Here is a 144,179-nt window from a genome sequence, read left to right as displayed (position 1 = left end):
AAAAAAACGGAAAAAGAGCTCAAAAATGAGAAAACTCAAGCATAAAAAAATACAAAGATTCAAAAGCAAGGTTACACACCTTGGGGGCTTATCTAGGGTCTTGAGCCTTTATCCCCTTCTTCTCTAACCTTTAGCCTAACCACGTTACAACCCTTAAAAAGACCTTTTTGAGGTATACATACACTTGTGCGAGGTTCGGCTAGAGCTACGTTTGGCCTGATTCCTAACGGATACGTAGGCAACCTCACATTGAGGTGCGGCCATAATAAAAATGCATTCATTTTCACATTCACACACTTACACCATGATCATATCAAGGGATCTCCAATGTTCATCCCTATTCACTTTGAGCTAGACTTGGGGGCTTAATCCTTACATCATTAGCCTACCTAGCCCAAGAGTCATCATTATTTGACTCTTATCAAATAATACTTTTCCACACCGTTAGCCTTTGCAGCCTAACCTTAGTATCACTTTCACACACATCACAGATACATGACCAAATAGACTTCCAATTAGGAACCCTTTGTCATGAATTCTTAGCATAACATTGAAGCATGCTTTGTCATATCACTCATCACTTATAATCATCATTGTATCAAAGTATGAAGTGCTTAGCCTCTGAGCCTAAGTTACCCTAAATACTTTCATAATCGAGTCAACTAAGATAGTTTAGGAGGAATTAATCCTTGCACCTTGAGGGATAGTCTCAAATTCATATACTTGATTAAGCTCATTCAACATGCACCATTAAACACTTCGATTCTTTTTTTCACGTCTTTCTTTTTCGGGAGAAAGTCGGTACCCTCCACAAAAATGACGGAAACGAAAATTTTTCTTTTTTGCATTTTCGAGTCGCACACCACACACGAGTCATGTACATTGAGTCATGTCGTGTCAATTCACCTTGGGTCAACCTCAAGTCAGTCAGTCACATTGAGTCAACCTCAAGTCAATCATTCACCTTAGGTCAACCCTAAGAAACACATCAAGCCTTAGGTCAACCATAAGAAAAACACCAGCAAAGTCTTTTGGCAATTCTTTTGATTTTTACAGGATACAACCATTCAGCAAAGTTCCTGTTCGCAGCCAGCCGAACGATCGCAACAAACATTCAAGTATCAAGCTCTTTTGTTCAGAGACGCGTGGACATATCATCAAGCTCTTTTGTTCAGAGACGCGTGGACATATCATTAAGCTCTTTTGTTCAGAGACGCTTGGACATATCATCAAATCTCTTTTGTTCAGAGACGCGTGGACATATCATCAAAGCTCTTTTGTTCAGAGACGCGTGGACATATCATCAAGCTCTTTTGTTCAGAGACGCGTGGACATATCATCAAGCTCTTTTGTTCAGAGACGCGTGGACATATCATCAAAGCTCTATATTTCAGAGATGCGTGAACATATCATTTAAAGCTCCATTGTTCAGAGACGAGTGAACATTCCTCAAGAAAGCTCCATTGTTCAGAGACGAGTGAAAAACCCTAAAAAAAGACTCCATTGTCCAGGGACGAGTGAACAATCCTCAAAAAAGAATCCATTATTCAAAGACGAGTGAACAACCCTCAAAAAAGACTCCATTGTTCACAGACGAGTGAACATCAACAACAGCAAGATGGCGTTCTCTAGCTTGTAGAAGGTCGTCAAAATGAAGCAAAAGAAAAACGGTTACTCCAGAGACGTGTGCTCGACGGTGCAAGATATGCGTTTCTTAACTCTTTTATCTGTTTATCTAATGATTAGTTTGCAGGTATCGACGTTATAAGAATGATTTGGAATTGTGGAATATTTTGAATCATTCTCCGTCCCTATCGATACTTTGACTCTCGTTTTTCGAAACATAAGTTTCTTCAAAGTCATTCAAAGTGGGGGCTTCTGTAGACACCCATTTGTGTCTCCCCAAAACCAAACCCAGTGATGAATACCTGTCACGTCGAACCATAATCGAATGAGGTGAAAGTGTGAAAAGTCAAGTGTTGCGGTTAGTTTTTATTAAAATTCTCTTCTTTCTGTTTTCAAAAACCCACTCTATTTTATGAAAACGTCCAATTCAGTTTATTTTGGTCCATGATAAGGGTCCAATAATGGTGTAATTGGATGGGTCTTGAAAAGACCTTTCCAACGATATATTATAAGCCCAATTCCGATGAATAATGAGGAAGTTATGGCCAAAATACAAAACTGGGCCCAAATCGGATTTTACCTACGACCCAATGATCATGTGGAGGGTCCAAAGGTTTAATCCTATTCCTAAACTAATTAGCATTGATTAGAATCTTCTATAAGTTTCTAAAATATATTAATTATCCTTTTTTGAAAAGATAAGATCATTGGATTTGATTTGAATATAAACTTTCCTTTTTTAAAACTTTCCTAATTCTATTCGGATTTAAAGATGTTCAAAGATAGTCAAATATTGTTTTTGTGCCTCATATATTTTTATCCAAATTGTATACGGTTGGATATATCTTGAAATTATCTTTCCAATGATATATTATAATATAAATCCGAGCTATAACGAAAAAGATATTAAAGATATACGAAACTCTATCAATAACTGACACCCTTTCACTATTTCGGCCATATCTTTTTATCTACAAAACATTTTAACCTGTTTCTAATTGCATTAGAAAGTAGACTTCAAGAGCTTTCCAAAAACATATTATATGACTTATTTGGACTTCTATATCAAACGATATGATAAAAACAAAATCCGCATAAACTGATTCTGTCGCCAAACGACAGGTTTGTAGCCTCGCGACAGACTCTGTCGCCTGGCGACAAGGTCAGTTTGTTAGCGACAGAGTGGAGTTTTATTCCTTATCAAATTCTATGATTTTTCGGACTATTTTCTTATAAATAGGGTCCCGAACCTCTATTTTAAATCATCAACTTTCATCAATCTTCATCAACAATCATCAATTCTTACTATCAATTCTCTCTATTCTCTCTCTAAGCAATATAGCTTAATTCTTTCTCTCTCTCTATTTCTAAACCAACCTTTTAAACACAATACTGCAAACACAAGATCTTGAAACACCTAACCAAGTTCGAAGTTGCCTTCGCCCTAGACGTGAATGATTGATAATTTCTGAGGGTTTGGTCCCAAATCAAGTCTAAACTTTTTAACTCTTTCTTTCAATTATTTAATTTAATTCTTTGGATTTATTATTTTCATTGAAGTTTACTAACTTGTGTATTTTGTTATTAGAAAGAGGTACGAGGCTTCAAAGTATGTAATCTTATTACCCTCTTTCAATGTAAAAAGCATGTTTATTATTGATTAATTCCTAGTATCATGTTAGGATGCTTTTAATGCTTTATAGTATCATGTTAGGATGTTATTTTATGCTTGCTAGTATCATGTTTAGGGTGCCTTTAATCTTTTCTAATGCCATAATCTCATGTTAGTACCATGTTACGTTTAAAGCTTTGATCTTTATTATTTAGTGACATGCTAGCATTTGCTATTAATCTTGTTAGTATCATGCCTAGGATCTTGCTATTATTATTGAGCTTTATTATGCCTTATCATGCTATTATCACCATTATTGTTATTGTTTATTATTATGTTTCTTGATTATATGTTGTTATTGCTTGATCACACCTTTTATGCATGCTTAAAGGGAATTTGTACTTGAAATCACGCTTAATAAGATAATAAATAATTTGGTTTAGGCTAATGTGATTTTAACTCAAGTGATCGCCAATAATAGATTTATTTGTGCATTAATATTTCAACCAACATAGATAAATAGGTTAGGTTCAATATAATGTTTGTATGTTATTCGAAAAGCGCACATGAATACGAGCAGAACAAAGTAGAGGCCTATTTTATATGGCGCGTTCTTTCTTTTGTAGATTGGATTCGTACCCTCATCCCCGGACCCTGTTTGGTTCAAGACATTATGGAGTAGTTGATGGTCTTTTTGGATTGTCTTTTGGGTTTACAAGTTCCTAATACTTGTTGGCGACTCTTTTGCTCTCTTTTCTTTCCCTTTGAAACGCCACCGTACTTTAAATTAGTGTATGATCACAGTGGGGTTCAAGTTTGGGGTCATAGTGCTTGAAATATTCTCAACAGGCGCCCGGTGGCGAAAAGTCTTGAGACCTTAGGGGATACATCTTAGGGTCATATAATGACGTTTGGAACCATATATGACCCTTATATGTTGTACAAAATAGCCGTGGTAGGCTTCAGTTTACGAAATCGGTGCAAATTTAGAACGGGTAAATTGACCGTTTTAAGGCAAATTGGATGGTTCCACCCACTCAATTAGACACCCGAAGGGTATTAGGAACCATGGTAAACATCTCGGCAATTTTGATTTTTGGGCAAAATAAGGTCAAAAAATGCCAAAATTTAACGCTATACAATCCACACTTTTTGAGGAATTTTGAGGTTACGGGGCCCGGTGGCGAAAAGTCTTAAGACCCTAGGGATACATCTTAGGTTCATATAATAACGTTTGGAATCATACATGACCATTATATGTTGCCATAAATGTCTTTGGTAGGCTTCAGGTCACGATATCGATGTAAGTTTAGATTGGGTAAATTGACTGTTTAAAGGCATATTGGATTGTTGGACCCACCCAAATAGACTCCCTGGGTGTATTAGGGTCCATGGTAAGCATCTCGCCATATTTTATTTCCAGGCGAAAAAAGGTCAAAAAATTCCAAAATTGAAGGCTATAATCAGCGCTTTTTGAGGAATTTTGAGGTACGGAGCCTTGTGGCGAAAAGTCTTGAGACCTTAGGGGATACATCTTAGGGTCATATAATGACGTTTGGAACCATATATGACCCTTATATGTTGTACAAAATAGCCGAGGTAAATTGACCGTTTTAAGGTATATTGGATGGTTCCACCCACTCAATTGGACTCCCGGAGGGTATTAGGAACTATGGTAAACATCTCGGCATTTTTTATTGCCGGGCGAAAAAAGGTCAAAAAATTCCAAAATTGAAGGCTATAATCCACGCTTTTTGAGGAATTTTAAGGTTACGGGGCCCGGTGGCGAAATGTCTTGAGACCATAGGGGATACATATTAGGGTCATATAATGACATTTAGAACCATGTATGACCATTTAATGTTGCCATAAATGTCCGTGGTAGACTTAAGGTCACGATATCGGTGCAAGTTTGGAACGGGTAAATTGACTGTTTAAAGGCATTTTTTATTCCCGAGCGAAAAAAGGTCAGAATATTCCAAAATTGAAGGCTATAATCCACGCTTTTGAGGAATTTTGAGGTTATAGGGCCGGGGGGCGAAAAGTCTTGAGACCTTAGGGGATACATCTTAGGGTCATATAATGACGTTTAAAACCATATATGACCCTTATATGTTGTACAAAATAGCTGTGGTAGGCTTCAGTTTACGAAATCGATGCAAGTTATGAACGGGTAAATTGACCGTTTTAAGGCATATTGGATGGTTCCACCCACTGAATTGGACTCCCGGAGGGTATTCGGAACCATGGTAAACATCTCGGCAATTTTTATTTCCGGGCGAAAAAAGGTCAAAAAATTCCAAAAATTGAGGGCTATAATCCAAGTTTTTTGAGGAATTTTGAGGTTACGGGGCCCGGTGGCGAAAATTCTTGAGACCCTAGGGGATACATCTTAGGGTCATATAATGACGTTTGGATCCATATATGACCATTATATGTTGCACAGAATAGCCATGGTAGGCTTCATTTTACGAAATCGGTGCAAATTTGGAACGGGTTAATTGACCGTTTTAAGGCACATTGGATGGTTCCACCCACTCAATTGGACTCCCGGAGGGTATTAGGAACCATGTTTAACATCTCGGCAATTTTTATTTCCGGGCAAAAAAAGGTCAAAAATTTCAAAATTGAAGGGTATAATCCACGCTTTTTGAGGAATTTTTAGGTTTCTTGGCCCGGTGGCGAAAAGTGTTGAGACCTTAGGGGATACATCTTAGGGTCATATAATTACGTTTAGAACCATATATGACACTTATATGTTGTACAAAATAGCCGTGGTGGGCTTCACTTTACAAAATCGGTGCAAATTTGGAACGGGTAAATTGACCGTTTTAAGGCATATTGGATGGTTCCACGCACTCAATTGTACTCCCGGAGGGTATAAGGAACCATGATAAACATCTCGGCAAATTTTGTTTCGGGCGAAAAAAGGTCAAAAAATTCCAAAATTGAAGGCTATAATCTACGCTTTTAGAGGAATTTGGAGGTTACGGGGCCCAGTGGTGAAAAGTCCTTTGACCTTAGGGGATACATCTTAGGGTCATATAATGACGTTTGGAACCATATATGACCATTATATGTTGCCATAAATGTCTGTGGTAGGCTTGAGGTCACGATATCGATGCAAGTTTGTAACGGGTAAATTGACTGTTTAAAGGCATATTGGATGGTTTGATCCACCTATATAGACTCCCAGGGTGAATTAGTGTCCATGGTAAGTCAAAAAATTCCAAAATTGAAGGCTATAATCCACGCTTTTTGAGGAATTTTGAGATTACGGGGCTGGTGGCGAAAAGTCTTGAGACCTTAGGGGATACATCTTAGGGTCATATAATGACGTTTAAAACCATATATGACCCTTATATGTTGTACAAAATAGCTGTGGTAGGCTTCAGTTTACGAAATCGATGCAAGTTATGAACGGGTAAATTGACCGTTTTAAAGCATATTGGATGGTTCCACCCACTGAATTGGACTCCCGGAGGGTATTCGGAACCATGGTAAACATCTCGGCAATTCTTATTTCCGGGCGAAAAAAGGTCAAAAAATTCCAAAAATTGAGGGCTATAATCCAAGTTTTTTGAGGAATTTTGAGGTTACAGGGCCGGTGGCGAAAAGTCTTGAGACCCTAGGGGATACATCTTAGGGTCATTTAATGACGTTTGGATCCATATATGACCATTATATGTTGCACAGAATAGCCATGGTAGGCTTCATTTTACGAAATCGGGGCAAATTTGGAACGGGTTAATTGACCGTTTTAAGGCACATTGGATGGTTCCACCCACTCAATTGGACTCCCGGAGGGTATTAGGAACCATGGTTAACATCTCGGCAATTTTTATTTCCGGGCGAAAAAAGGTCAAAAATTTCAAAATTGAAGGGTATAATCCACGCTTTTTGAGGAATTTTAAGGTTTCTTGTCCCGGTGGCGAAAAGTGTTGAGACCTTAGGGGATACATCTTAGGGTCATATAATTACGTTTAGAACCATATATGACACTTATATGTTGTACAAAATAGCCGTGGTGGGCTTCACTTTACAAAATCGGTGCAAATTTGGAACGGGTAAATTGACCGTTTTAAGGCATATTGGATGGTTCCACGCACTCAATTGTACTCCCGGAGGGTATCAGGAACCATGATAAACATCTCGGCAAATTTTGTTTCGGGCGAAAAAAGGTCAAAAAATTCCAAAATAGAAGGCTATAATCCACGCTTTTAGAGGAATTTGGAGGTTACGGGGCCCAGTGGCGAAAAGTCCTTTGACCTTAGGGGATACATCTTAGGGTCATATAATGACGTTTGGAACCATATATGACCATTATATGTGGTAGGCTTGAGGTCACGATATCGATGCAAGTTTGTAACGGGTAAATTGACTGTTTAAAGGCATATTGGATGGTTTGATCCACCTATATAGACTCCCAGGGTGAATTAGTGTCCATGGTAAGTCAAAAAATTCCAAAATTGAAGGCTATATAATCCACGCTTTTTGAGGAATTTTGAGATTACGGGGCTGGTGGCGAAAAGTCTTGAGACCTTAGGGAATACATCTTAGGGTCATATAATGACGTTTGGAACCATATATGACCCTTATATGTTGTACAAAATAGCCGTGGTAGGCTTCTTTTTACGAAATCGGTGCAAATTTTAAACGGGTAAATTGACCGTTTTAAGGCATGATGGATGGTATTACCCACTCAATTGGACTCCCGGAGGGTATTAGGAACTATGGTAAAAATCTCTGCAATTTTTATTTCCGGGCGAAATAGGTTGAAAAATTTCCAAAATTGAAGCCTATAATCCACGCTTTTTGAGTAATTTCGAGGTTACGGGGCCCGGAGGCGAAAAGTCTTGAGACCCTAGGGGATACGTCTTAGGGTCATATAAAGACGTTTGGAACCATATATGACCATTATATGTTGCCATAAATGTTCGTGGTAGGCTTGAGGTAACGATATCGGTGCAAGTTTAAAACTGGTAAATTGAGTGTTTAAAGGCATATTGGATGGTTGGACCCACCCAAATATACTCCCACGGTGTATTAGGGTCCTTGGTAACCGTCTCGGCATTTTTTATTTCCGGACGAAAAAAGTTAAAAAAATTCCAAAACTAAAGGCTATATCCACGGTTTTTGAGGAATTTTGAGGTTTCGGGGCCCGGTGGCGAAAACTCTTAAGATCTTAGGGGATACATCTTAGGGTCATATAATGACGTTTGGAACCATATATGACCCTTATATGTTGCACAAAATAGCCATGGTAGGCTTCATTTTACGAAATCGGTGCAAATTTGGAACGGGTAAATTGACCGTTCTAAGGCATATTGGATGGTTCCACCCACTCAATTTGACTCCCGGAGGGTATAAGGAACCATAGTTAACATCTCGGCAATTTTTATTTTCGGGCGAAAAAAGGTCAAAAATTCCATAATTGAAGGGTATAATCCACGCATTTTGAAGAATTTTGAGGTTACTTGGCTCGGTGGCGAAAAGTCTTGAGACCTTAGGGGATACATCTTAGGGTCATATAATTACGTTTGGAACCATATATGACACTTATATGTTGTACAAAATAGCCGTGGTAGGCTTCACTTTACGAAATCGGTGCAAATTTGGAACTGGTAAAATGACTGTTTTAAGGCATATTGGATGGTTCCACCCACTCAATTTCACTCCCGTATGGTATAAGGAACCAAGGTAAACATCTGGAAATTTTTATTTCCGTTCGAAAAAAGGTCAAAAAATTCCAAAATTGAAGACTATAATCTACGCATTTTGAGGAATTTTTAGGTTACGGGGCCCGGTGGCGAAATGTCTTGAGACCTTAGGGGATACATTTTAGGGTTATATAATGACGTTTGGAGCCATATATGACCCTTATTTGTTGTACAAAATAGCCGTGGTAAGCTTCAGTTTACGAAATCGGTGAAAATTTGGAACGGGTAAATTGACCGTTATAAGGCATATTGGATGGTTCCACCCACTCAAATTGACTCCCGGAAGGTACACGGAGCCATGGTAAACATCTCGGCAATTTTTATTTCCGGGCGAAAAAAGGTCAAAAACTTCCAAAATTGAATGCTATAATCCACGTATTTTGAGGAATTTTGGGATTACGGGGCTGGTGGCGAAAAGTCTTGAGACCTTAGGGGATACATCTTAGGGTCATATAATGACGTTTGGAACCATTTATGACCCTTATATGTTGTACAAAATAGCCGTGGTAGGCTTCATTTTACGAAATCGGTGCAAATTTGGAACGGGTAAATTGACCGTTTTAAGGCATGATAGATGGTATTACCCACTCAATTGGACTCCTGAAGGGTATAAGGAACTATGGTAAAAATCTCGGCAATTTTTATTTCCTGGCGAAATAAGGTGAAAAAGTTCTAAAATTGAAGCCTATAATCCACGCTTTTTGTGTAATTTCGAAGTTACGGGGCCCAGAGGCGAAAAGTCTTGAGACCTTAGGGGATACGTCATAGGGTCATATAATGACGTTTGGAACCATATATGACCATTATATGTTGCCATAAATGTTCGTGGTAGGCTTGAGGTAACGATATCGGTGCAAGTTTAAAACACGTAAATTGACTGTTTAAAGGCATATTGGATGGTTGGACCCACCCAAATAGACTCCCACGGTGTATTAGGGTCCTTGGTAAGTATCTCGGCAATTTTTATTTCCAGACGAAAAAAGGTAAAAAAATACCAAAATTAAATGCTATAATCCACGGTTTTTGAGGAATTTTGAGGTTTCGGGGCCCGGTGGCGAAAAGTCTTGAGACCTTAGGTGATACATCTTAGAGTCATATAATGACGTCTGGAACCATATATGACCCTTATATGTTGCACAAAATAGCCATGGTAGGCTTCATTTTACGAAATCGGTGCAAATTTGGAACGGGTTAATTGACCGTTTTAAGGCACATTGGATGGTTCCACCCACTCAATTGGACTCCCGGAAGGTATTAGGAACCAAGGTAAACATCTGGCAATTTTTTTTTCCAGGCGAAAAAAGGTACAAAAATTCCAAAATTGAACACTATAATCCACGCATTTTGAAGAATTTTTAGGTTACGGGGCCCGGTGGCGAAATGTCTTGAGACCTTAGGGGATACATTTTAGGGTCATATAATAACGTTTGGAGCCATATATGACCCTTATTTGTTGTACAAAATAGCCGTGGTAGGCTTTAGTTTACGAAATCGGTGAAAATTTGGAACGGGTAAATTGATCGTTCTAAGGCATATTGGATGGTTCCACCCACTCAAATTGACTCCCGGAGGGTATAAGGAACCATGGTAAACATCTCGGCAATTTTTATTTCAGGGCGAAAAAAGGTCCAAAAATTCCAAAATTGAAAGCTATAATCCACGCTTTTTGAGGAATTTTGAGGTTTCGGGGCCCGGTGGCGAAAAGTCTTGAGACCCTAGGGGATACATCTTAGTGTCATATAATGACGTTTGGAACCATATATGACTTTTATATGTTGTACAAAATAGCCGTGGTAGGCTTCATTTTACGAAATCGGTGTAAATTTGGAACGGGTAAATTGACTGTTTTAAGGCATATTGGATGGTTCCACCCACTCAATTGGACTTCCAGAGGGTATTAGGAACTATATTGAACATCGCGGAAATTTTTATTTCCGGGCGAAAAAAGTCAAAAAATTCCAAAATTTAAGGCTATAATGCACGCTTTTTGAGGAATTTTGAGGTACGGGGCCCGGTGGCGAAAAGTCTGGAGACCTTATGGGATACATCTAAGGGTCATATAATGACGTTTGGAACCATATATGACCCTTATATGTTGTACAAAATAGCAGTGGTAGGATTTATTTTTCGAAATCGGTGCAAATTTGGAACGGGTAAATTGAACGTTTTAAGGTATATTGGATGGTTCCATTCACTCAATTGGATTCCCGGAGGTTTTAGAAACCATGGTAAACATCTCGGCAATTTTTATTTCCGGGCGAAAAAAGGTCAAAAAATTCCAAAAAATTGAAGGCTATAATCCACGCATTTTGAGGAATTTGAGGTTACCGTGCATTATAGCCTTAAATTTTGGAATTTTTTGACTTTTTTCGCCCGGAACAAATCTTAGGGTCATATAATGACGTTTGGAGCTATATATGAGGTTACCGTGCATTATAGTCTTGAGACACTAGGGAACAAATCTTAGGGTCATATAATGACGTTTGGAGCTATATATGACCATTATATGTTGCCATAAATGTCTGTGGTAGTCTTGAGGTCACGATATCGGTGCAAGTTTGGAACTGGTAAATTGACTGTTTAAAGGCATATTGAATGGTTGGACCCACCTAAAGAAACTCCCAGGGTGTATTTGATGAGTGACATTTATGGCACTCATTTGGCCCCTTTTTGGATGAATTTTATTTCATTTTATTACTCTTTTATTTAGTTTTCCTTAGTTTTATTCTAGTTTTCTTCATTTTATGCTTTTTGTAGTTAGTTTCTCTATTTTATGCATTTCTAGTTTACTTTCTATTTTTTCCTTTTTAATGGCTTTTTATCCTTTGATTGTAGGTTGTGATTGATTGTCCAAGGATTCCCGAGCTTCCTCTCCATGGTCTTTCATTGATTTTCATGCCTAAAGCTTGTGCAAGAAGTTTCAAGTCAAAGGGGGGTCCAAGGAGCATGCTTCAAGGCCTTGTATATGCCTTTCTCATGGCTTATATCCTTCAAGAAATTCAAGAAAGTTCCTGCCTACCTTGTCCTCCATCACCATCATCTAGGATGTGTGCACCGCATGAGCTAGTACGAAGAAGAAGAGAAGGAATCTGCAGCTTTGTGCAGGCGCACTCGAGGAGTGTGCGGCTGCACATCTGTCGAGTGCGGCCGCACACCAAGTGCGTGCGGGCGCACCTTTCTGGGTGTGTTCCCGTGCGCGCTTCTCTCTCTCCTCCGAGCGCTCGCACCGGCGTGGGTCTTTTTTTGACGTCAATCCTAACTTCCTCTTTGTATTGATAGTTATTTACTTCCTTTTATGGAGAGAGAATTAGATTTTTCATTAGTTAGAATTAGATTAGATTAGATTTTAGAGAGAGAAAACCACTAGTTCTTAGCATTTTTAGAGAGAGAAAATGTGGGTTTGATGATTGATGATTGAAGATTGCTACATTTGATTTGATTTCTATCAAGTTTGTAAGGATTCTTTACTCTTTAATGCAATTAATTGTTTGATTTCAATTTAATGTAAACATTTTTAGTATTGTTGTTTGACTTGGTTAATTGATATTTTGATTGATTTTGATTGAATTTGTTGATTCCAATTGAAGAATTTGGGTATGATGATTAGTTTAGCTTTGATTTTGATGTTTGTCATGGATGGTGAGTAGTTTTATTGCTAGGGTAGTGGTGAAGCATGTATTGATGATGAACTGAGATTAATTTGGGGAAAATTGATTGAGTTGATAATGTGATTAAATTGGTTGATTGATTTTGTGCATGTGTGTGCTTGATTAGGCTTGATCACCCTTGTTATTCACACTAGATTGCATTGTGAGTTCACATTGATACAGACCATTGATTTGTGGCTTACATTTACTCGATTGAGATATCTTGTGATGTTTCCTAGCTAGTGTTTTATGTAGTTGACGCTAATTAGACCTCTAGGAGGATAGCTTGATGTACTCTCTTGGTTGCAATTTCGGTTTTCCCTCACATTGCTTGACTCGATTGGTTGATTCCCCAAGTTGATTGAACTTCATTGTTGGTGCATGTGGATCCATTCCCCTAGTGCCTTAGCATTTAATTAGTACAAGCTTTGTGCATTGCCTAGCTTAGGTTTAGTTTCCACCATATACCCTTATTAGAATTCGAAATAGCTTGACTTAGGCAATATACATTCGACCTCCATTCCTTTGGGTTCGACCTTGACTTACCACTACACTTTATAGGGGTTAGTTGAGTTACAAATTTTGTTTGATTGGGTGGGGTGGTAGCCCAATGAACTACCGTTCTTCATCCCATCAAAATGGCGCCGTTGCCGGGGAATGGTGCTTTGAGTGAATGTTGTTGTTGAGTCTATTTCACTCTATTTGCAAAATACAAAAAGATTTTACACTTTAGGCTACACTTGTAGCCGTGCTACTAATATTTTCTTTGAGTTTTGTGTGCATAGATTCCAAGCCATGGGAGGAAATTCAAGAGTTGCCTTGAAGAAACTAGGAGTGCCCGGTGCATATAGGTATGAGAGAGGCATAGCTCCACCTACAACACCGGAAATTGACTTTGAAATTCGGCCGGCAATGATCACCCTAATTGAGAGGAGACAATATAGTGGGGCTAAGAATGAGAGCCCATTGAACCATCTTAAGGAGTTTGAAAAATATTGTAACACAATCAAGGTCAATGGAGTATCTCAAGAGTTTATCCGCCTTAAGTTGTTCCCTTTCTCTCTCATAGGAAGATATTTGGAATGGCTATATAAAGAAGTGAAGCCCAATTCTTTGAGAAATTGGGATGATGTCACCAAAGCTTTCTTGTTCCGATTCTATCCTCAAAAGAAGACGACGGAGGCAAGAGCTTTGATTCAAGGGTTCAAGCAAAAGCCAAATGAAAGTCTCTATGAAGCATGGGAAAGATTTAAGGATTATCAAAGGGAGTGTCCACACCATGGGATTCCTACCTATCAAATCATACATATCTTCTATGGTGGGTTGAGTTCTCATGGGAGAGCAAGTTTGGATGCTGGAGCCGGAGGCCCTATCATGAACAAAACGGAAGAAGAAGTGGTTGATGCAATTGATGAAGTGGTTCGTCATTACATGAATTGGCAAGAAGAGGAGAGAGAACCAACAAGCAAGGGTTACTCAATCGAACAACTTAGTGCCATCAATGATTTGACTACTTTGATTGCGGATTTAGGGAAAGATGTTATGTCTCTCAAAGAAAAGCTTGAGAAACCCCCTTCCCAAGCTCCAATTCTTCCCTCCCAAATTAAGGGGAGAGGTACATCTTCTCACTCTAACTCTAATCTTTCTTCTTGTTGCATGATTGTGGAATGTTGGCCTTGTGAATTATGTGGAATGAATGATCATAATGCTTCTATGTGCCCAAATGTTCCTTGTAATGAATGTGATGGAAGTGAAATGGAACATGTGAATTATATCAATAATCATGCTTGTGAACCTAGAATTGATGCTCAAAGGAATGTTGGAATTAGGAATTATCATATGAATCATGATGATTATAACCAAAATGGAGGTTGTAGAAATCATGGATACCAAGGGATTCATGGTAACTATAACCATCATGGTTGTAATGGTCATGGTCATGGCCATAGACATGGGGATCATAATCAAGGTTATGATAACCATGATCAACAAAGGAGCCAAAATCAAACTAGGGGTAATTGGAATAATCAAACTAGGGGATATTTTCAAGAAAATTTTCAAAGAGGTTCCCCAATTGATTTAGTTCCAAATGCTCAAAGTTCAAGTGATAATTCCTATGATCAATCACTTTCTTCTAGGGAATATTTGGAAAGTGTCATTGAGAAACAAGCCAAAACTTTGGAAATTTATATGGCTTTGAATGAAGAGAAGTTTAATTACATGTTGGTATATAACAAGGATTTAAGTGAAAAACTTTCTCAATTGACTAGTGTGTTCAAGGGATATGCAAACTCTTCTTCTTTGACTCCACCTAGCCTAGATTTTAGGAACCCTATGGATGCCATTGTTACTAGAAGTGGTAGGGTCCTTGAGGGAGGTGTGCCTAAGAAGAGTGTTGCTAGAGAGAGCACTAGTAAGAATGTCATTAAAGTTGAAGGTGATGAATGTCCTTTGAGTGAAAATGTTGATGAGGGACGAGTAGAGAAGGTGATAGAGAAAGAGAAAGAGAAAGAGGTTTGCAAACCAAGGCTTCCCTATCCCCAAAGATATAATAGATATAAGTTGGATGAGCAATTTGGGAAATTTGTAGAGATGCTTAAGCAACTTCATCTAACTCTTCCTTTCACCGATGTTGTTGAACAAATGCCAAACTATGCTAAGTTCCTCAAGGAGATTTTGAGTGAAAAAAAGGACTTGTGATATGATGGAGACAATTATGTTGGGGTTTGGTTAGTCCGACTCACCGCAGAAACAACCACTTCCCGAGGAACCACTCCCAATAATTAAAATCACAAAGCATAAATAAATATTCACAAAGAAGAGATATCGAATCTTACCCTTGAAGCGAGCTTCGCCCAAAACCCAGGGCTCTTACTTGAAAGCTACTAGCACGTCAAGCGTCGCGCCTCCGACGGTATCCACCCACAAATGGGAGAACACAACTTTAAGGTCTACTACCTTGGGGTTAGCAAGGTCCGACCCAAACCCGAGTGTTATGTGAGTTTAAGAGTTTTCCCAAAAATTATGGAATGCTCTTTTTAACTCCCACTCAAGCACTTTACTCCAAATCCCAAGGTTGGTATTTATAGAGGAAAGTATGAGTGGGAATATCTATCCCATCAATGTGGTATCATGAAATTCCACAAATTAATTTAAAGCTAAATTAAATTAAAATTACAAACTAATAATAAATCTACAAGTGGCATCACCATGTGAGATGGGTTGGTTAGGACCACATGGAGAGTAGGGGACAAACTTGCTCCCCACTCAATACTCTCCTTGTGCCACATGTCCTCTCCCACTTACTCCCATATTCCAAGCTTCCCCTTATTTATGGCCCTATGGCCCAAGCCAAGTCATGAGCCAAGCCCGAGCCCGGCCCGATCCCGGCCCGCACCACCCCGCACCTGGCCCGCAGCCAGCCCACATCTGGCCCGAACCCAGCCCGCACCTGACCCGAGCACAGCCCGCATCTGCTGCTGCTGCGGTTTGTTGCGGCTGCTGCCGTGGCATGGCGCGGCTACTGCTGAGCCTAGCCGGGGCTGCTTGCACGGTGTGCTAGCTCGTCTTGCCCCTAGCATTCGGATGCCCGGGTGTAGACACCCATTTGTGTATCCCCAAAACCAAACCCAGTGATGAATGCCTTTCACGTTGTGTTATTATCGAATTAGGTGAAAGTGATTTGAAGGTCGAGTGTTGCGGTTTAGTTTTAATTAATTTCTTTTCTCTCTGTTTTTGAAAATGACTTTATTTATTTAAAAATAGCCGAACCAGTTTAGCTTGGTCCTTAATTAAGGTCCAATAATAGTGTAGATGGATGGGGCTCGAAGAGACCTTTCCAACGATACTAAATTGGCCAAAATACTAAATTGGGCCTGGTTAATTATTTTAATACGGCCCAATGATCTAGAGGAGGGCCCAATATTAATTATTATTCCTAAAATTATTAGGATTAATTATAGTTTTCTAGAAGTTTCAGAAAGTTCGTTATAATTCTAATATTATTAGATTTAATAATTAATTATCTTTAATAGATTTTTATTTGGAATAAAATATTGTTTTGTTATCTTAAAAATATATATTTTATCTTCCGTACGGATTCCGTAGATCAAGTTGATTAAAGATCGGATTCCGCGTGAAGAAAAACGCGCTAATACAGGTTGTCGCCAAACGACAAGTCTGTCGCCACGCGACAGACTCTGTCGCCTCGCGACAAACATTATCGCGTCGCGACAGAGTTGATTCCTGGCGACAGCGTGGAGTTTTATTCCTTGTCAAATTCTATGATTTTCCGGACTATTTTCATTATAAATAGCGTCCGACTCCCTGTTTTCAGAATCATCAATTCTCATTCAATTCTTCCTTAATTCTCTCTTTTCTCTCTTGAGCAATATATGCTTTCTTTCTCCCTCACTTCCTAAACTAGCTTTTTACATACAATATTCCGCATTCACTAGACTTAGAGTCTCTTAGCCAAGTTCGAAGTTGCCTTCGCCCTAGACGTGCAAGGTTCGATATTTCTGAGGGTTTGGTCCAAAACTAGTCTAAACTTTGTTTAATTTGATTTCAATTTAATTCTTTAATTATTCTTTATTTATTTTCATTGAAGTTTACTAACGTGTGTATTTTGTTATTAGAAAGAGGTACGAGGCTTCAAAGTAAGTAGATTAGCTTACTTCCTATTTCCTTCACAATGTAGAAAGCATGTTGATTATTGTCTTATATTCCTAGTATCATGTTAGGTTGCTTTTTGTGCTTTCTAGTAACATGTTAGGATGTTATTTAATGCTTTCTAGTGTCATGTTTAGGGTGTCTTTACTTTTTTCTAATGTTATGTTATCATGTTAGTACCATGTTAGGTTTAAAGCTTTGATCTTTATTGCTTAGTGACATGCTAGGATTTGTTATTAATCTTGTTAGTATCATGCCTAGGATCTTGCTATTATTATTCAAGCTTTATTATGCCTTATCATGCTATTATCATCGTTATTGTTATTTTGATTATTATTTATGTTGCTTGATTTATTTTATTGTTATTGTTTGATCACGCCTTTTATGATTGTTAAAGGGAATTTGTACTTGAAATCACGCTTAATAAGATAATTAATAATTTGATTTAGGCTAATGTGATTTTAACTCAAGTCATCGCCAATAATAGTATTATTTGTGCATTAATATTCAACCAACATAGATTAAACAGGGTAGGTTCAATATAATGTTTGTATGTTATTCGAAAAGCGCACATGAATACGAGCAGAACAAAGTAGAGGCCTATTTTATAGGGCGGGTCCTTTCTTTTGTAGATTGGATTCGTACCCTCATCCCCGGACCCTGTTTGGTTCAAGACCTTATGGAGTAGTTGATGGTCCTTTTGGATTGTCTTTTGGGTTTACAAGTTCCTAAAACTTGTTGGCGACTCTTTTTGCTCTTTGTCTTTCCCTTTGGAACGCCACCGTACTTTAGTGTATGATCACAGTGGGGTTCAAGTTTGGGGTTATCATAATGCTTGAAATATTCCCTACAGTTTTTTGGCGACTCCATTGGGGAGGATTTCTATTTATATTCCTGAAAATTATTTTGGCAATTATTTAGAATAGTGGATGAGACTCGAAAAATTCTAAGTATTTCATGTGCGTGATTTGATTAACATTATTGTCATATGCATTAAAAGGTCCTCATGGGAGCACCCCATGAGTCAATCCATAGGAATTTTACACGTAGAAAATTTAAGAAATATCTTTCATGACTAGAATCGAAAAGATGATGCGAAATCTGGAAAATTCGAAGAACACAGAAACTTGCCAAGGCATGTAGGAACTAGCGTCTAGAAAACAGGGCTTGTCGCCCGTAAAAAGTTTCTGTTGCCTGGCGACAGTTCTGTCGCTTGGCGACGTGAGCTTTTTTGCGGCGACAGTCCCAATAGTCTGGCGCCAAGTTCTTCCAATACCGAGTCAGGGGTCTGCCTTCTTGCTTTGACCATTTCTAGCATTGTTGGCTCGATTTTGCTTATTGATTGAGTCCTTTTCTCACTTTTCTGAACCCATATGTGTTCTACATATGGAAATAACCCTCTGGGGGTTCCTTCTTCACCTGCCCCATGGAATATCCCATTATCATGTGCAAAGTTCAGATTTGGGTACGTGTAATGTTTGTGAATCCACCAAACCGTGGCGTCGAGTTCGATTTCATCACGAACTCGCGGAATCCTGTCCATTCGCTCCAACCCTTCCGGTAGGCTTGTGTGCAATGCATATGGATTCTTAACCATGGACCTTTTTTGACTTAACCCATATCCTCGACCTTTAGAGAACTAGAGCCATGGTTAGGTTGCAAACTCATCATATTGTGACTATGTGAACTACTTGTGCACCTTGTTTGTATATATTATATATGTGTTAACCGTTTGTTTGACTTGTGTTAAAGAATAAATAAATTGACTAAAGACTAAAAGGACTTTGTCTATTTAATTTATTAATTTTGAATTAATTAAAGGCTAATCAATTCGACTTAGTACGACTTTAGGCATGTCCATTTAGAGTATAATTACTAGAAACAGCCCAGATTAATGTTCCAGCAATGGCGCAGGAATTTGGACTGTGGCGCTGCAGTCTAGTGTCTGTCGCCTGGCGACAATTTTGTCGTCTGGCGACAGGCTCTAAACAGTGGCGACAGTTCTGTCGTTTTAACGACAATCCAGTTTTCTTGCTCGAGTCATCACGACAAGTCTAATTAACAATCTACTAATCAGATCAATCGATTTATTAATGTTTCAAACCATGTTTAAGTCTTTAATTGAGTTTAGGCACTTAAAGTCCCATGGTCATACACTAGCAGTCAAAGCATGTCACTCACTTACACATAAAGCACACACATAACATGTTTATCACATTATGACCATGTCTAGAGAGTCTTGAATGCGTGTTTTCCGTCATTTTTTTTAGGGGGGTAAGTCGTATATTAATCCTCCAATTTTTAAATTCCCTTTTAAATTCCCTTAAAATATATACCCCATCCATTTTATTTTTCTTTTTCTTTTACTCTTTTGAACATAAAGTCAAGTCAATTAGAGTCAAGTATTAAAACAAATATGGTTTAAATTACAGCGCGTGGTCAAGAAAGAAAGGGCGTTTAATCAAGGATAACACTTTTGTTCAAGTTTTACTTTTTGACAAACCAATCGGTAGGAAAAGGAAAGCTAAGAAGGCAATGGCTAGTCAAGAAGAACTTAATGAAGTCAAGGGACAGGTAGCCAACTTGGCTGAAATGTTGCAAAACCTATCGCTACAAATAAGTAATCCTGAAAAACAAAAACAAATGGATCTAATCCAGGAAAGCTTGGGCAAACTGTCCAACGATTTCAGATTTCAAGAGATTAGCTCCCAAGGGGTCTCGGTGGATAAGGACCTTCTTCCACAAAAGTTCAATCCCAATGACATCCCTAAGTTCAAGGCTATGGACAATCCTTAATTATTTTCATTTAAGAGCTTTTGAAACTGTAATGAGTATTAAGGGGATAGATAGAAAAGCATTTCATTCTGTATTTTCATCATCCTTAGAAGCTGTATGTCAACAGTGGTACTTTTCACTTGATAAAGAAAAGACCTCTAGTTGGGAATCTTTTGTGAGCGCTTTAATTGAAAGGTATAAATGCAATATACAAGTTGAAACCGATCATAGAGAACTAGAAATGATAAAGCAAAAAGAAAATGAAGGTTTCACCTCCTTCTTTAATAAATGGAGGAAAACTACTGCAAAAATGGTTGAAGTGCCTAGTGAAAAAGAATCCGTTAGGATGTTCATTAAGAACCTCCAAGAAAAATACTCTAAGCACCTTAAGTACCAAAGCAACTTAAACACTTTCAAAGCTGTATATGATATTGCAATTAATATTGAAGATGACCTTGCTAAACAAAAAGCTGTTAATAATAACTTAAGTAGTGGCTGGAAAAATAAAAAGAACGACAATCCTTCTTCATCCAAATCTACCCACTCAAATAATGTTAGCACTTTTCCTCTAAATGAAGTTTTGGCAATGAATAATAATCAAGGACAAAGGAAACCATTTAGGAAGAATTATACTCCTATTGGTATGAGTTATGACACCGCATTTGATCGCTTACATGCAAAAGGTCTTATAACTCCTATTAGACCATTTGGGGACCCACCTGTCGAAAGGAGAATGGCTAGCTGGAACCCAAATGCACATTGCAAATATCACCAAGGTAGGGGTTATCCTACAGAAAATTGTTGGAGACTAAAAGAAGCCATCCAAGACTTGATCGATAGTAACAAGCTCCCATTACCTCCTGCAAGTAAGAAACCAAGTATCAATACCGCACCGTTATCAGATTCTTTGGCTATTTCCGACGAAGAAAACCAAGAGGATCCATCTAGCCTCATAGAGCCTATCGAGACCATTGAAGAAGAAATCTTCGAAGATGCTCTCGAATTCCTTGGTCAGGAACCTGCAACGAAGCAAGAAGTATTGGCGTTGACATCAATATTGACAGAATTGAAAAAGTTGATCTCACAAACCTTTGAGGCTATAAAAGAGAAAAATGAGTTACTTAAAAGTAGACCCCCACTTAAACAAAAGAAACCTTTTTCTCTCCAAGTAATTGATACACCCAAAAAGAATAATAGAAAATATACTCCAATTGGGACGTCATACACAAACATGTTCAAAATGCTCTTCGAGAATGGAAAAATTCAACCTCTCGAACCAAGACCATTTGAATAACTGAAAAGAATCGACAAAAATTATTGTTCATATCATCAATCAGGGGGACATACAATAGAGCAATGCTTCAAGTTTAAGGACTTGGTTCAACGTTTGATTGATGAGAAGAAATTAGTTCAACTTCCACAGGATGCCATGATTAATGGAGTATGGGATAGTGACGATGAGGATGTTTACCTTAAAGACATTGAAGAAAGTCCTCTATCAACAACATACCCAGTAAGTGACATTTGGGATGAGGAGGATTCCCCCATAGATGTCCTCACTAGGTCCGGGAGAATACAACCTCCCATTTCAACACAACCTATACCTTCTATTCAGCAAATTCCCGTGCCTATTATAGAAGACAACGATGTTGTCAAACAGTTAAAAAAGACTAAAGTGTAAATGAATGTATGGAAACTTTTAGCCACATCTCGAGAACATAGAGTTGCAGTCATGGATGCGCTGGCTAAAGTAGGCATAGATTCGGACACTACTCCTGAGGGACTTGCTAACTTCCTCACGGGTGATCTCCCAAGTCCAATCAATTTAGTCACTTTTTCGGATAAAGATCTACCACCGGAAGGTGACAAACACAATAAAGCTCTAAATCTCACAGTCATATGCAAAAGAATGAACGTCCCTATGACTCTTGTGGATAACGGTTCAACAATTAATGTGTGCCCACTTAGAACCGCAAGAATGTTGGGAATAAAAGATGAGGATTTATCCCCATCAACCCAGGGCATAAGAGCTTATGATAACTCACGTCGTCAAGCACTAGGGACAATTACCATGAACATAACGGCAGGTGCGATTGAGCATGCCACTACATTTCAAGTAGTAGATATCAAGGCATCTTTTAACTTACTATTGGGACGCCCTTGGCTTCATGATTTAAAGGCCGTCCCTTCATCTCTTCATCAACAAGTAAAGGCCATAGTAGGAGGCATTCCAATTACCATTGATGCTTCATCTATGAGGATCAAAACAGTAGAAAATCCACTAATTAATGTGGAACACGATGAAAATGATGAAGATTTGTGGGGCTTTAGCGAAGAGGTCTCCTTAATAGAAGAAGATGAAAGGACCCCTCTTCATTATGACCTCCACTCAAACATGACAACGAATGCTATCCTAAGAAAGCAAGGACATTTTCCCGAAATGACTCTAGGAAAGAAGAAAGGAATAGCTAAACACATGGGCTTACCTGGCCTCCCTAAATTGGATACTTTCGGACTTGGTTTTGAACCAACTCGCGAATACCTTAAGCGGGCCCAGGAAAAATCGAGAGCACGAAGAAATGCCCGCACACAAAAAAAGGAAATACCCATGGATCAATATCCTCTCACTTTAAATGGACAATTTATAAGAGAAGGAGAGGACTACCCTTGTCATGAATTTCCTGAACCCTTCGTTGTAAATGGTATAAGGCAACCTGGGTTCGAAATCTTTTTGGATTGTTGCTTCTTAGACGAGATCCCAGCTCCAATCTATAAGGAAATGGCACCTCCTTGTTTCGACTTTAATGTCATGGGACTCCTCTTTGGAAGGGAAAAGAATGAATCAAGATACACGGAGGATGATTCTTCACTTATCCAAGCGGTTCTCCAAAGTGAAAGTTTTGACCCCTCCAAACTTATCACTCCAATAGAAGATCGAGCGTGGATGGCGCAAGACGGTGAAGATAACCACTACAAATGGAAAGAAGATTTCAGTAACTACATGACAAGGACCAATGTTCGAAGAATCGTCTGAGTCAGAGTCTGAGTTAGAGTCTTCCCCTATCGAGTCTTCTAAGTCTTTAGTTGTAGCACCCTCATCTTCTATTTCTACTCCTAGGATAATTAGCAATCAAGTCCCGACGGACATTTCTTTATTTGATGTAATGATTTCTGAATTTAATAATATGTCTTCTTCCCCGTATTCTTCTTGTTTTTCTTTATCTAAAGATGACGAGCATTGCTTAACTAATGATGAAAATGATAAAGAAATAATTAAAGCAATGGAAACACTTGAAAATAAGACACCAATAATTGAGGATACATAAACGGTTGATATCTCAAAAGATCCAACCATTAAAAGAGAAGTTAAAATCGGACTAACACTAAACAAAGAAGAAAGAACCGATTTAATTAATCTACTTAAAGAATTTATCGATGTATTCACATGGTCATACGAAGATATGCCAGGCATTAATAGAGAAATAGCTCAGGACACAATACCATTAATTCCAGGAATGAAACCTGTAAAACAAAAGTTACGTCGAATGAAACCCGACGTGGCTCTTAAGATAAAAGAAGAAGTACAAAAACAAATAACTACAGGTTTTATCAGGGTATCCAAATACCCCGAATGGGTCGCCAATGTCGTCCTGGTTCCGAAAAAGGATGGTAGAGTTCGAATGTGTGTCGACTATCGAGATTTAAATAAGGCAAGTCCAAAGGACGACTTCCCTTTACCACACATCGATATTTTGGTAGATAATACAACAAACCATGCACTTCTCTCATTTATGGATGGGTATGCAGGATACAATCAAATCCTCATGGCCGAAGAAGATATGGAAAAGACAACATTCATAACACCTTGGGGTACTTATTGCTACACGGTAATGCCATTCGGGTTAAAAAACGCGGGTGCTACTTACCAACGAGCAGCAACTGCCCTACTCCATGATATGATGCATAAAGAAGTGGAGGTCTACGTGGATGATATGATCGTAAAATCAAAAGACCGCCAAGGACACCCAATAGCCTTAAAAAAGTTCTTTGAAAGATTAAGAAACTACAACATGAGATTAAACCCCTCCAAATGTGCTTTTGGAGTTACCTCAGGGAAACTCTTGGGATATATCATAAGCTCTAGAGGAATAGAAATAGATCCCACCAAAATTAAAGCAATCATGTCCATGCCACCGCCCAAAACCGAAAAGCAAATTCGAGGATTTATTGGCCGGTTGCAATACATAAGTAGGTTCATATCCAAGTTAACCACAATATGCGAACCAATATTCAAGAAGCTTAAGAAAAATGTGCCAGTCATATGGGACAATGAGTGTCAAAAAGCCTTTGAAAAGATCAAGGCCTATCTCTCGAATCCTCCCGTATTAGCTCCAGCACTCCCCGGAATACCCTTAAGACTATACTTAACCGTCACAAAGGAAACAATGGGAGCTATGCTTGCACAAGAGGTAGAAAGCAAAGAAAATGCTATTTACTACTTAAGAAAGAAGATGCTCGAGTATGAAACACGCTACACACCATTGAAAAAGCTGTGCCTCGCGTTGGTGTGGGCCACAACTAAATTCAGACATTACATGCTCGTACATACCGTTTACGTAGTCTCACGAATGGACCCCCTTAAATACCTATTCGAAAGATCTACACTTAACAGGCGTATCTCAAGATGGATAGTAAATTTGGCCCAGTTCGATATAAGGTTTATGCCTCAAAAGGAGATTAAAGGATCAGTGGTCTCGGATTTTCTAGCAGATTTCCCAATAGAAGATTCGACACCCTTAGAAGAGAATGAATTCCTAGATGAAAGTTTAATGATGATAGAGGATGATACATGGACTCTATATTTTGATGGAGCCTCAAACCAAAAGGGATGCGGCGTAGGAGTCTTGTTAGTATCACCTAAAGAAGAACATGTCCCTATATCCATTAAATTGGATTTCGTTGTCACCAACAACGCAACCGAATATGAAGCATGTGTGGTAGGCCTCGAAACCGCTTTAGCCTTAGGCGTAAAGAAACTCCGGATATTTGGAGATTCTTCCCTAATTATTAATCAAATTTCCAAAAGATGGAAGGTTAGAAGTGAAAGCTTAGCCTTACCAAACGTATTTGGAAACTCTCACCGATCAATTGGAAAAAGTGGAATACACTTACCTACCTAGAGAGGAAAACCAATTCGCCGATGCCTTGGCAAGACTAGCATCAATGGTTAGAACACCTAAGGAAATTGAGCAAATGCCTTTAACTATAGAAAAAAGGCATAAACCAGCATATATTCAAGCTATAGAAGATGACGAGGTGATTCAAGAAGAGGAACCTGAAGAAGAACCATGGTTCATAGATATATTAAACTATGTCACCAAAGGAGAATATCCTCCTCATGCTGACAAAAGAGCGAAAAGAGCATTAAGACTTTTAGCTTCCCAGTTTGTACTCATAGGAAATGAACTACACAAAAGGGTACCTAAGGGTCGAGCTCTATTATGTGTAGGGAAAAAAGATGCTCAAAGAGCTATGAGAGTAATCCATGAAGGTATATGTGGAACACATGTTAATGGCAAAATGCTAATCCAAAAGATAATGCGAGAAGGATATTACTGGACTACCATGAATAAATATTGTCATCAATATGTAAAGAGATGCCCAAAATGTCAAATTTATGCAAATTTGCAACATATCCCACCTTCTCTTCTCTACACCTACACTTCACCATGGCCTTTCTCTACATGGGGAATAGATATAATTGGAAAGATTACACCTCCCGGAACAGGAGGTCATGAATACATCTTAGTTGCAATAGATTACGTCACAAAATGGGTGGAAGCACAATCATATGCCAAACTCACCGCCAAACATGTAGCACTCTTTATCGAAAGAAACATAATTTGTCGATACGGAGTCCCGCGTGAAATGATAAGTGACAACGGAACTCACTTTCTAGCCGAATGTGAAGAATTGCTACAAAAGTATGGTATTCAACATCACCATTCTTCCCCGTATAGACATCAAGAAAATGGAGCAGTTGAGGCCGCTAATAAAAATTTGAAAACGATCATTGAAAAAATGACTGAAAATTATAAGGATTGGCCTGACAAACTTCACTTCGCACTGTGGGGTTATCGCACGTCAATCCGAACATCAACAGGAAATACGCCATTCAACTTAGTATATGGAATGGATGTCGTACAACCTGTAGAGTTAGAAATACCTTCTCTACGCATTGCGTTAGAAAGTAAACTCGATGAAGTCGAATGGACTAGAGCACGATATGAAGAGCTAATCCTACTCGATGAAAAGCGACTAGAAGCTCTACATCATACTCAATGCTATCAAACCCGCATGGCTAGACATTTCAATAAAAAGGTCAAGACTAGAAATATCAAGGTTGGGGACTTGGTATTAAAAGCATTAAGAAAAAATGTTTTAGATCCAAGAGGCAAATTCAGGCCTAATTGGTCTGGACCATATATTGTCAAAACAATCCTGTCAGGAAGCGCGGCTAAATTAACTGATATGGATGGCAATGAATTTTCAAACATGACAAACCTTGACCAACTTAAGAAATACTACCCATAAGTACTTGAGTGAAATACTCAAGAGAGCTACGTTTGGCCTGATTCCTTAAGCAAAGGATACGTAAGCAACCCATACAGGGTGCGGCCACTTTAATATCTTCAAATTCTGTATCCCCGAAGTAAAAAACGCATGCCTATAAAATTTCACGACTGGCGCCAGAAAATAGTCTCTGTCGCCAGACGACAATTTTGTCGCCAGACGACAGAGCTAAATCGTCAGCGACAGTAAATCAGATAGTAGCGCCAGCTTTTTGCGTGTGTTTGGACCAGTTTCACATATTCTGGAAATTTATTCGACTTTCGTACTGAATTAATTCTCCGAAAAATAAATGTTTTAATTGTTTTCATTACTTTAATTGAAAGTTAATTAAAATAAAAGCTGAAGTTTTACTAATTAATAAAGAAAGTACATTATTGATAAAATAAAAGCTGAAAAATTAGCTAAAACAAATTAACTTTGTCTAATAAATCAAAGGAAAAGCAATGCTCTAATCTTTTTTCTCTTTCTTGATTCTTTTCCAATTTGTGTCTTCATTCTCCTCCTCTTGATCCATAACCTTTGCTAGGAGACAACCATTAGAAGATCTACACTCTATTTTAGTATAGATAGTTTCTCCCTCCGCTAGAACTCCATGTTTCTTCTCTACCCAAGCTTCCTTCTTTGTAGAGTCAACTTTTCTTTTTCCTTTATTTTTCTTAGAACTCTTCTTTCTTGGCATAATAGGAGTTGTGAATTCAATTCTTTCCCCTAGACGCTCTTTAGGAGGGATCTTTTTGTCACCTAGACGATCCTTCACATTGGTCTTCTCAATTTTGACTTGAGATTTTTGGAATCTTCCATCAAGCCATTGTTTCACTTTATTTGACAAACAAGGTGGCTCCTTGTGGGTAATCACCTCCCATAAGGGTCTACCACTCCAGTATCCGTCAAAACGCTCAATTTCTTGTGACACAGGAAATTCATAAGGACGGCGGAGATCTCCCGTTGGGATGGTTTGTGCAAGACCATATTGTCTCATAACTCTACAAGGAAAATAAAAAGTTGATCTCGACAAGCTCGGGAGACGACAATATGCTTGGTTACTACAACCAACCATTGCCTCAATCTTCCACCAAAGAACAATCTAGTTTATGGTAAATTCACCGGCAGCGAACACCTTGCTCCACTCACGGCGACCTATTTTCAAAAATCGTTTCTTTCGCCGGACTATGCAATTTGGAACATATGTGTGTATATCGTCAGGAGGATTAATAAGCTTTAACCTCTCCATGAGCCATATATGTAAAATATGTATTTAATTAGTATTACAGTGTAAAATAATATTCTTTAGTTCTTGATAAATTAAAAAATAGCATTATTTTATACCTGTAATAAAATTGGAGAACCTCGAAAAGGTGCTCTTGAATTCTTTCTTAATGCATCTAACCATAGCATAGTCTCTCCAACAATTAGCGGCATCGGGTTTCTCCCAGATTCAACTTGTTCTATAACAGATATAATCATTGATTGGCCTTCATTATCCTTACCACTAACTAAGAGCAATTGGTTAAACAAGCAATAAAGAAAAGCCCTTCTTTATTACCATGCACTATATGTCGGGATTAGAATTATCATAAAAATAATGTGCAAATTCTGTCAAATCAACTATGTTACCATGCACTATATGTTTTAAAGCCGTACCCCTCAAATCAAAAAAGCGTTCAAAATCCTTATAATAATATTCATTGATTCTAGGCATTACCGCAAGATCTGTGGAATAATAACCTATAAATGGCTCCAAATTCTTCCGGTAAGGGGCATATTTCATCATGGAAAAATCTAAAACAGTGAGTATCAATATCCCAATAGTCTATGGCAGAATAAATAATGTCAATGTCAAGACTCATCCCCTTGATTCCAAACATACCCCCCATATGAGAAATATCTAATGCTTTTTTATCTTTAGCAGTTAAGTGACGACACCATTCATCCATGTATCCACAAAAAGTTCTTTTAGCTAAAGGCATGATTTCTAGTTAATTAACTAATTAATAAACTGGTTAAATTATGCAGTAAACGGATGATTCGGGGGCTATTTATAACTTTTTTTTCACGACAGACTTCAATTCCTGTAGGAAACAGGAAAGCGCGTCTGTCGCCAGGCGACAAAATTGTCGCGTGGCGACAGGATAAATTACGCGGCACCAGTTTATTTCTTTGCAGCGACACCTATTACGCGTAGGAAACCGTGTTTTTACGTATTTGATTTCGACTTTGACTTGACTTACTATTCTATTCCTATTCGTATACCCTTAATATCATTATTATTATTATCTTTTTCACTTGCATTTGATTTAAAAAGCTTTGTTTGAACGTGTTTGACTTTCATTTAACTCAATTATCTTTGTTGAATGCATTTGACTTTCATTTGTATCAAAAACCTTTGTTTAAATGTGTTTGACTTTCATTTGACTCATCTATCTTTCTTGAATGCATTTGACTTTCATTTGATTCAGAAAGCTTTGTATGAATTTGTTTGACTTTCATTTGACTCAATTATCTTTATTGAATGCATTTGACATTCATTTGATTCAAAAAGCTTTGTTTGAATGTATTTGACTTAGATTTGAGTCAAAAGCTTAGTTGAATGCATTTGACTTTCATTTGATTCAAAAAGCTTTGTTTGAATGTGTTTGATATTTATTTGACTTAATTTACTTTGTTGAATGCATTTGACTTTCATTTACCTCAAAAAACTTTGTTTGAATGTGTTTGACTTTCATTTGACTCAATTATCTTTTTTATATGAATTTGACTTTCATTTGGATCAAAAAGCTTTGTTTGAATGTGTTTGACATTCATTGGATTTAAAAAGCTTTGTATGAATGTGTTTGACTTTTATTTGACTCAATTATCTTTGATTAATGCATTAGACTTTCATTCAATTCAAAAAGCATTGTTTGAATGTGTTTCACTTTTATTTGATTTAATTAGCTTTGTTGAATGCATTTAACTTTCATTTGATTAAAAAAGCTTTGTTTTAATGTGTTTGACTTTCATATGACTAAAAAAGCTTTGTTGAATGAGTTTGAATTTCATTTGACTCAATTAGCTTTTTTGAATGCAATGGACTTTCAATTGATTCAAAAAGCTTTGTATGAATGTGTTTGACTTTCATTTTACTCAATTAACTTCGTTGAATACATTTGTTTTTCACTTGATTTTAAAAGATTTGTTTGAATGTGTTAGACTTTCATTTGGTTCAAAAAGTTTTGTTGAATGACTTGGACTTTCATTTGACTCAATTAGCATTGCATGAATGTGTTTGACTTTCATTTGACTCAATTAGCTTTAATAATTGCATTTTAATTTCATTTAATTCAAAAAGCTTTGTTTGAATGTGTTTGACTTTCATTTGACTCAATTAGCTTGTTGAATGCATTTGACTTTCATTTTATTCTAAAAGCTTTGTTTGAATGTGTTTGTCTTTCATTTAACTCCATTAGTTTTGTAGAATGCATTTGACTTTCATTTTGTTCAAAAAGCTTTGTTTGAATGTGTTTGACATTCATTTGACTCAATTAGCTTTGTTAATTGTATTTCACTTTCATTTAATTTAAAAATCTTTATTTGAATGGGTTTGACTTTAAATTGACTCAATTAGTTTGTTGAATGCATTTTACTTTCATTTGATTCAAAAAGCGTTGTTTGAATGTGTTTAACTTTCATTTGACTAAATTAGCTTTGTTGAATGCTTTTGACTTTCATTTGATTCAAATAGCATTGTTTGATTGTGTTTGACTTTCACTTGACTCAATTATCTTTGTTGAATGCATTTGACTTTCATTTGATTCAAAAAGCTTTGTTTGAATGTGTTTGACTGTCATTTGACTCAATTAGCTTTGTTGAATGCATTTGACTTTCATTTGGTTCAAAAAGGTTTGTTTTAATGTGTTTGACATTCATTTGATTCAAAAAACTTTGTTTGAATGTGTTTGACTTTAATTTGACACAATTATCTTTGATGAACGCATTAAACTTTCATTTGAATCAAAAAGCATTGTTTGAATGTGTTTGACTTTCATTTGACTCAATTAGATTTGTTAAATGCAATTTACATTCATTTGATTCAAAAAGCTTTGTTTGAATATGTTTTACTTTCATTTGACTCAATTAGCTTTGTTGAATGCATTTGATTGTCATTTGATTCAAAAAGCTTTGTTTGAATTTGTTTGACTTTCATTAGATTCAATTAACTTTGTAGAATGCATTTGACTTTCACTTGAGTCAATTAACTTTAATTGATTGTGTTTGACTTTCATTTGACTCAATTAACTTCATTAATTGCATTTAATTTTCATTTAATTCAAAAAGCTTGTTTGAATGTGTTTGACTTTCATTTGACTTAATTAGCTTTAATGAATGCATTTTACTTTCATTTTATTCAAAAAGCTTTGTTTGAATGTGTTAAACTTTCATTTGACTCAATTAGGTTTGTTGAATGCATTTGACTTTCATTTGAATAAAAAAGCTTTGTTTGAATGTGTTGGCTATCATTTGACTCATTTATCTTTTTTGAATGCAATTGACTTTCAATTGATTCAAAAAGCTTTGTATGAATGTGTTTGACTTTCATTTGACTCAATTAGCTTCGTTGAATGCATTTAACTTTCATTTGATTTTAAAAGCTTTGTTTGAATGTGTTTGACTTTCATTTGGTTCAAAAAGCTTTTTGAATGAGTTTGATTTTCATTTCACTCAATTAGCTTTGTTGAATGCATTTGACTTTCATTTGATTTTTTTGTTTAAATGTGTTTGAATTTCATTTGGTTCAAAAAGCTTTGTTGACGTTGGAAAAACTAGGTTGTTGGGCTAATTCTCCCTAAGCCAAACAAAATTTATAAACACTCAACAAACCTAAATACAAGTATAGAGGTAAGTCAAGGGTCGAACCCAAAGGAACGGTAATGCCTAAGTGCTTCCAATTATATGCCTAAGCTAGGTCGAAGACAAGAGATAAAAGGTGACTCTAACAACTATTAAAACGAAGAAACCAAACAAATATAAGAGCTAGGGATTAGGATCCACTTATAATAGCAATGAACAATGCAAATTGGAATAGGAAAGTCGACTAAGTCAAGCAATGTGAGGGAAAGTCAATCACGCAACCAAAAGAGCATATCAAGCTATTCTCCTAGAGGTCTAACTAGCGTCAACTACATCAAACACTAACTAGGAAACATCACAAGACACCTCAATCGTGTAAATGCAAGCCACAAATCAATGGTCCGTATCAATGTGAACTTACAATGCAATCTAGAGCAATAATCAAAGTTAGCTACTCTCTAATTAATCACACACATGCACATGATCAATCAACCAAGTTTAATCACATCATCAACTCCATCAATTATCCCCAATTTACATCAATTCATTACATCATAAGCTTCACCAAATCCCTAACCAAACAACTACTCAAACATTATCATCAATTCGACCAATACAAACATGAATATCCAAAATCAATCATCAAATCATAAAATTCCAATCAAAATCAACAATCAAAACAATGAATATTAAACAAAGCAATAAATTGGATAGAGTTAGAAATGCTCTTTGATAATAGAGTAGATCTTCAATACAATTGTCACATTTGAATCTTCAATCTCTCAATCACCATTGAAATTCCTCACTTTCTCTCTCTAAAATCTACTCCTAAAATTAACCCTAAAAACTAGAGAGAGAAGCTCTCAACTAAGCTAGGATTCTAATTGTCTAATTGTTTTTCTCTCTACCCAAAAATGGGTATTTATATATACAAGGATAAAAGGAAATAAAAGAGAAAAGAAAATAAAAGAAAAGGAAAAGAAAAGGAAAGAAAAGAAAATAAATTAATAAAAGAAATTGGAAAAGAAAATTAAAAAGAAAATAAAAAGGAAAACAAAATCAAAGAAATAAAAAGGAAAAGAGTCGGTTTCTTGCTGCACACTTGAGGGGAAATGATCCCCTGCTTCTCACGCATCAAGCTCCAAATCGCAACATCAGGGCTGCTTATCATCATCAGGTTCGGTCATCAATCAAAGCCTCAATTCGAACCCAGCTGAGTGCGACCGCAGTAGAAGAGTGTGCGCCCGCACCTGCTGAGGTTCGAATTGAAGGCGGAGCTGCGGTGGCGATTTGTTGCTGGAGGTGAGGGAGGCGCATTTGGTGGTGACTGGTGTTGCTGCAATTGTTGTTGTGAGGTGGTTTGCGGGAATTGGTGGCTGCCGTTGAGGAGGTAAAAGGGACAGCAGCTGTTGTTGATTTGTGTGGCTGCGATTGGAGGTCATAAAGGGAGGTTGCGTGAGTGGTGGCTGGTAGAGCAGGGCAGCAAGTGATTAATTGCTGAAATTGGTGGTTGTTAATTGCAGTTATTTGTTGCGTGAGGTGGCTGGAAGATAGGGGAAACTGCGTGAGTAGTGCACTAGAAGAAAAAAGCAAATCCCCACCGGTTCAAAACCCCCCTATGCCACCGGTTTTGAACCGGTGGTCATTTGGGGGGTGGCAATACTCAGTTTAAAAAGCCACCGGTTCAAAACCGGTGGCAAAATCAAGTATTGCCACCGGTTAACCGGTGGCAAAAACTATTCCCGCTTTTTTTTTTTTTTGTATTACATATAAATGCCACCGGTTAACCGGTGGCAATGTACATATATTAATTTTTTTTATTTTTTTATTTTTATTTATTTTTTTTTTTTTGCCTTTTCAAAAAGAAATATCATGGAATTAGAACATCAAAATAAAAATCAAACAATATCAATAAATATAACCGAAAATTTACAATATATAATCCAAAAATTTTACAGTATAGATCGATAAAATCGATCAAATATTTCTTCCAAAAAAAATATTCGATCAATTACAACATAAAAAAAAAAAAAAATTACAATAACAATCAAAAAAAATTACAATCTAAATCAATATTCTTCGACTTGATTCTTCAACTTGATTCTTGACTTGATCCTTCGATTTAAGATTTAATTCAATACACCCGCACCAATTAAAACAAAAAAAAAAAAAATCGATCTGCATGTAGCCTTAAAATAAGTTTTAAAAACCCAGAAAAAAAAAATAACCAAATTTATGTTCAAGAATTCGAACAGAAACCCAGAAATTAAAATCACCCCCAGAAAATTCAAAAATACATTAAAATAAAAAAAAATCGATTTAAGGCAAAAAAAATCAAAATAAATCACCCCAGAAAAATAAAAACAAAAACCCAAGAAAAAAAAAACAAATTTATGTTCAACAACTCGGAAAAAAAAAAAAAGAAATCGGAAACATAAACCCAGAATATAAATCGAATTCAAATCGATTAACACCAAAAAAATCGAATTAAAATCGATCAAAATCACCCCCAGAAATTTCCAAAATAGATTTAAATCAAAAAAATTGAATTAAAATTTCAAAATCACCCAAGAAAATTCCAAAATCAATTAAACCCATCAATTCCAAACAATATTACAACAATCAAACCCAAAAAAATCAAGACATTAAACAAAAATAACTAAACCCAGAAACCCTAACCTCGAATAATTAAACCCAGAAACATTGCATGCACTAAGCGAGGGTGTTGTTGTTGATGTCGGAGTTGGTGGCGGCGGTGGTTAGTGGTGGTGGTGGTGGGAAAGAACAGATCGAGAACGGAGAGGAGAGATAAGAAGACGGCGGTGAGACCAATTTTCGCTCTCCAATTTTCGTGGTGGTGTTGCTGGCGTAGGTTAGGTGATTTCGTGGTGATTTCGGGGTGAAGTTGGGCGTGGTTGGTGGTGGCTGTGTTGCGGATTTGATGGGGGACGAAGGAGGAGAACGGAGGAGAGAGGACGAAGAGGGAGAGAAGGAGAGAGAGGGGAGTAACAACGACGGAGAGAGAGGGGAGTAGGAACGGGAGTAAGAACGAAAGAGATAGAGAGAAGGAGGAGAGCAGGAGGAGAGGAGAGGAGAGGCTAGAGAGGAGAGAGAAGTTAGGGTTAGGGTATATAAAGGAAGGGGAAAAGAGAATGGTGGGTTTTTTTTTTTTTTTACTATTTGATTATTGCCACCGGTTCAAAACCGGTGGCCTTTATCATTTATGCCACCGGTTCAAGCCGAACCGGTGGCAATGTACATATGCCTAATCCCGCCCATTTTTTAAGCCACCGGTTTTCAAAAACCGGTGGCCATTGAGCGGTGTATTTTTCAATTTTTCTACTAGTGGTGGCTGGGATTTGTGGTGCGAAGGTGGCTGGTGGTTTGGTGTTAATTGCTGGCAGAAATGGTGTAGCTGCTTGGAGTTGCTGCGAGGGAGTTGCGTGAGGTAAAGGTGTGCGGGAATAGTGCGGGAACAGGGCAAATAAGGGAGGAGTTCCTGGTTGCTTTAATCACCATCACCATCATCACCATGATGGTGATGAAGGTTTAACTATGCAGTAGCTAGCACTAAATTGGACTTGGAACAACCACCTACAAAACACACATAAAATCGAGAAATAAAATAAAGTAAAATAAAACTAAAACCAACAAATAAAAGTAAAAGAAATAAAATGAAAATGAAAATAATAAAGGAAAGAAAAATATAATAAAATGAAAATAAAGTAAAGTAAAGAAAATGAAATGAAAATAAAATAAAATAAACTAAAATAAAATAAAACTAAATCTATAAAATCTAAAATAAAGAGAAAACAACTAAAATAACGAAAATAAAAGAAATAAAATAGAAAATACTAGAAAACCATAGGAAGGTAGAAAAGAGAGAGAAAGCATAAAACCGAACGTTTATTAAGCAAGAAAGCTATGAAAAGAGGATAAATAGGACCTAAATACTCATCAAATGTGTGCCATTTATGACACACATCATTTGTTGAATGAGTTTGACTTTCATTTTACTCAACTAGATTTGTTGAATGCCTTTGACTTTCATTTGATTAAAAAAGCATTGTTTGAATGTGTTTGACTTTATTTGACTCAATAAACTTTGTTGAATGCATTTGACTTTCATTTGATTTAAAAAGCTTTATTTGAATGTGTTTGACTTTCATTTGAGTCAAAAAGCTTTATTAAATGCATTTGACTTTAATTTGATTCAAAAAGCTTTGTTTCAATGTGTTTAACTTTCATTTGAATCAATTATCTTTGTTGAATGCGTTTGACGTTCATTTGATTCAAAAAGCTTTGTATGAATGTGTTTGACTTTCATTTTAGAAAATTATCTTTGTTGAATGCATTTGACTTTCGTTTGATTGAAACAGCATTGTTTGAATGTGTTTTTCATTTGACTCAATTAGCTTTGTTGAATGCATTTGACTTTCATTTCATTCAAAAAGCTTTATTTGAATGTGTTTGACTTTCATTTGACTCAATTAGATTTGTTAATTGCATTTCACTTTCATTTAATTCAAAAAGCTTTGTTTGAATGTGTTTTACTTTCATTTGACTCAATTAGCTATGCTGAATGCATTTTACTTTCATTTGATTCAAAAAGCTTTGTATAGATGTGTTTGACTTTCATTTGACTCAATTATCTTCGTTGAATGCATTTGACTTTCACTTGATTTTAAAAGCTCTGTTTGAATGTGTTTGACTTTCATTTGGTTCAAAAAGCTTTGTTGAATGAGTTTGACTTTCATTTTACTCAATTAGCTTTGTTGAATGCATTTGACTTTCATTTGATTAAAAAAGCATTGTTTGAATGTGTTTGACTTTCATTTGACTCAATTAACTATGATGAATGCATTTATCTTTGATTTAATTCAAAAAGCTTTGTTTGAATGAGTTTGACTTTCATTTGACTCAATAATCTTTGTTGAATGCATTTGACTTTCATTTGGTTCAAAAAGCGTTGTTGAATGTCTTTGACTTTCATTTGACTCAATGAGCTTTGTTGAATGCATTTGAGTTTTATTAGATTCAAAAAGCTTTGTATGAATGTGTTTGACTTTCATTTGACCCAATTTACCTTTGTTGAATGCATTTTTCTTTCATTTGATTTAATATATCTCTTTTTTGTTGCTATTGAATACAAGTTGTGTTACTAGTTGTTGCTAGATTTCCTCAAATTTTGTCTTTTTTCCATATATCAACAAATTCTGACAACTAATTTTTTATTTGTAGCAATTTATAAACAAATTTAGGCAACGAATTTTTGAATTGTTCCTATTAGAAATTAGCCGTCTTACTAGTTGTTGCATTTTACTTTCATTTGATTCAAAAAACTTTGTTGAAAGTGTTTGACTTTCATTTGACTCAATTAGCTTTGTTGAATGCATTTGAATTTCATTTGATTCAAAAAGCTTTGTTTGAATGTGTTTGACTTTCATTTGACTCAATTAGCTTTGTTGAATGCATTTGAATTTTATTTGATTCAAAAAGCTTTGTTTGAATGTGTTTGACTTTCATTTGACTCAATTAGCTTTGTTAAATGCATTTAAGTTTTATTTGATTCGAAAAGCTTTGTATCAATGTGTTTGACTTTCATTTGACCTAATTACCTTTGTTGAATGCATTTGACTTTCGTTTGATTCAATATATCTCTTTTTTGTTGCTATTGAAAACAAGTTGTCTTACTAGTTGTTGCTAAATTTCATCAAATTTTGTCTTGTTCCATATATCAACAAATTCTGATAATTAATTTTTTATTTGTAGCGATTTAGAAACAAATTGAGGCAATAAATTTTTGAGTTGTTCCTATTAGAAATAAACCGTCTCATTATTGTTGCTAGATGACAACAGATTTTTTATTTGTTGTCATTTAGCAATGCCATTTTACAAAACGTTTGGCAACAAAATTTCTAGTTGTTGCTATTAGGGACACTTGTTTTACTATTTGTTGCTAAAATGACATCACATTTTAATTTTTTGCCATTAGAAGCAAGTTGTGTTATAAATTGTTGCTAATTTATTAAGAGTCATTGAAGTAATTTACATAATATGTTGTAATAAATAAAACGAAAATAAGTGATCTTGTTCTATACAAAAGAAATATTAGAAGGAATTAATAATCGTTCAATCACTTTTATTTAGCAATAAAACGAAGGCGATAAAATAATATATATTACTTTATAAGTTCATTAGAAAGAGCATGTAGAAAATGGGAATGCTTCTTACTATTTTGGCAGAATTTGCTTGATTTTGGTTCTACTAGACCTTAAAACCATAGCTTATAACTTGCTTTGTTTTTGTGATTTCTTTTGTGAGGCAGTTATGAATACATATATATGACATGAATCAAGCCTTTTCAAGTTCATTAAAAAGAGCATGTAGAAAATGGGAACGCTTCTTCCCATTTTCCCCGAATTTGCTTGATTTCGGTTCTACTAGACCTTAAAACCTGATGGGAAGGAGAACGGTAGGTCGTTGGGCTACCAACCCACCCAATCAAACAAAATTTGTAACTTAACAAACCCCTATTTAGTGTAGTGGTAAGTCAAGGTCAAACCCAAAGGAATGGAGGTCGAATGCACAATGTCTAAGTCAAGCTATTTCGAAGTCAAGAAAAAAGGGGTTTATGAAGGAAACTAGAGCTAGAGCTAAATGATGCTAGTACTTATATGAAATCAATCTAAAGACACTAGGGCAATGGATCCACATGTAATTGTAATGGAAAATGGTAATTTGGGAGGCAAACCGACTAAGTCAAGTGATATGAAGGAAGATCATCATGTATCCAAAAGAGCATACTAAGATGGTTCACCTAGAGGTCTAACTAGCGTCAACTACGCTAAACACTACCTAGGGAATGTCACAAAGCACCTCAATCGTGAAATTGCAAGTTACTAATCAATGGTCCGTATCATAGCAAGCTCACAATGCAATCTAGTGCAATAATCAAAGATGGCCAAACCTCAATTAATCACACACATGCACATGAATTATCAACCAAATTTAATCATATCATCAACTCCATCAATTATCCCCAAATTACACTAATCCATTATTCAAACATGCTTCACCATTTCCCTAGCTAGGAAACTACTCACTAGCCATAGGAATCAAGATCAAAACTACAACAATCATCAATTTCATCATCAACATAATTGAAATCAAAGATTAAACCAACAATCAATCAAAATCAATCAATAACCAAATCAATCATCAATGACATGGAAAACAAATGAAATCAACTAAAATCAAACTTGTATTAAAATCAAGAAGAAAATCCTTACAAAACTTTGATCTAAAGATCAAATACAATGAGGAATCCTTGAGCAATCACCAAAAATCATGAGTTTTTCTCTCTAAAGTTCTTGAGTTTCTCTCTCTAAAATTCTCACAAAACTAACTATCAAATTCAATCTAAAAACTTCTTTCTAAAAATAGGTAGAAATAACTATATATACAAAGAGGAGGTCGGTAATGACGCCCAAAAATAGACCCACGTCGGTGCGGGCGCTCGAAGGAGAGAGAGTGGTGCGCACGGGAACACACCCAGATAGGTGCGCCCGCACACACCTGGTGTGCGGCCGCACACGACAGATGTGCGGTCGCACACTCCTCTAGTGCGCCCGCACAACCCTGGGTCTTTCCCCCTTCTTCTCTTCGTCCTAGCTCAAGCAGTGCACACATCCTAGGTGATGATGATGGAGGACAAAGTAGGCAGAAACTTTCTTGAATTTCTTGAAAAGTATAAGCCATGACGAAGGCATAAACAAGACTTTGAAGCTTGCCCCTTGGATCCACCTTTGACTTGGAGCTTCTTGCACCTTCTTTAGGCATGAAAACAATGAAAGGTCATTGAGAGGGAGCTCGGGAATTCTTGGACAATCAATTACCACCTACAAACAAATGATAAAAAGAAAGTAAAAGAGAAAAATAACAAGTAAACTAGAAAAAGCATGAAATAGAGAAACTAACTACAAAAAGCATAAAATGAAGAAAACAAGAATAAAACTAAGGAAAACTAAAGAAAAGAGAGATAAAATGAAATAAAAATCATCCAAAAAGGAACCAAATGAGTGCCATAAATGTCACTCGTCAAATTCCCCCAAGCTAAACTTTTGCTCGTCCTCGAGCAAAACAAAGCAAGAAAGAATGAGGATGAAAATTTTATTGAAAACGAAAAAGAAAGACTCAAGATAAGAATATACACTAAAACTCACTATCGTAGGAATCGCGGTTGTTTTTCGCTACAACAAGCCCTTTAAACCCCAAAGTCGCCTATGAGGACGAGTGAGGTCTCGTAAGGGTATCCTAAGAGTTTGACCCATAACTCTCCACCAAACATCAATGAGGCAAACCATAAAAAGGAAGGAAAATGAAATAAAGACAAACCTTTGCGAAATGAATCAACATAAAGACTATAATGCAAATGAATGACAATCTTTCTCAAGTAGTTAAGGTATGCACGTTTCAAGATATCCAAGGTTGATTGAAACATAGGGTATGCTAGGCATAGGAACTAGTTATTGCAATTCACTTTCATCCCAAACAATCTTACCGCGTTCTTACCACTAGTCTCAAATCTCCCCTTAGTGAGTGTCCCAATGATTCCTCGAAGGAACCGGAAAAGAATTATTTTAAGGCTACTCGACAATCTTGACTATGCATCCCCTTTCCTTAGGCAATGACCCATGATGCCCTCCCCCGAATAGTGACTCAACTATCTAGGTCGAAAGGTCTTTCCCCAAGGTTGTAACATAAGGCATAAAGGGTGAAGGTAGGCTAAAATTTAAAAATTTGGTGATTTTCCTAAAAAGTGAAGCAAAAGGGTGATCAATCCTTAACACCACAATCAAGAAATTACCAAACAAAAACAACACCCCCAAGCTTACTTGAAGCTATACTCACAAAAATATATACAAAAAGCGTACACGCTTCTCCCCCAAGCTAAAATGAAGCATTGTCCTCAATGCTTAGTAGGAGAAAAGAATACATCAAAATATTTTTGAATTTTTCACTTTTTCAATTTTTTTGTGTTTTTATAGTGTATTTGCAAAGTCCTTGCCTTGTGCTTAATTCGGACGGCTTTTCCTAAATGCAAATTATTAGTCCATGACTTTTTAGAAGTAGGACGGCTTTTCCATATGTATTTGCCATTATTCACAAAGAAGACGAAATCACAAACTTGCTTACATAAAAACCAAAATTCCAACTTAACCACCACAAACTTCATCTCAAATGATCATAATGCTTCACAAAAACCAAGAAAATATAGAAAATGAAACAAAAGGTCAAATAACTAAAGATGTGGCTTGAAAAGAAGGGATAAGGCTCAAATGGTTGCAAGAAGGCAAATGTAAACCCAAAAATAAAGAAAATAACAAAATATAACAAAAATGAAAAATACCACCCGGAAAAATGTGCCTTTGTCCTTCCTAGATAGTTCGGTCTCGTGTTTGGAATCATACATCAAGCTTGATTAGATTAGGTTTGCATAGTCAAGGATCCACGCCGCTCATACAAGGAATGTTGAAGGCTAGAAAAACAAGTAACCTCACAAGGTTGTGGCAAAAACTCACTAGTGGTGTCAAATCAACTATAGGAAGCAACTACCAACGTACCACAAACAAGTAGAATCCGGCTTCATGATCCTCCTATTTCAAACCAACTACCCTAGCATACACTATCCTAGAGTCAACCGAACATAGTCTCAAACTGTGCATACCTTTACAACCTAGGAAGAAAATCATGCAAAAGACAAGTCCAATGTACAAGGTTCATTCCATAAGAAAAGAAATGAAAAACAATGCCTCAAAATCACATCAAAAATGAAAAGAAGTATAAAGGAAAGTAAGAGAAAAAGTAAAATAAAAGAGAGTAGAAGAAAAGAAACAAAGACATAGAAAAGGAAAACATAGGAGAAATAGCATGCAAAGGACTAGAAAGCATGTTAAACACATAAAATTCCCAATCGACAAACAAGTGATCGATAGACATCAAAGTCACCGATCCCAAACACATTACGTGTTAACAAGCATCCATCCTCAAACCATTCAACTTCACCTAAACTAATCCTATACTATGCAACCAAGGAAAATAAAGAGAAAATAAGAAAGGTCTCACCGAGATTCCAAGCTTAGCAAAAATAAATGAAGCGATTAGAAACCACTTCGTAGCATGCCATATCCATAAGCTCTTCAAGGAACCAAGTGAGAAAAAGAAATAAAAGAAACTATGAACAAAGAAAATGGTTAGTAACTTCAAAACAAATAAAGGAAAACAACAAATAAAAGGAAACTAAACTAAGCAAGAAGTATATACAACTAAAGGAAAGAAAAGCTAAACTAACTAAAGAATAGAAAGAATAAAGAAATAAAGCTAAGTAAACAATAAAGTCTAAACTAACTAAAGAACTACTCTAAACTACAAGATTTGGATTTAAGGGATTTGGATTAAAGGGTTTTGGATTAAGGGATTTGAATATAAGGTATCATCAACAAAAACATGCCAAGCAAAACATCACCACAAACAACAAGCATCCAAGCAAATCGGGCAAACAAGCTAGCTACAAGGAAAGTAGCCTAGAGATCAAGAAAATGAGGAAAACAACCAAGAGGAATGAAAATAAACATGCAAACAATTAAGATATGTACACAACAACAAAATTGGTCACCGAGCAAGTTATTAGTTCCCCCAAGCTAGATAAAAATATATCTCAACATCCCAATCAAAACAAAACATACATCAAAAATATAAGGGATGGAGGCAAAAAGTATGAGAAGCTAAAAGGAACTAATAACTACTACCATCACCACCACCACTCCCACTCGGCCCGGCCCCATTGGGGTTTTTGTTGCGCTCGGGGTTATCGAAGGGATGAGGGTAGGGCTCCTATCCTTCGGTGTACCCCTCGGGCCACCCATAATGCCCCTTGAAAAGATCTTGTTGCCAAGGAGCAAGAGGGGTGAAGTTATCGGGCAAAGTGAGTTCAAAGGGGTGGTTGGGATGGACAATGGGGGTAGTTAGGATCACCCCTATAGTCACTACCACCCGGAGCCTTGTAATCATAGTTACCGTGCTCGTCCGGATAGTAGCGACGCTCGGTGTCGGGGTTAGAAGGCCCCGACCAATAAGGATGCCCATACGAAGGTAGAGGACCTTGTTGGGGCGGGAAGTACGGATAGTTAACCGGGGGAGTATCGTTCCCACGGTTAACCTCCGCCTCATAAATTTGTTGTTGTTGTGTAAACATACCTTGCTGCATCTCTTGAATACCTCTTAGTTGCTCATAGATGGCCCCAAAGTCTTGATCGTACATGCCATCCACGTGGATTTTCAATCCACTCATTTGCTCACTAAGAGCCCTCAAATCCGCATTGGCGAAAGCATGTTGCCCTTGCTCTTGCTCTTGCTCTTGCTCTTGCTCTTGAGGAGCTTGTTGTTATGGAGAATAATGTTGTTGTTGTTGATGTTGTTGTTGTTGATGTTGTTGTTCTTCTTCATCATCTTCTTCCTCATCCTCCTCGGAGTCAAAGTTGGGATGCCGGAAGGACTTGGGAACATGCCACACATTGTTGGCAATCCGAGCCAAAGAAGTCAAGCTGGGGTTAGGCAAGTAGCACCAATGCTCGTTGCCCCTAAGCCACTCATATTTCCCTTCGCTAAAGCCCTTGGAGATGAATTGGATTTGACCCAATTGTTGCATATCGAGGTAGATAGAAGTTGCATCCCCGATCTCCTTACAAAATGGGAGATAATCATCGAGGCGAAGGCGAGTCAAATGCCTAGTTACGATGCCCCCACATGGGATCTCTCCCGTACTCCTCTTACGAAGATCCAAGCAATATTGGGCAAAGATATAGCCCAAGTTCAACCGGCCCACATACTCCGGGCGGGTAGACAACCAAAGGACCTTGAGCTCCAACTTACTCAACTTCCCCATTTCTTGTTTGGGGAACAAAACATAGCCCAAAAGACGGTGTACAACCCTAAGGCAAGGTTGGTACACCTCTGAGATCTTAGCCCGGTTGGTGATAAACTCATTACCACCTGAGATGTCTTCCCACCATGAGTGTTGATCATACTCCGGGAAAATGTAGTGTTCAACGTTGACAATATCCCCGTGGGGATCAAAATTTAGAGCGGCGTTGAACTCTTCCAATGATTGGTCGAAAATGTGGTTGAAAAATTGAAAACGCACCCTATATACCCCTCCTACGGGTACAAGCTCTAAGGTAGCCAAGAACTCCAAAGTAGGCTCCTTAAAGGTGCGGTACGCATCGGTGATGAAAGAACCCAATCTGAGATTTAGAAGCAACGACCGCACATCATTATCAATACCCAACTTCAGCATATCGGGTTGGAAGTAGTGGCGGGTTTGTTTTAGGATTCTTTCGTCCTTCAAGTTTTGGTAGAAGGTCTTTTGTTTGTCGGTGAAGTTTTTCTTTTTGGGAAGAGAGGTTGGGGGTCGTGTTTGAGTGGAGGAAGGGTTGGAAGTAATAGGCCTAGAAGATGTACTAGGCCTAGAGGAGGTACTTGGGCGAGGAGGTTCATCGATGCTAACATCGGTTTTCCGCTTCTTGGTGAACTTCTTGAGGTATTTAGACATTTTGAGAGGCTTAGAAAGATCACCAATATCCAACACGGAGCAAAATCAATGAACCAAGAATACCACACCCAAATTCACCACTTACTACCAAAATTGCCAAACTCCAAATTCACACTTCTTTTCAATCAAACCAATTCCAAACCAATCCACAACACCAATAATCCAAGAAAAACTCCTTTTCAACAATCTAAGAACAAGCACAAGACCAATACCACAATCACCGTATACTACCAATACTCCAAAAATTCAACTCACAAGATTTCAACCAAAAATGATGAGAATCACTACAAAATCAACAAACAACACAATGTTATGCAAAATCAAACAACAAACATCACCAAATCACAACCAATATCAAGATCAAGCATCAAAAATCACAAAATCAATACTACACTATTCATGCTCATACAAATTTTCAATCTATGCAAGTTTATGATATAAATGGCAAAATTAAAGCAAGGATTAGTGATTATACCATAAAAGAAGCAAAATTAACCAATTTTGAGCAAGCAATTTGAATCCACAAAGAAAGCCCCAAATTCGGTCACCAAGAGTAGGAGAGAGAGTGAGTGAAATTTGGGTCAATTAGTGAGGAATTTGTAGTGTAGAAAGCTTTGTGAGTGATTTTAATTGAAAATGGAGTGATTTTGGTGAGGATTTGAGTGATTTTTGATGATGAATGAAGGAGTAGAAGGTGCGCATATGAGGGTTTTGCGTGAGGATGTGCGTGAGGAAGATGAAGGAAGTGATGAAATGAGGGGAAAAAGGAGGAAGAAGGAAGATATAGCCGTCCAGCTAATGTGCGGCCGCACAGGAATGGTGTGCGCCCGCACATGCCTCGTGTACGGCCGCACATCCCTATGCGTGCCCCTTCCTTCCTTTTTCTCAAAAATTTGATACTTACTGCCTATTTTGGTGCGCACATGAATCATGATGGTGATGAGGAACAACATAGGCAGTAGCTAAAATCATTTTCAAAGCCCTCAAAGTTGAAAATCCAAGTGCTCACCACAAAAATTCACTAAGTATCAATTTCCTCTAACTTCCAAAACATGAATTTCCTATCTTACCTCTCTAAAATTCTTACCCTTTTACCTCAAATGTCGATTAGAATCGAACAAAATGTGATTTGTGCCATGAAAACCTTCTATTCATCATGCATACTTGTAGAATTCCAATCCCGCAAAAGGTCATCCTAAAAATCCAATCAAGTAGAAAAGTGAAAGAAAAGACAAAGTAATAAAAGAAACAAAAATGAGAGACTTCAAAAATCAAAGAGAAAGGTTAGAAACTCCGGGTTGCCTCCCGGGAAGCGCTTGCTTAAGGTCCTAAGCTCGACCCTTCCTCCAAATCATGGAGGATCAAAGAACACCACCTTCTTCAAGGTGGTTGATAGAGCAAAATCTTCTTCAATTTTGAGCAACTTCTCATCGTTGCTTAATGAAACCTTCACAAAATTCTTTTCAAATTCTTCTTTTTCCTTTCTCAACTTCTTTCTTTTTCTTGCTTTCTTCGAGTCACGGGCCTTTTTCTTCGGCTTGACTTCAACATCTTTAATCATGGAAGCTTTCTCTTCATCTTGAGAATTAAGCTTGAACCAATTTGGAATCTCAATTTCTTTCTCATCCCTTGGCTTTTGAATTACAAATTCTTCTTCACTAACATCATTAAGACTTGCACAAACATCATCAACAATCTCAAAAACATCGTTAGTAGAAGAATCAATCATGCACATATCATCAATGGAACGAGAAAGACTAGCACATGCTATATCTTGCACACAAGATAAGGACTCATGCATTGGATTCAACTTAAAACTCTCTTGCAATTTTCCACATCTCAAAGTGATTTGACCTCCCTTCACATCTATTAAAGCTCCTGAGGTGGCTAAGAAAGCCCTCCCTAAAATGATTGGAATATGCTCATCCTCCTCAATTTCCTAAACAACAAAATCCACGGGAAATACAAACTCTCCAATATTTAAAGGAACATCATCAATTCTTCCCTTAGGAAGCTTAATAGAGCGATCGGCCAATTGAAGTGTTATATTAGATGGTTGAAGCTCACCTAGATCAAGCCTTTTGAAAACCGAAAATGGCATGATACTCACACTAGCCCCTAGATCACACAAAGCATTCTCAAAAACCATTTTCTTAATTTGAAAAGGGATTGAAAAATTCCCCGGATCTTCCATCTTCTCCGGAAGCTCACCATGGATAAGAGCACTAAAACACTTCCCTCCTTCCACCGAACTACCCTCATCAAAATCTTCCTTCTCCTCTAGTATCTCCTTAAGGAACTTGGAGTACTTAGGCATATCGGGAATTGGCTCGGTAGAGGATGTGGAATCATGAACATCCTTAAGAATTTCAAGGAACTTCCCAAATTTCTCATCCATTTTGAATCTTAAATATTTTTGGGGATATGGTAGATCGGGAAATCTCTCTACCTCACTCATCTTTTCAACAACACATTCTTCTTTTTTCTCAACCTCACAATAAATTTCCTTGGACTCAACCCTCTCCACTTCATTCTCCATAGCACCACTCTCATCTCCTTCCTCTTTTGAACAAGAAACTCCCTTATCAAAATCATTTCCACCACTTGTGGCAATAGAGTACACGGGTTTCTTTGGTTAAACACCTTGGGAAGGCAAAGATGAAGGACTAGCAAAATCCTTAATAGTACTTGCTAATTGGGTAATTTGAGTCTCAAGCATTCTTATTGTGGGTCATCATCTCATTGAATTTCTTATCACTAACCGCCATATAGGTGTTAATGATCTTGGTTTGATTATCAATCAATTCCTCCAAAGTAGTCCTAGGAGAAGAAGGTTGTAAATAGGAATTTTCACCTTGAGTCTTTGGAACAAAACCGGGTGGGGGACCTCGTTGAGCGTTGTTTTGAAAATTTTCCCTTCCTTGATTGTTCCAATTACCCCTATTTTGATTTGAACCATAACCTTGATTATGGTTTCCACCACCATGATTATGGTTACCATTACCTTGGTTATGATTTACATAACCTTGGTTTTGATTACCATAATTTTGGTTTTGATTACCATAATTTTGGCTTTGATTTTGGCCACTATAACCTTGGTTATGGTTACCACGAGAACCTTGATTCCCTTGGTTCCTATAACCACCATTATGATTATAGTTGTCAAAATTGCCTTGGTTTTGGTAATTCCTATTCCATTGGCCTCTTTGATTATCAAACCTTTGAACATTGTTGTTTGACACAAAATTAACATGTTCACACTCATTGTTGTCAAATTCATCAACACATTCATTGTTACAATTGCTAGAATCATGGTCATATGATCCACATACATCACAAAACAAACATCCCATAGGCATATTATGTGAAGTAGAAGGAGTTTGAGAGTTAGAAGAAGTACCTCTCCCCTTAATTTGGGAGGGAAGACTTGGAGCTTGGGAAGAGGAAGAAACACTCTCCAACTTGGCCTTGATCGCCGTCATCTTTTTTCCCAAGTTTGTCATTTGAGAGGAAAGATTGTTGATGGCATTAATATGGTCCACCGAATACAACGAAGATTGCTTGCTTGAAGAATCTCTTTCCTCATCTTGCCAATCTCTATAGTAAGTCACCACATCCTCTATTATGTCCACAACTTCTTCTTCGGTTTTGTTCATGATTGGACCACCGGCCCCTCCATCAAGGCATGCCTTGCCTTGAGGACTCAAACCACCGTAGAAGATTTGGATCAAATGATATGTTGGAATTCCGTGGTGAGGACACTCTCTTTGGTACTCCTTGAATCTCTCCCATGCCTCATAAAGACTCTCATTTGGCTTTTGCTTGAATCCTTGAATTAAAGCTATTGCCTCCGCCGTTTTCTTTTGAGGATAGAAACGGGACAAGAAAGCTTTAGTGACATCATCCCAAGTTCTCAATGAATTGGGCTTCACCTCTTTGTCTAGCCATTCCAAAGACCTTCCTAAGAGGGAGAAAGGGAACAACTTAAGGCGGATGAATTCTTGAGACACTCCATTAACCTTGATCGTGTTACAATATTTTTCAAACTCCTTAAGATGGTTCAATGGGCTCTCGTTCTTTGCCCCACTATATTGTCTCCTCTCTATTAGGGTGATCATTGCCGGCCGAATTTCAAAGTCGTTTGCCGGTGTAGTAGGTGGAGCTATGCCGCTCTCGAACCTATATGCACCGGGTACTCCCAACTCTTTCAAGGCAACTCTTGGTTGTTCTCCCATGACTTGCTCTTGTTCAATCTCTTCTTCGCTTGAGGAACTATAATCCAAGGTCTTGTTTGCTACTCTCCTCCTAGAGAGAGTTCTTTCAATCTCCGGATCAAAGGGAACAAATGAGCGATCTCGGGACCTATGCATACAAAACTCATAGAAAATATAAGTAGCACGGCTACAAGTGTAAAATCTTTTTGTATTTTGCAAATGAAATGAAATAGACTCAACAACAATATGCACTCAAAGCACCATTCCCCGGCAACGACGCCATTTTGATGGGAAGGAGAACGGTAGGTCGTTGGGCTACCACCCCACCCAATCAAACAAAATTTGTAACTTAACAAACCCCTATTTAGTGTAGTGGTAAGTCAAGGTCGAACCCAAAGGAATGGAGGTCGAATGCACAATGTCTAAGTCAAGCTATTTCGAAGTCAAGAAAAAAGGGGTTTATGAAGGGAACTAGAGCTAGAGCTAAATGATGCTAGTACTTATATGAAATCAATCTAAAGACACTAGGGCAATGGATCCACATGTAATTGTAATGGAAAATGGTAATTTGGGAGGTCAAACCGACTAAGTCAAGTGATATGAAGGAAGATCATCATGTATCCAAAAGAGCATACTAAGATGGTTCACCTAGAGGTCTAACTAGCGTCAACTACGCTAAACACTACCTAGGGAACGTCATAAAGCACCTCAATCGTGAAATTGCAAGTTACAAATCAATGGTCCGTATCATAGCAAGCTCACAATGCAATCTAGTGCAATAATCAAAGATGGCCAAACATCAATTAATCACACACATGCACATGAATTATCAACCAAATTTAATCATATCATCAACTCCATCAATTATCCCCAAATTACACTAATCCATTATTCAAACATGCTTCACCATTTCCCTAACTAGGAAACTACTCACTAGCCATAGGAATCAAGATCAAAACTACAACAATCATCAATTTCATCATCAACATAATTGAAATCAAAGATTAAACCAACAATCAATCAAAATCAATCAATAACCAAATCAATCATCAATAACATGGAAAACAAATGAAATCAACTAAAATCAAACTTGTATTAAAATCAAGAAGAAAATCCTTACAAAACTTTGATCTAAAGATCAAATACAATGAGGAATCCTTGAGCAATCACCAAAAATCATGAGTTTCTCTCTCTAAAGTTCTTGAGTTTCTCTCTCTAAAATTCTCCCAAAACTAACTATCAAATTCAATCTAAAAACTTCTTTCTAAAAATAAGTAGAAATAACTATATATACAAAGAGGAGGTCGGTAATGACGCCCAAAAATAGACCCACGTCGGTGTGGGAGCTCGAAGGAGAGAGAGTGGTGCGCACGGGAACACACCCAGACAGGTGCGCCCACACGCACCTGGTGTGCGGCCGCACACGCCAGATGTGCGGCCGCACACTCCTCTAGTGCGCCCGCACAACTCTGGGTCTTTCCCCCTTCTTCTCTTCGTCCTAGCTCAAGCAGTGCACACATCCGAGGTGATGATGATGGAGGACAAAGTAGGCAGAAACTTTCTTGAATTTCTTGAAAAGTATAAGCCATGAGGAAGACATAAACAAGACTTTGAAGCTTGCCCCTTGGATCCACCTTTGACTTGGAGCTTCTTGCACCTTCTTTAGGCATGAAAACAATGAAAGCTCATAGAAAGGGAGCTCGGGAATTCTTGGACAATCAATTAGCACCTACAAACAAATGATAAAAAGCAAGTAAAAGAGAAAAATAACAAGTAAACTAGAAAAAACATGAAATAGAGAAACTAACTACAAAAAGCATAAAATGAAGAAAACCAGAATAAAACTAAGGAAAACTAAAGAAAAGAGAGATAAAATGAAATAAAAATCATCCAAAAAGGAACCAAATGAGTGCCATACATGTCACTCCTCAAAACCTTATAACTTCTTTGTCTTATTGATTTCTATTCTTAGGTAGTCACTAATACATATATTTGAAATGATTCAAGGCTTTATAACTTCATTAGAAAGAGCATGTAAAAAATGGAAACGCTTTTTACCATTTGAGCCAAATTTGGTTGATTTTGGTTCTACAAGACCTTAAAACCTTATAACATTCTTTGTTTTTGTGATTTCTTTTGTTAGGAAGTTATAAATACATATATTTGACATTAATCAAGCCTTTTCAAGTTCATTAGAAAGAGCATGTAAAAAATGGGTGCTTCTTCCTATTCTGCTCGAATTTGCTTGATTTCGGTTCTACCAGTCCTTAAACCCTTATAACTTGCTTTTCTTTTGTTATTTCTATGATTAGGAATTATAAATACATATATTTAACATTATTCAAGTTTTTTTTAGTTCATTAGAAAGAGCATGTAGAAAATGGGAATGCTTCTTACTATTTTGCCCGAATTTGCTTGATTTTGGTTCTACAAGACCTTAAAACCTTATAAGTTTCTTTGTTTTTGTGATTTCTTTTGTTAGGAAGTTATAAATACATATATTTGACATGAATCAAGCCTTTTCAAGTTTATTAGAAAGAGCATGTTGAAAATAGGTACGCTTTTTCCCATTTTGCCCGAATTTGCTTGATTTTGGTTCTACAACACCTTAAAACCTTATACCTTGCTTTGTTTTTGTGATTTAAATGCTTAGAAAATTATAAATACATATATTTTATATGATTCAAGAATTTATAAGTTCATTAGAAAGAGCATGTAGAAAATGGAAAGGCTTCTTACTATTTTGCCCGAATTTGCTTGATTTTGGTTCTACAAGACCTTAAAACCTTATAACATGCTTTTTTTTGTGATTTATTTTGTTAGTAAGATATAAATACATATATTTGACATGAATCAAGCCTTTTCAAGTTTATTAAAAAGAGCATGTAGAGAAATGGGTACGCTTTTTCCCATGTTGCCCAAATTTGCTTGATTTTGGCTCTACAACACCTTAAAAGCTTATAACTTGTTTTTTTTTTGTGATTTATATCCTTAGAAAATTATAAATACATATATTTTATATGACTCAAGAATTTATAAATTCATTAGAAAGAGCATGTAGAAAATGGAAAGCCTTCTTACTATTTTGCCCGAATTTGCTTGTTTTTTATTCTACAAGACCTTAAAACCTTGTATCTTGCTTTGTTTTTGTGATTTATATTTTTAGGAAGTTAAAAATACATATATTTGACATGAATCAAGCCTTTTCAAGTTTATTAAAAAGAGCATGTAAAAAAAGGGAATGCTTCTTATTATTTTGCCCGAATTTGCTTGATTTCAGTTCTACAAGACCTTAAAACCTTATAAATTGCTTTGTTTTTGTGATTTCTATACTTATGCATTTATTAATACATATATTTCACATGATTCAAACAATTACAAGTTCATAAGAAAGAGCATGTAGAATTTGGGAATGCTTCTTACTATTATACCCGAATTTGCTTGATTTTGGTTCTACAAGACCTTAAAACCTAATAACTTGCTTTGTTTTTGTGATTTATTTTCTGATGGATTTATAAATACATATATTTGACATGATCCAAGCATTTATAAATTCATTTGAAAGAGCATGTAAAAAATGGGAACGTTTCTTCCCATCTTGCCCGAATTTGCTTCACTTTGGTTCTACAAGACCTTAAAACCTTATAACATCCTTTTTTTGTGATTTATTTTGTTATGAAGTTATAAATATATATATATTAGACATGAATCAATCCTTTTTCAAGTTCATTAGAAAGAGCATGTAGAAAATGGGAACGCTTCTTCTCATTTTGCCCGAATTTGCTTGATTTTGATTCTACCAGACCTTAAAACCTTATAACTTGCTTGGTCTTAGTGATTTCTATGCTTAGTCAGTTACAAATATATATATTTGACATGATTCAAGCCTTTATCAGTTCATTAGAAAGAGCATGTAGAAAATGGGAACGATTCTTCCGATTTGGGCCGAATTTGGTTGATTTTGGTTCTACAAGACCTTAAAACCTGATAACATCTTTTGTTTTTGTGATATCTTTTTTTAGGAAATTATAAATACATATATTTGACATGAATAAATCCTTTTCAAGTTCATTAGAAAGAGCATGTAAAAAATGGGTGCTTTTTCCTATTTTGCTCGAATTTGCTTGATTTCGGTTCTACCAGTCCTTAAAACCTTATAACTTGCTTTATTTTTGTTATATCTATGATAAGGAATTATAAATACATATATTAAACATTATTCAAGTTTTTTTTAGTTCATTAGAAAGAGCATGTAGAAAATGGGAATACTTCTTACTATTTTACCCGAATTTGCTTGATTTTGGTTCTACAAGACCTTAAAACCGTACAACTTGCTTTGTTTTTGTGATTTATTCTGTTAGGAAGTTATAAATATATATATTTGACATGAATCAAGCCTTTTCAAGTTCATTAGAAAGAGCATGTTGAAAATGGGTACTCTTTTTCTCATTTTGCCCGAATTTGCTTGATTTTGGTTCTACTACACCTTAAAACCTTATAACTTGCTTCGTTTTTGTGATTTATAAGCTTAGAAATATATAGTACATATAGTTGATATGATTCAAAAATTTAAAAGTTCATTACAAAGGGCATGTAGAAAATGGAAAGGCTTCTTACTATTTTGCCCGAATTTGCTTGATTTTGGTTCTACAAAACATTAAAACCTTATAACATGCTTTGTTTTTGTGATTTATTTTGTTAGGAATTATAAATTTATATATTTGATATGAATCAACCCTTTTCAAGTTTATTAAAAAGTGCATGTAGAAAAAGGGAATGCTTCTTACTTGCCCGAATTTGCTTGATTTCAGTTCTACAAGACCTTAAAACCATATAACTAGCTTTGTTTTTGTGATTTCTATGCTTATGCATTTATAAATACATATATTTCACATGATTCAAACAATTATAAGTTCATTAGAAAGAGCATGTAGAATTTGGGAATGCTTCTTACTATTTTGCCCGAATTTGCTTGATTTTGGTTCTACAAGACCTTAAAATCTCATAACTTGCTTTGTTTTTATGATTTATTTTCTTATGGTGTTATAAATACATATATTTGACATGATACAATCATTTATAAGTTCATTAGAAAGTGCATGTAGAAAATGGGAACGTTTCTTCCCATTTTGCCCGAATTTGCTTGATTTTGGTTCTACAAGACCTTAAAACCTTATAACTTGATTTTTCTTTGTTATTTATTTGATTAGGCAGTTAAAAATAGGTATATTTGACATGATTCTAGAATTTTATGATTTCATTAGAAAGAACATGTAGAAAATGGGAATGATTCTTACTATTTTGCTCGAATTTGCTTGATATTGGTTCTACAAGACCTTAAAACCTTAATACGTGCTTTGTTTTTGTGATTTATTTTCTTACGCAGTTATGAATACATATATTTGACATGAATCAATCCTTTTCAAGTTCATTATAAAGAACGTATAGAAAATGGGAACGCTTCTTCTCATTTTGCCTGAATTTGCTTGATTTCGATTCTACCAGACCTTAAAACCTTATAAATTGCTTTCTCTTTGTGATTTATTTGCTTACACAGTTACAAATACATATATCTAATATGATTCAAGCCTTTATAATTTAATTAGAAGGAGCATGTAGAAAACGGGAATGCTTCTTCCCATTTTGGCAGAATTTTCTTGATTTTGGTCCTACAACACCTTAAAAGCATATAACATGCTATTTTTGTGATTTCTTTTCTTAGGAAGTTATAAATACATATATTAGACATGAATCAAGTCTTTTCAAATTTAATTAGCTTTGTAGAATGCATTTGACTTTAATTTGACTCAATTAGGTTTTTATGAATGTGTTTGACTTTTATTTGACTCAATTAGCTTTGTTAATTGAATTTCACTTTGATTTAATTCAAAAAGCTTTGTTTGAATGTATTTGACTTTCATTTGACTCAATTAGCTTTGTTGAATGCATTTTACTTTCATTTGATTTAAAAAAATTTGTTTGAATGTGTTTGACTTTCATTTGACTAAATTAGCTTTGTAGAATGCATTTGACTTTCATTTGATTCAAAAAGTGTTGTTTGAATGTGTTTGACTTTCATGTGACTCAATTATTGTAGTTGAATACATTTGAATTTTATTTGATTCAAAAAGCTTTGTATGAATGTGTTTGACTTTCACTTGATTCAAAAAGCTTTATTTGAATGTGTTAGACTTTCAATTAACTCAATTAACTTTGTTGAATGAAAATAGACTTTCATTTGATTCAAAAAGCTTTGTTCAATGCATTTAACTTTCAATTGATTAAAAAAGCTTTGTTTGAATGTGTTTGACTTTCATTTGACTTAATTATCTCAGTTGAATTCATTTGACTTTCAATTGATTCAAAATGATTTGTTTGAATGTGTATCACTTTCATTTGATTCAATTATCATTCTTGAATGCATTTGACTTTCATTTGACTCAAAAAGCTTTGTTAGAATGTGTTTGACTTTTATTTGACTCAATTAGCTTTGTAGAACGCATTTGACTTTCATTTGACTCAATTAGCTTTGTGAATTGCATTTCACTTTCATTTAATTTAAAAAGGTTTGTTGAATGTGTTATATATACATTTGATTCAAAAAGCTTTGTATTTTGCTCGAATTTATTTGATTTCGGTTCTACCAGTCCTTAAAATGTTATAACTTGCTTTCTTTTTGTTATTTCTATGATTAGGAATTATAAATACATATATTTAACATTATTCAATTTTTTAAGTTCATTAGAAAGAGCATGTAGAAAAATAAGAATGCCTCTTTCTATTTTGCCTGAATTTGCTTGATTTTGGTTCAACAAAACCTTAAAACCTTATAACTTGCTTTGTTTTTTGTGATTTATATTGTTAGGAAGTTATAAATACATATGTTTGACATGAATAAGCCATTTCAAGTTTATTAGAAAGAGCATGTAGAAAAAGGGAATGCTTCTTACTATTTTGCCCGAATTTGCTTGATTTCAGTTCTACAAGACCTTAAAACCTTATAACTTGCTTTTTTTTTTTGTGATTTTTATTCTTATGAATTTATAAATACATATATTTCACATGATTCAAACAATTATAAGTTCATAAAAAAGAGCATGTAGAATTTGGGAATGATTCTTACTATTTTACCCGAATTTGCTTGATTTTGGTTCTACAAGACCTTAAAACCTCATAACTTGCTTTGTTATTGTAATTTATTTTTTAATGGAGTTATAAATACATATATTTGACATGATCCAAGCATTTATTAGTTCATTAGAAAGAACATGTAGAAAAAGGGAACGTTTCTTCCCATTTTGCCCGAATTTGCATGATTTTGGTTCTACAAGACCTTAAAACCATATAACTTGCTTTTGCTTTGTTATTTATATGCTTAGGCAGTTATAAATATGTATATTTGACATGATTCAAGAATTTATAATTTCATCATAGAGAGCATGTAGAAAATGGGAACGCTTCTTACTATTTTGCCCGAAAATGCTTGATTTTGGTTCTACAAGACCTTAAAGCCTTATAACATCCTTTTTTTGTGATTTATTTTGTTATGAAGTTACAAATACATATATTTGACATGACTCAAGACTTTTCGTGTTAATTAGAAAGAGCATGTCGAAAATGGGAATGATTCTTCCCTTGTTGCTCGAATTTGCTTGATTTCGGTTCTACAAGACCTTAAAACCTTATAACTTGATTTTTTTTTTATTTCTATGCTTCGGAAGTTATAAATACATATATTTGACATGATTCAAGCATTTATAAGTTCATTAGAAAGAGTATGTAGAAAATGGGAATGCTTCTTACTATTTTGCCCGAATATGCTTGATTTTGGTACTACAAGACCTTAAAACCTTATAACATCCTTTTTTTGTGATTTCTTTTGTTAGGAAGTTGTAAATACATATAATTGACATAAATCAAGCCTTTTCAAGTTCAATAGAAAGAGCATGTAGAAAATGGGAACGCTTCTTCTCATTTTGCCCGAATTTGCATGATTTTGGTTCTACATGACCTTAAAACCTTATAACTTGATTTTTCTTTGTTATTTATTTGCTTAGGAAGTTAAAAATAGGTATATTTGACATGATTCTAGAATTTTATGATTTCATTAGAAAGAACATGTAGAAAATGGGAATGCTTCTTACTATTTTCCTCGAATTTGCTTGATATTGGTTCTACAAGACCTTAAAACCTTAATACATGCTTTGTTTTTGTGATTTATTTTCTTACACAGTTATGAATACATATATTTGACATGAATCAATCCTTTTCAAGTTCATTATAAAGAACGTATAGAAAATGGGAACGCTTCTTCTCATTTTGCCTGAATTTGCTTGATTTCGATTCTACCAGACCTTAAAACCTTATAAATTGCTTTCTCTTTGTGATTTATTTGCTTAGGCAGTTACAAATACATATATCTAATATGATTCAAGCCTTTATAATTTAATTGGAAGGAGCCTGTAGAAAACGGGAACGCTTCTTCCCATTTTGGCAGAATTTTCTTGATTTTGGTCCTACAACACCTTAAAAGCATATAACATGTTTTTTTTGATTTCTTTTATTAGGAAGTTATAAATAAATATATTAGACATGAATCAAGTCTTTTCAAATTCAATTAGCTTTGTCGAATGCATTTGACTTTCATTTGACTCAATTAGGTTTTTATGAATGTGTTTGACTTTTATTTCACTCAATTAGCTTTGTTAATTGAATTTCACTTTGATTTAATTCAAAAAAGCTTTGTTTGAATGTGTTTGACTTTCATTCGACTCAATTAGCTTTGTTGAATGCATTTTACTTTCATTTGATTTAAAAAGCTTTGTTTGAATGTGTTTGACTTTCATTTGACTAAATTAGCTTTGTTGAATGCATTTGACTTTCATTTGATTCAAAAAGCTTTGTTTGAATGTGTTTGATTTTCATGTGACTCAATTATAGTAGTTGAATACGTTTGAATTTTATTTGATTCAAAAAGCTTTGTATGAATGTGTTTGACTTTCATTTGACTCAATTATCTTTATTGAATATTTGACTTTCATTTGATTCAAAAAGCTTAATTTGAATGTGTTAGACTTTCAATTAACTCAATTAACTTTGTTGAATGAAAATGACTTTCATTTGATTCAAAAAGCTTTGTTCAATGCATTTAACTTTCAATTGATTAAAAAACCTTTGTTTGAATGTGTTTGACTTTCATTTGACTAAATTATATCAGTTGAATTCATTTGACTTTAATTGATTCAAAATGATTTGTTTTAATGTGTATGACTTTCATTTGATTCAATTAGCATTGTTGAATGCATTTGACTTTCATTTGACTCAAAAAGCTTTGTTAGAATGTGTTTAACTTTCATTTAACTCAATTAGCTTTGTAGAACGCATTTGACTTTCATTTGACTCAATTAGCTTTTCATGAATGTGTTTGAATTTCATTTGACTCAATTAGCTTTGTGAATTGCATTTCACTTTCATTTAATTTAAAAAGGTTTGTTGAATGTGTTTGATATTTATTTGATTCAAAAAGCTTTGTATTTTGCTCGAATTTATTTGATATCGGTTCTACCAGTCCTTAAAATCTTCTAACTTGCTTTGTTTTTGTTATTTCTATGATTAGGAATTATAAATACATATATTTAACATTGTAGGGAATATTTCAAGCATCATGATAACCCCAAACTTGAACCCCACTGTGATCATACACTAAAGTACGGTGGCGTTCCAAAGGGAAAGACAAAGAGCAAAAAGAGTCGCCAACAAGTTTTAGGAACTTGTAAACCCAAAAGACAATCCAAAAGGACCATCAACTACTCCATAAGGTCTTGAACCAAACAGGGTCCGGGGATGAGGGTACGAATCCAATCTACAAAAGAAAGGACCCGCCCTATAAAATAGGCCTCTACTTTGTTCTGCTCGTATTCATGTGCGCTTTTTGAATAACATACAAACATTATGTTAATCCTACCCTGTTTATCTATGTTGGTTGAATATTAATGCACAAATAAATCTATTATTGGCGATCACTTGAGTTAAAATCACATTAGCCTAAACCAAATTAATAATTATCTTATTAAGCGTGATTTCAAGTACAAATTCCCTTTAAACCTACATAAAAGGTGTGATCAAGCAATAACAAATAAATAAATAATATAATCAAGAAACATAAGGATAAAGAATAATAATAAATAATAACGATAATGATGATAATAGCATGATAAGGCATAATAAAACTTAAATATAATAGCAAGATCCTAGGCATGATACTAACAATATTAATAACAACTCCTAGCATGTCAATAAACAATAAAGATCAAAGCTTTAAACCTAACATGGTACTAACATGATATTAGAAAGATAAGAGGCATCCTAAACATGATACTAGAAAGCATAAAATAACATCCTAACATGATACTAGAAAGCATTAAAAGCATTCTAACATGATACTAGGAATCATAAACAATAATAAGCATGCAATCTACATTGTGAAAGAAATAGGAAGTAAGCTAATCTACTTACTTTGAAGCCTCGTACCTCTTTCTAATAACAAAATACACAAGTTAGTAAACTTCAATGAAAATAATAAAGAATAATTAAAGAATTAAATTGAAATCAAATTAAATAAAGTTTAGACTAGTTTTGGACCAAACCCTCAGAAATTATCAACCTTTCACGTCTAGGGCGAAGGCAACTTCGAACTTGGCTAAGAGATTCAAGATCTTGTGAATGCGGAATATTTTATGTGTAAAAAGCTAGTTGGTTTAGAAAGAGAGAGAAAATAAGAATTAAGCTATATTGCTTAAGAGAGAAAAGAGAGAATTAAGGAAGAGTGGATGAGAATTGATGAGAGTTGATGAAATTTGATTGGGAGAATTGATGAAAGTTGATAGTTGATTATGAAAGTTGATGAATAAAAACAGAGGTTCGGGACCCCATTTATAAGGAAAATAGTCCGGAAAATCATAGAATTTGAAGAGCAATAAAACTCCACTTTGTCGCTAGCAAACCGACCTTGTCGCCAAAGATTTATCTTGTCGCCAGGCGACAGAGTCCGTCGCGAGGCGACAAGCCTATCGTTTCGCGACAGAGACAGTTTTTGCGAATTTTGTTTTTATCATATCTTTTGATCTAGAATTCAAATAAGTAATACAATATGTCGTTGGAAAGATCTTGAAGTCTACTTTCTAATGCAATTAGAATCAGATTAAAATCTTATGTAGATAAAAAGACATGGACAAAATAGTGAAAGGGTGTCAGTTTTGGACAGAGTTTCGTATATCTTTAATATCTTTTTCGTTATAGCTCAGATTTATTATTATAATATATCATTGGAAAGATAATTTCAAGATCTATCCAACCATATAAAATTTGGATAAAAAATATGAGGCACGAAAATAATATCTGACTATCTTTGTACATCTTTAAATCCGAATAGAATTAGGAAAGTTTTAAAAAAGGAAAGTTTATATTTAAATCAAATTCCATAATCTTATCTTTTCAAAAAAGGATAATTAAGATATTTTAGTAACTTATAAAAGATTCTAATCAATCCTAATTAGTTTAGGAATAGGATTAAACCTTTGGACCCTCCTCAAGATCATTGGGTCGTCGTAGGTAAAATCCGGTTTGAGCCCAGTTTAGTATTTTGGCCATAACTTCCTCATTATTCATCGGAATTGGGCTTATAATATAACGTTGGAAAGGTCTTTTCAAGCCCCATCCAACTACACCATTATTGGACCCTTATCATGGACCAAAATAAACTGAATTGGACGTTTTCATAAAATAGAGTGAGTTTTCAAAAACAGAAAGAAGGATTTTAAATAAAACTAAACCGCAACACTTGACTTTTCACACTTTTACCTCATTCGATTATGGTTTGACGTGACAGGTATTCATCACTGGGTTTGGTTTTGGGGAGACACAAATGGGTGTCCACAAACATTATTCAAGTTTTTTTTATTTCATTAGAAAGAGCATGTAGAAAATGAGAATGCCTCTTTCTATTTTGCCTGAATTTGCTTGATTTTGGTTCTACAAAACCTTAAAACCATATAACTTGCTTTGGTTTTTGTGATTTCTTTGGTTAGGAAGTTATTTATACATATATTTGACATGAATCAAGCCTTTTCAAGTTCATTAGAAAGAGCATGTTGAAAATGGGTACGCTTTTTCCCATTTTACCCCAATTTGCTTGATTTTGGCTCTTCAAAACCTTAAAAACCTTATAACTTGCTTTTTTTTTTGTAATTTATATGCTTAGAAAATTATAAATACAAATATTTTATATGATTCAAGAATTTATAAATTCATTAGAAAGAGCATGTAGAAAATGGAAAGGCTTCTACCTATTTTGCCCGAATTTGTTTGATTTTTGTTCTACTAGACCTTAATACCTTATATCTTGCTTTGTTTTTGTGATTTTTATTGTAAGGAAGTTATAAATACATATGTTTGACATGAATCAAGCCTTTTCAAGTTTATTAGAAAGAGCATGTAGAAAAAGGGAATGCTTCTTACTATTTTGCCCGAATTAACTTGATTTCAGTTCTACAAGACCTTAAAACCTTATAACTAGCTTTGTTTTTTTGATTTTTATGCTTATGAATTTATAAATACATACATGTCACATGATTCAAACAATTATAAGTTCATAAGAAAGAGCATGTAGAATTTGAGAATGATTCTTACTATTTTACCCGAATTTGCTTGATTTTGGTTCTACAAGACCTTAAAACCTCGTAACTTTCTTTGTTATTGTAATTTATTTTTTAATGGAGTTATAAATACATATATTTGACATGATCCAAGCATTTATAATTTCATTAGAAAGAACATGTAGAAAAAGGGAACGTTTCTTCCCATTATGCCCGAATTTGCATGATTTTGGTTCTACAAGACCTTAAAACTATATAACTTGCTTTTGCTTTGTTATTTATTTTCTTAGGCAGTTATAAATATGTATATTTGACATGATTCAAGAATTTATAATTTCATTATAAAGAGCATGTAGAAAATGGGAACGCTTCTTACTATTTTGCCCGAAAATGCTTGATTTTGGTTCTACAAGACCTTAAAACCGTATAACATCCTTTTTTTCGTGATTTATTTTGTTATTTGCTTGATTTCGGTTCTACAAGACCTTAAAACCTTATAACTTGATTTTTTTTTATTTCTATGCTTTCGCAGTTATAAATACATATATGTGACATGATTCAAGCATTTATACAGTCATTAGAAAGAGTATGTAGAAAATGGGAATGCTTCTTACTATTTTGCCCGAATATGCTTGATTTTGGTACTACAAAACCTTAAAACATTATAACATCCTTTTTTTGTGATTTCTTTTGTTAGTAAGTTATAAATACATATAATTGACATAAATCAAGCCTTTTCAAGTTCATTAGAAAGAGCATGTAGAAAATGGGAACGCTTCTTCTCATTTTGCCCGAATTTGCTTGATTTTGGTTCTACAAGACCTTAAAACCTTATAACTTGATTTTTCTTTGTTATTTAGTTGCTTAGGCATTTAAAAATAGGTATATTTGACATGATTCTAGAATTTTATGATTTCATTAGAAAGAACATGTAGAAAATGGGAATGCTTCTTACTATTTTGCTCGAATTTGCTTGATATTAGTTCTACAAGACCTTAAAACCTTAGTACATGCTTTGTTTTTGTGATTTATTTTCTTACGCATTTATGAATACATATATTTGACATGAATCAATCCTTTTCAAGTTCAATATAAAGAACGTATAGAAAATGGGAACGCTTCTTCTCAATTTGCTTGAATTTGCTTGATTTCTATTCTACCAGACCTTAAAACCTTATAAATTGCTTTCTCTTTGTTATTTATTTGATTAGGCAGTTACAAATACATATATCTTATATGAATCAAGCCTTTATAATTTAATTAGAAGGAGCATGTATTAAACGGGAACGCTTCTTCTCATTTTGGCAGAATTTGCTTGATTTTGGTCCTACAACACCTTAAAAGCTTATAACATGCTTTTTTTGTGATTTCTATTCTTAGGAAGTTATAAATACATATATTAGACATGAATCAAGTCTTTTCAAATTCAATTAGCTTTGTAGAATGCATTTGACTTTCATTTGACTCAATTAGGTTTTTATGAATGTGTTTGACTTTCATTTGACTCAATTAGCTTTGTTAATTGAATTTCACTTTAATTTAATTCAAAAAGCTTTGTTTGAATGTGTTTGACTTTCATTTGACTCAATTAATTAGCTTTGTTGAATGCATTTTACTTTTATTTGATTCAAAAAGCTTTGTTTGAATGTGTTTGACTTTTATTTGACTAAATTAGCTTTGTTGAACGCATTTGACTTTCATTTAATTCAAAAAGCTTTGTTTAAATGTGTTTGACTTTCATGTGACTCAATTATAGTAGTTGAATACATTTGAATTTTATTTGATTCAAAAAACTTTGTATGAATGTGTTTGACTTTCATTTGACTCAATTATCTTAATTGAATATTTGACTTTCATTTGATTCAAAAAGCTTTATTTGAATGTGTTAGACTTTCAATTAACTTAATTAACTTTGTTGAATGAAAATGACTTTCATTTGATTCAAAAGCTTTGTTCAATGCATTTAACTTTCAATTGATTAAAAAAGCTTTTTTTGAATGTGTTTGACTTTCATTTGACTAAATTATCTCAGTTGAATTCATTTTACTTTCAATTGATTTAAAAGGCTTTGTTTGATTGTGTATGACTTTCATTTGATTCAATTAGCATTGTTGAATGCATTTGACTTTCATTTGACTCAAAAAGCTTTGTAGAACGCATTTGACTTTCATTTGACTCAATTAGCTTTGTGAATTGCATTTCACTTTCATTTAATTTAAAAAGGTTTGTTGAATGTGTTTGATATTTATTTGATTCAAAAAGCTTTGTATTTTGCTCGAATTTATTTGATATCGGTTCTACCAGTCCTTAAAATCTTATAACTTGCTTTGTTTTTGTTATTTCTATGATTAGGAATTATAAATACATATATCTAACATTATTCAAGTTTTATTTAGTTCATTAGAAAGAGCATGTAGAAAATGAGAATGCCTCTTTCTATTAAGCCTGAATTTGCTTGATTTTGGTTCTACAAAACCTTAAAACCTTATAACTTGCTTTGCTTTTTGTGATTTCTTTGGTTAGGAAGTTATTTATACATATATTTGACATGAATTAAGCCTTTTCAAGTTCATTAGAAAGAGCATGTTGAAAATGGGTACGCTTTTTCCCATTTTACCCAAATGTGCTTGATTTTGGCTCTTTAAAACCTTAAAACCTTATAACTTGATTTTTTTTTTGTGATTTATATGCTTAGAAAATTATAAATACATATATTTTACATGATTCAAGAATTTATAAATTCATTAGAAAGGGCATGTAGAAAATGATAAGGCTTCTTACTATTTTGCCCGAATTTGCTTGATTTTTGTTCTACTGGACCTTAAAACCTTATATCTTGCTTTGTTTTTGTGATTTTTATTGTTAGGAAGTTATAAATACATATGTTTGACATGAATCAAGCATTTTCAAGTTTATTAGAAAGAGCATGTAGAAAAAGGGAATGCTTCTTACTATTTTGCCCGAATTAGCTTGATTTCAGTTCTACAAGACCTTAAAACCTTATAACTTGCTTTGTTTTTGTGATTTTTATGCTTATGAATTTATAAATACATATATTTCACATGATTCAAACAATTATAAGTTCATAAGAAAGAGCATGTAGAATTTGGGAATGATTCTTACTATTTTACCCGAATTTGCTTGATTTTGGTTCTACAAGACCTTAAAACCTCATAACTTGCTTTGTTATTGTGATTTATTTTCTAATGGAGTTATAATTACATATATTTGACATGATCCAAGCATTTATAAGTTCATTAGAACGAACATGTAGAAAAAGGGAACGTTTCTTCCCATTTTGCCCGAATTTGCATGATTTTGGTTCTAGAAGACCTTAAAACCATATAACTTGCTTTTTCTTTGTTATTTATTTGCTTAGGCAGTTATAAATATGTATATTTGACATGATTCAAGAATTTATAATTTCATTATAAAGAGCATGTAGAAAATGGGAACGTTTCTTACTATTTTGCCCGAAAATGCTTGATTTTGGTTCTACAGGACCTTAAAACCTTATAACATCCTTTTTTTTGTGATTTATTTTGTTATGAAGTTATAAATACATATATTTGACATGACTCAAGACTTTTCATGTTCATTAGAAAGAGCATGTCGAAAATGGGAATGCTTCTTCCCATGTTGCTCGAATTTGCTTGATTTCGGTTCCACAAGACCTTAAAACCTTATAACTTTTTTTTTATTTCTATGCTTCGGCAGTTATAAATACATATATTTGACATGATTCAAGCATTTATAAGTTCATTAGAAAGAGTATGTAGAAAATGGGAATGCTTCTTACTATTTTGCCCGAATATGCTTGATTTTGGTATTACAAGACCATAAAACCTTATAACATCCTTTATTTGTGATTTCTTTTGTTAGGAAGTTATAAATACATATAATTGACATAAATCAAGCCTTTTCAAGTTCATTAGAAATAGCATGTAGAAAATGGGAACGCTTCTTCTCATTTTGCCCGAATTTGCCTGATTTCGGTTCTACCAGACCTTAAAACCTTATAACTTGCTTTGTCTTAGGGATTTCTATGATTAGGCAATTACTAATAAATATATGTGACATGATTCAAGCATTTATAAGTTCATTAGAAAGAGCATGTAGAAAATGGGAACGCTTCTTCCCATTTGGGCCGAATTTGGTTGATTTTGGTTCTACAAGACCTTAAAACCTTATAACAGCCTTTGTTTTTTTGATTTCTTTTGGTAGGAAGTTATAAATACATATATTTTACATGACTCAATCCTTTTCAAGTTCATTAGAAAGTGCATGTAGAAAATGAGAACGCTTCTCATTTTGCCTGAATTTGCTTGATTTCGGTTCTATCAGACCTTAAAACCTTATAAATTGCTTTATCTTTGTTATTTATTTTCTTTATGCAGTTACAAATACATATATTTGACATGATTCAAGCCTTTATAAGTTCATTAGAAGGAGCATGTAGAAAATGGGAACGCTATTTCCTAGTATGGCCGAATTTGCTTGATTTTGGTTCTACAAGATCTTAAAACCTTATAACATGCTTTTTTTTGTGGTTTCTTTTCTTAGGAATTTATAAATACATATATTAGACATGAATCAAGCCTTTTCAAGTTCATTAGAAAGAGCGTGTAGAAATTGGGAAAGCTTCTTCTCATATGATGTTAATTGGTAAAAATAATTTTCATTTTGATGACCTTAAATAGTTAAATTACCTAAAAGAATGTCGTTCTTCTAAGTGCTTTACTTACTTTGTCTATGCATTTTGCATCATTTATTTTTATGTAAAACTACTTTATAATGAGGGAAGATCGAGCATGGATGTATAAACGGTAAGAAGGAAAATTCCTTAGTCCAACCTTTGCTGAAAATGTCAATGAATTTATTACATTTGCTACCACACAAGACAATGTCATGATAGATGGTGTGAGGAAATGTCCATGTGCACAGTGTCGAAATATTCCTTATCAAGACTTGATACCATTAAGGAGCATCTCTATAGGCATGGTTTTTTGCCTAACTATTTCCAATGGGTTTTTCATGGTGAACTGCACTTCCAAAGAGAATCCCAAAGTAGCAGCTCCATATCCACCAAGGATGCATTGAACCCATATAGAAACATGGTATTAGATGCCTTTGGACTAGAAGGTGGTTTAGAAAATATTGAAGAAGAGCCACATGCTAGTTACAAGAAGTTCTTTGACATGTTGAAGGCAGCGGAAGAGCCATTGTATGATGGCTGCAAGTTGTCTGTATTGTCTGCAGCTGCAAAGATGGTAAACATCAAGTGCGAGTATAATATTCCACATAAAGCTATATCCTTAATGAAAGACATGTGCCCAGATGAAAACAAGATGACAGATAATTTTTACAAGACTAAGAAATTGCTTGAAGGGCTAGAACTTCCGCACCAAAAGATTCATGTATGTCCAAATGGATGTATGTTATTTTGGAAGGAACACAAAGATCTCAAAGAATGTCTATATTGCAAAGGAAGTCGTTATAAGACACTTAGAGAAAGTGGCAACAATTCTCCTCATAGTGCTCTTATTGACTTTCCTGTAGGCCCGAGATTACAAAGATTATATGCAACAAGATCTACTGCGGAGCAGATGAGGTGGCATAAAGATAATCCTCGAGTTCATGGCCTTATGTCTCATCCAAGTGATGGAGAGGCGTGGAAACACCTAGATGAATAGTACCATTCTTTTTCTGCGGAGCTTAGAAATGTCCGACTAGGTCTTTGTACCGACGGATTTTCACCATTTGGAAAGACAGGAAGGCAATATTCTTGTTGGCCCGTCATTTTAACTCCTTATAATCTTCCACCTGAATTGTGCATGAAGAAACCTTTTATGTTTCTAAGCTTAATAATTCCAGGTCCGAAGAATCTTAAAGGGAATCTCGATGTGTACTTGCAACCTCTTATTAAAGAGTTAAAGCAATTATGGGAGGCTGGGTTACCGACTTAAGACATCTCGCAAAAAAAATATTTTCATTTGACTCAATTAGCTTTGTATAATGTGTTTGACTCTCATTTGACTCAATTAGCTTTGTTAATTGCATTTAACTTTCATTTAATTCAACAAGCTTTGTTTAAATATGTTTGACTTTTATTTGACTCAATTAGCTTTGTTGAATGCATTTTACTTTCATTTGATTAAAAAAGCTTCGTTTCAATGTGTTTGAATTTCATTTGACTCAATTAGCTTAGTTGAATGCATTTGACATTCATTTGATTCAAAAAGCTTTGTATGAATGTGTTTTACTTTTATTTGACTCAATTATCTTTCTTGATAGAATTTGTCTTTCACTTGATTCAAAAAGCATTGTTTGAATGTTTTTGACTTTCATTTGACTCAATTAGCTTTGTTGAATGCATTTTACTTTCATTTGATACAAAAAGATTTGTTTGAATGTGTTTGACTTTCATTTGACTCAATTAGCTTTGTTTTAATGCATTTGACTTTAGTTTGATTCAAAAAGCATTGTTTGAATGTGTTTGACTTTCATTTGACTCAATTAGCTTTGTATGAATGTGTTTGACATTCATTTGACTCAATTAGCTTTGTTAATTACATTTCACTTTCATTTAATTCAAAAAGCATTGTTTGAATGTGTTTGACTTTCATTTGATTGAAATAGCTTTGTTTGAATGTGTTTAACATTTATTTTACTCAATTACCTTTGTTGAATGCATTTGACTTTCATTTGATTCAAAAAGTATTGTTTGAATGTGTTTGACTTTTATTTCACTCAATTAGCTTTGTTGAATACATTTGACTTTCATATGATTCAAAAAGCTTTGTTTGAATGTGTTTGACTTTCATTTGAGTCATAAAGAATTGCTGAATGCACTTGACTTTCATTTAATTTAAAAAGCTTTGTTTGAATGTGTTTGACTTTCATTTGACTCAATTAGCTTTGTTGAATGCATTTGACTTTCATTTGATATAAAAAGCTTTGTTTGAATGTGTTTTAATTTTATTTGACTCAATTATATTTGTTGAACGCATTTGAATTTCATTTTATTCAAAAAGCTTTTTATGTGTGTGTTTGACTTTCATTTGACACAAGTATCTTTATTGAATGCATTTGACTTTCATTTGATTCAAAAAGCTTTGTTTGAATGTGCTTGACTTTCATTTGAGTCAAAAATCTTTGTTGAATGCATTTTACTTTTACTTGATTCAAAAAGCTTTGATTGAATGTGTTGAACTTACATTTGACTCAATTAGCTTTTTTGAATCCATTAGACTTTCATTTGATTCAAAAAACTTTGTTTGAATGTGTTTGACTTTCATTTAACTCAATTAGCTTTGTAGAATGCATTTGACTCTCATTTGACTCAATTAGCTTTTTATGAATGTGTTTGACTTTCATTTGACTCAATTAGCTTTGTTAATTGCATTTCACTTTCATTTAATTCAAAAATCTTTGTTTCTGTGTGTTTGACTTTCATTTGAGTCAATTAGCTTTGTTGAATTTATTTGACTTTCATTTGAATCAAAAAGCATTGTTTGAATGTGTTTGACTTTCATTTGACTTAATTAGCTTTGTTGAATGCATTTTACTTTTATTTGATTCAAAAAGCTTTGTTTGAATGTGTTTGACTTTCCTTTGACTCAATTAGCTTTGTTGAATGCATTTGACTTTAATTTGATTCAAAAAGCATTGTTTGAATGTGTTTGACTTTCATTTGACTCAATTAGCTTTGTAGAATGCATTTGACTTTTATTTGACTCAATTAGCTTTGTATGAATGTGTTTGACTTTCATTTGACACAATTAGCTTTGTTAATTGTATTTCACATTCATCTAATTCAAAACGCTTTGTTTGAATGTGTTTGACTTTCATTTAATTCAAAAAGCTTTGTTTGAATGAGTTTGACTTTCATTTGACTCAATTAGCCTTGTTGAATGCATTTGTCTTTCATTTGATTCAAAAACTATTGTATGAATGTATTTGACTTTCATTTGACTTAATTAGCTTTGTTGAACACATTTGACTTTCATTTGTTTTAAAAAGCTTTGTTTGAATGTGTTTGACTTTCATTTGACTTAAAAGCATTGTTGAATGCTTTTGACTTTCATTTGATTCAAAAAGCTTTGTTTGAATCTGTTTAAATTTCATTTGACTCAATTACATTTGTAGAATGCATTTGACTTTCATTTGACTCAATTAGCTTTGTATGTATGTGTTTGATATTTATTTGACTCAATTATCTTTGTTAATTGCATTTTACTTTCATTTAATTCAAAAAGCTTTGTTTGAATGTGTTTGACTTTCATTTGATTCAAAAAGCTTTGTTTGAATGTGTTTGACTTTCATTTGACTCAATTAGTTTTGTTGAATGCATTTGACTTTCGGTTGATTCAAAAACTACTGTTTGAATGTGTTTGACTTTCATTTGACTTAATTAGCTTTGTTGAATGCATTTGACTTTCATTTGTTTGAAAAAGCTTTGTTTGAATGTGTTTGACTTTCATTTGAGTCAAAAATCTTTGATGAGTGCATTTGACTTTCTTTTGATTCAAAAAGCTTTGTTTTAATGTGTTTGACTTTGATTTGACTCAATTAGCTTTGTTGAATGCATTTTACTTTCATTTGATTCATAAATCTTTGTTTGAATGTGTTTGAGTTTCATTTGACTAGACTAGCTTTGTAGAATGCATTTTACTTTAATTTGACTCAAAAAGCATTGTTTGAATCTGTTTGACTTTCATTTGACTCAATTAGCTTTGTAAAATGCATTTAACTTTCATTTGACTCAATTAGCTTTGTATGTATGTGATTGATGATGAGTGACATTTATGGCACTCATAGGGTAGTCTTTTAGGTTATTTCTTTCCCTTTTTGTTGTTTTCTTCTCTTAGTTTTGGTCCTTTTTCCTTTAGTTTCTCATTTTTCCTTATTTCTTTATGATTCTCGTGTTTTTATCGTGTTTTCCTTTATTTTGCTCTTTTTCCCTTTTATTTCCTTCCTTTGTTTACTTCTGTAGGTATTGTGAGATTCACCTTGGCAAAGGATACAATTCGGGACCTCAATGATCAAGCAAGGAAGAAGCATTTGGCTAGAGAGGGCTTAGAGAGGCCTTGGAGAGGCTTCGGAGAGGTCTCCAAGGCATTACCACCAGGCCGCGGGCGCGGGTCATCAAGCCGCGGGCGCGGGCCTATGATGCTCAAAACTCCCAAAAGTTGGCAGGATCTAGCCGCGGTTGCCCCGAGGGCTTCCCGCGGGCGCGGGCAAAATGGAGAGGCCTCTCCACTCAGAGAGACCGCGGCCCCCTGATCAGCCTTTGGGAGCAGGGGATCTTGCCGCGGGCGCGGGTCATCTCCCCGTGGGCGCGGGCCCCTGATGTCGCGGGCGCGGGTGCTGCCCAGACAGCCCGCGGAGGGTTCCGTATCCATTTTTCTGCGGGCGCGGGTCTATCGGGAGAGGGTGCGGGAGCTGCCGATTTCTTCTTAGCTTATAAATAGAATTGTATTTCCTGTTTGAATCCAACTTTTTGATAATTTTTCATTAGCTTAGTTTTAGAGAGAGAAGTTAGAGAGAAGTTAGAGAGGAGTTCTTGGTTTTGGATTTGTAACTCAACATTTGATCAATCAACTTTGGATTTCTTCATTTTCAATCATCAATATTAGTGAGAATCTCTTCCTTCTTTCATCTCTTACTTACTTGCTATTTGATTCTTTTTGCTTGATGCTTGTTTTTCTTGGATTTGAGTTTGATAATATTGAATACTTTGATTTCTATTAGATTTTGATATAGAATGATGCTCAATACAGTTTCTAGTTATTTGGTTTTGAATCTCACCATGATTAGTGAGTAGATTAGTTGCTAGGGAAAGGGGGAAGCATGTTTGATTAATGGAAATGCTAGTTGATGCTCTTTGATTGGTTGATTTGTTGCAATTAAATTGGTTGACATAGTTTTGCATGAGATTGATTAGATTAGGATTGATCACCCTATAAGATTAATCTAGATTGCATTGCAACTCTTAATGACATGACCAATTGATTTGAAGGTTGCTCTAATTGATTGAGTTTGCTTGTGATTCTTCTTGGTTTGCCTTTCATAGTGACCACTAGATTGGCCTATAGGAGATAGAATTTGAACTCTCTTGATTGCTACTATTGTTTGTCCATTGCAATACTTGAATTAATTGATTGAGCGCTAATCTAGCATTATCATTGATCTTGCATGTGGACCCCATATCCCTAGTGTTTAGACCCTTAATTACTTGTTGAATTTGATCTAGTTCATTTTAGCACCAACCATAATCTCATTTTCGACTTTGAGGTGGCTTGACTTAGACTTTAGTTTTCATCATTGCATTCCCTTGGGATCGACCCTTAACTTGCCCTATATTCATATAAGGTTGGTTAGGTGTTTACAATTTTAGTTTGGCTTGGGGAAAGGGTAGATAACGACATGCATTTTCCTCTTGTCAAAATGGCGCCGTTGCCGGGGAATGCTATTAGTGCTTAGCTTTTGTTGTTGAGTCTACTTCATTTTACAAAAAAAAGAAATACAAAAAGATTTTGTTTCTTTAGGCTACATTTGTAGCCGTGCTACTAATATTTTTCTTTGAGTTTTGCATGCATAGAACCCGTGATCGTTCCTTTGTTCCCCTTGATCCGGAAATTGAGAGAACTCTTTCAAGAAGAAGAGTGGCTAATAGATCCTTGGGTTATAGTTCTTCAAGTGAAGAAGAAATTCAAGAGGAGCAAGGCATGGGTGAAAATCCTAGAGTGGCCTTGGAGGAGCTTGGAGTGCCCGGGGCATATAGGTTTGAGAGCGGAATAGCTCCACCTACTACACCGGTAAATGACTTCGAAATCCGGCCGGCAATGATCACCTTGATTGAGAGAAGGCAATATAGTGGGGCCAAGAATAAGAGCCCATTGAACCATCTAAAGGAGTTTGAAAAATATTGCAACACCATCAAAGTCAATGGGGTTTCTCAAGAATTCATCCGCCTCAAGTTGTTCCCTTTCTCTCTAATAGGAAGATCTTTGGAGTGGCTAGACAAAGAGGTGAAGCCCAACTCCTTGAGAACTTGGGACGATGTCACAAAGGCTTTCTTGTACCGCTTCTACCCCCAAAAGAAGACGACGGAGGCAAGAGCCTTGATTCAAGGGTTCAAGCAAAGGCCAAGTGAAAGCCTTTACGAAGCATGGGAGAGATTCAAAGAGTATCAAAGGGAGTGCCCTCACCACGGAATCCCCACATACCAAGTGATCCAAATCTTCTATGGCGGTTTAAGTCCCCAAGGCAAGTCATGCCTCGATGGAGGGGCCGGGGGCCCTATCATGAACAAAACCGAAGAAGAAGTTGTGGACATCATTGAGGACGTGGTGACATACTATAGGGATTGGCAAGATGGGGAGAAGGACTCTTCAAGCAAGCAATCTTCATTATACTCGGTGGACCATCTAAATGCAATCAACAACCTTTCCTCCCAAATGACAAACTTAGGAAAGGAGGTCACCGTAATCAAAGCTAAGTTGGAGAGCACTTCTTCCCCTTCTCAAGCCTCGACTCTTCCCTCCCAATTTAAGGGGAGAGGTACTCATTCTAACTCTCAACCCCCTCCCTCTTCACATAATATGCCTATGGGTTGCTTGTTTTGTGATGCATGTGGATCGTATGATCATGACTCTAGTGCTTGTCCTAATGAATGTGTTGATGAGTTTGATAACCATGAGAGTGAACATGTGAATTATGTGTCGAATAATAATGGTCAACGGTTTGATAATCAAAGAGGTCAATGGAATAGGAACTATCAAGGCCAAGGAAATTTTGACAACTATAACCAAGGTGGTGGTTATAGAAACCAAGGGAACCAAGGTTCTCGTGGTAGCTATAATAATCAAGGTTATAGTGGCCAAAATCAAAGCCAAAATTATGGTAATCAAGGCCAAGGTTATGGTTACCAAAACCAAGGTTATGGAAATCATAACCAAGGTAGTGGTAATCATAATCAAGGTGGTGGAAACCATAATCAAGGCTATGGCTAAAGTCAAAATAGGAGTAATTGGAACAATCAATGACGGGGTAATTTTCAAAATAATTCTCAAAGAGGTCCCCCACCCGGGTTTGTTCCAAAAACTCAAGGTGAAAGTTTCTATTCTCAACCTTCTTCACCTAGGACAAATTTGGAGGAGATAATTGAGAATCAAACCAAGTTGTTGAACACATACATGGCCGTGAGTTATAAAAAATTCAATGAAATGATGACCCACAATAAAATGCTTGAAAACCAAATCTCTCAACTTGCTAATGCCTTGAAAGATCATGCAAGCCCTTCTTATTTACCTTCCCAAGGTCTTGACCCCAAGAAACCCGTGAATGCTATTGTTACTAGGAGTGGAAAGGTTCTTGAGGAGAGATTGCCTAGGAAGGGTGTAGATAAGGAGATTCCTAGGGAGGTTTTGGTTGAGGATGAGGGGAATAGGGCATCATTGGATGAGGTGGTGGTTGAGACACCTAGAGGGGTGAGAGTAGAGAAAGAGATTGTGAGACCCAAGCTCCCCTACCCACAAAAATTCATGAGATACAAGTTGGATGAACAATTTGGGAGATTCATTTTACCGATGTGATCAACCAAATGCCAAACTATGCCAAATTCCTCAAAGACATTTTGAGTGGGAGAAGAACTTGTGAGGTTGTGGAGACCATCAATTTGACCGAAAATTATAGTGCTATCATCATGAACAAAATGCCACCCAAGTTGAAGGACCCCGGAAACTTCTCCATCCCTTGTTCCATTAACAAGATGCAAATTGATAATGCCTTATGTGACTTGGGAACTAGTGTGAGCCTAATGCCATATTCGGTTTATCAAAGACTTGAGCTAGGGGAACTCTTACCTTATAACATTACCTTGCAATTAGCGGATAGGTCTATCAAATTTCCAAAAGGTAAGGTGGAAGATGTCCCTTTGAGGGTGGGGAAATTTGTGTTTCCCGTGGATTTTGTTGTTCTTGAAATGGATGAGGATGCCACCATTCCGATCATTTTAGGTAGACCCTTTCTTGCTACCTCGGGAGCCATGATTGATGTGAGGAGTGCTAAGATCTCCCTTAAGGTAGGAGAAGAGGTTATAGAATTTGATTTTGATGTGTGTCATAAATGGCACACATTTGACGAGCATTTAGGTCCTTTCTATTCTCTTTTCATAGCTTTCATGCTTAATAAGTGCTTAGTTTTATGCTTTGTTGCTTAGTTTTACCTTTCTTCTCTTATTTTGTAGCTTTTGTGCTTTTCGTTGGCTTTCTAGCCTTTTCTTCTTTATTTGCTCTATTTTCGTGGTTGTAGGTATTGGACGAGGTTCGGGTCGTGATTTTGGTGATCCACTATGGTGGAAGAAGCTTTAGGATCAAGTTCATGGAGTTTGGGAAGCTCAAGATGCAAAGAAGTGGAAGTTCCAAGTCTTGGCTCTTCTCTTGTGCTCCCTCCAAAGGAAGTGTGTGCCCTCAATATTAAGCCTTAGCTACTGCCTACCTTGTCCTCCATCACCATCATAAATCATGTGTGCACCCCTTGAGCTTGAAGAGTTGAAGATTCGAAGAAACCCAGCTGCGTGCGGCCGCACGCGCAGAATGTGCGGGCGCACACGAAGGATGTGCGGCCGCACACCATGGTTGTGCGGGCGCACATCCCCTGTTGTGTGGCCGCACCATCGTGGGTCTTTTCCGATCGGATTTTGACGATTTTCTCTCTCTTCTTATACCTATTTGAACCCAATTTTTGTAAGAAGTTTTAAGAATAGAATTAGATCATATTCTTAGCTTAGTTGAGAGCTTCTCTCTCTAGATTTAGGGGTTAGTTTTAGGAGTAGATTTTAGAGAGAGAAAGTGAAGAATTTCAATGGTGATTGAGAGATTGAAGATCCAATGGTGACAATTGTATTGGAGATCTACTCTATTATCAATGAGCATTTCTAAACTCTATCTCATTTATTGTTTTGTTTAGTATTCATGTTTAGATTGTTGATTTTGATTGTGTTTTGATGATTTGATGATTAATGTTTGATTAGAGTAATTGTTCTTCTTTAATTGTAGATTCTTTGATTGTAGATTGTTGATTTCTTTAGTTGTTGGTTGAATTGATGATGTTTCTAGAGTAGTTGTTTGGTTAGGGATTTGGTGAAGCTTGTATAATGTAATGAATTGATGTAGATTGGGGATTTTGATGGAGTTGATGATGTGATTAAATTGGTTAATTGATTATGTGCATGTGTGTGTTTGATTTAGGCTTGATCACCCTTGTTATTCACACTAGATTGCATTGTAAGTTCACATTGATACGGACCATTGATTTGTGGCTTGCATTTACACGATTGGGGTGCCTTGTGATGTTTCCTAGCTAGAGTTTATCATAGTTGACGCTAGTTAGACCTCTAGGAGAATAGCTTGACATGCTCTTTTGGTTGCATGATTGATTTTCCCTCACATTGCTTGACTTAGTCGACTTTCCATTCCAATTTGCATTGTTCATTGCTATTATAAGTGAATCCTAATCCCTAGCATTTTGTTTGTTTGATTTCTTTGTCTTAGTAGTTGTTAGTGTCTTCTTTTACCCTTTGTCTTCGACCTAGCTTAGGCACATAATTGAAAGCACTTAGACATTACCGTTCCTTTGGGTTCGACCCTTGACTTACCTCTATACTTGTATTTAGGTTTGTTGAGTGTTTATAAATTTTGTTTGGCTTAGGAGGATTAGTTCAACGACCTAATTTTCCCACGTCAAAATGGTGTCGTTGCCGGGGAACGGTGTCTATGTTTGAGTGTTTTTGATTGCTTGAGTCTAGGTCATTGTTTATAGTTTTCTTTTATTTGATTTCTTTTTTTTGCTTAATATAAAATGGCATGTCTCTCATTTCCTCAATTTGACAATGAGCCTTTTTGTGAATATTTTAATAGACTAGAGGGATTTCTTGATTGTAATTGTAGTAGCCTTTGGGAGGCTTGTGAGATTTGTTATTTTGGTTTGAATGGGCAAACTAGGGATGAAGTTGAATGCATACACAATGGTGAATTTAGAGCATTGTCAATTGATGATGCTTGGGATTTTTATGTTTGGTTTGCTAGGGGTGTTTATAATAGGGATAATCATGTTCCTAATATTGATGTGCAATGTCTTGATTCTTCTAATGTTAGCATGATTTCCCATGATTTGTCACATGATCCCATTAGTGAACCTAGAACACATGATTTCAACTCTATTTCCCCTTTTGTTCATGATAATGGAGTACATGCTCAAGTTGATGCTAATGGTGTGTTTCAATATTCTTCATTATTTACCATGCCTTCTTGTGATGTGCTTCGTTCCCTTGATAATGAATCTCATGTTCTTGATTTTGCCCCCACCCCCCAATGTGATGTACATGCTCATGATTTCGATGTTGATTCTTCCAATCTTGGTTGTACTTCTTCTTCTTTTGTTGAGCCTCAATCTCCTACATCCTTTGAATCTCTTATTGTTACCTTGGAAACTCGAATTAGGCATGTTGAGCTTAGTGATGATCTTGGGCCTAAAATGGAGTCTACTCTTAATTGTTTGAGAAGTCAATTGGAGATGATAAAAAAGAGTGAGGAGCGTTTTGAGGAGGAAAGAAGGAGAAATGAAGAGCTAAAAAGCCAATTGTCATCTTTGATGCTTGTATGTGAAAATAACAAATCCAATGTGTGTGTTGAGGATGATGATGGTGATTTTGAGCAACCAAGAGTGTGTGAGGATACCTTTGGTGAGCATATGAGTGATGGTGAAGGAGTTGTGAACGACGAGAGTGTTGAATTTGAAATTCCCAACCCTCCCACCCTTTGTGATGAGTCTCAAGTGTGTGAATGTGACTCTTCTATCCATGAGTATTTGGACTCGTTTGAGGTTATGTCAAATGTGTTTCTTGAGTGCATAAGGAATAGCCATAGCCTTTTAAACAAGTTGATTAAGAAAGCTTCATGGGAGAGAGATGAATTTGAAGTGCATTTGCCTCCATTCATGCATGGTTTTGAGACTCTAGGCTTTAAGGAAGTTGAGGGAGCTATTGTTCATGAAGGTAGTGGAGTAGATTATGTGGTTCCTCTTGGGAGTTGGATGTTTGAGGGAGATGGTGATCATGAGTGTTCTTCTTTTGAGGATTCTATGATTGATTTGCATGCCCTCATTGGCGATGAGAGACCTTGTGTTGAGGGAGTCGCGAACCCTTTACCTATTTCTCATACCCCTTTCTCTCAAAAGTTTGACCGCATCCCCTATTGCCCTATTTTTCTCCCTTCTTTTGTTGGTAAGCCTATTGGGGACCCTTTTGTCTATGAGGATTTGCATGTGGGTCATTTGTCTCCAATTGAGGAAGAGGGTGATGTTGCCACCCAAAAATATTTTAGTGAGGAGGATTTGCCTTTTTCTTTTTCTTTTCCCCCTTCTTCTTCTTATTTTCTTGTTTTTCCTTTTGACCCTTCTTCTTCTTTCTTTTGGCACCTCCCTTCTCACTTGCGTGCAATGATCTTGTTGCACGTTTTTCTTCCGTCATTTGCCTACCTTCTATCATATGAAATGTGTAGTAGTGCATTTGACAAGCTCTTGCGTGCGTTGAATTATTATTTTACTAGAGCGGTCAAGCTTGGACCTTAAGCAAGCCTTTCTCGGGAAGTAACCCGTGTTTTAGATTAGATTTTCCTTTTCTTTTTAGAATAGATTTTTCTCTCATGGAAATGTTTGTGTGCCTTTTGCTAGGTACATGACTTGATATACTTTGGTGCTTCGATTTGGATCAAGAATCAAGGAAGGTTGACTCCTATCTTTGCGAGCATATGGAGACAAGGTTTAATTCTTGAGAAATTAGCTTTGAAAGGTTTAAATTGGGTCATTTGCGGGTATTTACACCCACCTAATATTCGGTAATATCTTTCCTTGCTCTTTCTCTTGTGGATGATGACTTGTTGGACATATGTTGGTTTGTTGGATTAATCTCCTTGTTTTCCCCTCCCATGGATTATATGATTTATGTTTGAGTGTATTGTCTCATTCTAGCTTGGGGGAGGGTATTCTATCATGTTTGGTGGGATGTTGATCCATATGTGTTATGCACCTTTGTATATGCTTTTCCATGTTTCTTATGTTTTGAAAAAACTCCAATAAGATTTTTGTTTCTATCAAGGCAAATTTGCAACGTGTTTTGTTTTGTTCTTGCTTTGGACATAATAACATTTGGACTTGTATAATTGAATGCATTTCTTCCTAAATGGTAACGGTGTGCACGGTTTGAGAGTACGCTTGGTTGATTCTTGGATAAAGCATGCTAAGGTAGTTGGTTAGAACTAGTGGGAACATGACGCCGGATTCTACTTGTTTGTGGCCCGTTTGGTAGTTGCTTCCTATAGTCGATTTGACACCAATAGTGAGTTTTTGCTACAACCATGTGAGTTCTATGTTTTTCAAGCCTTCTACCTTACTTGTATGAGCGGCATGGATCCTTGACTTCTTGCAAACCTAATCTTGAAACTTGACTCATTGATCTTGAATCCGAGACCGAACCATTTAGGGAGGACAAAGGCACCTTTTTCGGGGTGGTATTTTTCATTTTTAGGATAGTTTTATTCATTTTCTTTATTTTTGGGTTTACATTTGCCTTCTTGCAACCATTTGAGCCTTATACCTTCTTTTCAAGCCACATCTTTAGATCTTGGCCTTTTGTTTCATTTTCTTTCTTTTCTTGGTTTTTGTGAAGCGATTGATCATTCTTGATGGAGTTTGTGGTGGAGAAGTTGGAATGTTTGGTTCTTATGATAGCAAGATTGTGTGATTTCTTCCTTGTGAATAATGGCAAATGAGTATGAGTAAAAGCCGTCCTATATTATAAAAGGCATGGACAAATAAGTGCAAAAATCGAAAAAGCCGTCCAACGTTAAAAGAGGCGAGGACAAAGCACTATTAAAATGAAGAAAAAAAAAAGTGAAAAATGAAAAAAATTCAAAAATATTTTGATGTGAGCTTTCTCCCTTTTTGAGCATTGAGGACAATGCTCCATTTAAGCTTGGGGGGAAGCGTTCTCACGCTTTTTGTGTATATGTTTGTGATTTATAGCTTTGAATAAGCTTGGGGGTGTTAGTTTGTTTTTGTTTGGTGACTACTTGATTGTGATTCTAAGAATTGGCCGTTCTTTGCTTCACTATTAGGAAAACCACCAAATTTTAAATTTTAGCCTACCTTCACCCTTTTGCCTTAACGTTACAACCTTGGGGAAAGACCTTTTGACCTAAATGGTTGAGTCACTCATCGGTGGAGAGGAATGTGAGTTTTAGGAATAGGGAGAGGGGATGCAAAGTCAAGATGTCGAGTAGCCTAAAAATTCTCTTTTTCCGGTTCCTTCGTGGAATCATTGGGATGCTCATTTGAGGTCGATTTGAAGCTATTAGGAAGAACGCGGTAAGATCGTTTGGGATGAAAGTGGATTGTGAAAGCTAGTTCCTATGCTTAGCATATTTATGTTTCAATCAACCTTGGGTATCTTGGAGCGTGCACTCCCTTACTTGTTTAGAAAGATTTGCATCCACTTGTGCTTGTACATTTGTAAAAGTCCTTTCATGAACATTTGTTTGCTTTTCTTGTATTTTGTTTTCTTTTTCATGCTTTGCCTTGTCTGTATTATTATGAGAGTTATGGGTAAACTCTTAGGATACCCTTACGAGAGCATCACTCGTCCTCTAGGGCGATCTAGGGGTTTAAATGGCTTGTCATTAGTTGCTAAAATTGACCGTGATTCCTACGAAAGTGATTTAGTGTATATTCTCATCTCGTCTCTTCTTTAGTTTGTTTTAATAAGCTCGTCATTTCCACTCCCTTGGTTTTGTTTTGCTCGAGGACGAGCAAAAGGTAAGCTTGGGGGTATTTGATGTGTGTCATAAATGGCACACATTTGACGAGCATTTAGGTCCTTTCTATTCTCTTTTCATAGCTTTCATGCTTAATAAGTGCTTAGTTTTATGCTTTGTTGCTTAGTTTTACCTTTCTTCTCTTATTTTGTAGCTTTTGTGCTTTTCGTTGGCTTTCTAGCCTTTTCTTCTTTATTTGCTCTATTTTCGTGGTTGTAGGTATTGGACGAGGTTCGGGTCGTGATTTTGGTGATCCACTATGGTGGAAGAAGCTTTAGGATCAAGTTCATGGAGTTTGGGAAGCTCAAGATGCAAAGAAGTGGAAGTTCCAAGTCTTGGCTCTTCTCTTGTGCTCCCTCCAAAGGAAGTGTGTGCCCTCAATATTAAGCCTTAGCTACTGCCTACCTTGTCCTCCATCACCATCATAAATCATATGTGCACCCCTTGAGCTTGAAGAGTTGAAGATTCGAAGAAACCCAGCTGCGTGCGGCCGCACGCGCAGAATGTGCGGGCGCACACGAAGGATGTGCGGCCGCACACCATGGTTGTGCGGGCGCACATCCCCTGTTGTGTGGCCGCACCATCGTGGGTCTTTTCCGATCGGATTTTGACGATTTTCTCTCTCTTCTTATACCTATTTGAACCCAATTTTTGTAAGAAGTTTTAAGAATAGAATTAGATCATATTCTTAGCTTAGTTGAGAGCTTCTCTCTCTAGATTTAGGGGTTAGTTTTAGGAGTAGATTTTAGAGAGAGAAAGTGAAGAATTTCAATGGTGATTGAGAGATTGAAGATCCAATGGTGACAATTGTATTGGAGATCTACTCTATTATCAATGAGCATTTCTAAACTCTATCTCATTTATTGTTTTGTTTAGTATTCATGTTTAGATTGTTGATTTTGATTGTGTTTTGATGATTTGATGATTAATGTTTGATTAGAGTAATTGTTCTTCTTTAACTGTAGATTCTTTGATTGTAGATTGTTGATTTCTTTAGTTGTTGGTTGAATTGATGATGTTTCTAGAGTAGTTGTTTGGTTAGGGATTTGGTGACACTTGTATAATGTAATGAATTGATGTAGATTGGGGATTTTGATGGAGTTGATGATGTGATTAAATTGGTTAATTGATTATGTGCATGTGTGTGTTTGATTTAGGCTTGATCACCCTTGTTATTCACACTAGATTGCATTGTAAGTTCACATTGATACGGACCATTGATTTGTGGCTTGCATTTACACGATTGGGGTGTCTTGTGATGTTTCCTAGCTAGAGTTTATCGTAGTTGACGCTAGTTAGACCTCTAGGAGAATAGCTTGACATGCTCTTTTGGTTGCATGATTGATTTTCCCTCACATTGCTTGACTTAGTCGACTTTCCATTCCAATTTGCATTGTTCATTGCTATTATAAGTGAATCCTAATCCCTAGCATTTTATTTGTTTGATTTCTTTGTCTTAGTAGTTGTTAGTGTCTTCTTTTACCCTTTGTCTTCGACCTAGCTTAGGCACATAATTGAAAGCACTTAGACATTACCGTTCCTTTGGGTTCGACCCTTGACTTACCTCTATACTTGTATTTAGGTTTGTTGAGTGTTTATAAATTTTGTTTGGCTTAGGAGGATTAGTTCAACGACCTAATTTTCCCACGTCAGATTTGAATGAGAGCATGAAGTATCCATGTTCTTCTTTGGAAAATTGTATGATGATTGATTCACTTGATATTGTTGTGTCTTCCATGCATGAGCACTTGCTCACTTCTAACGATGCTCTTGAGAATGTTTTGTTGAACAAAGACAAGGTAGGTGCTTCATGCAAGGAGATGACTTTCTATGAGGAGTTACTTGATGGAAGTGTGGAGGACGTGGATGAGCAAACATGTTTGGAAATCTCAAGCCATGAAGCTTTGCAAGTGGCCACATCATAAGAAGGTAATGGTGTGCCTATGGTGGAGCTCAAACCTCTACCATCACACGTTAGGTATGAATTCTTGGGCCCTCATTCCACTTACCCCGTGATAGTTAGTGCATCCTTGAGCGAGAGCCAAGCTCAAGCGTTATGTGGTGTTTTGAGAAAACACCAAGGTGCTTTGGGGTACACAATTGATGACCTTAAAGGTATAAGCCCCTGTAGACACCCATTTGTGTCTCCCCAAAACCGAACCCAGTGATGAATGCCTTGCACGTTGTGTCATTATCGAATTAGGTGAAAGTGATTTGAAAGCCGAGTGTTGCGGTTTAGTTTTTATTAAATTCTTTTCTCTCTGATTTTAAAAATGACTTTATTTATTTGAAAATAGTCGAACCAGTTTAGTTTGGTCCATAATTAAGGTCCAATAATGGTGTAGATGGATGGGGCTCGAAAAGACCTTTCCAACGATATATTATGAGCCCAATTCCGATGAATATTGAGGAAGTTATGGCCAAAATACTAAACTGGGTCTGGTTAATTATTTTAATACGGCCTAATGATCTAGAGGAGGGCCCAATATTAATTATTATTCCTAAAATTATTAGGATTAATTATAGTTTTCTAGAAGTTTCTAGAAAGTTCCTTTTAATTCTAATATTGTTAGATTTAATAATTAATTATCTTTAAAAGATTTTTATTTGGAATAAAATATTGTTTTTGTTATCTTAAAAATATGTATTTTATCTTCTGTACGGATTCCGTAGATCAAGTTGATTAAAGATCGGATTCCGCGTGAAGAGAAACGACAAGTTTGTCGCCACGCGACAGACCCTGTCGCCTCGCGACAGAGTTAATTCCTGGCGACAACGTGGAGTTTTATTCCTTATCAAATTCTATGATTTTCAGGATTATTTTCATTATAAATAGCGTCCGAGTTCCTGTTTTCAGAATTATCAATTACTATCATTCACTATTAATTCTCTCTTTTCTCTCTTGAGGAATATATGCTTTCTTTCTCCCTCTTTTTCTAAGCTAGCTTTTTTAAATACAATTCCGCATTCACTAGACTTAGAGTCATCTAGCCATGTTCGAAGTTGCCTTCGCCCTAGACGTGCAAGGTTTGATAATTTCTGAGGGTTTGGTCAAAAACTAGTCTAAACTTTATTTAATTTGATTCTAATTTAACTCTTTAATTATTCTTTATTATTTTCATTGAAGTTTACTAACTTGTGTATTGTGTTATTAGAAAGAGGTACGAGGCTTCAAAGTAAGTAGATTAGTTTACTCCCTATTTTATTAACAATGTAGAAAGCATGTTTATTATTGTATAATATTACTAGTATCATGTTAGGATGTTTATAATTTCTAGTATCATGTTAAGATGTTATTTTATGCTTTCTAGTTTCATGTTTAGGGTGCCTTTACTTAATTCTAATATCATGTTATCATGTTAGTACCATGTTAGGTTTAAAGTTTCGATCTTTATTGCTTAGTGACATGCTAGGATTTGTTATTAATCCTGTTAGTATCATGCCTAGGATCTTGCTATTATTATTAAGCTCTATTATGCCTTATCATGCTATTATCATTATTTCTTGTCTATTATTATGTTGCTTGATATATTATATTTTGTTATTGCTTGATCACGCCTTTTATGCAGGTTTAAAGGGAATTTGTACTTGAAATCACGCTTAATAAGATGATTAATAATTTTTATAAGGCGGGTCCTTTCTTTTGTAGATTGGATTCGTACCCTCATCCCCGGACCCTGTTTGGTTCAAGACCTTATGGAGTAGTTGATGGTCCTTTTGGATTGTCTTTTGGGTTTACAAGTTCCTAAAACTTGTTGGCGACTCTTTTTGCTCTTTCTCTTTCCCTTTGGAACGCCACCGTACTTTGGTGTATGATCACAGTGGGGTTCAAGTTTGGGGTTATCATAATGCTTGAAATATTCCCTACAGTTTTTGGCGACTCCACTGGGGAGGATTTCTATTTATATTCCTGAAAGTTATTTAATTTTGGCAATTATTTAGAATGAGCGGATGAGACTCGAAAAATTCTAAGTATTTCATGTGCGTGATTTGATTAACATTATTGTCATATGCATTAAAAGGTCCTCATGGGAGCACCCCATGAGTCAATCCATAGGAATTTTACACGTAGGAAATTTGAGAAATATCTTTCATGACTAGAATCGAAAAGATGATGCGAAATCTGAAAAATTCGAAGAACACAGAAACTTGCCAAGGCATGTAGGAACTAGCGTCTAGAAAACAGGGCTTGTCGCCCGTAAAAAGTTTCTGTCGCCTGGCGACAGTTATGACGCTTGGCGACAGGACTTTGTCTAATTAATAAATTAATTTTGAATTAATTAAAGGCTAATAAATTAATCAATTCGACTTAGTACGACTTTAGGCATGTCCATTTAGAGTAAAATTACTGGAAACAGTCCAGATTAATGTTCCAGCAATGGCGCAGGAATTTGGACTGTGGCACTTCAGTCTAGTGTCTGTCGCCTGGCGACAATTTTGTCGTCTGGCGACAGGCTCTAAACAGTGGCGACAGTCCTGTTGTTTTAGCGACAGTCCAGTTTTCTTGCCCGAGTCACCACGACGAGTCTAATTAACAGTCTACTAGTCGGATTAATCAGTTTGTTAATATTTCAAACCATGTTTAAGTCTTTAATTGAGTTTAGGCACTTAAAAGTTCCATGGTCATACACTAGTAGTCAAAGCATGTCACTCATATACACATAAAGCACACACATAACATGTTTGTCACATTATGACCATGTCTAGAGAGTCTTGAATGCGTGTTTTCCGTCATTTTTTTTGGGGGGGTAAGTCGGATATTAATCCTCCAATTTTCAATTTCCCTTAAAATATATGCCCCATTTTTTCTTTTTCTTTTAATCTTTTGAATATAAAGTCAAGTCAATTAGAGTCAAATATTAAAACAAATATGGTTTAAATTACAGCGCGTGGCCAAGAAAGGAAGGGTGTTTAATCAAGGACAACACTTTTGTTCAAGTTTTACTTTTTGACAAACCAATCGGTAGGAAAAGGAAAGCTAAGAAGGCAATGGCTAGTCAAGAAGAACTTAATGAAGTCAAAGGACAAGTAGCCAACTTGGCTGAAATGTTGCAAAACCTATCGCTGCAAATAAGTAATCCTGAAAAACAAAAACAAATGGACCTAATCCAGGAAAGCTTGGGCAAACTGTCAAACGACTTCAGATTTCAAGAGATTAGCTCCCAAGGGGTCTCGGTGGATAAGGACCTTCTTCCACAAAAGTTCAATCCCAATGACATCCCTATGTTCAAGGCTATGGATAATCCTTATTTTCATTTAAGAGCTTTTGAAACTGTAATGAGTATTAAGGGGATAGATAGAAAAGCATTTCATTCTATATTTTCATTACCCTTAGAAGCTGTATGTCAACAGTGGTACTTTTCACTTGATAAAGAAAAGACCTCTAGTTGGGAATCTATTGTGAGCGCTTTCATTGAAAGGTATAAATGCAATATACAAGTTGAAACCGATCAAATAGAATTAGAAATGCTAAAACAAAAAGAAAATGAGGGTTTCACCTCCTTCTTCAATAAATGGAGGGAAACTACTGCCTAGTGAAGTGCCTAGTGAAAAAGAATCCGTTAGGATGTTCATTAAGAACCTTCAAGAAAAATACTCTAAGCACCTTAAGTACCAAAGCAGCTTAAACACTTTCAAAGCTGTATATGATATTGGAATTAATATTGAAGATGACCTTGCTAAACAGAAAGTTGCTAATAACAACTCAAGTAGTGGCTGGAAAAATAAGAAGAACAACAATCCTTCTTCATCCAAATCTACCCACTCAAATAATGTTAGCACTTTTCCTCTTAATGAAGTGTTGGCAATGAATAATAATCAATGACAAAAGAAACCATTTAGGAAGAATTATACTCCTATTGGTATGAATCATGACACCGCATTTGATCGCTTACATGCAAAAGGTCTTATAACTCCTATTGGACCATTTGGGGACCCACTTGTCGAAAGGAGAACGGCTAGCTGGAACCCAAATGCACATTGCAAATATCACCAAGGTAGGGGTCATCCTACAGAAAATTGTTGGAGACTAAAGGAAGCCATTCAAGACTTGATCGATAGTAACAAGCTCCCATTGCCTCCTGCAAGTAAGAAGCCAAGTATCAATACCGCACCGCTATCAGATTCTTTGGCTATTTCCGACGAAGAAAACCAAGAGGATCCATCTAGCCTCATAGAGCCCATCGAGACCATTGAAGAAGAAGTCTTCGAAGATGCTCTCGAATTCCCTGGTCAGGAGCCTGCAACTAAGCAAGAAGTATTGGCATTGACATTAGTATTGTCGGAATTGAAAAAGCTAATCTCACAAACCTTTGAGGCTATAAAAGAGAAAAATGAGTTACTTAAAAGTAGACCCCCACTTAAACAAAAGAAACCTTTTTCTCTCCAAGTAATTGACACTCCCAAAAAGAATAATAGGAAATATACTCCAATTGGGACATCATACACAAACATGTTCAAAATGCTCTTCGAGAATGGAAAAATTCAACCTCTCGAACCAAGACCATTTGAATCGCTGAAAAGAACAGACAAATACTATTGTTCATATCATCAATCAGGGGGACATACAATAGAGCAATGCTTCAAGTTTAAGGACTTGGTTCAACGTTTGATTGATGAGAAGAAGTTAGTTTAACTTCCACAAGATGCCATGATTAATGGAGTATGGGACAGTGACGATGAGGATGTTTACCTTAAAGACATTGAAGAAACTCCTCTATCAACAATATACCCAGTAAGTGACATTTGGGATGAGGAGGATTCGCCCATAGATGTCCTCACTAGGTCCGGGAGAATACAACCTCCCATTTCAACACAACCCATACCTTCTATTCAGCAAATTCCCGTGCCTATTATAAAAGACAACGATGTTGTCAAACAGTTAAAAAAGACTAAAGTGGAAATGAATGTATGGAAACTTTTAGCCACATCTCGAGAACATAGAGTTGCAGTTATGGATGCGCTGGCTAAAGTAGGCATAGATTCGGACACCACTTCTGAGGGACTTGCTAACTTCCTCACGAGTGACCTCCCAAGTCCAATTAATTTAGTCACTTTTTCAGATAAAGATCTACCACCGGAAGGTGACAAACACAATAAAGCCCTAAACCTCACAGTCATATGCAAAACAATGAACGTCCCTATGACTCTTGTGGATAACGGTTCAGCAATTAATGTGTGCCCACTTAGAACCGCAAGAATGTTGGGAATAAGAGATGAGGATTTATCCCCGTCAACCCAGGGCATAAGAGCTTATGATAATTCGCGTCGTCAAGCACTAGGGACAATTACCATGAATATAACGGCGGGTGCAATCGAGCATGCCACTACATTTCAAGTAGTAGATATCAAGGCATCTTTTAACTTGCTATTGGGACGCCCTTGGCTTCATGATTTAAAGGTCGTCCCTTCGTCTCTTCATCAATAAGTAAAGGCTATAGTTGGAGGCATTCCAATTACCATTGATGCTTCATCTATGAGGATCAAAACAGTAAAAAATCCACTAATTAATGTGGAACATGATGAAAACGATGAAGATTTGTGGGGCTTTAGCGAAGAGGTCTCCTTAATAGAGGAAGATGAAAGGACCCCTCTTCATTATGACCTCCACTCAAACATGACAACAAATGCTATCCTAAGAAAGCAAGGACACTTTCCTGGAATGACTCTAGGAAAGAAGAAAGGAGTAGCTAAACACATGGGCTTACCAGGCCTCCCTAAATTGGATACTTTCGGACTTGGTTTTGAACCAACTCGCGAAGACCTTAAACGGGCCCAGGAAAAATTGAGAGCACGAAGAAATGCCCGCACACAAAAAAAGGAAATACCCATGGATCAATATCCTCTCACTTTAAATGGACAATTTATAAGAGAAGGCGAGGACTACCCTTGTCATGAATTTCCTGAACCCTTCGTTGTGAATGGTATAAGGCAACCTGGGTTTGAAATCTTTTTGGATTGTTGCTTCCTAGATGAGATCCCAGCTCCAATCTATAAGGAAAAGGCACCTCCTTGTTTCGACTTTAATGTCATGGGACTCCTCTTTGGAAGGGAAAAAAATGAATCAAGATACACGGAGGATGATTCTTCACTTATCCAAGCGGTTCTCCAAAGTGAAAATTTTGACCCCTCCGAACTTAATACTCCAATAGAAGATCAAGAGCATGGATGGCGCAAGACAGTGAAGATAATCACTACGAATGGAAAGAAGATTTCAGTAACTACAGGGCAAGGACCAATGTTCGAAGAATCGTCTGAGTCAGAGTCTGAGTTAGAGTTTTCCCCTATCGAGTTTTCTAAGTCTTTAGTTGTAGCACCCTCATCTTCTATTTCTACTCCTAGGATAGTTAGCAATCAAGTCTCGACGGACATTTCTTTGTTTGATGTAATGATTTCTGAATTTAATAATATGTCTTCTTCCCCGTATTCCTCTTGTTTTTCTTTATCTAAAGATGACGAGCATTGCTTAACTAATGATGAAAATGATAAAGAAATAATTAAAGCAATGAAAACACTTGAAAATAAGACACCAATAATTGAGGATACAGAAACGGTTGATATCTCAAAAGATCCAACCATTAAAAGAGAAGTTAAAATCGGACTAACACTAAACAAAGAAGAAAGAACCGATTTAATTAATTTACTTAAAGAATTTATCGATGTATTTGCTTGGTCATACGAAGATATGCCATGCATTAATAGAGAAATAGCTCAACACACCATACCATTAATTCCAGGAATGAAACCTGTAAAACAAAAGTTACGTCGAATGAAACCCGACGTGGCTCTAAAAATAAAAGAAGAAGTACAAAAACAAATAACTGCAGGTTTTATCAGGGTATCCAAATACCCCGAATGGGTCGCCAATGTTGTCCCGGTTCCGAAAAAAGATGGTAGAGTTCGAATGTGTGTCGACTATCGAGATTTAAATAAGGCAAGTCCAAAGGGACGACTTCCCTTTACCACACATCGATATTTTGGTACATAATACAGCAAACCATGCACTTCTCTCGTTTATGGATGGGTACGCAGGATACAATCAAATCCTCATGGCCGAAGAAGATATGGAAAAGACAACAATCATAACACCTTGGGGTACTTATTGCTACACGGTAATGCAATTCGGGTTAAAAAACGCGGGTGCTACTTACCAACGAGCAGCAACTGCCATACTCCATGATATGATGCATAAATAAGTAGAGGTCTATGTGGATGAAATGATTGTAAAATCAAAAGACCGCCAAGGACACCCAATAGCCTTAAAGAAGTTCTTTGAAAGATTAAGAAAATACAACATGAGATTAAACCCCTCCAAATGTTCTTTTGGAGTTAACTCAGGGAAACTCTTGGGATATGTCATAAGCTCTAGAGAAATAGAGATAGATCCCACCAAAATTAAAGCAATCATGTCCATGCCACCGCCCAAAACCGAAAAGCAAATTCGAGGATTTATTGGCCGATTGCAATACAGAAGTACGTTCATATCCAAGTTAACCACGATATGCGAACCAATATTCAAAAAGCTTAAGAAAAATGTACCAATCATATGGGACGATGAGTGTCAAAAAGCCTTTGAGAAGATAAAAGCCTATCTCTCGAATCCTCCCGTATTAGCTCCAGCACTCCCCGGAATACCTTTAAGACTATACTTAACCGTCACAAAGGAAACAATAGGAGCTATGCTTGCACAAGAGGTAGAAAGCAAAGAAAATGCTATTTACTACTTAAGTAAGAAAATGCTTGAGTATGAAACACGCTACACACCATTGGAAAAGCTGTGCCTCGCGTTGGTGTGGGCCACAACTAAATTGAGACATTACATGCTCGTGCATACCATTTATGTAGTCTCACGAATGGATCCCTTAAATACCTATTCGAAAGATCTACGCTTAACGGGCGTATCTCAAGATGGATAGTAAATTTGGCCCAGTTCGATATAAGGTTTGTGCCTCAAAAGGCAATTAAAGGATCAGTGGTCTCGGATTTTCTAGCGAATTTCCCAATAGAAGATTCAACACCCTTAGAAGAGAATGAATTCCCATATGAAAGTTTAATGATGATAGAGGATGATACATGGACTCTATATTTTGACGGAGCCTCAAACCAAAAGGGATGCGGCGTAAGAGTTTTGTTTGTATCACCTAAAGAAGAACATGTCCCTATATCCATCAAATTAGATTTCGAGGTCGCCAACAACGCAGCCGAATATGAAGCATGTGTGGTAGGCCTCGAAACCGCTTTAGCCTTAGGCGTAAAGAAACTCCGGATATTTGGAGATTCCTCCCTAATTATTAATCAAATTTCCAAAAGATGGAAGGTTAGGAGTGAAAGCTTAGCTCCTTACCAAACGTATTTGGAAACACTCACCGATCAATTGGAAAAAGTGGAATACACTTAACTACCTAGAGAGTAAAACCAATTCGCCGATGCCTTGGCAAGACTAGCCTCAATGGTTAGAATACCTAAGGAAATTGAGCAAATGCCATTAACCATAGAAAAAAGGCATAAACCAGCATATATCCAAGCTATAGAAGATGACGAAGTAATTCAAGAAGAGGAGCCAGAGGAGGAACCATGGTTCATAGATATATTAAATTATGTCACCAAAGGAGAATATCCTCCTCATGCTGACAAAAGAGCGAAAAGAGCATTAAGACTTTTAGCTTCCCAGTTTGTACTCATAGGAAATGAACTACACAAAAGGGTACCTAAGGGTCGAGCTCTATTATGTGTAGGCAAAAAAGATGCTCAAAGAGCTATGAGAGTAATCCATGAAGGTATATGCGGAACACATGTTAACGGCAAAATGCTAGTCCAAAAGATACTGCGAGAAGGATATTACTGGACTACCATGAATAAAGATTGTCATCAATATGTAAAAAGATGCCCAAAATGTCAAATTTACGCAAATTTGCAACATATCCCACCATCTCTTCTCTACACCAACACTTCACCATGGCCTTTCTCTACATGGGGAATAGACATAATTGGAAAGATTACACCTCCCGGAACAGGAGGTCATGAATACATCTTAGTTGCAATAGATTACTTCACAAAGTGGGTGGAAGCACAATCATATGCTAAACTCACCGCCAAACATGTAGCACTCTTTATCGAAAGAAACATAATTTGTCGATACGGAGTCCCGCATGAAATGATAAGTGACAATGGAACTCACTTTCAAGCCGAATGTGAAGAATTTCTACAAAAGTATGGCATTCAACATCACCATTCTTCCCCGTATAGACCTCAAGCAAATGGAGCAGTTGAGGCCGCTAATAAAAATTTGAAAACGATCATTGAAAAAATGACTGAAAATTATAAGGATTGGCCTGACAAACTTCACTTCGCACTGTGGGGTTATCGCACGTCAATCCGAACATCAACAGGAAATACGCCATTCAACTTAGTATATGGAATGGATGCCGTACAACCTGTAGAGTTAGAAATACCTTCTCTACGCATTGCGTTAGAAAGTAAACTCGATGAAGTTGAATGGACTAGAGCACGATATGAAGAGCTAATCCTACTCGATGAAAAGCGACTAGAAGCTCTACATCATACCCAATGTTATCAAACCCGCATGGCTAGACATTTCAATAAAAAGGTCAAGACTAGAAAAATCAAGGTTGGGGACTTGGTATTAAAAGCATTGAGGAAAAACGTTTTAGATCCAAGAGGCAAATTCCGGCCTAATTGGTCTGGACCATATATTGTCAAAACAATCCTGTCAGGAGGCGCGGCTAGATTAACTGATATGGATGGCAATGAATTTTCAAACACGACAAACCTTGACCAACTTAAGAAATACTACCCATAAGTACTTGAGTGAAACACTCAAGAGAGCTACGTTTGGCCTGATTCCTTATGTAAAGGATACGTAGGCAACCCATACAGGGTGCGGCCACTTTAAATCTCTTTAAATTCAGTATCCCTGAAGCAAAAAAATGCATGTCCACGAAATTTCAAGACCGGCGCCAGAAAATAGACTCTGTCGCCGGACAACAATTTTGTCGCCAGGCGACAGAGCCAAATCGTCAGCGACAGCGCATCAGATAGCAGCGCCAGCTTTCTGCGAGTGTTTAGACATGTTTCACATATTCTGGAAATTTATTCGACTTCCGTACTCGAATAAATTCTCCGAAAAATAAATATTGTAATTGTTTTCATTGCTTTAATTGAAAGTTAATTAAAATAAAAGCTGAAATTTTATTAATTAATAAAGAAAGTACATTATTGATAAAATAAAAGCTGAAAAATTAACTAAAACAAATTAACTTTGTCTAATAAATCAAAGGAAAAGCAATGCTCTAATCTTTTTTCTCTTTCTTGATTCTTTTCCAATTTGTGTCTTCATTCTCTTCCTCTTGATCCATAACCTTTGCTAGGAGACAACCATTAGAAGATCTACACTCTATTTTAGTATAGATAGTTTCTCCCTCCGCTAGAACTCCATGTTTCTTCTCTACCCAAGCTTTCTTCTTAGTAGAGTCAACTTTTCTTTTTCCTTGATTTTTCTTAGAACTCTTCTTTCTAGGCATAATAGGAGTCTTGAATTCAATTCTTTCCCCTAGACGTTCTTTAGCAGGGACCTTTTTGTCACCTAGGCGATCCTTCACATTGGTCTTCTCAATTTTGACTTGAGATTTTTGGAATCTTCCATTAAGCCATTGCTTCACTTTATTGACAAGCAAGGTGGCTCCTTGTGGGTAATCACCTCCCATAAGGTCCTACCACTCCAGTATCCATCAAAGCGCTCAATTTCTTGTGACATAGGAAATTCATAAGGACGGCGGAGATCTCCTGTAGGGATAGTTTGTGCAAGACCATATTGTCTCATAACTCTACAAGGAAAACAAAAAGTTAATCTCGACAAGCTCGGGAGACGACAATATGCTTGGTTACTACAACCAATCATCGCCTCAATCTTCCACCAAGGAACAATCCAGTTTATGGTAAAGTCACCAGCAGCGAACACCTCGCTCCACTCACGGCGACCAATTTTCAAAAATCGTTTCTTTCGCCGGACTATGCAATTTGGAACATACGTGTGTATATCGTCAGGAGGATTAATAAGCTTCAACCTCTCCATGAGCCATATCTGCAAAATATGTATTTAATTAATATTACAGTGTAGAATAATATTCTTTAGTTCTTGATAAATTAATAATAGCATTATTTTATACCTGTAATAAAATTGGTGAACCTCTTAAAGGTGCTCTTGAATTCTTTCTTAGTGCATCTAACCATAGCATAGTCTCTCCAACAATTAGTGGCATTGGATTTCTCCCAGATTCAACTTATTCTATAACATATATAATCATTGATTGGCCTTCATTATCCTTACCACTAACTAAGAGCAATTGGTTAAATAAGCAATAAAGAAAAGCCCTTCTCTTATAGACACGGAAATCGGGATTAGGATTATCATAAAAATAATGTGCAAATTCTGTCAAATTAACTATGTTGCCATGCACTATATGTTTTAAACTCGTACCCCTCAAATTAAAAAAGTGTTCAAAATCCTTGTAATAATATTCATTGATTCTAGGCATTACCGCAAGATCTGTGGAATAATAACCTATAATGGCTCCAAATTCTTCAAGTAAAGGACATATTTCATCATGAAAAAATCTAAAACAATGAGTATCAATATACCAATAGTCTATGGCAGAATAAATAAAGTCAATGTCAAGACTCATCCCCTTGATTCCAAACATACCCCCCATATGAGAAATATCTAATGCTTTTTTGTCTTTAGCAGTTAAGTGACGACACCATTCATCCATGTATCCACAAAAAGTTCTTTTAGCTAAAGGCATGATTTCTAGTTAATTAACTAATTAATAAGTTGGTTAAATTATGCAGTAAACGGATGATTCGGGGGCTATTTATAACCTTTTTTTCATGACAGACTTCAATTCCTGTAGGAAACAGGAAAGCATGTCTGTCGCCAAGCGACAAAATTGTCGCGTGGCGACAGGATGAGTTACGCGGCGCCAGTTTATTTCTTTGCAGCGACACCTATTGCGCGTAGGAAACCGTGTTTTTACGTATTTGATTTCGACTTTGACTTGACTTACTGTTCTATTCCTATTCGTATACCCTTAATATTACTATTATCTTTATTATTATTATTATTATTATTATTATCATTATATCATACTAAAGCTTAATTAATTTTAGGCTTATCATTTCTTCTTCCTTCATTTTCCTTTTTTAATTTCTTTTTTTGGGGGAGAGAGTCGGTACCCTCCACTAATATTAAAAATGACGGAAAAATTTCGCGCAAAAATTACACTTTCTCACACACTCATATGCACAACACATTCGTTATAAAATAATAAATTAGGCACATAAAATGTTTAATAAATAATAAAGTGCATATATATACAAGTGTCTAGTACATGAGTCATATGAACACAATAGATAAAGTCCTACAAAAGTCAAAAAAATAAAATAAACACAGGAACAACTATGGCGCCGGAGGTCGCAAGTCGCGAGGAATGCCGAATGTATCGAAAAATGTCCTACTCCGCGGAGTATGTCCATCATCGTCCCCTGAACCACCAGGCGGCGCGAACTGCAGCTCAGGGCCAGGCCACCTAACCTCACCCTGAAATCCGACGGAAAGAGGCTGCGGCTGCAAAGGCTGCTGCGACGACGAGCCAAACTCGTATGTCCCACCACCCATTCCACCTCGAACGGTCGGCCTGGTCGGAACGTCCTCAGGTGATGACGCCGAATCCTCTACAGCGGCGGCCTCAGAACGACCACCTCGACCACCGGAAGTAGTCCGGCGACGCCTCGAGTCGGACCTAGTAGTCTCCCTCCTAGGCTCGGGCCTCGATCGAGTGCGTGGAGAAGGAATAGGCTGACCCTGCAAAAGTAAATCAAAGTTAGCAAATGCAACGAAATTAAAAGTCAAAAGTAATGAAAGCAAAAGTAATACCTCCTCAGCGCCATTGCTACGACAGGTAGCACGGTTCCGCAACCTCACAAGCTGGCTGCGAAAGGCGTCTATGCACCTGGCATAGTCGTCACCACCTCACGAGAGAACTGCCAAAATAATCAAAGTCAATAACAATTATAAAGCAAACATAAGGATGGTATTGAAAAACTACTTACTCGAGTCTGGTGACGAGGAATAGACCGCTCCACAAACTGCTCTCCCTCTGGAGCTGGCGGAATAAGCTCCTCGATCGGCCCATACGTGCCCTGGTAGCGTATAGACATCCTCGGAGGGATGAACTCCCTAGGACCAGCCTGCTAAGAATGAAAAGATTAGAAAGATACTTGGGGGCTACCTAAAGAAAGATAAGTTAAATAAATGAAAACATACCGCTGCCTCCTCAGAAAGGACAGGAGCCGGCGCCAGTAACGGCAGTAGGTCATCCTTATAGCTCTGCTCAAGGAGAACATGAGACCTCCAAGGAGTGCCCCGGGCAGGCCCACCAGCACGATCCCGCTGTAAGGCATCGTGGAACATATGCCGAGGTGGAGGAGCGGGGACGACAAAGGTATCTGAGGAGTGCTGAATGGCTACCCTCTCCCCCAGGTAGACCACCGCGTCGTTCGTCCCCAGAAAGTAACGACGCTCAGCTGTATACTGCGCCGCCAGCGCAGAGATAGGGAAAGCAGCCCAAGGTTGATAGACCGGGCTAGGCTCCTGAAACATTACTAAGTAAGATACTAACGCCAAAAGGTGATAAAAGAGAAAGTACGAATTAAAAAAAAAAAAAAAACTGCCGTGAGGATCATCTCTCGAAGGCGCAGCACCTCCGGCGGACCTCTACGGCCTCCCCAACTAGCAGCAATAGGGAGCACACGAGGAGAAGGCCTCGCAGGCGCGAGAGAAGGGAAGTACTCGTAGAACCAGATCTATACAAAAAATGAAAACCAGTAAAGATTGTGCTTCTAAATCTAGAGTTAAAACCTAAATAGGAAAAAGAGATATACCTCTACGACCCTCTAGAAACTGGAAAGGGCAATATCTCCAGACAGGGCCTTGTGACGACATGAGCGCTGCAAGCCCAGTAGAAAATCAGCATAGGCCATACTGGCCCAGTCATTTGTCCCGACCAACTGGAGGTCGCGAACAGCAGACAGGTAGTATAGTAGTACTCTACTACCTCGATCAGGGGAAAACGTCCCTGATAACAGAATCAGCACAAAGATGCGCACCCGCTGCTCTCGGGTAGTCGCATCATCCTCAAAGGCTGCAGCCAACGTGCAGCGACGAATGCATCGGGAACTCAGCTGTCCCGACTGAGCCTCAGCCTGGGCCCGAATAGCGATCGGCCCCAATAACTCCAAAACCTCCGGCGAATAAACAGTGACGCCGGCATCGAAAGGCAGGGGAGTAGACTGGAACTCTAGCCCCGTGATGAGACTAAAGTCAGCTGGAGTGACTGTCATCTAACCCCAGGGAAAGTGAAAAGTGTTGGTGGTGTCCCAAAAGAACTCCACCAAAGCCCGAACGACGAGGTTACCCCCATCGTATGAAAACATGGCCCGGGTGGCCTGCAGCAGGGGAGTCAATCCACATGACTCCCAAAGACGACGAAGCCCCTCATCGCGGCAGATGAAGTTGTCATACAGAGAAATGATGGTGGAATTACCCGAGCCATGGCTACGGGTCCTTCCACTCGCTAGACCTCGTCGGATCCGCTCCGACAAATGATGCACCGGCGCGTCAAACAGGGTGCGCTCGTCCCAATCAGGCATGAGACCCAGCCTGGAAGTAGAAGGCACGTCCTCGCCCTCGCTGGTGGGCTCGTCCTCTCGACGCGTGTCCCTCGACCGAGAACCGGAACCACGTCGTCTAGCCATGCTAAAGTATGTAAAAGTAATTAAGCTTAAGTCTCTACAGTATCTAAAGTTCGCCTAGGCCGCATGATACTATGTTCGCAAAAAACAGAGTACGTAGTACTAAAACAGAGCAAAATTTCAAACAAGCATGGATCTTTAAGCAAATAAACAATTTCTTGCAAACATATGATGAATATTGTGACAAATTTTACAAGTAAAAGCAGTAAAAATGCAAAGAAAGACCCACATTGTTCTTCACGACCTTAAGAGGTCCAACAATGGTGAATCGTTCATTTCTTCACCAAATTGAGTCAAACAAGTCTCAAAATACTCCCAAGGTAATGTACAAGCATGATTAAACAAATTCAAGGCATAAAATTCAACAAACAAAGCAAATTAAGCAAGAACATTTTCGAATTTTTCGAAAATTCGCAAACAAGAATGCATAATTCGTCAAAAACCGAGTAGAGTTTGAGCAAAACTTACATAGATCGGGAAAGTAGATGAGAAAAGCTTCGATTTGCAACAAGTTTGAGCAAATTTGGTTGAGAAATGAGCAAGAACGAGTGAATTGAGTTTTTTGCGAGAAAGTGAGAAGCAGAGCAGCAGCGAAAATGAAGAAGATGACGGGTTTTTAAAACCCCGATTCTGTCGCCAAACGACAGAATTGTCGCGAGACGACAGACTCTGTCGCGCGGCGACAGAACCCAAGTCTCGCGACAGGTGTCTTTGGCCAACGCTGGAGCGGCGACAGAGCACTGGGCCTCTCCTTATGGTTTTTTGGGTCCAGTTTAGTAATTTGGGTTCCTTGGTACGCCAGTTAGCCCCTTTAAGTAATTGACATGATTTAGTAAGCTTGATCAGAATGCACTAAGTGATCGACTTGATGAAAGATCGTCTCACTTTAGCTTAAAGCGCCTAAGTATTGGCTCATAATAAGGCACCGAAATAATGGTTCAACAAATAAGGCACCGAAATATTGGTTCAATAGATGCACCAAAGTAATGGTTTACAAAGGCAAAAGCACCAAAGTACTGGCACAAATATAAAAACAATGATGAATAACGGTATTAAGGGTCAATATGTAAAATGATTCTTCGGCAATGTCTCAACATAAAGAGTAGTTGTCTAGCGGCAAAGTACGGTCGTGACGAGGTAGTGTCACAAATAGTGGAGATGGCGAGGTAAGGTCACCTTTGACGGTCCCTCAAGGTAAAAAAGAGATTGTCTATAGCGGCGACATACTGCCGTGGCGATGTACGGCCACACCTAGAAGATGACGACATACAGTTATTTTCGACGATGTTCTCGAAATACTGTGGAGGATTGTCACCAAGAATATTGAAGGCGACGACATACTGTTATCTTCAACGATGGCGTTCACGAAGCAATGTGGAGGTTGTCACAAGCAAAAAAATGCAACAACAAAAATGGTTACGTTCAGAGACGTGTGCTCGACGGTGCAAGATACGCGTTTCTTATCTCTTTTATCTGTTTTGACTAATGATTAGTTTGCAGGTATCGGCGTTATAAGAATGATTTGGAATTGCAGAACATTTTGAATCATTCTCCGTCCCTATCGATACTTTGACTTTTGTTTTCGAAACATAAGTTTCTCCAAACTCAGTCAAAGTGGGGGCTTCTGTAGACACCCATTTGTGTCTCCCCAAAACCAAACCCAGTGATAAATGCCTTGCACGTTGTGTCATTATCGAATTAGGTGAAAGTGATTTGAAAGCCGAGTGTTGCGGTTTAGTTTTTATTAAATTCTTTTCTCTCTGATTTTGAAAATGACTTTATTTATTTGAAAATAGCCGAACCAGTTTAGTTTGGTCCATAATTAAGGTCCAATAATGGTGTAGATGGATGGGGCTCGAAAAGACCTTTCCAACGATATATTATGAGCCCAATTCCGATGAATGTTGAGGAAGTTATGGCCAAAATACTAAACTGGGCCTGGTTAATTATTTTAATACGGCCCAATGATCTAGAGGAGGGCCCAATATTAATTATTATTCCTAAAATTATTAGGATTAATTGTAGTTTTCTAGAAGTTTCTAGAAAGTTCCTTTTAATCCTAATATTGTTAGATTTAATAATTAATTATCTTTAAAAGATTTTTTTTTGGAATAAAATATTGTTTTTGTTATCTTAAAAATATGTAATTTATCTTCTGTACGGATTCCGTAGATCAAGTTGATTAAAGATCGGATTCCGCGTGAAGAGAAACGACAAGTCTGTCGCCACGCGACAGAGTTAATTCCTGGCGACAACGTGGAGTTTTATTCCTTATCAAATTCTATGATTTTCCGGATTATTTTCATTATAAATAGCGTCCGAGTTCCTGTTTTCAGAATTATCAATTACTATCATTCACTATTAATTCTCTCTTTTCTCTCTTGAGCAATATATGCTTTCTTTCTCCCTCTTTTTCTAAGCTAGCTTTTTTAAATACAATTCCGCATTCACTAGACTTAGAGTCATCTAGCCATGTTCGAAGTTGCCTTCGCCCTAGACGTGCAAGGTTTGATAATTTCTGAGGGTTTGGTTCAAAACTAGTCTAAACTTTATTTAATTTGATTCTAATTTAACTCTTTAATTATTCTTTATTATTTTCATTGAAGTTTACTAACTTGTGTATTGTGTTATTAGAAAGAGGTACGAGGCTTCAAAGTAAGTAGATTAGTTTACTCCCTATTTTATTAACAATGTAGAAAGCATGTTTATTATTGTATAATATTCCTAGTATCATGTTAGGATGTTTATAATTTCTAGTATCATGTTAAGATGTTATTTTATGCTTTCTAGTATCATGTTTAGGGTGCCTTTACTTAATTCTAATATCATGTTATCATGTTAGTACCATGTTAGGTTTAAAGTTTCGATCTTTATTGCTTAGTGACATGCTAGGATTTGTTATTAATCCTGTTAGTATCATGCCTAGGATCTTGCTATTATTATTAAGCTTTATTATGCCTTATCATGCTATTATCATTATTTCTTGTCTATTATTATGTTGCTTGATATATTATATTTTGTTATTGCTTGATCACGCCTTTTATGCAGGTTTAAAGGGAATTTGTACTTGAAATCACGCTTAATAAGATAATTAATAATTTGGCTTAGGCTAATGTGATTTTAACTCAAGTGATCGCCAATAATAGAATTATTTGTGCATTAATATTCAACCAACATAGATAAACAGGGTAGGTTTAATATAATGTTTGTATTTTATTCAAAAAGCGCGCATGAATACGAGCAGAACAAAGTAGAGGCCTATTTTTATAGGGCGGGTCCTTTCTTTTGTAGATTGGATTCGTACCCTTATCCCCGGACCCTGTTTGGTTCAAGACCTTATGGAGTAGTTGATGGTCCTTTTGGATTGTCTTTTGGGTTTACAAGTTCCTAAAACTTGTTGGTGACTCTTTTTGCTCTTTGTCTTTCCCTTTGGAACGCCACCGTACTTTGGTGTATGATCACAGTGGGGTTCAAGTATGGGGTTATCATAATGCTTAAAATATTCCCTATAGTCCCGCTTTGTGCCAACACCACATAACGCTTGAGGAAGGCGCCCTTCCCTCTATTGAACGACAAAGGAAACTACATCCCCAAATGGGAGAGGTAGTTAAGAAGCAGATCACCAAGCTATTGGATGCGGGAATCATATTCCCCATCTCTAGCTCTAGGTGGGTCTCCCCCGTCCATGTCGTTCCAAAGAAGGGGGGCATGACCGTGGTTGAGAATGAGAAGGGTGAGCTCATTCCAACTAGGACGGTCACCGGTTGGCGGATGTGTATAGATTATAGACGTCTAAACACATCTACCAAGAAGGATCACTTCCCTCTTCCGTTTATAGACCAAATGCTTGAGAGACTAACAAGGCACAAGTTTTATTGTTTCCTCGATGGGTATTCCGGATTCTTCCAAATCCCCATCCACCCTAATGATCAAGAAAAGACCACATTCACTTGTCCCTATGGGACCTTTGCCTACCAGAGAATGCCCTTTGGGTTATGCAATGCACCCGCTACTTTCCAAAGGTGCATGATGAGTATCTTCGGAGACATGTTGGAGGAGGAAATGGAGGTCTTTATGGATGATTTTTTGGTGGGGGGTGTTTCTTTCGAGGAGTGCCTTGTGAATCTTGAGAAGTGTTTGGCAAGATGTGAGAAAGTCAATCTTGTTTTGAATTGGGAGAAGTGCCACTTCATGGTGGAGGAAGGTATAGTGCTTGGGCACAAGATTTCAAATAGAGGCATTGAGGTGGATAAGGCCAAAATTGATGTGATTGAGAAACTTCCACCTCCGGTGAATGTCAAAGGAGTGAGATCGTTCCTTGGTCATGCGGGTTTTTATAGAAGATTCATTAAGGATTTTTCACTCATTGCTAAGCCCCTAAATGACCTTCTTCAAAAATATGTTGAGTTCAATTTTGATGACAAATGCTTGAAGGCATTTGATAGATTGAAGAAGACCCTAATCTCTACTCCTATTGTTTAAGGCCCAAGGTGGGATCTTCTTTTTGAGTTGATGTGTGATGCGAGTGATTGGGCGATTGGAGGTGTCTTGGGACAACGGGTAGACAAGAAACTTCATGTGATTTACTATATGTCCAAGACTCTCAATGCGGCTCAAAAGAACTACACAACAACGGAAAAAGAATTTTTGGCAATTGTGCACTCTTTTGAGAAATTCCGGTGTTACTTGTTGGGTTCCAAGACCATAGTCTTCACGGATCATGCGGCCCTCAAGTATCTCTTTGCCAAGAAAGAGTCCAAGCCAAGGTTGATTCGATGGGTGCTTGAATTGCAAGCTTTTGAGATTGAGATTAGGGACAAGAAGGGTGCGGAGAATGTTGTGGCGGACCATCTTTCTCGCCTTGAAGGGGATCAAATTCATGATGATGGTCTACCAATAGAAGATAGAATGCTTGATGATTTCTTGTATGCCATAGAGGTGAAGGAACTCCCATGGTATGCCGATTTGGTCAATTTTCTAGCATGTGGGGAGTTTCCACCCTCTTTCTCCAAGAACCAAAAGAAGAAGATCAAAAGAGAGGCAAGGCACTATTTGTGGGATGATCCTATCTTATACAAATGTGGGGTTGATGGCTTACTTAGGCGTTGTGTTCCAAATGAAGAGGTGCCTAGTGTTTTAAAAATGTGCCACTCGGACCCTAGTGGTGGGCACATGGGTGTTTCCAAGACCGCTACTAAGGTTCTTCAAAGTGGTTTTTGGTGGCCACATCTCTTTAAGGACTCATGGGGCTTTGTTAAGTCTTGTGACCGATGTCAACGAGTTGGGAACATTTCCAAGCGAAATGAGATGCCTCAACAACCTATTCTTGAATTGGAGGTGTTTGATGTGTGGGGAATTGACTTCATGGGACCATTCCCCTCTTCATACGGGAATCAATATATTCTTATGGCGGTGGACTATGTTTCTAAGTGGGTTGAGGCCATTGCCTCTCCAACAAATGATCACAAGTTTGTATTGAAGTTGTTTAAGAAGATCATCTTTCCAAGGTTTGGTGTCCCAAAAGCGGTGATAAGAGATAATGGATCCCACTTTGTCCAGAATGCCTTTCAAATAAAAGATGTTGAGGAAACATGGTGTGCATCAACGATCTGGGCTTCCCTACCACCCTCAAACGAGTGGTCAAGTTGAGGTTTCAAATCGTCAAATCAAGCTTATTCTTGAAAAGACGGTTGCTCGCAATAGAAAGGAATTGGTCGGACAAATTGGATGATGCTCTATGGGCTTATAGGACGGCTTTTAAGACACCCATTGGTACCACTCCATATCGCCTTGTCTATGGCAAATCATGCCATCTCCCGGTTGAGCTTGAACATCGTGCCTTGTGGGCCATCAAGAAGATCAATTTTGACTTAGCAAGTGCGGGAGAGAAGAGGTGGTTGGATCTTCATGAGTTAGAGGAACTTCAACTTGATGCTTACGATTGTGCTAGCACCTACAAAGCTCGATCCAAAGAGGTTCATGACAAGTTGATTGAGAAAAAGGAGTTTTGTGTAGGTGACAAAGTCCTCCTCTACAATTCTAGACTGAAGTTGTTCCCCGGAAAACTCATGTCAAGATGGAGTGGTCCGTTCTTGGTGAAGGATGTTTTTGGTAATGGTGCCGTGGAAATTTCTCCTTTGGATTCCTCATCTTCATTTAAGGTTAATGGTCATCGGCTCAAGAAGTACTTTGATCGAGTGTTTGTTGGTCTTGTTCACAAGATGATTCTTTTCAAGCCACCTTGAGTGGGGTGATGCGCGTCGAACTAACGACATTAACCAAAAGCGCTTACGGGAGGCAACCCGGATTCTCATCTCATTTTTCTTTTCTTTTCTTTTCTTTTCATTTTCCTTGATTAGTTTTTGATCTTATGTTGTGTTGGTTTTATGTTTGTTTTGTAGGTTGCCTATTGTCATCACATGTTGGAAAGAAGGGGTTTTATGAAGAGTTTAGAGTGCAGGGGAGAGGGCTCCCCGAGGGCTTGGAGAGACCTCGGGGGCCTCTCCAGCTTTCAAAGGAAAATACAATCAGGAACTCCCCGCGGTTGCCCCGCGGTCTCTCCGCGGGCGCGGGGGAGTTTAGAGAGGTCTCGGAAAATTGGAGAGGGCGCGGCCCCTATTTCAGCAAATTTCTAAGTTTTGGATCAGGAACTTCCCGCGGTTGCCCCGCGGTCTCTCCGCGGGCGCGGGAAGTTTTGGAGAGGGCGCGGCTAGCATCAGGTATAATTTCTTCAATTTTTGACATGAACTCCCCGCGGTTGCCCCGCGGACTCTCCGCGGGTGCGGGCAAGTTCCCGAGACCGCGGCACTGAATGCATTTGACTTTCATTTGATTAAAAAGCATTATTTGAATGTGTTTGACTTTATTTGACCCAATAAACTTTGTTGAATGCATTTTACTTTCATTTGATTTAAAAAGCTTTATTTGAATGTGTTTGACTTTCATTTGAGTCAAAAAGATTTATTAAATGCATTTGACTTTAATTTGATTCAAAAAGCTTTGTTTGAATGTGTTTGACTTTCATTTGACTCAATTATCTTTGTTGAATGCGTTTGACTTTCATTTTATTCAAAAAGCTTTGTTTGAATGTGATTGACATTCATTTGATTCAAAAAGCTTTGTATGAATGTGTTTGACTTTCATTTGAGTCAATTATCTTTGTTGAATGCATTTGACTTTCGTTTGATTCAAAAAGCATTGTTTGAATGTGTTTGACTTTTATTTGACTCAATTAGCTTTGTTGAATGCATTTGACTTTCATTTGATTCAAAAAGCTTTTTTTTAATGTGTTTGACTTTCATTTGACCCAATTATCTTTGTTGAATGCGTTTGACTTTCACTTGATTTTAAAACTTTGTTTGAATGTGTTTGACTTTCATTTGACTCAATTAGCTTTGTTAATTGCATTTCACTTTCATTTAATTCAAAAAGCTTTGTTTGAATGTGTTTTACTTTCATTTGACTCAATTATCTTCTTTGAATGCATTTGACTTTCACTTGATTTTAAAAGCTCTGTTTGAATGTGTTTGACTTTCATTTGGTTCAAAAAGCTTTGTTGAATGAGTTTGACTTTCATTTTACTTAATTAGCTTTGTTGAATGCATTTGACTTGCATTTGATTAAAAAAACATTGTTTGAATGTGTTTGACTTTCATTTGACTCAATTAACTAGGATGAATGCATTTAACTTTGATTTGATTCAAAAAGCTTTGTTTGAATAAGTTTGACTTTTATTTGACTCAATTACCTTTATTGAATGCATTTGACTTTCATTTGATTCCATAAGCTTTGTATGAATGTGTTTGACTTTCATTTGACTCAATTATCCTTGTTGAATGCATTTGACTTTCATTTGATTTAAATATCTTTGTTTGAATGTGTTTGACTTTTATTTGAGTTAAAAATCTATGTTGAATGCATTTGACTTTATTTGATTCAAAAAGCTTTGTTTGAATGAGTTTGACTTTCATTTGACTCAATAATCTTTGTTGAATGCATTTGACTTTCATTTGGTTCAAAAAGAGTTGTTGAATGTGTTTGACTTTCATTTGACTCAATTAGATTTGTTGAATGCATTTGAGTTTTATTTGATTCAAAAAGCTTTGTATGAATGTGTTTGACTTTCATTTGACCCAATTACCTTTGTTGAATGTATTTGTCTTCATTTGATTCAATATATCTCTTTTTTGTCGCTATTGAATACAAGTTGTCTTACTAGTTGTTGCTAGATTTCCTCAAATTTTGTCTTGTTTCCATATATCAACAAATTCTGACAAGTAATTTTTTATTTATAGCAATTTAGAAACAAATTGAGGCAACAAATTTTTGAATTGTTCCTATCAGAAATTAGCCGTCTAACTAGTTGTTGCATTTTACATTCATTTGATTCAAAAAGCTTTGTTGAAAGTATTTGACTTTCATTTAACTCAATAAGCTTTGTTGAATGCATTTGACTTTCATTTGATTCAAAAAGCTTTGGTTGAATGTGTTTGACTTTCATTTGAGTCAAAAAGCTTTGTTGAATGCATTTGACTTTCATTTGATTCAAAAAGCTTTGTTTGAATGTGTTAGACTTTCATTTGACTCAATTATCTTTGTTGAATGCATTTGACTTTGATTTGATTCAAAAAGCTTTGTTTGAATGTGTTTGACTTTCATTTGACTAAATTGTCTTTGTTGAATGCATTTGACTTTCATTTGATTTAAAAAGCTTTGTTGAATGCATTTGACTTTCATTTGAGTTAAAAAGCTTTGTTTGAATGTGTTAGACTTTCATTTGAGTCAAAAACCTATGTTGAATGCATTAGACTTCCATTTGATTCAAAAAGCTTTGTTTGAATGTGTTTGACTTTCATTTGACTCAATTATCTTTGTTGAATGCATTTGACTTTCATTTGATTCAAAAAGCTTTGTTTGAATGTGTTTGACTTTCATTTGACTAAATTGTCTTTGTTGAATGCATTTGACTTTCATTTGATTTAAAAAGCTTTGTTGAATGTGTTTGACTTTCATTTGACTCAATTAGCTTTGTTGAATGCATTTAAGTTTTATTTGGTTCAAAAAGCTTTGTATCAATGTGTTTGACTTTCATTTGACCCAATTACCTTTGTTGAATGCATTTGACCTTCATTTGATTCAATTAATCTCTTTTTTGTTGCTATTGAAAACAAGTTGTCTTACTAGTTGTTGCTAAATTTCATCAAATTTTGTCTCGTTTCCATATAACAACAAATTCTGACAACTAATTTTTTATTTGTAGCTATTTAGAAACAAATTGAGGCAATAAATTTTTGAGTTGTTCCTATTAGAAATTAGCCGTCTCATTATTGTTGCTAGATGTCAACAGATTTTTTATTTGTTGTCATTTAGCAATGCCATTTTACAAAACGTTTAGCAAAAAAATTTCTAGTTGTTGCTATTAGGGACACTTGTTTTACTATTTGTTGATAAATGACATCACATTTTAATTTGTTGCCATTAGAAGCAAGTTGTGTTATAAATTGTTGCTAATTTATTAAGAGTCATTGAAGTAATTTACATAATATGTTGTAATAAATAAAACGAAAACAAGTCATCTTGTTCTATACAAAAGAAATAGTAGAAGGAATTAATAATCGTTAATCACTTTTAGCAATAAAACGAAGGCGATAAAATAATATATATTATTTTATAAGTTCATTAGAAAGAGCATGGAGAAAATGGGAATGCTTCTTACTATTTTGTCCGACTTTGCTTGATTTTGGTTCTACAAGACCTTTAAACCTTATAAATTGGTTTGTTTTTGTGATTTCTTTTGTGAGGCAGTTATGAATACATATATTTGACATGACTCAAGCCTTTTCAAGTTCATTAAAAAGAGTATGTAGAAAATGGGAACGCTTCTTCCCATTTTGCCTGAATTTGCTTGATTTCGGTTCTACTAGACCATAAAACCTTATAACTTGATTTTTCTTAGTGATTTCTATACTTAGGCAGTTACTAATACATATATTTAAAATGATTCAAGCCTTTATAAGTTCATTAGAAAGAGCATGTAGAAAATGGGAACGCTTTTTACCATTTGGGCCGAATTTGGTTGATTTTGGTTCTACAAGACCTTAAAACCTTATAACATCCTTTGTTTTTGTGCTTTCTTTTGTTAGGAAGTTATAAATACATATATTTGACATGAATCATGCCTTTTCAAGTTCATTAGAAAGAGCATGTAAAAAATGGGTGCTTATTCCTATTCTGCTCGAATTTGCTTGATTTCGGTTCTACCAGTCCTTAAACCCTTATAACATGCGTTTCGTTTGTTATTTCTATGATTAGGAATTATAAATACATATATTTAACATTATTCAAGTTTTTATTAGGTCATTAGAAAGAGCATGTCGAAAACGGGAATGTTTCTTACTATTTTGCCCGAATTTGCTTGATTTTGGTTCTACAAGACCTTAAAACCTTATACTTGCTTTTTTTTTTTGTGATTTCTTTTGTGAGGAAGCTATAAATAAATATATTTGACATGAATCAAGCCTTTTCAAGTTTATTAGAAAGAGCATGTTGAAAATGAGTATGCTTTTTCCCATTTTGCCCGAATTTGCTTGATATTGGTTCTACAAGACCTTAAAACCTTATGAATTGCTTTGTTTTTGTGATTTTTTTTGTGAGGTAGTTATGAATACATATATTTGACATGACTAAAGCCTTTTCAAGTTCGTTAAAAAGAGTATGTAGAAAATGGGAACGCTTCTTCCCATTTTGCCTGAATTTGCTTGATTTCGGTTCTACTAGACCTTAAAACCTTATAACTTGCTTTGTCTTAGTGATTTCTATACTTAGGCAGTTACTAATACATATATTTGAAATTATTCAACCCTTTATAATTTCATTGGAAAGAGCAAGTAGAAAATGGGAACGCTTTTTACCATTTGGGCCGAATTTGGTTGATTTTGGTTCTACAAGACCTTAAAACCTTATAACATCCTTTTTTTTTGTGCTTTCTTTTCTTAGGAAGTTATAAATACATATATTTGACATGAATCATGCCTTTTCAAGTTCATTAGAAAGAGCATGTAAAAAATGGGTGCTTCTTCCTATTCTGCTCGAATTTGCTTGATTTCGGTTCTACCAGTCCTTAAACCCTTATAACTTGCTTTTCTTTTTTTATTTCTATGATTAGGAATTATGAATACATATATTTAACATTATTCAAGTTTTTATTAGTTCATTAGAAAGAGCATGTCGAAAACGGGAATGTTTCTTACTATTTTGCCCGAATTTGCTTGATTTTGGTTCTACAAGACCTTAAAACCTTATGAATTGCTTTGTTTTAGTGATTTATTTTGTGAGGCAGTTATGAATATATATATTTGACATGACTCAAGCCTTTTCATGTTCATTAAAGGTGCATGTAGAAAATGGGAATGCTTCTTCCCTTTTTCGCCGAATTTGCTTGATTTTGGCTCTACCAAACCTTGAAAATTTATGACATGCTTTATTTTTGTGATTAATCTTCTTAGGAATTTATAAATACATATATTTGACATGAATCAAGCCTTTTCAAGTTCATTAGAATGAGCATGTAGAAAATGGGAACGCTTCTTCTCATTTTTCCCGAATTTGCTTGATTTCGGGTCTACCAGACCTTAAAACCTTATAACTTGCTTTTTCTTAGTGATTTTAATGATTAGCTAGTTACAAATACATATATTTGACATGATTGAAGAGTTTATAAGTTCATTAGAAAGAAAATGTAGAAAATGGGAACGCTTCTTCCCATTTGGGCCGAATATGCTTGATTTTGGTTCTACAAGACCTTAAAACCTTATAACATGCTATGTTTTTGTGATTTCTTTTCTTAGGAAGTTATAAATACATATTTTTGACATGAATCAAGCCTTTTCATGTTCATTAGAAAGAGCATGTAGAAAATGGGAACTCTTCTTCCCATTATTCCTAAATTTACTTGATTTCTGTTGTACTAGACCTTAAAACCTTATACCTTGCTTTGTCTTAGTGATTTTTATGCTTAGGCAGTTACTAATACATATATTTGACATCATTCAAGACTTTATAAGTTCATAAGAAAGATGAAAGTAGAAAATGGGAACGTTTTTTATCATTTGGGCCGAATTTCGTTGATTTTGGTTCTACAAGACCTTAAAACCTTATAACATCCTTTGTTTTTTGATTTCTTTTGTTAGGAAGTTATAAATATATATATTTGACATGAATCAAGCCTTTTCAAGTTCATTTGAAAGAGCATGTAAAATATGGGTGCTTCTTCCTATTTTGCTCGAATTTGTTTGATTTCGGTTATACCAGTCCTTAAAATCTTATAACTTGCTTTGACTTTGTTATTTCTATGATTAGGAATTATAAATACATATATTTAACGTAATACAAGTTTTTTTTAGTTCATTAGAAAGAGCATGTAAAAAATGAGAATGCTTCTTTCTATTTTGCCTGAATTTGCTTGATTTTGGTTCTACAATACCTTAAAACCTTATAACTTGCTTTGGTTTTTGTGATTTCTTCGGTTAGGCAGTAATATATACATATATTTGACATGAATCAAGCCTTTTCAAGTTCATTAGAAAGAGCATGTTGAAAATGGGTACCCTTTTCCCATTTTGCCCGAATTTGCTTGATTTTGGCTCTACAACACCTTAAAACCTTATAACTTGCTTTTTTTTTTGTGATTTATATGCTAAGAAAATTATAAATACATATATTTTATATGATTTAAGAATTTATAAATTCATTAGAAAGAGCATGTAGAAAATGGAAAAGCTTCTTACTATTTTGCCCGAATTTGCTTGATTTTTGTTCTACTAGACCTTAAAACCTTATATCTTGCTTTGTTTTTGTGATTTATATTGTTAGGAAGTTATAAATACATATATTTGACATGAATCAAGCCTTTTCAAGTTTATTAAAAAGAGCATGTAGAAAATGGGAATGCTTCTTACTATTTTGCCCGAATTTGCTTGATTTCAGTTCTACAAGACCTTAAAACCTTATAACTTGCGTTGTTTTTGTGATTTCTACGCTTATGCATTTAGAAATACATATATTTCACATGATTCAAACAATTATAAGTTCATAAGAAAGAGCAAGTAGAATTTGGGAATGCTTCTTACTATTTTGCCCGAATTTGCTTGATTTCAGTTCTACAAAACCTTAAAACCTCATAACTTGCTTTGTTTTTGTGATTTATTTTCTAATGGAGTTATAAATACATATATTTGACATGATCCAAGCATTTATAAGTTAATTAGAAAGAATATGTAGAAAATGGGAACATTTCTTCCCATTTTGCCCGAATTTGCTTGATTTTGGTTCTACAAGACCTTAAAACCATATAACTTGCTTAGGAAGTTATAAATAAGTATATTTGACATGATTCAAGAATTTATAATTTCATTAGAAAGAGCATGTAGAAAATGGGAATGCTTATTACTATTTTGCCCGAATTTGCTTGATTTTGGTTCTACAAGACCTTAAAAGCTTATGAATTGCTTTGTTTTTGTGATTTCTTTTGTGAGACAGTTACCAATACATATATTTGACATGACTCGAGCCTTTTCAAGTTCATTAGAAAGAGCATGTAAAAAATGGGAATGCTTCATCCCGTTTTGGCCGAATTTGCTTGATTTTGGCTCTACAAGACCTTAAAACCTTATGACATGCTTTATTTTTGTGATTTAATTTCTTAGAAAGTTGTAAATACATATATTTGACATGAATCAAGCCTTTTCAAGTTCATTAGAAAGAGCATGTAGAAAATGGGAACGCTTCTTCTCATTTTGCTCGAATTTGCTTGATTTCGGTTCTACCAGACCTTAAAACCTTATAAGTTGCTTTGTCTTAGTGATTTCAATGCTTAATCAGTTACAAATACATATATTTGACATGATTCAAGAGTTTATAAGTTCATTAGAAAGAAAATGTAGACAATGGGAACGCTTCTTCCCATTTAGGCCTAATTTGCTTGATTTTGGTTCTACAAGACCTTAAAACCTTATAACATGCTATGTTTTTGTGATTTATTTTCTTAGGAAGTTATCAATACATATGTTTGACATGAAACAAGCCTTTTCAAGTTCATTAGAAAGAGCATGTAGAAAATGGGAACTCTTCTTCCCATTATTCCTAAATTTACTTGATTTCTGTTGTACAAGACCTTAAAACCTTGTACCTTTCTTTGTCTTAGTGATTTCTATGATTAGGCAGTTCCTAATACATATATTTGACATCATTCAAGCCTTTATAAGTTCATAAGAAAGATGAAAGTAGAAAATGGGAACGTTTTTTATCATTTGGGCCGAATTTGGTTGATTTTGGTTCTACAAGACCTTAAAACCTTATAACATCCTTTGTTTTTTGATTTCTTTTGTTAGGAAGTTATAAATATATATATTTGACATGAATCAAGCCTTTTCAAGTTCATTTGAAAGAGCATGTAAAATATGGGTGCTTCTTCCTATTTTGCTCGAATTTGTTTGATTTCGGTTATACCAGTCCTTAAAATCTTATAACTTGCTTTGACTTTGTTATTTCTATGATTAGGAATTATAAATACATATATTTAACGTAATACAAGTTTTTTTTAGTTCATTAGAAAGAGCATGTAAAAAATGAGAATGCTTCTTTCTATTTTGCCTGAATTTGCTTGATTTTGGTTCTACAATACCTTAAAACCTTATAACTTGCTTTGGTTTTTGTGATTTCTTCGGTTAGGCAGTAATATATACATATATTTGACATGAATCAAGCCTTTTCAAGTTCATTAGAAAGAGCATGTTGAAAATGGGTACCCTTTTCCCATTTTGCCCGAATTTGCTTGATTTTGGCTCTACAACACCTTAAAACCTTATAACTTGCTTTTTTTTTTTGTGATTTATATGCTAAGAAAATTATAAATACATATATTTTATATGATTTAAGAATTTATAAATTCATTAGAAAGAGCATGTAGAAAATGGAAAAGCTTCTTACTATTTTGCCCGAATTTGCTTGATTTTTGTTCTACTAGACCTTAAAACCTTATATCTTGCTTTGTTTTTGTGATTTATATTGTTAGGAAGTTATAAATACATATATTTGACATGAATCAAGCCTTTTCAAGTTTATTAAAAAGAGCATGTAGAAAATGGGAATGCTTCTTACTATTTTGCCCGAATTTGCTTGATTTCAGTTCTACAAGACCTTAAAACCTTATAACTTGCGTTGTTTTTGTGATTTCTACGCTTATGCATTTAGAAATACATATATTTCACATGATTCAAACAATTATAAGTTCATAAGAAAGAGCAAGTAGAATTTGGGAATGCTTCTTACTATTTTGCCCGAATTTGCTTGATTTCAGTTCTACAAAACCTTAAAACCTCATAACTTGCTTTGTTTTTGTGATTTATTTTCTAATGGAGTTATAAATACATATATTTGACATGATCCAAGCATTTATAAGTTAATTAGAAAGAATATGTAGAAAATGGGAACATTTCTTCCCATTTTGCCCGAATTTGCTTGATTTTGGTTCTACAAGACCTTAAAACCATATAACTTGCTTAGGCAGTTATAAATAAGTATATTTGACATGATTCAAGAATTTATAATTTCATTAGAAAGAGCATGTAGAAAATGGGAATGCTTATTACTATTTTGCCCGAATTTGCTTGATTTTGGTTCTACAAGACCTTAAAAGCTTATGAATTGCTTTGTTTTTGTGATTTCTTTTGTGAGACAGTTACCAATACATATATTTGACATGACTCGAGCCTTTTCAAGTTCATTAGAAAGAGCATGTAAAAAACGGGAATGCTTCATCCCGTTTTGGCCGAATTTGCTTGATTTTGGCTCTACAAGACCTTAAAACCTTATGACATGCTTTATTTTTGTGATTTAATTTCTTAGAAAGTTGTAAATACATATATTTGACATGAATCAAGCCTTTTCAAGTTCATTAGAAAGAGCATGTAGAAAATGGGAACGCTTCTTCTCATTTTGCTCGAATTTGCTTGATTTCGGTTCTACCAGACCTTAAAACCTTATAAGTTGCTTTGTCTTAGTGATTTCAATGCTTAATCAGTTACAAATACATATATTTGACATGATTCAAGAGTTTATAAGTTCATTAGAAAGAAAATGTAGACAATGGGAACGCTTCATCCCATTTAGGCCTAATTTGCTTAATTTTGGTTCTACAAGACCTTAAAACCTTATAACATGCTATGTTTTTGTGATTTATTTTCTTAGGAAGTTATCAATACATATGTTTGACATGAAACAAGCCTTTTCAAGTTCATTAGAAAGAGCATGTAGAAAATGGGAACTCTTCTTCCCATTATTCCTAAATTTACTTGATTTCTGTTGTACAAGACCTTAAAACCTTGTACCTTTCTTTGTCTTAGTGATTTCTATGATTAGGCAGTTCCTAATACATATATTTGACATCATTCAAGCCTTTATAAGTTCATAAGAAAGATGAAAGTAGAAAATGGGAACGTTTTTTATCATTTGGGCCGAATTTGGTTGATTTTGGTTCTACAAGACCTTAAAACCTTAGAACATCCTTTGTTTTTTGATTTCTTTTGTTAGGAAGTTATAAATATATATATTTGACATGAATCAAGCCTTTTCAAGTTCATTAGAAAGAGCATGTAAAATATGGATGCTTCTTCCTATTTTGCTCAAATTTGTTTGATTCCAGTTCTACCAGTCCTTAAAATCTTATAACTTGCTTTGTTATTGTTATTTCTATGATTAGGAATTATAAATACATATATTAAACATAATTCAAGTTTTTTTTAGTTCATTAGAAAGAGCATGTAGAAAATGAGAATGCTTCTTTCTATTTTGCCTGAATTTGCTTGATTTTGGTTCTACAAAACCTTAAAACCTTATAACTTGCTTTGGTTTTTGTGATTTCTTTGGTTAGGCAGTAATAAATACATATATTTGACATGAATCAAGCCTTTTCAAGTTCATTAGAAAGATCATGTTGAAAATGGGTATGCTTTTTCCCATTTTGCCCGAATTTGCTTGATTTTGGCTCTACAACACCTTAAAACCTTATTACTTATTTCGTTTTTGTGATTTATAAGCTTAGAAAATTATAAATACATATAGTTGATATGATTCAAGAATTCATAAGTTCATTAGAAAGAGCATGTAGAAAATGGAAAGGCTTCTTACTATTTTGCCCAAATTTGCTTGATTTTTGTTCTGCTAGACCTTAAAACCTTATATCTAGATTTGTTTTTGTGATTTATATTGTTAGGAAGTTATAAATACATATATTTGACATGAATCAAGCCTTTTCAAGTTTATTAAAAAGAGCATGTAGAAAATGGGAATGCTTCTTACTATTTTGCCCGAATTTGCTTGATTTTGGTTCTACAAGACCTTAAAACCTTATGAATTGCTTTGTTTTTGTGATTTATTTTGTGAGACAGTTACCAATATATATATTTGACATGACTCGAGCCTTTTCAAGTTCATTAGAAAGAGCATGTAAAAAATGGGAATGCTTCTTCCCGTGTTGGCCGAATTCTCTTGATTTTGGCTCTACAAGACCTTAAAACCTTATGACATGCTTTATTTTTGTGATTTAATTTCTTAGGAAGTTAAAATACATATATTTGACATGAATCAAGCCTTTTCAAGTTCATTAGAAAGAGCATGTAGAAAATGGGAACGCTTCTTCTCATTTTGCTCGAATTTGCTTGATTTCGGTTCTACCAGACCTTAAAACCTTATAAGTTGCTTTGTATTAGTGATTTCAATGCTTAATCAGTTACAAATACATATATTTGACATGATTCAAGAGTTTATAAGTTCATTAGAAAGAAAATGTAGACAATGGGAACGCTTCTTCCCATTTAGGCCTAATTTGCTTGATTTTGGTTCTACAAGACCTTAAAACCTTATAACATGCTATGTTTTTGTGATTTATTTTCTTAGGAAGTTATCAATACATATGTTTGACATGAAACAAGCCTTTTCAAGTTCATTATAAAGAGCATGTAGAAAATGGGAACTCTTCTTCCCATTATTCCTAAATTTACTTGATTTCTGTTGTACCAGACCTTAAAACCTTGTACCTTTCTTTGTCTTAGTGATTTCTATGATTAAGCAGTTCCTAATACATATATTTGACATCATTCAAGCCTTTATAAGTTCATAAGAAAGATGAAAGTAGAAAATGGGAACGTTTTTTATCATTTGGGCCGAATTTGGTTGATTTTGGTTCTACAAGACCTTAAAACCTTAGAACATCCTTTGTTTTTTGATTTCTTTTGTTAGGAAGTTATAAATATATATATTTGACATGAATCAAGCCTTTTCAAGTTCATTAGAAAGAGCATGTAAAATATGGCTGCTTCTTCCTATTTTGCTCAAATTTGTTTGATTCCAGTTCTACCAGTCCTTAAAATCTTATAACTTGATTTGTTATTGTTATTTCTATGATTAGGAATTATAAATACATATATTAAACATAATTCAAGTTTTTTTTAGTTCATTAGAAAGAGCATGTAGAAAATGAGAATGCTTCTTTCTATTTTGCCTGAATTTGCTTGATTTTGGTTCTACAAAACCTTAAAACCTTATAACTTGCTTTGGTTTTTGTGATTTCTTTGGTTAGGCAGTAATAAATACATATATTTGACATGAATCAAGCCTTTTCAAGTTCATTAGAAAGATCATGTTGAAAATGGGTATGCTTTTTCCCATTTTGCCCGAATTTGCTTGATTTTGGCTCTACAACACCTTAAAACCTTATTACTTATTTCGTTTTTGTGATTTATAAGCTTAGAAAATTATAAATACATATAGTTGATATGATTCAAGAATTCATAAGTTCATTAGAAAGAGCATGTAGAAAATGGAAAGGCTTCTTACTATTTTGCCCAAATTTGCTTGATTTTTGTTCTGCTAGACCTTAAAACCTTATATCTAGATTTGTTTTTGTGATTTATATTGTTAGGAAGTTATAAATACATATATTTGACATGAATCAAGCCTTTTCAAGTTTATTAAAAAGAGCATGTAGAAAATGGGAATGCTTCTTACTATTTTGCCCGAATTTGCTTGATTTTGGTTCTACAAGACCTTAAAACCTTATGAATTGCTTTGTTTTTGTGATTTATTTTGTGAGACAGTTACCAATATATATATTTGACATGACTCGAGCCTTTTCAAGTTCATTAGAAAGAGCATGTAAAAAATGGGAATGCTTCTTCCCGTTTTGGCCGAATTCTCTTGATTTTGGCTCTACAAGACCTTAAAACCTTATGACATGCTTTATTTTTGTGATTTAATTTCTTAGTAAGTTAAAATACATATATTTGACATGAATCAACCCTTTTCAAGTTCATTAGAAAGAGCATGTAGAAAATGGGAACGCTTCTTCTCATTTTGCTCGAATTTGCTTGATTTCGGTTCTACCAGACCTTAAAACCTTATAAGTTGCTTTGTCTTAGTGATTTCAATGCTTAATCAGTTACAAATACATATATTTGACATGATTCAAGAGTTTATAAGTTCATTAGAAAGAAAATGTAGACAATGGGAACGCTTCTTCCCATTTAGGCCTAATTTGCTTGATTTTGGTTCTACAAGACCTTAAAACCTTATAACATGCTATGTTTTTGTGATTTATTTTCTTAGGAAGTTATCAATACATATGTTTGACATGTAACAAGCCTTTTCAAGTTCATTAGAAAGAGCATGTAGAAAATGGGAACTCTTCTTCCCATTATTCCTAAATTTACTTGATTTCTGTTGTACAAGACCTTAAAACCTTGTACCTTTCTTTGTCTTAGTGATTTCTATGATTAGGCAGTTCCTAATACATATATTTGACATCATTCAAGCCTTTATAAGTTCATAAGAAAGATGAAAGTAGAAAATGGGAACGTTTTTTATCATTTGGGCCGAATTTGGTTGATTTTGGTTCTACAAGACCTTAAAACCTTAGAACATCCTTTGTTTTTTGATTTCTTTTGTTAGGAAGTTATAAATATATATATTTGACATGAATCAAGCTTTTTCAAGTTCATTAGAAAGAGCATGTAAAATATGGATGCTTCTTCCTATTTTGCTCAAATTTGTTTGATTCCAGTTCTACCAGTCCTTAAAATCTTATAACTTGCTTTATTATTGTTATTTCTATGATTAGGAATTATAAATACATATATTAAACATAATTCAAGTTTTTTTTAGTTCATTAGAAAGAGCATGTAGAAAATGAGAATGCTTCTTTCTATTTTGCCTGAATTTGCTTGATTTTGGTTCTACAAAACCTTAAAACCTTATAACTTGCTTTGGTTTTTGTGATTTCTTTGGTTAGGCAGTAATAAATACATATATTTGACATGAATCAAGCCTTTTCAAGTTCATTAGAAAGATCATGTTGAAAATGGGTATGCTTTTTCCCATTTTGCCCGAATTTGCTTGATTTTGGCTCTACAACACCTTAAAACCTTATTACTTATTTCGTTTTTGTGATTTATAAGCTTAGAAAATTATAAATACATATAGTTGATATGATTCAAGAATTCATAAGTTCATTAGAAAGAGCATGTAGAAAATGGAAAGGCTTCTTACTATTTTGCCCAAATTTGCTTGATTTTTGTTTTGCTAGACCTTAAAACCTTATATCTAGATTTGTTTTTGTGATTTATATTGTTAGGAAGTTATAAATACATATATTTGACATGAATCAAGCCTTTTCAAGTTTATTAAAAAGAGCATGTAGAAAATGGGAATGCTTCTTACTATTTTGCCCGAATTTGCTTGATTTTGGTTCTACAAGACCTTAAAACCTTATGAATTGCTTTGTTTTTGTGATTTATTTTGTGAGACAGTTACCAATATATATATTTGACATGACTCGAGCCTTTTCAAGTTCATTAGAAAGAGCATGTAAAAAATGGGAATGCTTCTTCCCGTTTTGGCCGAATTCTCTTGATTTTGGCTCTACAAGACCTTAAAACCTTATGACATGCTTTATTTTTGTGATTTAATTTCTTAGGAAGTTAAAATACATATATTTGACATGAATCAAGCCTTTTCAAGTTCATTAGAAAGAGCATGTAGAAAATGGGAACGCTTCTTCTCATTTTGCTCGAATTTGCTTGATTTCGGTTCTACCAGACCTTAAAACCTTATAAGTTGCTTTGTATTAGTGATTTCAATGCTTAATCAGTTACAAATACATATATTTGACATGATTCAAGAGTTTATAAGTTCATTAGAAAGAAAATGTAGACAATGGGAACGCTTCTTCCCATTTAGGCCTAATTTGCTTGATTTTGGTTCTACAAGACCTTAAAACCTTATAACATGCTATGTTTTTGTGATTTATTTTCTTAGGAAGTTATCAATACATATGTTTGACATGAAACAAGCCTTTTCAAGTTCATTATAAAGAGCATGTAGAAAATGGGAACTCTTCTTCCCATTATTCCTAAATTTACTTGATTTCTGTTGTACCAGACCTTAAAACCTTGTACCTTTCTTTGTCTTAGTGATTTCTATGATTAAGCAGTTCCTAATACATATATTTGACATCATTCAAGCCTTTATAAGTTCATAAGAAAGATGAAAGTAGAAAATGGGAACGTTTTTTATCATTTGGGCCGAATTTGGTTGATTTTGGTTCTACAAGACCTTAAAACCTTAGAACATCCTTTGTTTTTTGATTTCTTTTGTTAGGAAGTTATAAATATATATATTTGACATGAATCAAGCCTTTTCAAGTTCATTAGAAAGAGCATGTAAAATATGGCTGCTTCTTCCTATTTTGCTCAAATTTGTTTGATTCCAGTTCTACCAGTCCTTAAAATCTTATAACTTGATTTGTTATTGTTATTTCTATGATTAGGAATTATAAATACATATATTAAACATAATTCAAGTTTTTTTTAGTTCATTAGAAAGAGCATGTAGAAAATGAGAATGCTTCTTTCTATTTTGCCTGAATTTGCTTGATTTTGGTTCTACAAAACCTTAAAACCTTATAACTTGCTTTGGTTTTTGTGATTTCTTTGGTTAGGCAGTAATAAATACATATATTTGACATGAATCAAGCCTTTTCAAGTTCATTAGAAAGATCATGTTGAAAATGGGTATGCTTTTTCCCATTTTGCCCGAATTTGCTTGATTTTGGCTCTACAACACCTTAAAACCTTATTACTTATTTCGTTTTTGTGATTTATAAGCTTAGAAAATTATAAATACATATAGTTGATATGATTCAAGAATTCATAAGTTCATTAGAAAGAGCATGTAGAAAATGGAAAGGCTTCTTACTATTTTGCCCAAATTTGCTTGATTTTTGTTCTGCTAGACCTTAAAACCTTATATCTAGATTTGTTTTTGTGATTTATATTGTTAGGAAGTTATAAATACATATATTTGACATGAATCAAGCCTTTTCAAGTTTATTAAAAAGAGCATGTAGAAAATGGGAATGCTTCTTACTATTTTGCCCGAATTTGCTTGATTTTGGTTCTACAAGACCTTAAAACCTTATGAATTGCTTTGTTTTTGTGATTTATTTTGTGAGACAGTTACCAATATATATATTTGACATGACTCGAGCCTTTTCAAGTTCATTAGAAAGAGCATGTAAAAAATGGGAATGCTTCTTCCCGTTTTGGCCGAATTCTCTTGATTTTGGCTCTACAAGACCTTAAAACCTTATGACATGCTTTATTTTTGTGATTTAATTTCTTAGGAAGTTAAAATACATATATTTGACATGAATCAAGCCTTTTCAAGTTCATTAGAAAGAGCATGTAGAAAATGGGAACGCTTCTTCTCATTTTGCTCGAATTTGCTTGATTTCGGTTCTACCAGACCTTAAAACCTTATAAGTTGCTTTGTCTTAGTGATTTCAATGCTTAATCAGTTACAAATACATATATTTGACATGATTCAAGAGTTTATAAGTTCATTAGAAAGAAAATGTAGACAATGGGAACGCTTCTTCCCATTTAGGCCTAATTTGCTTGATTTTGGTTCTACAAGACCTTAAAACCTTATAACATGCTATGTTTTTGTGATTTCTTTTCTTAGGAAGTTATCAATACATATGTTTGACATGAAACAATCCTTTTCATGTTCATTAGAAAGAGCATGTTGAAAATGGGAACTCTTCTTCCCATTATGCCTGAATTTACTTGATTTCTGTTGTACTAGACCTTAAAACCTTATACCTTGCTTTGTCTTAGTCATTTCTATGCTTAGGCAGTTACTAATACATATATTTGACATCATTCAAGCCTTTATAAGTTCATAAAAAAGATGAAAGTAGAAAATGGGAACGTTTTTTATCATTTGGGCTGAATTTGGTTGATTTTGGTTCTACAAGACCTTAAAACCTTATAACATCCTTTGTTTTTTTATTTCTTTTGTTAGGAAGTGATAAATATATATATATATATATATATTTGACATGAATAAAGCCTTTTCAAGTTCATTAAAAAGAGCATGTAAAATATGGGTGCTTCTTCCTATTTTGCTCAAATTTGTTTGATTTCGGTTCTACCAGTCCTTAAAGTCTTATAACTTGCTTTGTTTTTGTTATTTTTATGATTAGGAACTATAAATACATATATTAAACATAATTAAAGTTTTTTTTAGTTCATTAGGAACTATAAATACATAATTAAGGATATGTATCGGGATGTGTCAACAAATGTGAGGACATGCGGAGGGTTGACAAAAGATTTCCCTATTACAATCGGATTGCATCAAGGGTCTGCATTAAGCCCTTTTCTTTTTGCAACGGTTCTAGACGAATTAACTAGACCAATTCAAGATGAGGTTCCATGGTGTATGCTGTTCGCAGATGATATCGTTTTGGTGGATGAGACTAAGGATGGGGTTAATGTCAAGTTGGAGCAATGGAGGCAAAGGTTGGAATCTAGAGGGTTTAAGCTAAGTCGGAGTAAGACTGAATATTTGGTATGTCGTTTTGGCACTCAGAGGGGGACAAGCAATGAAGTGGTGAGTTTGGATGGAAAGGATTTGACCATGAGTGAATGTTTTAAGTACCTAGGGTCGATCATCCAGAAGAATGGTGACATTGATCAAGACGTGACCCACAGGATTAAGTCAGGGTGGCTTAAATGGAGAGCGGCCACGGGAGTGCTATGCGACCGCAGCATTCCCTTAAAGTTGAAGGGAAAATTCTACAGGACTGCCATAAGACCAGTGTTGCTCTATGGTACAGAATGTTGGGCTTCTAAGAAAGAGCATATTAAAAAGATGGAGGTTACGGAAATGCGCATGTTAAGGTGGATGTGTGGAAACACTTTAAGAGATAGAATCAGAAATGAGGTTATTCGCAAGAAAGTAGGTGTGGCGGGCATTGTAGATAAATTAAGGGAAAATCGTCTGCGTTGGTTTGGACATGTAAGACGGAGACCCGAGGGTGCACCGGTGCGAAGAGTGGAAGAGTGGGACCATGGAGGGATTAAACGAGGAAGAGGGAGACCAAAGATGACTTGGTTGGAAGGAGTGAGGAAGGATATGAAGTGCATGGATTTACGTGAGGATGAAGTTTTGGATCGTAAGGGATGGAGGAGAAAGATTTATGTTGATGACTACACGGAATAATCAAATTTGGTTCATGTTAGCCGACCCCACTTTTGGGATTAAGGCTTTGATTGATTGATTGATAGAAAGAGCATGTAAAAAATGAGAATGCTTCTTTCTATTTTGCCTGAATTTGCTTGACTTTGGTTCTACAAAACCTTAAAACCTTATAACTTGCTTTGGTTTTTGTGATTTCTTTGGTTAGGTAGTAATAAATACATATATTTTGACATGAATCAAGCCTTTTCAAGTTCATTATAAAGATCATGTTGAAAATGGGTATGCTTTTTCCCATTTTGCCCGAATTTGCTTGATTTTGGCTCTACAACACCATAAAACCTTATAACTTACTTTGTTTTTGTGATTTATAAGCTTAGAAAATTATAAATACATATAGTGGATATGATTCAAGAATTGATAAGTTCATTAGAAAGAGCATGTAGAAAATGGAAAGGCTTCTTACTATTTTGCCCGAATTTGCTTGATTTTTGTTCTGCTAGACCTTAAAACCTTATATCTTGCTTTGTTTTTGTGATTTATATTTTTAGGAAGTTATAAATACATATATTTGACATGAATCAAGCCTTTTCAAGTTTATTAAAAAGAGCATGTAGAAAATGGGAATGCTTCTTACTATTTTGCCCGAATTTGCTTGATTTCAGTTTTACAAGACCTAAAAAACTTATAACTTACTTTGTTTTTGTGATTTTATTTTCTTATGGTGTTATAAATACATATTTTTGACATGATACAATCATTTATAAGTTCATTAGAAAGTGTATGTAAAAATTGGGAATGCTTCTTACTATTTTGCCCAAATTTGCTTGATTTTGGTTCTACAAGACCTTAAAATCTCATAACTTGCTTTGTTTTTGTGATTTTATTTTTTTATGGTGTTATAAATACATATTTTTGACATGATACAATCATTTATAAGTTCATTAGAAAGTGTATGTAAAAATTGGGAACGTTTCTTCCTATTTTGCCCGATTTTGCTTGATTTTGGTTTTACAAGACCTTAAAACCTTATAACTTGATTTTGCTTTGTTATTTATTTGCTTAGGCAGTTAAAAATAGGTATATTTGACATTATTCAAGGAATTATGATTTCATTATACAGAATATGTAGAAAATGGGAATGCTTCTTACTATTTTGCCCGAATTTGATTGATATTGGTTCTACAAGACCTTAAAACCTTAATACATGCTTTGTTTTTTTGATTTATTTTCTTACGCAGTTATGAATACATATATTTAACATGAATCAATCCTTTTCAAGTTCATTAGAAAGAGCGTATAGAAAATGGGAACGCTTCTTCTCATTTTGCCTGAATTTGCTTGATTTCGATTCTACCAGACCTTAAAATCTTATAAATTGCTTTCTCTTAGTTATTTATTTGCTTAGGCAGTTACAAATACATATATCTAATATGATTCAAGCCTTTATAATTTCATTAGAAGGAGCATGTAGAAAACGGGAACGCCTTTTCCCATTTTGGCCGAATTTGCGTGATTTTGGTTCTACAACACCTTAAAACCTTATAACATGCTTTTTTGTGATTTCTTTTCTTAGGCAGTTATAAATACATATTTTAGACATGAATCAAGCCTTTTAAAGTTCATTAGAAAGAGCGTGTAGAAAATTAAAACGCTTCTTCTCATTTTGCCTGAATTTGCATGATTTCGGTTCTATCAGACCTTAAAACCTTATAACTTGCTTTGTTTTTGTGATTTCTATGCTTAGGAAGTTACAAATAAAAATATTTGACATGACTCAAGTATTTATAAGTTCATTAGAAAGAGCTTGTAGAAAATGGGAACGCTTCTTACCATTTTGCCCGAAATGCTTGATTTTGGTTCTACAAGACCTTAAAACCTTATAACATCCTTTTTTTTGTGATTTATTTTGTTATGAATTTATAAATAAATATATTTGACATGACTCAAGCCTTTTCATGTTCATTAGAAAGAGCATGTCGAAAATGGTAATGCTTATTCCCATGTTGCTCGAATTTGCTTGATTTCGGTTCTACAAGACCTTAAAACCTTATAACATCCGTTTTTTGTGATTTATTTTTTTAAGAAGTTATAAATAAATATATTTGACATACATCAAACCTTTTCAAGTTCATTAGATAGAGCATGTAGAAAATGGGAACGCTTCTTCTCATTTTGCCCGAATTTGCTTGATTTCGGTTCTACCAGACCTTAAAACCTTATAAATTGCTTTGTCTTAGTGATTTCTATGCTTAGGGAGTTACTAATACATATATGTGACATGATTCAAGCCTTTATAAGTTCATTAGAAAGAGCATGTAGAAAATGGGAACGCTTCTTCCCATTTGAGCTGAATTTGGTAGATTTTGGTTTTACAAGACCTTTAAACCTTATAAAATCCTTTGTTTTTGTTATTTCTTTTGTTAGGAAGTTATAAATACATATATTTGACATTTCTCATGCCTTTTTCAAGTTCATTAGAAAGTGCATGTAGAAAATGAGAACGCTTCTTCTCTTTTTGCCTGAATTTGCCTGATTTCGGTTCTTTCAGACCTTAAAACCTTATAAATTGCTTTCTCTTTGTTATTTATTTTCTAAGGCAGTTACAAATACATATATTTGACATGATTCAAGCCTTTATAAGTTCATTAGAAGGAGCATGTAGAAAATAGGAACGCTTCTTCCCATTTTTGCCGAATTTGCTTGATTTTGGTGTGATGAAATGTCCATGTCCACAGTGTCGAAATATTCCTTATCAAGATCTTGATACCATTAAGGAGCATCTTTATAGGCATGGTTTTTTGCCTAACTATTTCCAATGGGTTTTTCATGGTGAACTGCACTTCCAAAGAGAATCCCAAAGTAGCAGTTCCATATCCACCGAGGATGCATTGAACCCATATAGAAACATGGTATTAGATGCCTTTGGACTAGAAGGTGGTTTAGAAAATATTGAAGAAGAGCCACATGCTAGTTACAAGAAGTTCTTTGACATGTTGAAGGCAGCGGAAGAGCCATTGTATGATGGCTGCAAGTTGTCTGTATTATCTGCAGCTGCAAGGATGGCAAACATCAAGTCCGAGTATAATATTCCACATAAAGCTATAGATGGTGTTGCTTCCTTAATGAAAGACATGTGCCCAAATGAAAACAAGATGACAGATAGTTTTTACAAGACTAAGAAATTGCTTGAAGGGCCAGAACTTCCGCACCAAAAGATTCATGTATGTCCAAATGGATGTATGTTATTTTGGAAGGAACACAAAGATCTCAAAGAATGTCTATATTGCAAAGGAAGTCGTTCTAAGACACTTAGAGAAAGTGGCAACAATTCTCCTCATAGTGCTCTTATTTACTTTCCTTTAGGCTCGAGATTACAAAGATTATATGCAACAAGATCTACTGCGGAGCAGATGAGGTGGCATAAAGATAATCCTCAAGTTCATGGCCTTATGTCTCATCCAAGTGATGGAGAGGCGTGGAAACACCTAGATGAAGAGTACCCTTCTTTTGATGCGGAGCCTAGAAATGTTCGACTAGGTCTTTGTACCGACGGATTTTCACCATTTGGAAAGACAGGAAGGCAATATTCTTGTTGGCCCGTCATTTTAACTTCTTCCCCGTGAATTGTACATGAAGAAACCTTTTATGTTTCTAAGTTTGATTATTCCAGGTCCGAAGAATCCTAAAGGGAATCTCGACGTGTACTTATAACCTCTTATTGAAGAGTTAAAGCAATTATGGGAGGCTGGGTTACAGACTTACGACATCTCGCAAAAACAAAATTCTCATTTGACTCAATTAGCTTTGTATAATGTGTTTGACTTTCATTTAACTCAATTAGCTTTGTTAATTGCATTTAACTTTCATTTAATTCAACAAGCTTTGTTTGAATGTGTTTGACTTTTATTTGACTCAATTACCTTTGTTGAATGCACTTTACTTTCATTTGATTCAAAAAGCTTCGTTTGAATACGTTTGAATTTCATTTGACTCAATTAGCTTAGTTGAATGCATTTGACTTTCATTTGATACAAAAAGCTTTGTTTGAATGTGCTTGACTTTAATTTGACTCAATTAGCTTTGTTGAATGCATTTGACTTTAGTTTGATTCAAAAAGCATTGTTCGAATGTGTTTAACTTTCATTTGACTCAATTAGCTTTGTAGAATGCATTTGACTTTCATTTGACTCAATTAGCTTTGTATGAATGTGTTTGACATTCATTTGACTCAATTAGCTTTGTTAATTGCATTTCACTTTCATTTAATTCAACAAGCTTTGTTTGAATGTGTTTGACTTTCATTTGATTGAAAAAGCTTTGTTTGAATCTGTTTGACTTTCATTTGACTCAATTACCTTTGTTGAATGTGTTTGACTTTCATTTGACTCAATTAGCTTTGTTGAATGCATTTGGCTTTCATATGATTCAAAAAGCTTTGTTTGAATGTGTTTGACTTTCATTTGAGTCATAAAGAATTGCTGAATGCACTTGACTTTCATTTAATTTAAAAAGCTTTGTTTAAATGTGTTTGACTTTCATTTAACTCAATTACCTTAGTTGAATGCATTTGACTTTCATTTGATATAAAAAGCTTTGTTTGAATGTGTTTTAATTTCATTTGACTGAATTAGCTTTGTTGAATGCATTTGACTTTCATTTGATATAAAAAGCTTTGTTTGAATGTGTTTTAATTTCATTTGACACAATTATCTTTATTGAATGCATTAGACTTTCATTTGATTCAAAAAGCTTTGTTTGTATGTGCTTGACTTTCATTTGAGTCAAAAATCTTTGTTGAATGCATTTGACTTTTATTTGATTCAAAAAGCTTTGATTGAATGTGTTGGACTTTCATTTGACTCAATTAGCTTTGTTGAATGCATTTGACTTTCATTTGATTCAAAAAGCTTTGTTTGAATGTGTTTGACTTTCATTTAACTCAATTAGCTTTGTTGGATGCATTTTACTTTTATTTGATTCAAAAAGTTTTGTTGAATGTGTTTGACTTTAATTTGACTCAATTAGCTTTGTTGAATGCATTTCACTTTAATTTGATTCTAAAAGGTTTGTTTGAATGTCTTCGACTTTCATTTGACTCAATTAGATTTGTAGAATATATTTGACTTTTATTTGACTCAATTAGCTTTGTATGAATGTATTTGACTTTCATTTGACTCAATTAGCTTTGTTAATTACATTTCACTTTCATCTAATTCAAAACGCTTTGTTTGAATGTGTTTGAGTTTCATTTGATTTAAAAAGCTTTGTTTGAATGTGTTTGAGTTTCATTTGAGTCAATTAGCTTTGTTGAATGTATTTGACTATTTTTTGATTCAAAAAGCATTGTTTGAATCTGTTTTACTTTCATTTGACTCGATTAGCTTTGTAGAATGCATTTGACTTTAATTTGACTCAATTAGCTTTGTATGTATGTGTTTGACTTTCATTTGACTCAAGTAGCTTTGTTAATTGCATTTCACTATCATTTAATTCAAAAAGATTTGTTTGAATGTGTTTGACTTTCATTTGATTCAAAAAGATTTGTTTGAATGTGTTTGACTTTCATTTGACTCAATTAGCTTTGTTGAATGTATTTGATTTTCATTTGATTTAAAAAATATTGTTAGAATGTGTTTGACTTTCATTTTACTCAATTAGGTTTGTTGAAGTTATTTGACTTTCATTTGATTCAAAAAGCTTTGTTTGAATGTGTTTAACTTTCATTTGAGTCATAAAGCATTGTTGAATGCACTTGACTTTCGTTTAATATAAAAAGCTTTCCTTGTATGTGTTTGACTTTCATTTGAGTCAATTAGCTTTGTTAAATGCATTTGACATTCATTTGATTCAAAAAGCTTTGTTTGAATGTGTTTGACTTTAATTTGACTCAATTATCTTTGTTAAACGCATTTGACTTTCATTTGATTCTAAAAGCTTTGTATGAATGTACTTGACTTTCATTTGACTCAAGAATCTTTATTGAATGCATTAGACTTTCATTTAATTAAAAAAGCTTTGTTTGAATGTGTTTGACTTTCATTTGAGTCAATAGTGTTTATTGAATGCATTTGACTTTCATTTGATTAAAAAAGCTTTGTTTGAATGTGTGTGAATTTCATATGACTCAATTAACTTTGCTGAATGCATTTGACTTTCATTTGATTCAAAAGGTTGTGTTTGAATGTGTTTGACTTTCATCTAATTCAATTAGCTTTGTAGAATGCATTTGAATTTCATTTGACTCAATTAGCTTTTTATGAATGTGTTTAACTTTGATTTGACTCAATTAGCTTTGTTAATTGAATTTCACTTTGATTCAATTCAAAAATCTTTGTTTGAAAGTGTTTGACTTTCATTTCACTCAATTAGCATTGTTGAATGCATTTGACTTTCACTTGATTTTAAAAGCTTTGTTTGAATGTGTTTGACTTTCATTTGACTCAATTAGCTTTGTTGAATGCATTTGACTTTCATTTGATTTTAAAAGCTTTGTTTGATTGTGTTTGACTTCCATTTGACTCAATAATATTAGTTGAATACATTTGAATTTTATTTGATTCAAAAAGCTTTGTATGAATGTGTTTGACTTTCATTTGACTCAATTATCTTTATTGAATATTTGACTTCATTTAATTCAAAAAGCTTTGTTTGAATGTTTTTGACTTTCAATTGACTCAATTAACTTTGTTGAAATTATATGACTTTCATTTAATTCAAATAGCTTTGTTTGAATGTTTTTGACTTTCATTTGAGTCAAAAAGCTTTGTTGAATGCATTTGACTTTCACTTGGTTCAAAAAGCTTTGTTTGAATGTGTTTGACTTTCATTTGAGTCAAAAAGCTATGTTGAATGCATTAGACTTCCATTTGATTCAAAAAGCTTTGTTTGAACGTGTTTGACTTTCATTTGACTCAATTATCTTTGTTGAATGCATTTGACTTTCATTTGATTCAAAAAGCTTTGTTTGAATGTGTTTGACTTTCATTTGACTTAATTGTCTTCGTTGAATGCAATTGATTTTCATTTGATTTAAAAAGCTTTGTTGAATGTGTTTGAGTTTGATTTGACTCAATTAGTTTTGTTGAATGCATTTAAGTTTTATTTGATTCAAAAAGTTGTATCAATGAGTTTGACTTTCATTTGACCCAATTACCTTTGTTGAATGCATTTAACTTTCATTTGATTCAATATATCTCTTTTTGTTGCTATTGAAAACAAGTTGTCTTACTAGTTGTTGCTAAATTTCATCAAATTTTGTCTCGTTTCCATATATCAACAAGTTCTGACAACTAATTTTTTTATTTGTAGCGATTTAGAAACAAATTGAGGCAATAAATTTTTGAGTTGTTCCTATTAGAAATTGGCCGTCGCATTATTGTTGCTAGATGACAACAGATTTTTTATTTGTTGTCATTTTGCAATGCCATTTTACAAAACGTTTGGCAACAAAATTTCTAGTTGCTGCTATTAGGGACACTTGTTTTACTATTAGTTGCTAAAATGACATCACATTTTAATTTTTTGCCATTAGAAGCAAGTTGTGTTATAAATTGTTGCTAATTTATTAAGAGTCATTGAAGTAATTTACATAATATGTTGTAATAAATAAAACGAAAAAAAGTGATCTTGTTTTATACAAAAGAAATATTAGAAGGAATTAATAATCGTTCAATCACTTTTATTTAGCAATAAAATGAAGGCGATAAAATAATATATATTACTTTATAAGTTCATTAGAAAGAGCATGTAGAAAATGGGAATGCTTCTTACTATTTTGCCCGAATTTGCTTGATTTTTGTTCTACAACACCTTAAAACCTTATGAATTGCTTTCTTTTTGTGATTTCTTTTGTGAGGCAGTTATGAATACATATATTTGACATGACTCAAGCCTTTTCATGTTCATTAAAAAGAGCATGTAGAAAATGAGAACGCTTCTTCCCATTTTGCCCGAATTTGCTTGATTTCGGTTCTACTAGACCTTAAAACCTTATAACTTTCTTTGTCTTAGTAATTTCTATACATAGGCAGTTACTAATACATATATTTGAAATGATTCAAGCCTTTATAAGTTCATTAGAAAGAGCATGTAGAAAATGGGAATGCTTTTTGTCATTTAGGCCGAATTTGGTTGATTTTGGTTCTACAAGACCTTAAAACCTTATAACATCCTTTGTTTTTGTGCTTTCTTTTGTTAGGAAGTTATAAATACATATATTTGACATGAATCAAGCCTTTTCAAGTTCATTAGAAAGAGCATGTAAAAAATGGGCGCTTCTTCCTATTTTGCTCGAATTTGCTTGATTTCGGTTCTACCAGTCCTTAAACCCTTATAACTTGCTTTTCTTTTGTTATTTCTGTGATTAGGAATTATAAATACATATATTTAACATTATTCAAGTTTTTTTAGTTCATTAGAAAGAGCATGTAGAAAATGGGAATGTTTCTTACTATTTTGCCCGAATTTACTTGATTTTGGTTCTACAAGACCTTAAAACCTTATAAATTGCTTTGTTTTTGTGATTTCTTTTGTGAGGCAGTTATAAATACATGTATTTGACATGAGTCAAGCCTTTTCAAGTTTATTAGAAAGAGCATGTTGAAAATGGGTACGCTTTTTCCTATTTTGCCCGAATTAGCTTGATATTGGTTTTACAAGACCTTAAAACCTTATGAATTGCTTTGTTTTTGTGATTTATTTTGTGAGGCAGTTATAAATACATATATTAGACATGACTCAAGCCTTTTCATGTTTTTTATAAAGAGCATGTAGAAAATGGGAATGGTTCTTCCCTTTTTCGCCGAATTTGGTTGATTTTTGCTCTACCAGACCTTAAAAATTTATGACATGCTTTATTTTTGTGAATTATTTTCTTAGGAAGTTATAAATATATATATTTGACATGAATCAAGCATTTTCAAGTTCATAAGAAAGAGCATGTAGAAAATGGGAACGCTTCTTCTCATTTTCCCCGAATTTGCTTGATTTCGGGTCTACCAGACCTTAAAACCTTATAACTTGTTTTATCTTAGTGATTTCAATGCTTTTGCAGTTACAAATACATATATTTGACATTTTTCAAGCGTTTATAAGTTCATTAGAAAGAGAATGTAGAAAATGGGAATGCTTCTTCCCATTTGGGCCGAATTTGCTTGATTTTGGTTCTACAAGACCTTAAAACCATATAACATGCTATGTTTTTGTGATTTATTTTCTTAGGAAGTTATAAATACATATGTTTGACATGGATCAAGACTTTTCAAGTTCATTAGAAAAAGCATGTAGAATATGGGAACTCTTCTTCCCATTATGCTCGAATTTGCTTGATTTCTGTTCTACTAGACCTTAAAACCTTATACCTTGCTTTGTCTTAGTGATTTCTATGCTTAGGCAGTTAATAATACATATATTTGACATTATTCAAGCCTTTATAAGTTCATTAGAAAGATGAAAGTAGAAAATGGGAACACTTTTTATCATTTGGGCCTAATTTGGTTGATTTTGGTTCTACAAGACCTTAAAACCTTATAACATCCTTTGTTTTTGTGATTTCTTTTGTTAGGAAGTTATAAATATATATATTTGACATGAATCAAGCCTTTTCAAGGTCATTAGAAAGAGCATGTAAAATATGGGTGCTTCTTCCTATTTTGCTCGAAATTTTTTGATTTCGGTTCTACCAGTCCTTAAAATCTTATAACTTGCTTTGTTTTTGTTATGTCTATGATTAGGAATTATAAATACATATATTTAACATTATTCATGTTTTTTTTAGTTCATTAGAAAGAGCATGTTGAAAATGAGAATGCTTCGTTCTATTTTTCCTAAATTTGCTTGATTTTGGTTCTACAAACCTTAAAACCTTATAACTTGCTTTGGTTTTTGTGATTTCTTTGGTTAGGAAGTTATAAATACATATATTTGACATGAATCAAGCGTTTTCAAGTTTATTAAAAAGAGCATGTAGAAAAAGGGAATGCTTCTTACTATTTTGCCCGTATTTGATTTATTTCAGTTCTACAAGACCTTAAAACCTTATAACTTGCTTTGTTTTTGTGATTTCTATGCTTATGCAATTATAAATATATATATTTTACATGATTCAAACAATTATAAGTTCATAAGAAAGAGCATGTAGAATTTGGGAATGCTTCTTACTATTTTACCCAAATTTGCTTGATTTTGGTTCTACAAGACCTTAAAACCTCATAACTTGTTTTGTTTTTGTTATTTATTTTCTAATGGAGTTATAAATACATATATTTGACATGATCCAAGCATTTATAAGTTTATTAGAAAGAGCATGTAGAAAATGAGAACGTTTCTTCCCATTTTGGACGAATTTGCTTGATTTTGGTTCTACAAGACCTTAAAACCATTTAACTTGCTTTTGCTTTGTTATTTATTTGCTTAGGCAGTTATAAATATGTATATTTGACATGATTCAAGAATTTATAATTTCATTAGAAAGAGCATGTTGAAAATGGGAATGCTTCTTACTATTTTGCCCGAATTTGCTTGATTTTGGTTCTACAAGACCTTAAAACCTTATGAATTGCTTTGCTTTTGTGATTTATTTCGTGAGGCAGTTATGAATACATACATTTTACATGACTCAAGTCTTTTCAAGTTCATTAGAAAGAGCATGTAAGCAATGGAAATGCTTCTTCCCATTTTGGCCGAATTTGCTTGATTTTGGCTCTACAAGACCTTAAAACCTTATGACATGCTTTATTTTTGTGATTTATTTTCTTAGGAAGTTGTAAATACATATATTTGACATGAATCAAGCCTTTTCAAGTTCATTAGACAGATCATTTAGAAAATAGGAACGCTTCTTCTCATTTTACCCGAATTTGCTTGATTTTGGTTCTACCAGACCTTAATACCTTATAACTTGCTTGGTATTAGTGATTTCTATGATTAGTCAGTTACAAATACATATATTTGACATGATTCAAGCCTTTATCAGTTCATTCAAAAGAGCATGTAGAAAATGGGAACGCTTCTTCCCATTTGGACCTAATTTGCTTGATTTTGGTTCTACAAAACCTTAAAAGCTTATAAAATTCTTTGTTTTATGATTTCTTTTCTTAGGAAGTTATAAATAAATATATTTGACATTAATTAAGCCTTTTCAAGTTCATTAGAAAGAGCATGTAGAAATTGGGAACGCTTCTTCGAATCAAGCCTTTTCCCAAATTTGCTTGATTTCGGTTCGACTAGACCTTAAAACCTTATACCTTGCTTTTTCTTAGTGAATTCTATTCTTAGGCTGTTACTAATACATATATTTGACATCATTCAAGCCTTTATTAGTTCAGTAGAAAGAGCATGTAGAAAATGGGAACGTTTTTTCTATTTTGCCCGAATTTGCTTGATTTTGGTTCTACAAGACCTTAAAACCTTATAACTTTCTTCGTTTTTGTGATTTATAAGCTTAGAAAATTATAAATACATATTGTTGATATGATTCAAGAATTTATAAGTTCATTAGAAAGAGCATGTAGAAAATGGAAAGGCTTCTTACTTTTTTGCCCGAATTTGCTTGATTTTTGTTCTACAAGACCTTAAAACCTTATAACTTGCCTTGTTTTTGTGATTTATTTTGTTAGGAATAATAAATTCATATATTTGACATGAATTAGGCCTTTTCAAGTTTATTAAAAAGAGCATGTAGAAAAAGGGAATGCTTCTTACTAGTTTGCCCGAATTTGCTTGATTTCAGTTCTACAAGACCTTAAAACCTTATAACTTGCTTTGTTTTTGTGATTTCTATGCTTATGCATTTATAAATACATATATTTTACATGATTCAAACAATTATAAGTTCATTATAAAGAGCATGTAGAATTTGGGAATGCTTCTTACTATTTTGCCCGAATTTGCTTGATTTTGGTTCTACAAGACCTTAAAATCTCATAACTTGCTTTGTTTTTGTGATTTATTTTCTTATGGTGTTATAAATACATATATTTGACATGATACAAGGATTTATAAGTTCATTAGAAAGGGCATGTAGAAAATGGGAACGTTTCTTCCTATTTTGCCCGAATTTGCTTGATTTTGGTTCTACAAGAGCTTAAAACCTTATAACTTGATTTTGATTTGTTATTTATTTGCTTAGGCAGTTAAAAAAAGGTATATTTTCCATGATTCAAGAATTTATGATTTTATTAGAAAGAACATGTAGAAAATGGGAATGCATCTTACTATTTTGCCCGAATTTGCTTGATATTGGTTCTACAAGACCTTAAAACCTTAATACATGCTTTGTTTTTGTGATTTATTTTCTTACGCAGTTATGAATACATATATTTAACATGAATCAATCCTTTTCAAGTTCATTAGAAAGATCGTATAGAAAATGGGAACGCTTGTTCTCATTTTGCCTGAATTTGCTTGATTTCGATTCTACCAGACCTTAAAACCTTATAAATTGCTTTCTCTTAATTATTTATTTGCTTAGGAAGTTACAGATACATATATCTAATATGATTTAAGCCTTTATAATTTCATTAGAAGGAGCATGTAGAAAACGGGAACGCTTCTTCCCGTTTTGGCCGAATTTGCTTGATTTTGGTTCTACAACACCTTAAAACCTTATAACATGCTTTTTTGTGATTTCTTTTATTAGGAAGTTATAAATACATATTTTAGACATGAATCAAGCCTTTTCAAGTTCATTAGAAAGAGCGTGTAGAAAATAGGAACGCTTCTTCTCATTTTGCCTAAATTTGCTTGATTTCGGTTCTACCGGACCTTAAAACCTTATAACTTGCTTTGTTTTTATTTCTATGCTTAAGAAGTTATAAATACATATATTTTACATGATTCAAGCATTTATAAGTTCATTAGAAAAAGTGTGTAGAAAATGGGAATGCTTCTTACTATTTTGCCCGAATATCTTGATTTTGGTACTACAAGACGTTAAAACCTTATAACATCCTTTTTTGTGATTTCTTTTTTTAGGAAGTTATAAATACATATATTTGACATAAATCAAGCCTTTTCAAGTTCATTAGAAAGAGCATGTCGAAAATGGGAACGCTTCTTCTCATTTTGCCCGAATTTGCTTGATTTCGGTTCTACCAGACCTTAAAACCTTATAAATTGCTTTGTCTTAGTGATTTCTATGCTTAGGGAGTTACTAATACATATATGTGACATTATTCAAGCCTTTATAAGTTCATTAGAAAGAGCATGTAGAAAATGAGAACGCTTCTTCCCATTTGGGCCGAATTTGGTTTATTTTGGTTCTACAAGACCTTTAAACCTTATAAAATCCTTTGTTTTTGTGATTTCTTTTGTTAGGAAGTTATAAATACATATATTTGACATGACTCAAGCCTTTTCAAGTTCATTAGAAAGTGAATGTAGAAAATGAGAATGCTTCTTCACATTTTGCCTGAATTTACTTGATTTCGGTTCTATCAGACCTTAAAACCTTATAAATTGCTTTCTCTTTGTTGTTTATTTTCTTAGGCAGCTACAAATACATATATTTGACATGATTCAAGCCTTTATAAGTTCATTAGAAGGAGCATGTAGAAAATTGGAACGCTTCTTCCCATTTTGGCCGAATTTGCTTGATTTTGGTTCTACAAGACCTTAAAACCTTATAACATGCTTTTTTTGTGATTTCTTTTCTTAGGAATTTATAAATACATATATTAGACATGAAGCAAGCCTTTTCAATTTCATTAGAAAGAGCGTGTAGAAAATGGGAACGCTTCTTCTCATATGATGTTAATTGGTAACAATAATTTTCATTTTGATGACCTTAAATAGTTAAATGACCTAAAAGAATGTCATTCTTCTAAGTGCTTTACTTACTTTGTCTATGCTTTTTGTATCATTTATTTTTTTAGTGAAACTGCTATATAATGAGGGAGGATCGAGCATGGATCTATAAAAGGTTAGAAGGAAAATTCCTTAGTCCAACCTTTGCTGAAAAGGTCAATGAATTTATTACATTTGCTACCACACTAGACAATGTCGTTATAGATGGTGTGATGAAATGTCCATGTGCACAGTGTCGAAATATTCCTTATCAACATCTTGATACCATTAAGGATCATCTCCATAGGCATGGTTTTTTGCCTAACTATTTCCAATGGGTTTTTCATGGTGAACTGCACTTCCAAAGAGAATCCCAAAGTAGCAGCTCCATATCCACCGAGGATGCATTGAACCCATATAGAAACATGGTATTAGGGGCCGTTGGACTAGAAGGTGGTTTAGAAAATATTGAAGAAGAGCCACATGCTAGTTACACAAAGTTCTTTGACATGTTGAAGCCAGCAGAAGAGCCATTGTATGATGGCTGCAAGTTGTCTGTATTGTCCGCAGCTGTAAGAATGGCAAACATTAAGTCCAAGTATAATATTCCACATAAAGCTATAGATGGTGTTGCTTCCTTAATGAAAGACATGTGCCCAGATGAAAATAAGATGACAGATAGTTTCTACAAGACTAAGAAATTGCTTGAAGGGCCAGAACTTCCGCACCAAAAGATTCATGTATGTCCAAATGGATGTATGTTATTTTGGAAGGAACAAAAAGATCTCAAAGAATGTCTATATTGCAAAGGAAGTCATTATAAAATACTTAGAGAAAGTGGCAACAATTCTCCTCATAGTGCTCTTATTTACTTTCCTGTAGGCCCGAGATTACAAAGATTATATGCAACAAGATCTACAGCGGAGCAGATGAGGTGGCATAAAGATAATCCTCGAGTTCATGGCTTTATGTCTCATCCAAGTGATGAAGAGGCGTGGAAACACCTAGATGAAGAGTACCCTTCTTTTGCTGCGGAGCCTAGAAATGTCCGACCAGGTCTTTATACCGACGGATTTTCACCATTTGGAAAGACAGGAAGGCAATATTCTTGTTGGCTCGTCATTTTAACTCCTTATAATCTTCCACCTGAATTGTGCGTGAAGAAACCTTTTATGTTTCTAAGTTTGATAATTCCAGGTCCGAAGAATCCTAAAGGGAATCTCAATGTGTACATGCAACCTCTTATTGAAGAGTTATAGCAATTATGAGAGGCTGGGTTACCAACTTACGACATCTCGCAAAAACAAAATTTTCATTTGACTCAATTGGCTTTGTATAATGTGTTTGACTTTCATTTGACTCAATTAGCTTTGTTCATTGCATTTAACTTTCATTTAATTCAACAAGCTTTGTTTGAATGTGTTTGACTTTTATTTGACTCATATACCTTTGTTGAATGCACTTTACTTTCATTTGATTCAAAAAGCTTCGTTTGAATGCGTTGGAATTTCATTTGACTCAATTAGCTTAGTTGAATGCATTTGACTTTCATTTGATTCAAAAAGCTTTGTATGAATGTGTTTTACTTTCATTTGACTCAATTATCTTTCTTGAATGCATTTGTCTTTCATTTGATTCAAAAAGCATTGTTTGAATGTGTTTGACTTTCATTTGACTCAATTAGCTTTGTTGAATGCATTTTACTTTCATTTGATACAAAAAGCTTTGTTTGAATGTGTTTGTCTTTCATTTGACTCAATTAGCTTTGTTGAATGCATTTGACTTTAATTTGATTCAAAAAGCATTGTTTGAATGTGTTTGCCTTTCATTTGACTCAATTAGCTTTGTATAATGCATTTGACTTTCGTTTGACTCAATTATCTTTGTAAAATGCATTTGACTTTCATTTGACTCAATTAGCTTTGTATGAATGTGTTTGACATTCATTTGACTCAATTAGCTTTGTTTATTGCATTTCACTTTCATTTAATTCAAAAAGCTTTGTTTGAATATGTTTGACTTTCATTTGATTGAAAAAGCTTTGTTTGAATGTGTTTGACTTTCATTTGACTCAATTACCTTTGTTGAATGCATTTAACTTTCATTTGATTCAAAAAGTATTGTTTGAATGTGTTTGACTTTCATTTGATTATAACAGCTTTGTTTGAATGTTTTTGACATTCATTTGATATAATTAGCTTTGTTGAATGCATTTTACTTTCATTTGATTCAAAAAGCTTTGTTTGAATGTGTTTTACTTTCATTTGACTCAATTATATTTGTTGAATGCGTTTTACTTTAATTTGATTCAAAAAGCTTTGTATGAATGTGTTTGACTTTCTTTTGACCAAATCATCTTTATTGAATACATTTGACTTTCATTTTATCTAAAAGCTTTGTTTGAATGTGTTTGACTTTCATTTCGCTCAAATATCTATGGTGAATGCATTTAACTTTCATTAGATTCAAATTGCTTTGTATAAATGTGTTTGACTTTCATTTGATTCAATTATCTTTGTTGAATGCATTTGACTTTCATTTGATTCAAAAATCTTTGTTTGAATGTGTGTAACTTTCATTTCGCTCAATTATCCTCGTTGAATGCATTTGACTCTCATTAGATTCCAAAAGCTTTGTATGAATGTGTTTGACTTTCATTTGACTCAATTATCTTTATTGAATGCATATGATTCTCATTTGATTCAAAAAGGTTTGTTTGACTTTCATTTGACTCAAAAGCTTTGTTGAATGCATTTGACTTTCATTTGATTCAGAAAGCTTTGTATGAATGTGTTTTACTTTCATTTGACTCAATTCACTTTGTTGAATGCATTTGACATTCATTTGATTTTAAAAGCTTTGTTTGAATGTGTTTGACTTTCATTTGGTTCTAAATGCTTTGTTGAATGAGTTTGACTTGCATTTGACTCAATTAGCTAGCTTTGTTGAATGCATTTGACTTTCATTTGATTAAAAAAGCGTTGTTTGAATGTGTTTGACTTTCATTTGACACAATCAACTTTGTTGAATGCATTTGACTTTCATTTGATTTAAAAAGCTTTGTTTGACTTTCATTTGATTAAAAAAGCGTTGTTTGAATGTGTTTGACTTTCATTTGACACAATCAACTTTGTTGAATGCAGTTGACTTTCATTTGATTTAAAAAGCTTTGTTTGACTTTCATTTGATTCAATTAGCTTTGATGAATGCAATTCATTTTCATTTGATTTAAAAATCATTGTTTGAATGTGTTTGACTTTAATTTGACTTAATTAGCTTTATTGAACGCATTTGATTTTCATTTGATTCAAAAAGCTTTGTTTGAATGTGTTTGACTTTCATTTGACTCAATTAGCTTCGTTGAATGCATTTGATTTTCATTTGATTCAAAAAGTTTTGTTTGAATGTGTTTGACTTTTATTTCATTCAATTATCTTTGTTGAATGAATTTGACTTTCGTTTGTTTCAAAAACCTTTGTTTGAATGTGTTTGACATTCATTTGATTCAAAAAGCTTTGTATAAATGTGTTTGACTTTCATTTGACTCAATTATCTTTGTTGCATGCATTTGACTTTCATTTGATTAAAAAAAGCATTGTTTGAATGTGTTTGACTTTCATTTGGCTCAATTAACTTTGTTGAATGCATTTGACATTCATTTGATTCAAAAAGCTTTGTTTGACTTTCATTTGATTCAATTAGCTTTGATGAATGCATTTGATTTTCATTTGATTTAAAAAGCATTGTTTGAATGTGTTTGACTTTAATTTGACTTAATTAGCTTTATTGAACGCATTTGATTTTCTTTTAATTCAAAAAGCTTTGTTTGAATGTGTTTGAATGTGTTTGACTTTCATTTTCATTTGACTTCATTTGTCAAATGCACTATTACACATTTCATATAAGAGCAAGTATGCACATGACAAAAATAAGGCATGCAACAAGCATAGTGCACACCTATGGAGTTGAGAAGAAGTGTGCCAAGAAGAAGACGGAGAGAAGGGAAAAACAAGAATATAAGAAAAAGGAAGAGAAATTAAAGAAAAAGTAGAAGGCATACTCTTCCCAACAAAATATTTTTGGTTAAAAATCCCACCATCATCTACAAAAGTCATCAAATGAGGTACTTGAGGGACTAAAGGCCTTTCAAGAGGAGGGAATATGAGAAAAGAAGGTAATGACATGGGATAAGAGGGAACAAGATCAAGATTTCTTGAAAATGAGGTGTAAGGTGAAGGAATAGGAATTGGTTACTCACTTACACCACTATCCATTGAAACACAAGCACTCTCATCCAATGAACTCACATCCAAAGGGTTCTCCTCCAACTCATCATCATTCAAATCAAGTTCATTCTCAATCACATCCTCCTTACAAACTTCACACCCTAAGAGAGCTCTCAAAAGCTTTAAATCATGATCAAGGTTCAAAGGAAGCTCATCAAAGGGTTGAGGGTCAAACTTGGGAGGTAGCTCAAAATAATCATGAGAAGTACAATCTCCCTCTAAAAAGGTCTCATCCATCTCAATGGTGGAAAATGTAGAAGAGAAAGGGTCATCAAAGGTGAAAGAGGAGGGCAATGGTTGAAAATTTGAGATAGGAGTTGGAGATTCAACCTCACCAAACACTTCACTCTCATCTTCATAATCATCTAAAGTAGGTTCTACCTCCTCAACCTTATCACATGGAACCTCTTCTTCATCAAAATCATCTAAGCTCAAGGCCTCACCCTCAAAGAAACCATGGTCATCATACAAAGGAGATGGGGTGGAAGAAGGTTGGTCTCCAAAATTGAGGAATGGGGGAATGAAATTACAATCAAGGGAGGTGGGTGGGAAAATGGACTCTTCAATTGGTTTTTCAACACTCAAAACCTTTTGGTTCTCATCACCCTCAAACATCCAATCTCCCATGGAGACTACTTCATCCTTCTCATCCTCACTCTCTCTCCTCACAACTTCTCCACGCTTCCAAAATTGCAGTGTCCCATCCTTCTTAACTTGAATTAATGTTTCCTCAAAATTAAGAGAAGTCAACCATTTTAGTTTGTCTTCAACTCCATGTAAAGGGTCAATGGAACAAAATTCAAATTGGGAAGGAGGTTCAAAATGCAAACTCTCTTTTGGAACATCCATCTCTACACCCTTTTCCTCACTCATAGGCTCTCTAATGTCCTCCTCACACACCTTAGGCCTCTCAAAATAATCATCATCATCTTCTTCCACATCTACCAAAGTAGTAGAAACTTTATTTACATTCAATACTGATGACAATTGATTCTCCATCTCCTCATTTTTTCTAAAAACAACCTCATTTCTCTCTTCCTACTTTTTCAACAATTCCATTTGGCTTCTTACAATCTCCAAATAACTCATCTCATTTGGTTCCAAATTAGAATTCATCTCCAATTTTATCAAAGAACCACCAATTTGATTATAAGAAGACTCAATGTTAGGCTCCAAGGCTTTCAAAGGTGAAGAGAGTTGAGGAGCATAATGAGGAAAAGAATTATGAGCAAGCATGTGATGAGGATCAACACTAGAGATATGAGTGGCATCATTAATATGGGGAATGGGGGCACAAGTAGGCATGCAAGATTCATTATTCATGGAACATGGACCATAACAATCATCAATAGAAGCATTTGAACAACTATGACCACGATTATAACTATCTCTAGCAAACCATACATAAAAATCCCAAGCATCATCAATTGACAATGCCCGAAATCTATGATTAAACATGCTTTCAACAATGCCTCTAGTTTGCTTGGTCAAATTATGATAACGAATCTCACAAGCCTCCCAAAGATCATAACCATGGTAACTAATGAAGTCCTCTAATCTATTAAAGTACACCCAAAATGGCTCATTCTCAAATTGAGGAAACGAGGTATTTTCCATTTTTATACAAAACAAGCAAAAATCAAATAAAAGAAAAGTATACACAAAGACCTAGACTCAAGCAATCAAAAACACTCAAACATAGACACCGTTCCCCAGCAACGGCGCCATTTTGACGAGGGGAAAACTAGGTCGTTGGGCTAATTCTCCCTAAGCCAAACAAAATTTATAAACACTCAACAAACCTAAATACAAGTATAGAGGTAAGTCAAGGGTCAAACCCAAAGGAACGGTAATGTCTAACTGCTTCCAATTATATGCCTAAGCTAGGTCGAAGACAAGGGGTAAAAGATGACTCTAACAACTACTAAGTGAGGAAACAAAACAAATATAAGAGCTAGGGATTAGGATTCACTCATGATAGCAATGAACAATGCAAATTGGAATGAAAGTCGACTAAGTCAAGCAATGTGAGGGAAAATCAAACATGCAACCAAAAGAGCATATCAAGCTATTCTCCTAGAGGTCTAACTAGCGTCAACTACATCAAACACTAACTAGGAAACATCACAAGACACCTTAATCTTGTAAATGCAAGCCACAAATCAATGGTCCGTATCAATGTGAACTTACAATGCAATCTAGTGCAATAATCAAAGTTAGATACTCTCTAATTAATCACACACATGCACATGATCAATCAACCAAGTTTAATCACATCATCAACTCCGTCAATTATCCCCAATTTACATCAATTCATTACATCATAAGATTCACCAAATCCCTAACCAAACAACTACTCAAACATGATCATAAATTCTACCAATACAAACATGAATATCCAAAATCAATCATCAAATCATAAAATTCCAATCAAAATCAACAATCCAAACAATGAATATTAAACAAAGCAATAAATGAGATAGAGTTTAGAAATGCTCTTTGATAATAGAGTAGATCTCCAATACAATTGTCACCATTGGATCTTCAATCTCTCAATCACCATTGTAATTCCTCACTTTCTCTCTCTAAAATCTACTCCTAAAATTAACCCTAAAAACTAGAGAGAGAAGCTCTCAACTAAGCTAGGAAGAATGATCTAATTCTACTTGTTTCTCTCCCTACCCAAAAATGGGTATAAATAGATACAAGGATTAAAGAAATAGAAAATAAAATAAAAAGGAAAAGAAAAGGAAAGAAAAGAAAATAAAAATAAGAAAAGAAAATGGAAAGGAAAATTAAAGGAATTAAAAGGAAAGTAAAATTAATGAAATAAAAACGAAAGGAAAATCGGTTTTGCTGCTCCAATTCATCAAAGGGAAATCATCCGCTGCTTCGCACCATCCTCAAGCACACCATCACAGCCACTCATCAACATCAATCAACGGCTTAGCACACCATCACAGCCACTCATCAACATCAATCAACGGCTTAAGTAAAACCCAGCTGGGTGCGGCCGCACTCGTTGAATGTGCGCCCGCACTTGCTGAGGTTCAAGGCTACTCTGCTGGAGGTTCGATTGGAGGCGGTGCTGCGGCGGCGATGCTGCTCGGAGTTGCTTCGAGGGAGTCGCGTGAGGTGGCTGGTGGCGTAACTGGTGAGGGATAAAGGTGGATGCAGTTGGTGGTTAATTACTGGTGTGTTTGGAGGTGTAACAGCGGTGCTTCTGGTGGTGTTTGGGGGCAGTAGGGGCTGCGGTGGCTGATGTCCTGTTGGTTGCCGTGGTGGTTGAGTGTGTTTGCTGGAGTTAATTGCGGTTGTTATTGGTGTTTGCGTGGAGAAATAAGGAGGTGCGTGATGTTGCGGGGTTTGTGGCTAGAGTTTGTTGCAATTGATGTTGTTGCGTGAGGAGTGAGGAGCAGGGGAAAGCACGGGAAGAGAAGTGAGGTTCCTGGTTACTTTAATCACCATCACCATCATCACCATGATGGTGATGAAGGTTTAACTATGCACTAGCTAGCACCAATTTAGACTTGAAACCAACACCTACAAAACACACTAAAACCGAGAAATAAAACAAAGTGAAATAAAACTAAAACCGACAAATAAAAGTAAAAGAAATAAAATGAAAATGAAAAAAATAAAGGAAGGAAAAATAATAAAATGAAAATAAAATAAAGTAAAGGAAATGAAATGAAAATAAAATCAAATAAACTAAAATAAAATAAAACTCAATCTATAAAATCTAAAATAGCGAGAAAACAACTAAAATAACGAAAATAAAAGAAATGAAGAAGAAAATACTAGAAAACAATAAAAAGGTAGAAAAGAGAGAAAAAGCATAAAACCGAACATTTATTTAGCAAGAAAGCTATGAAAAGAGGATAAAAAGGACCTAAATGCTCATCAATGTGTGCATTAATGACACACATCAAAAAGCTTTGTATGAATGTGTTGGACTTTCATTTGACTCAATAATCTTTATTGCATGCATTTTACTTTCATTTGATTCAAAAAGCTTTGTTTGAATGTGTTTCACTTTCATTTGACTCAATTATCTTTGTTGAATGCGTTTGACTTTCATTTGATTCAAAAAGCTTTGTATGAATGTGTTTGACTTTCATTTGACCCAATCATCTTTTTTGAATGAATTTTACTTTTATTTGATTCAAAAAGCTTTATTTGAATGTGTTTGACTTTCATTTCACTTAATTATCTTTGTTGAATACATTTGACTTTCATTAGATTAAAAAAGCTTTGTTTGAATGTGTTTGACTTTCATTTGATTCAATTATCTTCTTTGAATGCATTTGACTTTCATTTGACTCAAAAAGCTCTTTTTTTAATGTGTTTTACTTTCAATTGACTCAACTATCTTTTTTGAATGCAATTGACTTTCATTTGGTTCAAAAATTATTGTTTTAATGTGTTAGACATTCATTTGACTTAATCATCTTTGTTGAATGCATTTGACTTTCATTTGATTCTAAAAGCTTTGTTTGAATGTGTTTGACTTTCATTTGACTCAATTATCTTTGTTGAATGCGTTTGATTTTCATTAGGTTCAAAAAGCTTTGTATGAATGTGTTTGATTATCATTTGAGTCAATTATCTTTATTGAATGTATTTCACTTTCATTTGATTCAAAAAGCTTTGTTTGAATATGTTTGACTTACATTTGAGTCAAAAAGCTTTGTTGAATGCATTTGACTTTAATTTGATTCAAAAAGCTTTGTTTTAATGTGTTTGCCTTTGATTTGACTCAATTATCTTTGTTAAATGCATTTGACTTTCATTTGATTATAACAGCTTTGTTTGAATATG

General features: G+C 35.0%; 2 protein-coding genes, 2 non-coding genes and 1 pseudogene across 4 annotated transcripts; 3 read left to right on the top strand and 2 right to left on the bottom strand.

The window, feature by feature from the left end:
* Positions 1 to 13,785: 13,785 nt before the first annotated feature.
* Positions 13,786 to 13,891, bottom strand: LOC145621651 (small nucleolar RNA R71). Its single transcript, XR_014108472.1, has one exon. It is a non-coding gene; the product is annotated as a small nucleolar RNA R71 (small nucleolar RNA).
* Positions 13,892 to 47,868: 33,977 nt separating this feature from the next.
* LOC145621704 (small nucleolar RNA R71) lies at positions 47,869 to 47,970 on the top strand. The gene has a single exon (XR_014108514.1). It is a non-coding gene; the product is annotated as a small nucleolar RNA R71 (small nucleolar RNA).
* An 18,135-nt stretch (positions 47,971 to 66,105) lies between these two features.
* LOC145619709 (uncharacterized) lies at positions 66,106 to 124,913 on the top strand. Its single transcript, XM_081674412.1, has 2 exons — positions 66,106 to 66,261; positions 124,026 to 124,913. The coding sequence occupies exons 1-2, from the start codon at positions 66,106 to 66,108 to the stop codon at positions 124,911 to 124,913; spliced, it is 1,044 nt and encodes a 347-aa protein (XP_081530538.1).
* On the bottom strand, positions 72,114 to 72,212 carry LOC145621718 (small nucleolar RNA R71; annotated as a pseudogene).
* Positions 124,914 to 135,176: 10,263 nt separating the features above from the next.
* LOC145619708 (uncharacterized) lies at positions 135,177 to 136,331 on the top strand. The gene has a single exon (XM_081674411.1). The coding sequence runs from the start codon at positions 135,177 to 135,179 to the stop codon at positions 136,329 to 136,331; it is 1,155 nt and encodes a 384-aa protein (XP_081530537.1).
* Positions 136,332 to 144,179: the final 7,848 nt, after the last annotated feature.

This window comes from Chenopodium album, chromosome 27 (genome assembly GCF_948465745.1).
Source record: "Chenopodium album chromosome 27, dcCheAlbu1.1, whole genome shotgun sequence".
Taxonomy (NCBI): domain Eukaryota; kingdom Viridiplantae; phylum Streptophyta; class Magnoliopsida; order Caryophyllales; family Amaranthaceae; genus Chenopodium; species Chenopodium album.
The sequence above is the reverse complement of the archived record's forward strand: the minus strand, read 5'-3'. Positions and strand labels throughout refer to the sequence as shown.

Coding starts and splice junctions, on each gene's coding strand:
- LOC145619709 (XM_081674412.1), top strand. CDS start 66,106: ATGGTATTAGATGCCTTTGGACTAGAAGGTGGTTTAGAAAATATTGAA. Junction 66,262..124,025: donor TGTCTGCAGCTGCAAAGATG/GTAAACATCAAG, acceptor CCATGTCCACAG/TGTCGAAATATTCCTTATCA.
- LOC145619708 (XM_081674411.1), top strand. CDS start 135,177: ATGAGGGAGGATCGAGCATGGATCTATAAAAGGTTAGAAGGAAAATTC.